General features: G+C 38.0%; 6 protein-coding genes and 3 long non-coding RNA genes across 26 annotated transcripts in view; 5 read left to right on the plus strand and 4 right to left on the minus strand.

The window, feature by feature from the left end:
- Positions 1-12,019: 12,019 nt before the first annotated feature.
- LOC105043799 (BIIDXI-like protein At5g11420) lies at positions 12,020-16,955 on the plus strand. The gene is made up of 4 exons (XM_010921515.4): positions 12,020-12,258; positions 15,055-15,225; positions 15,357-15,701; positions 16,113-16,955. Exons 1-4 carry the CDS (start codon positions 12,183-12,185, stop codon positions 16,709-16,711), a joined length of 1,191 nt encoding a protein of 396 aa, XP_010919817.1. The 5' UTR covers positions 12,020-12,182; the 3' UTR covers positions 16,712-16,955.
- A 7,864-nt stretch (positions 16,956-24,819) lies between these two features.
- On the minus strand, positions 24,820-35,105 carry LOC105043808 (uncharacterized). 3 transcript variants are annotated; one of them, XR_012139126.1, is made up of 5 exons: positions 33,716-35,086; positions 30,884-30,969; positions 28,456-28,579; positions 25,328-28,271; positions 24,850-25,195 (listed from the first exon to the last, which is right to left on the minus strand). It is a non-coding gene; the product is annotated as an uncharacterized lncRNA (long non-coding RNA). The 3 variants fall into 3 exon arrangements; XR_012139124.1 differs by having other exon boundaries at positions 24,820-25,195; positions 28,456-30,969; positions 33,716-35,105; XR_012139125.1 differs by lacking the exon at positions 33,716-35,086 and having other exon boundaries at positions 24,851-25,195; positions 30,884-31,021.
- LOC105043816 (potassium channel KAT3) lies at positions 27,163-31,194 on the plus strand. 2 transcript variants are annotated; one of them, XM_073252734.1, is made up of 11 exons: positions 27,163-27,335; positions 27,439-27,654; positions 27,762-27,953; positions 28,054-28,111; positions 28,195-28,512; positions 28,974-29,213; positions 29,327-29,425; positions 29,533-29,565; positions 29,653-29,838; positions 29,944-30,694; positions 30,946-31,194. In XM_073252734.1, exons 1-11 carry the CDS (start codon positions 27,163-27,165, stop codon positions 31,056-31,058), a joined length of 2,379 nt encoding a protein of 792 aa, XP_073108835.1. In that variant the 3' UTR covers positions 31,059-31,194. The 2 variants fall into 2 exon arrangements, with proteins under 2 accessions (XP_073108835.1, XP_029120858.1); XM_029265025.2 differs by having other exon boundaries at positions 27,798-27,953.
- A 19,183-nt stretch (positions 35,106-54,288) lies between the features above and the next one.
- Positions 54,289-56,000, plus strand: LOC105043827 (gibberellin 2-beta-dioxygenase 3). The gene is made up of 3 exons (XM_010921546.4): positions 54,289-54,778; positions 54,883-55,228; positions 55,570-56,000. Exons 1-3 carry the CDS (start codon positions 54,378-54,380, stop codon positions 55,807-55,809), a joined length of 987 nt encoding a protein of 328 aa, XP_010919848.1. The 5' UTR covers positions 54,289-54,377; the 3' UTR covers positions 55,810-56,000.
- A 9,790-nt stretch (positions 56,001-65,790) lies between these two features.
- On the plus strand, positions 65,791-78,147 carry LOC105043842 (uncharacterized). 15 transcript variants are annotated; one of them, XR_012139130.1, is made up of 10 exons: positions 65,791-66,622; positions 69,067-69,096; positions 69,719-69,847; positions 70,011-70,097; positions 70,203-70,285; positions 70,434-70,593; positions 71,042-71,130; positions 71,850-72,017; positions 73,459-75,050; positions 77,470-78,145. It is a non-coding gene; the product is annotated as an uncharacterized lncRNA (long non-coding RNA). The 15 variants fall into 15 exon arrangements; XR_003801096.2 differs by lacking the exon at positions 70,434-70,593 and adding an exon at positions 67,355-67,462 and having other exon boundaries at positions 69,067-69,129; positions 77,470-78,144; XR_002165826.3 differs by lacking the exon at positions 70,434-70,593 and adding an exon at positions 67,355-67,462 and having other exon boundaries at positions 77,470-78,142.
- Positions 78,148-81,324: 3,177 nt separating this feature from the next.
- LOC105043857 (uncharacterized) lies at positions 81,325-86,966 on the minus strand. The gene is made up of 5 exons (XM_010921588.4): positions 86,715-86,966; positions 86,263-86,403; positions 83,003-83,242; positions 81,830-81,889; positions 81,325-81,735 (listed from the first exon to the last, which is right to left on the minus strand). The coding sequence occupies exons 1-5, from the start codon at positions 86,832-86,834 to the stop codon at positions 81,631-81,633; spliced, it is 666 nt and encodes a 221-aa protein (XP_010919890.1). The 5' UTR covers positions 86,835-86,966; the 3' UTR covers positions 81,325-81,630.
- A 3,392-nt stretch (positions 86,967-90,358) lies between these two features.
- LOC105043864 (uncharacterized) lies at positions 90,359-91,370 on the plus strand. The gene is made up of 2 exons (XR_831787.4): positions 90,359-90,912; positions 91,083-91,370. It is a non-coding gene; the product is annotated as an uncharacterized lncRNA (long non-coding RNA).
- Positions 91,371-95,627: 4,257 nt separating this feature from the next.
- LOC105043872 (interactor of constitutive active ROPs 4) lies at positions 95,628-98,753 on the minus strand. The gene is made up of 4 exons (XM_010921604.4): positions 98,654-98,753; positions 97,296-97,354; positions 97,059-97,209; positions 95,628-96,976 (listed from the first exon to the last, which is right to left on the minus strand). Exons 2-4 carry the CDS (start codon positions 97,307-97,309, stop codon positions 95,885-95,887), a joined length of 1,257 nt encoding a protein of 418 aa, XP_010919906.1. The 5' UTR covers positions 97,310-97,354; positions 98,654-98,753; the 3' UTR covers positions 95,628-95,884.
- Positions 98,754-125,209: 26,456 nt separating this feature from the next.
- The window catches only part of LOC105043890 (E3 ubiquitin-protein ligase GW2), a 19,141-nt gene continuing 171 nt past the window's right edge, over positions 125,210-144,179 (minus strand). Inside the window, exons 1-9 of the mRNA XM_010921619.2 lie at positions 144,155-144,179; positions 143,666-143,977; positions 143,438-143,489; positions 143,281-143,326; positions 143,112-143,193; positions 142,733-142,889; positions 142,522-142,624; positions 128,689-128,755; positions 125,210-126,023 (exon numbers count right to left, since the gene is read on the minus strand). The exon at positions 144,155-144,179 is cut by the window's right edge and continues 171 nt beyond it. Coding sequence (XP_010919921.1) covers positions 125,490-126,023; positions 128,689-128,755; positions 142,522-142,624; positions 142,733-142,889; positions 143,112-143,193; positions 143,281-143,326; positions 143,438-143,489; positions 143,666-143,857 — 1,233 coding nt within the window. The 5' untranslated portion in view covers positions 143,858-143,977; positions 144,155-144,179 and the 3' untranslated portion in view covers positions 125,210-125,489. The remainder of the gene's footprint in view (positions 126,024-128,688; positions 128,756-142,521; positions 142,625-142,732; positions 142,890-143,111; positions 143,194-143,280; positions 143,327-143,437; positions 143,490-143,665; positions 143,978-144,154) is intronic.

Below are 144,179 nucleotides of genomic sequence, written 5' to 3' on the forward strand. Positions count from 1 at the left end.
GACAACCGTAATTCATTATGATTTGCATCAATTGCTTGTGACCAATAAAAGTAATGTGCAACGCAGAAACACACGGAGCTAGTTTGTGCCACAAGCCCCCAACCCAAGAACTTAAGTTGGGAAGAGGAGGGCTGGCCTGAGTTAATAAACCCATGTGGTACTATATTTTTTAATCAACATTGTTGCGGGCAATCTCTCCATCGTCCGATCATCGGGGTCGCACACCTACAAAAAAAATCCTCACTGACCGGAGATGCCTCCCGCGGGGACCCTCCGACGATCAAGTCAGAAAAGAGACTAGGCAACAGTGAAAAATCAGGAGCTCAACGGGGGAGGGAGAGAGCTAGCTAGAGAGCTCAAGAGCTTAAAGGCGCTTACCAAAACTGTTGTCTTATCCCATTTTATAGTAGAATGCAGTATGGTCCCACCATTAATGGTGCAGACAACTGGAGAGTTGTCAAATCGTCGGAGACCGTCAAATCGCTGTAGGTTGTCAAGTCATTAAGATTAATCCATGTTCTTGACAGGACAATGCCCCAGGATAGCCGTACCGTATGTCCCTGTCGGGACAACAGCCCATAGCGACCGACAACATTCGGACGGATTGACCGACTATATGTCGGCATTCGGCTGTCGAGACATCGGGTGGTGACTCGGAGACACCGTCGGCTGATCTGGTGCCTTGTGGAAGTCGGACGTTGGCTGCCACCCCCGACAGTGAGTCGGTGATGTGGGTTCGACCGTTCGGTCAGTTGGAAGCAGTATTGGTCTGTTTGGCTGGCATACTTTCAGCCGGATATTGTCGGCAGCCATTGTCGAAGTCGTTGTTGGAGTCATCCGTCGGTCCGGTGGGTAGAGTCGGATGTCGGTCGGATCGGTTCGAGGGTAAGTCGGTGCACAGGGGTCAGTCGGTATATCCCAACAGTTGCCTTCCCACTCCTGAGTCGGATGTCGTGTCGGCCCGTGTTCCCATATGGGCGACGGCTTCGGACGAAAGGAGTGATTTTCCATCATGTCATGCTCTGACTCTGACGACCGTACCAACGAACGATCTAGTGTCAGACGTCTCATTGGGAACGCAAACCACCGTCTCATTGAGAACGCAAACTATCGTTGGTTAATTAATTCCGAGATGTGGTTTTTCCACCACGTGTCAGGGGGCTATTGGGTCGGAACTGCTCACGCGGATGGAGGTGACGTGGCTCGATCTGGGGCAGCTGTGTCGAACCGTCGGACCGAGGAACGGCCCAGGTACTGCCATATGTCGACATCCAAGAAATCTTCGTTCGGTGTGTTTTCATCTCGACCGTCGAAGGGCCTTATATATATGCGGCCACTTACATCCAAAACTTCACTTTTTGCTGTCCTGTTTCTGATGCTAAGGCCCTGTCGAGTTGTCTCCCAGTTTCAAGTAGTCGTTTTCGTCCTCCTTCGAAAGCTCTTCTCGAAGTTTTTTCATTCTTGTCTCCTTGCATCCCTTCTCCTTTGGCATTTTCTTTTTTGTTCTCCTTTTTGGGGCTAGCATTATGGCTAAAACCTCTCCTCGAGGGAGTCAGTCGGGGAACCCGACCGACGATTCTCAGTCGACCCTGGAGGTGGAGGCTTTTTCACTTTCGAAGCCGAACGTCGAACGGCTCAGGGAGCAGTACGGTATCCCGAAGCAGTTCGAATTCTTCGCCCCTGGGGCTGAGGGTCGGGATAACAACCCACTTTCGGGCTAGGTGGCCTTTTATGTCGAGGATCTTCGGGCAGGTCTTCGCTTTCCGATTCCGAAGTTCGTCCGGAATGTCCTGGATTATTACGGACTTTGCCCGGCGCAACTGGCGCTGAACTCAGTCCGGTTAATAATCAGTTTTGCTTTGTAGTGTCGGCTTTTGTCGACCTTTCCCCGCATCTCTCTCTTTCGGGCATTCTTCGTCCTCCGACCCCACCCGAAAGCTCGAGGGTGGTGGTTCTTCAATCTCCGGAAGGGTCTTTCGTTCATTATCGATCTTCCATCGTCGATCCATGGGTGGAAGAATCAATTTTTCTTTGCTTCTTCTTCGCTACCTTGGGGGTTCCCTTCTCGCTGGGGCGACTCTCGGACTCGGCCGAACGAAACAGTCGAGTGGAGGCTGGAGACCGAGAGGACTTTCACCAACTGAAGGATGTGTCGGTGCCGAAGTAGAGAGAGCTCGTCACCGAGCAAGCTCTGTACAACGCCGGCCTGAGTTCGGTTCTTCGCTTAGGTACTGTTCGGTCTGTCGGTAATCTTTTGGCTTTTTCATCCGTCTTCGGACTTGTGCTAATCCTTTGTTGAAATTACAGGCATGCCATCGAGAGTAAGACTGATAGATGCCGATATTCGGCAGCATGCAGCGAGGAAGAGACCGACGCTTGGGGTCGGACCTTCACGGCCCCCCAAGAGGCCTCAGACATCATCCCCGACCGACATTACGACAGCGGTGGTGTAGCCCGACCCCGGTGGTGCCACCCAAGGCACCGTCCGAGGAAGGGACAACAGAGGGGGCAGCCGAAGGAGCGTTGATGCCCCCGCCTATGAAAGAGGTTCGGGCCGAAGCACGTGAGCCCGACCGACCTGCGGCGGCTCCGGTCGCACCCTCGGGAGGGACTCAGTCGAGTTCGAGCTTTCCATCCCTCTCTGATCTTCGAGCCTGGGCGACTGATCGGGGGAAGGCTTTGATGGTGCCGACGGACGACACTTGGTCGACGGATCGCGTCGCATCGTCCGACGTTCGGATTTCTGAAGGAGCGTCGGCCCTGGCCAACCACAATTTGGCTAGGAGGTTGTGTCAGACAACCATTCTCCCGACCGATCGGGAGCTCTTGAAGAGTCGACCGGTGTCCGAGATGCTTTCCTCCTTTTATCCGACCATGATCTGGGTGAGTTCTTCTTCTTTTTCTTTCTTCTTCATTATTGTTTTCATCATTTTATTTTCTGACGATCAGCCTTCCATTTGCAGCTCATCTACAACATGTCCGAGCTGGAGGCCGGGTACCGAAGGTTCGGCGACATCTGGACGACCTGAAAGAATAGGGCCAAAACCGCTGAAGCCGAGAAAGCGATGCTGGTGGACCAGCTGAAGCTGTCGGTCGACCGCGAGGCTAGGCTCGAGGAGGAGATTTCCTGACTCACCAACGGCCTGGCTGCCTCAGAGGCCGAACTTCAGTCGGCTCGCGAGCAGGTTCAGCGCAAGACCCGTTCCGTCCATCGACTGCGGTGTGAGCGGGACGGCTGCGTCAGAGAGCTCGAGGCCGAGTGGAAACAACTTCGGGTTAGCCTGGAGAATCTGACTAAGGCCGAGAAAAACTTGTCCTCCGCCCAAGCCGACGCCGACATAGCGAAGGCAGAGGTGGAGTCGGCCAAAGAGGCGCTGAGCCGGGTGGTGGAGGACTTCCGTGGCTCAGACGAGTATCGAGAGGAGCTCCTCGAGAGCGGCTTCGCCTCCTACCGGGTGAGGTATGAGGATGCCCAAGATACGATCCAGAGTCTGCACCCGGAGCTCGACCTGAGCAGCGTCATCGCTCCGGGGTCGGAGGACCAAGCCACAGAGGGGGATGCCAACCCAATGCCGGAGGATCCGATGGCTGCGGAGGAGGCTGACCCTGGACCGGTGGGACGAGCTGTCGAAGGTGAGGTGGCTCCAACCTCTGGTCCCACTCTGACCCGAGCGGGCACATTGGTTGCTCCTGAGCTATCCCTGGTGCAGGAAGTCGACTCCGACGAATAGTCGAAGTGTCCGCTCCGTTATCTTTGTATTCTTTTATTTTTGTTTCGTCTTTGATATTTGTAATCGGGCTTCGGTCCAATTTTGTAAGTCACTTCAACTAAATGAAATCAAAGACTTTTCGAAATTTTCCCCACATGCGGTTCAAAGTGTATGTCTCGTCGAGCCATCCTCGAGAGTATAGGTCGTAGCTTCGACATACCTCGTTAGGACGTTCGGTAGGATCTAGCGTAGCCGATCAAAATAGTCAGTAGCATGCACCGTGCTAAGGACAGTGCAAGCCCCGATCGCAGACCGACGTCCTGACTGTCGTACAGGTTACATAGGATCCGATAGTCGAGAGTCGCCCCGATTGTAGGTCGAGCGTGCACGTCGGGTCGGGTGTCGGCCAATCTCCGAACGTGGCATGTCGACACGATCATTCCGTAGAATCCGATAGTCGAGTGGTGTCCTACGTACTTGGATAGGATAACAATGACAAGTCGAATATCCGTTGTCCGGCCCTTGGTCAGGTGTATACGTTGCGATGTATGATAAACGGTTGCAAGCCGAATATCCTTCAACCGGTCGTGACCAAGTCGGTATGTCACAAGTGCGACGTACCTTGTTGACACGATCATTCTGTAGAATCTGATAGTCGAGTCGTGTCCGACATATTCGGATAGGATAACGATGACAAATCGAATATTCATTGTCTGACCCTTGATCGGACATATACGTCGTGATGTATGATAAACGATGGCAAGCCGAAAATTCTTCGATCGGTCGTGACCAAGTCGGTATGTCGCGAGTGCGACCGCGATCGTCTTAGCATTTTGCTCTTCTTAGTCGAAGCTAAGTCGGCAAGTTAGCCAGTCGCGTTAATCGAGAGTCGACTGTGGAAGGAGTGCAGCTTCAACTTAGAGAGGTTTCATCACCAGCGCTGGCCTTCCGTTAGTGTAAACAGAACGATCCTCGTGGGAGTCCGATGTGTCGTCGGCGATCGAGCCATGGATTCGACGATCGAGCCATAGATTCGACGATCGAGCCGTAGATTCAACGATCGACGATCGAACCGTCGGTTCGACGATCGGGCCGTCGGTTCGACGATCGAGCTGTCGGTTCGACGATCGAGCCATCGATTCGGTGATCGAGCCGTCGATTCAACGATCGAGCCGTAGGTTCGACGATCGACGATCGAGCCGTAGGTTCGACGATCGAGGCATCGATTCGGCAATCGAGGTGTCGGTTCGACGATCGAGCCATCGATTTGACGATCGAACCGTCGGTTCGATGATCAAGATGTAGATTCGGCGATCGAGCCGTAGGTTCGGCGATCGAGACGTTGGGCCCAAGTCAGGACATCGAGGCTCGTACTTCTGGTGAGGGCCGACCCTCGACGGAGAGCCGAATTTTGTAGACTCTGGAGTTTTGAAATTGAGTTGTATTCCGAGCGGGCATACAGAATTCACTGATGGTACAATTTTAGATTGTCGGCATTCCAAATCCGGAGAATGGCCGTCCCTTCCAGGGTCTCAAGTCGGTAGGCACCCGACCTACAGGTGTCCGCTATCTTGTAGGATCCCTCTCAATTCGGGGAATAGCCATCCCTCGGTCCAGTCGTTTAGAGATCATATTGATGACTCCTGCAGTAGGTTGATTGTTCGTCGCCTCTTCAGTCGGTTGGGGTCGTCGGTCGGGAAGGGGCCGAGTCGGTAGGTCCTTTCGGTACTTTTTGAGATACCCTCATCGTATGAGGGTCTCTATTTCATTCTTGAGTTGGATGCATTGTTCGATATTGTGATCGTGGCCCCGATGGAATTGGCAGTATTTTCTTCGATCGAGGCCTTTTGCCTTCAGAGGTGGAGGCCATCGCAGATATTCCGCTCCTTCGATCTCCATCAGGATCTACGCACGAGGAGCAGAGAGTGGAGTGTAGGAGTCATACCTGCGATGCGTCGGTCTCGGACTCCACCATCGGGGCGATCTCGGACTCCGTCATCGGGGCGAGACCCGTTTATCAGTGAGGGGTCTGCTGGATTCAACAGGAGTCTGATTTTTCTTTCGCTTCTCCTTCTAGCCCGCTCCCTTGGTCAGACGTCGGTCAGAAGCTCCTTCGTCCGTGCGCATTATTTGTACGCGTGCTCCAGCAATTCGATGTACGTTCGGAGGAGGGTCTTGTCCAAGAATATGTGAATCGGGACCTCCTTAGCCCCCTTTTCATGGCCGAGATAGTCATGTCTTCGTTAAGGTCTCGGACCTCAAGTGTGGCCACGTTGAATCAGGCCACAAAGTATCGGAGTGTCTCATTTTCTCTCTGCTTGAGGGAGAAAAGACTGTCTGTGGTTCGCGATGATTTCTGGCTGGTGCTGAAATAGACCACGAAAGAATGCTCGAGCTGCCCGAAGGAGTGGATACATCCTGAGCGGAGGCCGGAGTACCAGGCCCTGACAGCTTTACGAAGCACGACGGGGAAGCCGATGCAGAGGAGGGCATCGGTTGCCCCTTGAATTGTCATGAGAGCCTTATAGCTCTCCAGATGGTCAAATGGGTCGGTGGAGCCGTCGTAAGGCTCCACATGAGGCATCTTGAACCGACTAGGGATCGGTTCGTCAAGGATAAATCGGGAGAAAAGTTGGGTAGTCCAGAAGTCGACATCGTTCGAAGATTTCTGACCATCCACCTGGAGCTGGGCAAGCCGACGGTCAATTTCTTCGAACTTACGTTCGTAGTCGTCTAACCGTCGGTGTTGAGAAACTCTAGGAGTCGAACCTCTCGACGAATTTGAGAATGAGGCGGACGGTGTCCGCGGCCGCTTCTCCTTTCTCGCTCGCTCCAGCTATAAAGGAGAGGAACATCGAGACTGGTGGGTGTCGCGTCGTGGCCGCCTCCCCCTTCTAGGTGGGAGTGCTGAGACGACTGCTCTTGAGGAGGAGACGGGAGTTGATGCGGGCGTCGGTGGCTGCTTCTGGACGGCATAGGATGGGCTGCCGATTGTTCCGCCAGCGGTTGCGGCAACTGGATCGGTTGTTGTTGGAGATTTTTGACCGCGTCCATCAGAACGGTCATTTGCCGCACGATCGCCGCGATCTGTGCCTCTGTGGTCACCACAAGATACGGAGAATTGAGTTCCACCATGGAGGGTAAAGGAGGGGCCTCTTCCCGACGAGAAGAGTGCCTCGCCGATCCGATAGCTCTCGATCGCTGAGCCCTGATTTTCGTCATCTCGAGAGATTTTTCAAGCTCTAGGGAGCTCGCTGTCTTACCTCCGTCGAATACAACACCCCCTACCTGGCGCACCAAATCTGTTGCGGCCAATCCCCCCATCGCCCGATCGTCGGGGTCATGCACCTACAAGAAAAGTCCTCACTGACCGGAGATGCCTCCGGCGGAAACCCTCCGACGGTCAAGTCAGAGAGGAGACTAGGCAACAGTGAAAAATCAGGGGCTCAGTGGGGGAGGGAGAGAGCTAGCTAGAGAGCTCAAGAGCTTAAAGGCGCTTACCAAAACTGTTGCCTTATCCCGTTTTATAGTAGAATACGGTATGGTCCCGCCATTAATAGTGCAGACAACTGGGGAGTTGTCAAATCATCGGGGACCGTCAAATCGCCGTGGATTGTCAAGTCATTGGGATTAATCCATGTCCTTGGCAGGACAATGCCCCAGGACGGCCATACCACATGTCCCTGACGGGACAACAGCCCACAGCGGTCGTACAACATTCGGACAAGTTGGCTGACTATATGTCGGTATTCGGCTGCCGGAACGTCGGGTGGTGACTCGGAGACACCGTCGGCTGATCTGGTACTTTGTGGAAGTCGGACATCGGCTGCCACCCCCGACAGTGAGTCGGTGATGTGGGTTCGGCCGTTCGGTCGGTTGGAAGCAGTATTGGTCTGTTTGACCGGCATACTTTCAGCTGGATATTGTTGGCAGCCATTGTCGGAGTCATTGTTGGAGTCATTATTGGAGTCGTTCATCGGTCTGGTGGGTAGAGTCGGACGTCAGTCGGACCGATCCGAGGATAAATCGACGCACAGGGGCAGTCAGTATATCCCAACAAACATAAAACTATACCAATCTCCTCCATCCAACCTCATGACTCCCTTATCATAGTTGGCTCCTACTTGAAAGAAGGAGGCCCATCTATGGCAGGATCATGCTCAACAGTACTAGATCCTACTCGATCTTGATAGCTTTTACGAGGGATTCATATGACTAATAAAAATAGTGATGCACAGTGGACTTAATTTTGATGCCATTTGTCATGAACTCGCAGCCTAAAAGCTTAAGTTTATCAGAGGAGGACCAATCTAAACTAGTAAACTCCAACGACACCTCGTTTATCAGTCAATGCAGCACTATAACACTTGGGAGAAAAAGGAATGGAAATACTAAATGCTCATTTCTAAATTATTCATCATAGTTGAGTCGTCATATATTACTCCTCGTAAGGTTTGTTAATTAATGAGTTTATTAGATAAAGAGATTTCTTTATTAATTTCTAATAGTTTGTATGATAAACTGAACCAATTTAGCCCTAGTTGGAATCGACGTAGCCGAGCAATCTACCTACCTCGCACAGCTACGTTATCCCAATCCATTGAAAATAGAAAGGAAAAAACACCTAAGATAATAATGCAGAAGTGTTTTAACACGGGGTCATGTAATGCCTGTGTATTTCCTTCCATGTTACGCAAGAATTTCTTATGTGTATTGGAGAAAAAAAAACATTTGACAAGTTCGTTGTATAAGCATTTCTATTCAAGTCGAAGATACAGCAAATGCATCCGTGGAATTAATAGACTATACCTATCAATTTATGTCTTGATAAAGAACGATGAAATGAAATTTTTTTTTAAAAAAAAAAAATCTAACATAGCACTTTTAGTTAGAGATGTAATTGCTGTCACCAATCAATTTCTTCTACATCTTTGATCATAATCATCCATCACATACTTACCCATATGCATCATTCCCTTGTATTGTTAGTCAAAGCAACATAGTTTTGGATGAAAAAAATCATAAACATTCATCATATAATATTTTCATTCAAATTAACCCTGTTCATCGTAATATAATGGTTCGGTCACCCCTTCATTTAAATTGGTCAATTGGAATATTGTGCACAAAGTAAGTTCTTCATGATCGCACATGCCAATTGCTCAATTTTCTTATAGGAGTGTTTGGTATGGAGTGATCCATTCAAAATCAAGGATGATGAGAATGGAGATGATGAGATACCGTATTTGATTGCATCATGATGATCTTATGTGGCGATAATTTTAAATTATCCCCACTCTCCAAATCAGCATTGATAGAAAACTCATTCTTGAGGACGGATATCCAATATCACTCTATTAGAGTGATCTTATATTAAAATATATTAACCAAAATATCTTCATGATTGAGAGACTTCCAAGAAAAGAATCATTTTTTTTTGCCGCGATATTTTTTTCATGCGTGCGGGATGGGTAGTTGAGGCGTCTTCTTCATGGAAGAGAAGAAATGCACGCGAATACTCGAGGTGTCATCTCCACCACGAAAGAAACGAAAATCGTTCCTTCTCTTTTTTCTCTCGTCGTCATGCTAATTAGAAAGATGAAAAATCTATTTGATTTTGTTCTAAAATTTTTTTTATTCCAATCTTTAATTCCAACTCCCAAATAAGTTGTCAGGGATATTTTTGGTATTATATCGTCGGTGATCTTGAATTTTTGTAGCATATGAAATAAGTAGTTTGTATATACCCGGAGATCTTTAATTACTGCATTATGGCAAACCAAATATCGTGATCTTAGATCATTAGAGATTAGATCATCCCAAAATTTGGATCATCAGTGATCCTAAATCACCAAAGGCCCTTTATATATGGAAGTGCCATGGACCTTATTACACTATATATGGAGGCAGAGATTAAAGAAGAGAACGAAAGAGATGAGACTGGGGCAAGCAAGCGAGAGCGAGGCAAACGGAGTAAGCCCGGGAGAGGGGAAGTGGGAACCGTAGGATCAACGTCCGTTGCCATTTGGAATGGAGCACCTATAGTCGTCTAGGTAGGAAACGATCATACGTCCATACCATAACGTTTTCAGTCTGCCTGGGATTCCATTTTGCAAGCGAGCATGAGGTGGATTTTGAAAGGAAAACATAGATGAAAGGATCTTCTGCTTCGAAGCTGAGATGTCAAAGAGGGAACAAAGAAATGCCGGACGGCTGACACTGTCGGCGCCTGTCCCTGAAATTTAGGGAAAATGAAAATGTATTAAAAAAAAAAAAAATCACCATTCTGGTCCCATCATGCTGGGCATGCTAGTTGAGTTTAGCACAGCAACATGATGAGCAATAACAGTTTTTTTTTTTTCTCTTTCAGACCGATGATGTCTCATCCATCCAACCTTACATGCGCCTTCGTGGCGCAAAACACATACAGTGGAGAATCCGAGCTTGGGTTTATCTATCATCCCCCTCCCATTGTTCTCCTTCAACTTATTTTTTTTCGTCAAAAAACTATCATGATACAAAAAACGGGAAGCAACATGACAGACTGCAGTCATCCACTTTTCACATGTCATCCATTTAGAGCATGGATCTCTTGCACCATATACACGGCACTGCAGAGTGTGATGCATCTGAGGATGACGTCTATCAAAAGATGGACGGTCATGCATAAGTACATATGGTGTTCATCCTGCTGGAGACGCCATCTATGGATGCTTCACATACCATGCTACTGTATGTGTATCGAAGGGGATCCCTGCTCACCGATCTAACCTTACGCATATACTTCATAGTGCAAAATATGCACCGCAAAAATCTCATGATTATCCATTCTTCCCTCCGAACGGACTTCCCTCTTCTTCTCCTTTATCTTTGTTTAAAGTACCACCACTTTTTTTCTACCAAAAAAGAAAAAAAGAGTACCACCACGTTTAATGTGTTATCATTTCAAGATTTAGCTGATAAATACTGTTTTTGCTGAGCAGCTGATAAATACTTAAAAAACAACGCTAGCAATATTCAAATTCATAACCTCCTCATACACGGTGCATAAACGCAATCAATCAACTATAACCTAGTCAATGAATTATATATCATATTTTTTTGGAGGCATGCTTTATTCTATAAATTTAGTGACATGATCGGCGATCATTGATTTGTGAGCTTTTTTACCTACCCGATCCACTCCCTCCTCTCACATGGCCAGGACATGCGCACTCTTGATCGATCCAGTCCCATGCAAGCGGCCCTGCTCTTGGTGCTACAGTTAAGGCACCATGGAATCACTTTATTTCACCAACCAAGTTCACCCAATTTGCTGCATTTCTTCACACCAAATCTTTATATATATCTAGATTGCCTCGTATCCAGATTTGGAGTGGATCTGTTTGGACGGGAGAGGGAAGTGCCCTCCTTCCTTCTAAACAAAACGTTCATATTTATCAAAGGAAAAGAAAGATAATAACAAAAAAAAAAAAAAAAAAGGGAAAAGAAAGAAAATCTTCATGGATGTGGTATGATCAATGTGGGTCCACGAGCACTTACTGTGTTTGGTGCTTTCCGCACCCACATCATTACTTGTGGAACCCATGGCTAGCCGAAAGAAGGGGTTACCTAAGGTGCATCAATATTCTATTGGATGGTAGGTTATCTTAATGATAATAGGATATTATGACCAAACAGAATGGTCCCACTACTCTCCATGAAGTTATAACTGTCATTATAATGGCTAACATAGTATTGTTTTAAACTGAGTTTGAAATCAATGTATGCTTTCATTTTTAATTTTGAAAAATTATATTTATTAAAAATGCGATATTATATAATAATAAAAAGTAGAGGAATGTGATAGCATCCAAATCCAAACAAGACCATCAAAATTACTATAGAAAGAAACATGGCTTGTGTAAGAACATAATCAAGTAGTAGAGTTTGCCAGCTTTTTAAAACACATATTTAACTGTAATCTTAGTAAATGAACAAGGAACAATTATCTAAATGCCCAGTAAAAAGAATTCCAGGACTATTGTACCAAAAAAAAAAAAAAAAAAAAAAGAATTCCAGGACTGGACCCTCTCAGAAAAAAATCTGAGAGAAGAAAAGTTAAAGTAAGGGGAAAAGAAAAGGCCGGGTCTCAGCTTATGTTTCCTTGTCTGAATGGTCTGGTGACTCTGGTCCCTGTTGAAGCATACAGTACGTGAAACTTGGAAGAATACCTGTGCCGCAAAGCTTTTCCTTTTAAATATTTTCCCTTCACGCTTATCGATGCCATTTACGAAGCAAACTAAGAAGTGTGCACTTAAGTAACCTTATTGCCCAACATAAAGACAAAAGAAAGGGTATCGCCCATAAAACGAGGGAGAGCAGCAGAGAGACAGCCAAAAGCCAGTGAGTGGGCGTCCAACCGAGTGATAGAAAAGAAGAAGAGTAAGGGGGAAGGAAATCGGCCGCAAACCACGCCTTTTGCCCGGAGAGATGGAAGGGTCCTGGGTTTCTCTTTGGGTGCTGCTGCTCTTTCTCACTCAATGGGCTTCATCCATAGTAGAAGATGGTGAGTTCTTTTCTCTCCCTTCCATTTCCCTCCCTCTCTTGAACTCTAAAATGCATTTGGTCTCTCTTTTTATCCACTCCATTAACTCATGAGTAGAAGTAGAATGTGGAGTCGTTTTGCACGGAGTAGGATTCAGTGAAAGTGCTATAGGCTTGATTTAGGGCTTCCCTTATTTTGTTTTTCTCAATTGTGGTTGATTGAAATGATTCCTCCAACCTTGACTCACATTTTGGGGAAGAGGGGGAGACGTCTATGAGTCATCCTCGCACATTTCTTTTAAGCGGGACTGTTTTGAGTTCTTGCCATCTTTTAAAGAGGAAGAAAGATAGTAAATCCTTGCAATGAAAGCTTGAAAGGGACTGAAGCCATGAGGCTAAGCTAAAATTACTCAACAACCCTCTGTTTCTTTCTATTGGAATTTATCAGGAGTAAGGTAAACCATGCTTTCCACCACCTTCAAAAAAAAAAAAAAAAAGTTCAGTTTGGCTACTGTTAGACATTCAATGAGCCAGTTGTAAGGGAACACATTTTTAGTCTTTTGCTCTCTTTGGGATTAGTTTACATTTGTATTGAATATTTTAAGATTTTTAGAGCGTTACTCTTGGCATGGATGAACTTCACTGAGGTCATACATTCACACACTGGAAGTTGCCAATGGGTAGGTCCCAAGAAGTAAAATGAGTTCTCGTCTCTCATGCTGACTGCACGAGTCACGAAGAGATTGGTCACATGATACTTTTTTTTTTTTTGGTAAAACACATGATGCTTGGTTGTATGCACAGCCATATAGCTGTGAAGCCAGTATGAAGGTGTACGTTTTATATTTGGAGCAAGTTAATCTTTGTGATAGGCTCCATGACAATTTCTTAAGTTATCGGTCAATGGATAATCTGGAGATTTCCAATGAATGAGAGGGATTTCTTTAGTTTATGTCGCATTTATTTATAAAATGATCCCGGACTGAGATTTGCTGCAACATTTTTGCGTCATGAATTCCATGAAGATGTGATTTCCCAGTAAAAGGGTTGGCTTTCTATCCCCTTCATCACCATTCCTTCATCCGAATGGGCATTTTTTTTGACCAATGTATTAAAGTTGTGAAAGTTCATTCTTCCCCTGACTTTAAGGTTCCGTTTTCCAGAGCCGTTCCTTTTGACATCCTTTGTTTGTCCATCTTATAGACTTTGTATATAAAATTACATTTTTTTGGTAGATTTGTCTCTCCTATTTATGTGTTCCTATTTCTTTTCTGTGTCCGTGCTTGATGGCTAGCATGTAGAAATGACTCTTTAGGTGTATTTGGTTGCAAGTAATAGCTCAAACGTGCAAACCTCTGCTTCCTTGAAATGACTTTGGCGAACATATCATGCTTTGATGCTGTTGTTGCTAAAATGTCTTAGATTCGTTGCATCTCGAAGTTGTTCATCTGGTAGCATGCAAGCAACTTAGAGGATCTAAATCACACCTTCTTGCTCTAGCTTTGAATTCATGAATTAAAATCTTTCCCCTTCCGTGCCGTAGCAGAGGCCAGCTGTAAGCTGCCAGCCAAAATCTTTAGGTTTCAATGCTTTGCTCGTGGGTGACGGCACTTATTACGTTCATGTGCGTCACTTATTTGCGTGGTGTCAAATATTATTAGTGCATGCTACCATCTTTGTCGCAGGGTATGTATTCTACCCAAATTTTATCTTCTCCGACAAAGGCTTGTGAGAGAGAGAAAGAGACGTAGCACCTCGTCTAGCAATATTGAATGCTGGTATATTGGTAAGAGTTGGTGCAGATTTGAGGTCATGGAATGGGTAAATTAAGTGGAAACCAGAACGGGTTGTAGATTGAGTCAAGGAAGAGTACTCTAGACTGCAACAAATCTTACCAAGATATCAGCAGCATCGCTTTTACGGATGACTATTGACTCCTCTGCTTTGACGCGTGGACCCCTCAGGTCTGACGGTGGAGTGGGTGCGAGGTCGGGCCTGCACAAATTGCTTTTTTATCTTGCCGTGTGCCCTCCACCAGATGTAAAGAAGGGCAAAATGTTAGTGGACCTGAGCTTGGGTCTAATCATGTCGAGCTTCTGTTAGAGGCTTGAACAATCAAACCCAAGTCACCCAACGGTGGACATGCTTGGAATTTGATCGACTACTCTTCTATATAGTCTTGGTTCCAATCCAACTTAAGTCTAGGCTGAAATCTATCAACTTGTATTAAGTTATGACCAACATGCAACCTGGCTGCGACCTGTCAAATCTGTGACATACATGATATTTCATTAAAAGTGGTGCAGCATGATTTTAATTGTCAAATGCCCATCGGTAGTGTTTTTGTTTCTCCTGCCGATAGAACAGATTGGAACCATATATATTGAGAATAAGTCAGAGATACGGATATGGCATGAGAGCCACAGTCAAAATTGCACCCAACCCGAACACAGAAAACACCTGGATACTTAGTATACATAAAGAAGCCTGAGAACATGTATAACAGTAGGTAGAGAAGGAACATTTTCAGAGAGATGATGAACACAAATGTAGCACTAGGACACCTCAGGATAATAGTCGGCCTCTAAATTCAAGATGCTGAATCGAAGGAACCTGACATAAAGCAAGCTGTGTGATAGACAATAAGAACATGTGGGCAAGGATGCCCAGTGAAAGTACCCAGTAAATGAACCCTGAATGCTCCGTACTCCAAAGCCAACACGGATCCATACGCCCACGCCAACAGTGATGAATGGTACCCAGGAGCAAAAATGTCCATCCATAGTTGTACTAATTGTACGGGATTGATGCACTGCAGGCTTGCTTAACAATGGAGATTTCGAGACGCCACCCATCGGCGGTTTCCCGAATCCTAGCCTGGCTGCCGGCGAGGGCACCACCCCTGTCCCCAGCTGGACCATCAACGGCACCGTCGAGCTCATAAAGTCCGGCCAGCTGCAGGGAGGCATGATCCTCATCGTCCCCGAAGGTAATCCACAATTCATTAGAAACCATCATCAACAGCGACGTCCACATATACAATTAATCCAACAGCTAGCTAGCCAGTGATAAAGTGTCATATTGAGTTAAAACTGAGACGGTGGTTGGACGGGACTACAGGGAAGCATGCGGTGAGGCTGGGGAACGAGGCAGAGGTGTCTCAGAATGTGGAGCTGGAGAAGGGGTCGATGTATTCGGTGACGTTCAGCGCGGCGAGGACGTGCGCGCAGCTCGAGGAGCTGAACATGTCGGCGACGGGGGCGGCGGCGTCGACGGTGGACCTGCAAACGCTGTACAGCGTCGAAGGATGGGATGCCTACGCGTGGGCGTTCCAGGCGCAGCTGGAGGACGGTGCGGAGACAAAGCTGGCCTTCAAGAATCCCGGGATGGACGAAGACCCCAGCTGTGGGCCCATCATCGACAACATTGCCATCAAGAAGCTCTTCACCCCTGATAGACTTGAAGGTAAAGTCACGGGCGTTCCCACTCTCTCTCATATTTTCTTCTATTGGTAGAGGCGGGTGAGAGAGAGAGAGTCATGGAAACAGCGCCGAGTTCAGCATTTGGTCCCCACGCGGTTTTATATAAAAAGTAAAAAACGAAATGGGTCCGAGTCAAACGGATCAGTAGGTCCGTAGGAATCAGCCAGTCGACCTCGGGATGGTTTAAAGTCGAGCATTCCTGTCCTGCTAGCAAGTCACCTTGGAATTGGGTTAGACTCGTAAAGGTTTGTTAACTTAACTCTTGCAATCAACATTGTGAAGTATGGTTAAGGGCGATATTTGGGTTAGACGTGACCGAGTGCCATGCCGCTTTTGTTATGCAAGTGAGGCTTGAAATCTAATGTCTATGACCTGCTTTTATGCTTCCACTCAGACAATGCTGTGATCAATGGTGACTTCGAAGAAGGCCCATGGATGTTCCGCAATGCCACCCTCGGCGTCCTCCTCCCCACGAACCTCGATGAGGAGATCACCTCCCTCCCTGGCTGGATCGTCGAGTCCAACCGGGCTGTCCGCTACATCGATTCCGACCACTTCAATGTCCCACAGGGTAAGCGTGCCATCGAGCTCCTCTCGGGCAAGGAAGGCATCATCTCCCAGATGGTAGAGACCACCCCTCAGAAACAATACAACCTCACCTTCACATTTGGACACGCTGGGGACACATGTCAAGCCCCCCTAGCTGTGATGGCCTTTGCAGGGGATCAGGCACAGAACTTCCACTACTCCCCAACAGGCAATGCCAACCATCAGCTTGCCAACCTCAGTTTCACAGCCCGTGCCGAGAGGACCCGCATCGCATTCTATAGCGTCTACTACAACACGAGGAGTGACGACCATAGCTCGCTGTGCGGGCCGGTGGTGGACGACGTGAGGGTGTGGGGAGTGTCTGGTTCAGCGCGGGCGAATGGGCCCGGTTTCGTTGGGCTGCTTCTCGGAATGGTGCTGCTGGTAGGTCTCGCTCTGGCTTAGAGGGTTGGTGGAATGGTTCTGCTTTAGCTTTCTAAGTGGTGATAAATGATCTCCTCCTAGTTTAAGTTTGAGGTAGTATCTATATGTCGTGAGGTGCATCACTTCAAAACCAAGTTAATCTTTTGATGTGGGTAGCAGAGGAAGTCTTGCTATCAATGAATATATTTTGGCTGTCTTGTCTTTCTTATATGTAATACGCGTATATGATAGCTTGGTTAAGCCAGGGGTAGTCCCTTGTTATTTATAACTGTCTCGTAAATCTGTTTGTTTTTAATCCTTTTCCCCAGTAACTTTGTTTTTGGTTTATGCTTTGTGGATTCTAAAATAATGAGATTTATCCAGTTAATCATGAAAGGGGATGGAGGTAGTTTATGATAAGGATCAGTCAATGCGATGCCTACCATTTTCACATCTGATCCTTAGTGATCGGTATTGTCTACGTACCCAAGTTGGATACATCCATCATTGGAGCATGACTACTTACTAGGGTTCTTCAGAATATGTCTTCATGATTTAAAACACCTTGCAATGATACATTCGACTGATCGGCATAATCCGAGCTCCTATTTGCACACACTAAATGCTCCATTAACAATCTAATTAGCTTTCAAGCCTAATTAGTAAGCACTGCTAGTCCAACAAACATGCCTAACTTCACAAGCTACAAAAATTGTCAATTAAGCTGTATGATCAGCATAGTATTTTAGCAGGCATATAAAATCTAAGAAGATCCAGTACGTGGTAGGTTGCCTAATTTCAAAGTTATAAAAGTTGTTCAAGGGTTTTACCATTACTGCATCTACAACCCACCAAACTTAGCTTAAGGCCTACTTGCTGGCCCAATAACCTTTTTATTCCAATTGCCACCAAGACTTCTGAAAGACCAAAGTGATACCCTTCCTCAAAGGCCATATGGACTCTGTACCTTGTACCTAATGCAGCGTATGCATGGTGCAGGAAGATGGGGCATACATGGATAATATTACATCAAAATGATACAGATTATCTCAAAAGGGGAAAAGAATTGTGCCATGCATGGTTAGAGAGAACTAAATGGATGGATGTCTAATTGATCAAAAAAAAAAAAAAAAAAAAAAAGAACGGACATGCATATGGATATATATATACAACTTAGACAGCATTCTTCAATTGTGATAGCAGCAATGATAATGGTGGAGACAATGGTAATAATAATAGTGATAGAACCAAAGATGGGAGTGATGGTGATAAAGGTAGACATGATGACTAGATATGGTGGTAATGGAGAATGATGGAGGCAAAGTTACAGTGGTAATAGTGGAGATGGTAAAAATGATGCTAGACAAGCTCTTAACCTACACCCTCTCCTTTTTTTTGTTTTCAATATCATATCTTATTTGATCAATGCTATATTTTAATTTGCTCATATTTCTAGTTTCTTTCTGCTAGCTATTTTGATTCTCATCTTAAACATTGTTATTTCACCATTTTTTTGAGATTAAGAAAGACTAACTGCTACTTTTCTACCTTATAGCCAATTTCAATCCCAGAGATTGACTCTAATCCTCATTGAATTTCCATCCCATTGCCCAGATGATACCATCCAAGCAAGTGCTCTATGGCATATTCTAACATTTAAATACCATTTTGTCATGAAAAACTTAATTGATTATCAGATATTAAAATACGGTCAAAATCATACTTCTTAGTTTGGTAAATTTTCTTGATCGACGCTTCGGTGATTTCGGTCATTGTACCTTGGCCAAGATATTGGTATTATCTTCATCCTTCTAGCAATTCCTCGACCTTCCACTTCCGTCATGGCGACTGATATCTCGATTCAAAATAGCATCGGTCGCATACGATAGTGGCTTCAACACAAATGAAAAGATCCCAATCAACCTTTTTCACAAATGGCTCTCGATCAAGACCACCACAATGGCCTCCCAACCCCAGCTCTTTCCTTCTTTGAAGACACCTCCCATGTCCTCTACCACCTGACATACCTAAAATAGGACTGCACGAAGAATGGTGCAGTCAGAGTAGGCCTACACTCGCTCTAAACGCTAGCTTTGAAAATCCGATCACCTTACCGCACCCCCCCCCCCAAACACTCAGTAAGACTTGGAAATAAAACGTCCAGAAAGGAATGAATGCCGATGGAAGGTCAGAATGGAAAGGAGGATCAGACTTTGATTGATTTGATTCCACAAACGATTGCAGGCTTCAATGGACTCTCCATATCCCTATGTAGTGGAATAGCTGATCTACAACCTCACAGCATTATGACAATTTTAAGAGGATGGGCTCTAGACTCTAAGATAATGTTAGTGGTTCCAACCTTCCTTTTTTTTTTTTTTACCCCATCATGACAAGTGGTCCGAGTTGGCTAGACTTTAAAATTCATTGTGACAGCATGAAGCATGTTTTGATGAATGGGAGACCATGTGTTAGTATGACACATTTTTGCAATGTATATATTTTCTTTCTACCAAACCGAGAATGGACCAAATTTATACCAATAGATGACATGCAGTGCGACGGAATAATGACGTACGAAACTAGGACATCCTAGCTAGGTGGATGAATTGCTTTAGAAAGTCCAGCTCGGTCACAAAAATTTCTGCGCACATATTCTCAAAAGCTTGGAGAGCAGCCTAATTCTGAGGATATTATCCGCATTACCCATGTAATGTGAGCTTGAATCCTCTCTCCATCAGTGGATGGATGGATGGTGATGAGTGATTGAACGGGCCACTCTAACCTAATTCTACTGATTGCTTCATGATTTTTTTTTTTTTTTTTTGTTTGTTTTGAGAAGATTGATTGTTTCGAGAGTTACATTATAGATTATGCTGCATATTATAGAATTAGCCATATGAAGTAGTGTCATATGGAGGCTGGACTAGCCATGAGTAATACCTTCTGCCGTTAGAGGATCTGAGAATGACCGTAGCTTTACCGAGTTAATTTTTGTATTTCAAATTCATAACTTTTAAATCAAAATGAAGCAATTTTACTGTTGTGCCAGGACCCACCGTCTCCAATGTCGGTTACACTACAGCGGGGAAATCAATTTCAAAAGGTTCCCTGGCTGCCCCCATAAGGGTAGAAACAAAGGATGTTCTTTTCCCTTTGCAAAGAAGGGAGACGGGACCAATTTGAAAAAGGGGGTCAACTCCACCACCCCTGTCGGAACTTAATCGAGTTGGATGAGGATTCCCTTCAGATATCGACGCATCATCCTCTTGTCTTGTCCTATAAAAGGCACCATTGCTAGGGAGAGACCCTACCAAGTCGAGTGAGAAGCACCCCCATTTTTCCGTTGGCATTTTCTTAGTGGAGATCTCGCAGGGTTTTGCTGCTGGGAGAGTGAATTGGACGAAGTCCATCAGATCTAAACACAAATACTAAACAAATCAGAATCTTTTGAAACTTACTATATATCTTGTTGATACATTTAGGAGATGATAGAAAGTTAGAAACAATATAACCAAATCGTCTTGACAAGAAGAAGGGCCGTAGATAGACGTTAGCACGTTAGCTAACCATCCTCTCCTCAGCTACTTCAGGAATGAAACATCGCATGCTTAACAGTCATTTAGTCATCTTGTTACCAATGATATTCGCCAACTTTGATACGATGAATCCTTCCAAAATTCAAAACCTTTCTATTCTAAACACAATGGACTCAATTATCTTCCCGTTGGACAAGTTGTCCTCAGATAACAATTAAGATAGAACAAGAATCAATTTTAGTGGGGCATATGTGTGCCTTTTCGATTTCCCAAATGACATTGTACACATCTAAAATTAATTTAAGCAGCGCCTTATTCCAGAACCTTGTACCATACAGGCCTATCAACGGGACCTAGGATAAAACTTCAATAGATTGTATAACATACATTTCTATCTCCATCTTTGCAATATTATCACACTTGTAAGCCTAAGTTTTTCATTGATAAACATAATCCCCTATTGATCTATGATGTTGTTGACTCCAGTGATGTCAATCTTCATACAATTCTTAGTCTATATGAAGCTAATGTAGGAAAATCAGATTATATCTTTGAAAATTAATTTATGGTTCAACTAACCTTTTTTAAAATAATTTTAGTCTAATAAACATGAACAATTTTTTCTAAAAGCAAAAAAAGAAAAAAAATGGACAATGATAGAAAATATTCCACTAATAAATCAATGAGTTTTTACATGCATACCCTCCTAAATACTGAATTTTATTTTATAATTAATATTTACATATATATCCTCATAAAATATTTATTTTACATGTTTATCCTTTTCTTGTCCCATCAGGGGTTTAAAATTAAAATGATTAAAATACCTTTAATGGGTAGTTGTGTAAAAAAATATTCGTAAAGATATGTGTAAATAACAACTCCACAAAGATATTTGTATAATTTTGCATATTTAGAAGAATATATATATATATATATATATATATATATATATATATATATATATATATATATATATATATATATATATATATATAAAATTCTAAATCAATTTGGATTATGAAATGTCCTAACATAACCATCCGTTTAATCATGCACCAGTATAGTATTTACCTTTATGGTTCCTTCATATTGTAAAGCTTTATGTTAATCTAAATCTGATCCAGAGTTTTTAAGTTCACAAAACACCACCTCTTTGAACCAAAAATCTCGGGGTAAACGTTTGAAAAATTACTTTTTCACGATACAAAAAGAGTAGATTCTGGGCTAGACCCTAACATTTTATCATTACTCTTTTCAATATTGCATTGACTATATAGGACGGATTATTACAATTAAGTGGTTGTTGCACTTTGGCATGGTGGATCTAAGGGGAATTATTTCAGCTCTCTCCACTGCTTTTGGGTTCCTCTTTACCCTTCAGGCCGTATCTTAGAAAGTTAGTACATGGTCTGTAGCTACCATTACCATATAATCGGTTCCAGCAAGATGAGAGAGAGAGATGCAATAAAGTAAAGTGCGTGCGTGCGGATGCGCGTGCGCGTGTGCATGTTCGTATGTGCCAGAATAATCCACTTGCCACGTGACGAGAGAGGAGTGATAAAACTAACAGGATTGTTGCAGGAGGTTGGTTGGGTAGGAGCCAAGACAGCAGTGTCGGAAAGATGAACTTTTTCGATGCACAAAACATAACGGACCCCAAAGTATTTTTTTTGTTTCAAAATAAACTTAAATTGTATTTGATGTATTATCGCGTAATGATAATCTGAATTATCTGATAATTTAAATTATTTATAATTTGAATAGATTATCAATAATATTGATTACTGTATTGAATACACGTAAATAATATTACAGTAAAATTATTAAAAATTTTGATTAACATGTTTGGTATAACAATCAGGTTACTGATAATGTAACATTAAAATTTTAAAATATTTTTAAATTAAATTTATTAAAAATTACAACTCATGCATAAAATTTTCAATTTTTCAGAATAAAAGAATAAAAATATATTATATATTATTATATATATATATTATATTATATTATATATATATAATATATTATATTATTATATTTATTTTTTTATTTTTGTCTTCCTTCTTCTTCTGTACGTCACAACCCCCCAACCCCCGACTGCTTTGCCCTCGACCCTCCGACAATCACGACTCCGGCACTGCCCTCGGCCCCCTGACCGTCCGCACCACCCCCTACATTGTCCCCTAGCCCCCCGACGAATTTGCATCCCGCACCCTCTGCAGTCGTCCTTATCGCTGTCTTCACCCACCCGCACCACCGCCCTCATCGGCACCGTCGATCCCCCGCACCCCACCCCTCGTAGCCCCTCGCGCTATCCCTTGGCCACCCGCACCGCCTGCCAATCACTCGCACTGCCCCCACAACCCTTCTTTCCATGCAGAGACCGTCGGATCTCAATAGACTGACGGTTTCTTTTGATTGCCAGCAGTTGCCATCAAGGAGATGACGACGGCCCGTCGATCGGCTGGATTCCGACTACCGCCGGTCGGATGTGTAAAGAAGGGCGCCAGTTTTGGCCTTCTCTCTTTTCACTGTCCATCGTAAGGAAGAAGACCGTCGGATTTCTTGAGAATATTTTTATCCAAAAAATATATTACAAGATTACCAACATAGTACTAATCTGGATAGCCATCCCTCTCTTTGATAATTTAGATTACTAATCCAAAAAAAATACCAAACATGATCATATGATGGGGCTCCTTTAAATTGCCAGCAATCTAGATAGATTGCCAGCTACCAAATGCAACCTTAGGCTTGTGAGAGTTCAATTAATTCAGAATGAGTTACATGAAAGATCAGCTTGCACCACCAACTCCACAGATGTTGGTCAAATATTATACAGAGTGAAGGTTAAATCTACTACAAAAAAACAGAGGTCAAAAAAAAAAAAAAAAGAAAATCTGAAATTGCACATATACACTATTAGCTTCTTGGAGAAACAGGAATTCACCTCAATTTTATGTATGACATTCTTGTGTTTCAGCTAGACTCTATGGTGTTCTCGTTGCTGCTGGGGGTTTAACCTGGTTTGTTCATGTGAGGACCGAAAAACATGCACTTGTTACCTCAGAAAAAAGTGATAGTTCATAATGATCATAAGCCTACCCTACCCACCCATATAAGATTATACATATGATTTTATTTTTTGAGATAAAAAATTCACTCTATTATAGTCATTAACTCTGATCACACTTGTTGGAAAATGAAGAGTGCTGATAATAGGATTTGTTATACTTGTCCGAACCTAATTCAATTTAAAAGCTTAAGCCATTAATTTTGAGTCCTCAAAAGGGCATATACATATAGAATTATTGCATACGTTATTAAAGGGGGAAAAAAACCAGAAAGACAAGTAAAGAGGCAACGTGTGCTACATGGGAAGGATTGTTTTTTTTTTTGGCCTTTCCTAATGATATTGGGACTAAAAAGGTTTTCAGCTACAAATAGAAAATTACAGTGGCAAGGACTTTCCCATTTAAATAGCAAATATGATGGATCAATTGTTGCAAGTTAAAGGAAACAATTTTCTTCTAAAAAATTATACTCAGATAAACGAGAGGATAAAACTGATATTTTATCTTGAATATTTCAATTGCTCCAATGATTAGTGCTAGAACCTTGTGGGGCAATCTGTGGTCCCTAGAGCATCAGGACATTAACCGAATCACTGTAGTTTTGTGTCAAGGCCAATCACCTCTTCAAACAAATTAAGATCCCGACATCCATGGAGACTTTCACAATGTGGGATGTTGCCCATGGATTTTTCAGTTGAGCAGCTAATTCATGAGCATGGATTCCCTACAATGAACAGGTTGCACCATAAAATACGATACCACACTCGATGACTATTATCAGAAGATAGATGGCTAGCAGTACTGATAAACATTGTTGTTACACACAGCGTGTCGCTGGTGAAAGCCATCCATCTTTTGATGGCGGCTATTGAATACGACACAGAATTAATCTACCCACCATAGAGGATCCTGAGTCGCTAATTCATCCAATCACCTATCGTTATAAATCTACGTCCTAACATTAATGGAGACGTTGACAGTAGGAAGGTTTCATGTGGATTTTTCAACAGAAGGGACCACCAGAACTATCACGCTGGAAAAGCGGGGAGCTCCCTACCCCAGAGTGCCACTTCATTCACACTTCACAGGACCACCGTGCTCTCGGCCTCAGCACTCACCAGTCACGAGTGTCCTTTGAGTTGCGGGAAACCAAACAAAAAAGAAATTTTTTCAAAGGAAAAGATCATCAAAGCCATCCTGTTGCCATCGGATATCCAGAGACCGATGGGTAATAGCTCCCCAAGAGCTTCTCTAAAACTCTAGATCCAATCCCCAAATATCTAGATCCCAAAATCTGGATATGTATCATCTAAGACTCGGATCCTGCTTACCCGTTTTTTTTTTTTTTTTGGGTGGGGGGGCGCGGGCCGCGGGGGCCGAGGGTAAAATATCCTGCTTCCTATTCAAAAAGAGAAATTTTACCAGCAAGGCAAGCATCAGTTTATTTGTACTAATTTAACATTTATTATCTCAATAAATCAGTTGAGACACTCAAATACCCTCCCCCTTATTTGTCACTAAAAAGAAAACCGTTTTCACAATATCCCATGACTGATGTCATATATAACTTGGATAAACTAGTTGTTTGACTAAACATACTCTATCTTTCTGGATAGTGTTATCTGAAAAAAGAAACAAAACTTCAGAGAGTGCAAATATTTCAAATTTAAAACGTAAAGAATATTATCCATGGGGGAAAATGAAAAAATCTTTACTATGATAGTGGGAACACACCCAAAGTGGGGTTAATCTTCATGCCAATCTTCTCCCTTTTTTTTTTTTTTAAACTCCACCCATAGGCATTTGGTCTTGAGTGGATTCCAAGGCATCCACGGCTTGTTTTCTCAATTTTATACTCGCCCCTATTTTTGTCAAAATTCCAAATTGACCAAAGAAAAGAATGAATATTTCTGCAAAAGAAATAAGAAAATAATGAAATATAAGTGTCTGGTAATAAACAGGAAATATGCACATTCAATAAAGCTTCAAAAAATCTCGACCAGTCTTTCTCTTTTGAACAAATCACATGGATTGAAACATACCCGATATTAGAAAATTAACACAAGATGACACGAAGAAAGCGCTCAATCATTTTCCAACCAGCTATTGCAGCTTATGGATTAGCTTCCCAACGAGCGGTGATGCTAACGCCCGAGAACAACTGCAAATAGTGCCAGCTTTTGCATTATTGCCATGTGAGCCTCATACATGTGAGACTCATATGATTAAAGTTGTGAAGCCTTCTAAACCAGGTGTTCAGCCTTCCCCACGCCAACCCAATTCCTGGACCAGGGGAATCCACTTGGTACCTACGCCCGTGACAGCTGATAAGCCCATGAAGTCGAACAACAAGTGTCCCAATTGCAAAACTTAGTCAAGACCCTCAGAATAACCATCTCTCAATTAACCCCTGCCCCACAAGGCAAGGCTGCTTTGGTTTTTTCCAATCACAGTAGGAGAATACAGCAAGGGAGATTAGTCACAGGGAACAAGATTAAAGCTCAATGAAACCAACGACTAACAAAAATGTCCTGCCACTTCTTGTGTGGAATCCGGAAAACGAGCTCCAAATTATGTTGTATTTAGTCAGCTTTTGCTGCTAATTATCACATCCATTGCATGACCCAGCAAGCCAACAACATTTTTTGAAAACACCCAATCATGCATCCATGGCGCCCACCGCTACCAGGACTGGCGCTGCAAATCTTCCACAGTATCTGAACTCTCATATATTGGATGAAGCCACCTTCCAGCACCAGCTCAAGTGAGGGTCCAGATGGGTGGCTCCATCGCAACCATCCACCGACAAAGAACCTGGCTTTACATAAACAAGATGGTGTCTGTGGACTTAAAAGTGTGAATTGCTCCAACTAAGATTGTCTTCCAGATCACTTTTATGATCCATTTTCTGCCCCCAGCTAGGCTCACATCCATTCACATGGATGGATAAGGATACCAGGGTGAGGGCTTTGTGATGCTCTTAAACAGCAAACCATGTAATAGTTTACATGAAAGGCTCTTTTTACGCATCAGTTTGGCAAGCTTATACTCATTCAACGCACATCCATTGGAGAAATATCAAATACCTCTCTTGGAAGGCAGAGAATGATACGGTGTAATGATCTCAGCCATTTAATCAAGATCAGACAGCTAGCCAATAGCCATCAGAAATATGTCGGCTGCATTCATTCAGCCAGGAGTAACATCGCTGCTAAAACACATCTTAGTGCTCGCATTTACATATCTGCTGCTGGCACTTTAAGGATGTGGCTCAAAGATCCGATGCTGCCGTTCATTTTAGGATGCTCTCACTCCTCAAGGCTAAAAATTCCCAGTGGCGCATGCCAATTTGCATGTAATTCAGATAGCTAAACCTGACAACGGGGTCTCCTGGTTTACATTTGGCATTTTGAAGGCAACACTTGATCAATTCAGATTACATGCCCTTCTTGATTCAGAGGCATGTTGATAAAATCCATCCCACCAGCCACATGCGCTAATGGAACTCCCACCCCACCTTCCTGGTAATGTTGGTCCAAAATCACCACCAGTTGCTCCCAAAGAATTGAATGTCTGCCACTTCCAATACCTCCACATATCGATCAGAAGCAGTCTGAATTCATTCTTGTTCCTTCTGATAGAGCCAGAAGCAAAGGCCAGCCTTTAATTTATTTTGGTGACAGAGACTTTTCTTTTGTTCAACTCATTATCTGCACTTTGCTGCCTCCATTTTGATCACGTTCAGCTCATAAGATGGATACTCATCTCCACCACATCCAGTGTATGTTAGACAATTCCACCACCTTCAGTATATATTAGACAACTCCACAACCCCTTAACCATACATATCAGTCTTCAGAAGCATCATACTATAACCATGCCCCTCTCTTGTGTAAAGTCCTACTTACAGCGCTTCTGTCATGATGGATTCCCAATGGAAAATGGTGTCTACAGCTTCTCCAGTGATCTGTTGCCATCTCTTGGAGCGACAATAAACCAGTCTATGAAGCTGAGGAAATATACCGTTTCTCCTTATAATCCTCATTACAGGTATATAAAAGTTAGTCACCCTATGACTCCTAAATCTCTTCACATATGAAGCATGGAAGAACCAGCCAGTTTATTTCATTTTCTCCCTTCATCTTCTCTTCAGAGTCTGGGAAATATTCCTGATTCTCCTGGTTGTCTACTCGGCCTGGATCTGCCCGTTTGAATTTGCATTTCTGAGATACTTGCCAGGCACACTCTTTCTTGTGGACAACATAGTAAACATTTTTTTTGCAATTGATATTGTCCTCACCTTCTTTGTTGCTTTCCTTGAACGCAAAACTTATCTTCTGGTTGATGATCACAAGAGAATTGCACTCAGGTTAGTACTCGAACTACATCTATTCTATTGCTGCTTCAATATTAATAATAGATTCCCTACTGGTCTCTCTAAATTCCATGTGAATTCTGCATGGTGCAAAACTCTAGAAGCTACACAAGCTTCACACAATCTGAACTCCACAGGTATCTATCAACATGGTTCATCTTTGATGTATGCTCAACAGTTCCATTTCAACCAATCAGCCTCCTCTTTAATAAACATGGCAGTGGCCTTGCTTTTAAGCTACTCAATATGCTCCGACTCTGGCGCCTTCGTCGGGTCAGTTCACTGTTTGCAAGGTCCGAATCTTGTCCTTTACCTTGCTATATGGGTATTTTCAAACAATAGATGTTTTCTTTGAAAGAAAAATAATTACATGCCAATTTTCTTATCCTCAAGACTTGAGAAGGACATCCGGTTCAACTACTTCTGGATACGGTGCACAAAGCTTGTCTCTGTAAGATTTCATCATTTTCTTCATTACCTTTGTTTTTTTAAAGAAACACCATTTCATCACATAATAATGGTCTTTTGATGTAGGTCACACTTTTTGCAGTTCACTGTGCTGGATGCTTTAACTACATGATTGCTGATAGATACCCTGATCCAAAGAGAACCTGGATAGGTGCAGAGATGCCAGACTTCAGGGAAGAAAGCCTGTGGATTAGATACGTAACAGCAATGTACTGGTCTATTACAACATTAACAACAACTGGTTATGGTGACTTACATGCTGAGAACACGAGAGAAATGTTATTTGATATTTTCTACATGCTGTTCAATTTGGGACTGACAGCTTACCTCATTGGAAACATGACGAACCTTGTTGTTCACTGGACCAGCCGCACCAGAAACTTTGTATGTTCTATTTCACTCCCATTTTGCAAGAGCTGTCATATTCTACTTCTTTTACATATCCTTTCATCTGATTAAGAGTAGGAATGAGCAACAAATGGTGATGACATCTCAATGCACAAGAAATAGTTCTTAGATTTACTAAATAACATCAAGTCAGTGGATGCATAACATTAAGACGTGATGTGCAAATATCACTTTAATATGGAACCTTTGTCTCCTCCCTCGGATGATTGAAAAAAAAAAAAAGAATTATTTTATTTGTGACTCCTTCCTCACAAGCACTATTCTTACTAGTCTTCTCATATGATAATGAATTAATGCTGCATATCTAACTGCTTTCCAATGTGTAGAGCTATGAAATTAAACAGTACTTTTTTTGCAAAGAGCCAAAATATTTGCATTATTATGATGTATATAATAGAGCATTCAGCTCTATTTCTGAATCTTCCTTGATGCTGCAGAGGGATACAATCCAGGCTGCTTCTGAATTTGCAGCAAGAAATCAGTTGCCCAAGCATATAGAGGAACAAATGTTATCTCACATATGCCTAAGGTTCAAGACAGAGGGGTTGAAACAACAGGAAACCCTGGATAGTCTCCCAAAAGCTATTCGTTCAAGCATAGCCCACTACCTGTTCTTTCCCATTGTTCAAAAGGTCTACCTTTTCCATGGAGTTTCCTTCGATTTCATATCTCAACTGGTGAGTCATTAAACTCGGAAGATTGAATATATCCAACCCTTAGCAATTCCAATAATATATGACACGATCCCAACATTGCATGTACACTAAAATTGTTGTCCCCCAATAAATAGGTTACAGAAATGCAAGCTGAGTATTTTCCACCCAAGGAAGATGTAATACTGCAGAATGAAGCTTCATCAGATCTCTATATACTGGTATCAGGAGCAGTGGTTAGTACAAATCTGATTCTTCTACCACATCACAACTGATTCTCACATAGAATTTTGCAATTTTTATTAGCGACAAATAGGATGGCTGATAATTGAATTTGCTGCAGGATATGAGATCATATATGGATGGAACTGAACAAGTAAGTTATTTAGCTTCATACATCGATGAACATGCATATGCACTACAACATACTCAGCATATGGCTTACAGCATTTGTATTTCTCAGGTTCATGGAAGGGCAACTGCAGGAGAAATATTTGGAGAGATAGGAGTTCTATGTCACAGGCCACAACCATTCACCTTTCAAACCACTGAACTCTCACAAATTCTGAGGCTCAACAAGGCTGCATTTATGAATATTATTCAAGAAAAAAAGGAAGATGGAACTATTATCATGAATAATCTTTCCCAGGTATACATAGGATTTAATTGACCTGTTTGTACCATGTAGAGATCTCGAATGATGCTATCATTTTTGGCAGACATTAAGCTGATGCTTCTGCCCTCAATTTTACAGAAGCTAAGACTACACAAAAGCTTATACACTGGAGTGCAGCACGGGGATCCAGGATTGGCCCTCAACGAGTGGCAGGACAGTGGGCCTGTGAGAGGAAATGAGCATCCCTCTACACGGTACCAAGATGATTATCAAGGTAGCAAACTACCAATGCTTGAACTGATGGACACAGGATCTATACTGTGCAAGGCAGCAGAAAACAATGATCTGGGCACAATTCATGAACTTCTAAGGCTTGGGGCTAATCCAAATTCAACAGATGCAAATGGACGAACAGCCCTCCATGCAGCTGTTCAGAAGGGCCATTGTGAAATTATTAAAATCTTGCTTGAACAAGGAGCTGTTATGGATAATCCTGATGCCGGTAGGTGGACACCAAAGACTCTGGGTGAGAAACATGGAGAGAAAGGTACCATGGAACCATTATCAAGTAATGAAAAAAGCAGAACAAGACTTGAAAATGACCATGAGATAGAATTTGTTGAAATGAGAGCATCTACAAATGAAAATAACACTAGCTACCCTGAAACTAGGGGATGGAGTCCCTGCTTTCAACACTCGCAGGTTGCTGACATGATGACAATTTGTTGGGAAAAGAGTGGCAACTGTTTAGTTGACAAAAATACCATGAAAGCAACCAACAAAAGAATCACTATTTACATGCATTCTCAAAACACAAAAACAGCAACAGAACAAGTTGGAAAGCTCATAAATTTACCTGGCTCTATGGAGGAGCTCCTCAGAATTGGTGGTAAGTATTGCTTATTTTTCACTTTAACAAAAGAATTTGATGAAAATTGAAAAAATTGCAAATACTGCTGGATAAGTTTCGTTAGTTTCCATTTTGATGCCTATATCGATTTACACAAATTAAATAGTACAAAATAAACCTAATCTAAAATATCAAACCTTGAACTAGGATTGATTAGAGTACACCAACCCGAATTGTTCTGTGTTGTCTTATTCTCCATTGGTTGTATCCATATCTTGCTATATATGCAGGTGAGAAGTTTGTGGGCTACCATCCTACAAAAGTAGTCAACCATGAGAATGCAGAAATAGATGACATTAGCACAGTTCGGGATGGGGACCATTTATTTCTTCTTGAGATCTGAGAATAACTGGAGACTGCAAATAGTGATGTGACCTAACTATTGTTCAAAGGCTGTGGCATAGCCACATGCATAAGAATGTAAGCTTTGATCAATGTATGACGAGTAAAGAAAAAATATGCCACAGTTTTTAACGGAATTATGTCACCACAAATAGAAACTAAATTGTAAACTTGGGTGGTTCGATACCCCTCTACCTGGTTCACATTAATCAATTGCACCTGTTAAAATATAAACTTATGAAATGAAATGAAAGATGTTTAATTAAAGATAAGACAACAGAAAACAATTAAACAGTGGTCAGTGGAAGTTTAAATTCTGATGATGGAATATAAGATACTTTCAAACTACAGTACTCCAAAAAATCAACAGATTTATAAACAATTGATTTCTCAGAGTCCATATCTGTCAATAGGAATTCATGTAGAAAGAACCCCTTTAAGTCCCATAGGGAGATAATGCTAGAAATCTTATAACATAAACTTGGCATCATATAAATGACATTACTTTTGCCATTGCTATTAATTGAAGTTTTCTCAAACATTAAAAGGAACCTTGGTATATTGGGAGTGCTAGAAGTACTCCAACGACCAATTAACCAGGAATGAGTGAGCTTCTGTACAGAAAACCAATTTATCCAGCAGATAAAATAATAAATGTTTATCCCATGAAGAAAGTTTCCCCTAGTTTCCTTCTTAAGGTGGCATTGTAGTGATATTGTTCAAAGAACTATAAAAGTCCACCTTTGCTTATTCTTCTTCTTTTTGTTTTGAGAACTAAGATGGGTGGAAACCTAGAGTAAGAGTGGGACGAAACACATCTCACGCATCAATACAAGAGAGTTTACCAACTCAAGCCAGTTGGCAGCTCACATAAAACTAGACGATTTCTAAAGCTTACTCTTCAATCTTCTCTAGATACAAGTGACAATTAGAATATCAGAGTGCAAAAGAATGTGCTTAATCATTATTTCCTTTTTCTTTCCTAAAAAAAAAATCATTAACTATTTTCATGACCAAAACGTCACTTACCACCAGCAAACCCTTATTTGGAAGCAACATCATTCAATATGAAGAACTAAATCAACTATCTTGGATTGCAAAATCTTTAACAAATTACAGCAAGATTTGCAGCATGAAATAAATTTATTCTCACTTACAACAGTAACAATTGTGTGATCTTACAAATAAATCATTGCAATGAAGAAGTAAGCTTTTCCACATGCAAGACGAGTGTCAGTATCCATCAGAGAGCATGTCTCTGCCAGATCTTCAGCAAGGTTTGTATTCTTGAAGTCTTCAACATAGCAAGTCATCTTTTATCACTATAATACTTTTATTTCAACCAAAAATGTTAAAAAAAATACTGAAGAACATGAAACCATATCATGACATAGAATTTCGAGAATTATAAAATTATGATCATAGAAAAGGCAACCAATAAGTTCACTCATTTAATATTTTTGAAATTACATCATTTACCTAGCAAACTTTAAAAAGTCCAAATACTATATGCTGAAAGTAGCGAATTGAGCAGAACCCTAGTGGTGCACCCTTCTTCACCTTTGGAAGGAGGTTCTAGATTCAAGTCTCGATGGTGCTTCCCCAATTTCTTGGACCTGCAAAAATTACCTTGGAAGCCTTTACCCTTCCCCTACACTCAGAAAATAGATGCTGAAAGCATTGGACCTATATGTGATACACCCACAAAAAATTGGAAGCCCTAAAATTCAAGAAGAGAGGGTGAGTCTTGATATGATGGTAAGGTTGCTCCACCATGAGCTGGGTGTCATGGGTTTCAAACACAAAAACCTTGCCATATGCCAGAGTAAAGCTGCGTACATATGACCCTTCCTAGACTCCACAATGGTAGAAGCCCCATGCATTAGGCTGCTTCTTCTTCAAAAAAAATTTAAGAACACAACTCAGCAAGAAATTTAATTGAAGGAAATCATGATGTGATCACTTGGATCTTACAACTGTCGCTTTTAAAGTTTTACAAAGTTAGCTTGGATGTCAATCATCCATGTATAATGGTACAAAAAGGAGCATTCAGATCTAGTGTCAAATTTGCTGCAATATACAAGAGTGTCCCTATAAAACTAATGGGACAGACTTTCTTGGATCAAACTCAAGTTCCTTCTCAATAACAGCTATCATCTCCTTCTTGCTGACCCATTATGCTACAAATGGGACATCGATGTCCCAATCATTCCCAGAGTTGGATAGAGAAGATTATCTTTCGTTGGATGCACCAATTTGCTTATCCAATGTTGGACCTATTAAGCTGATCAATGATGTCATGATGAACCTTCTAGATCGTGCCTAGAGAATCTATGAAAAAAAATAGCCCAACAATTATGATTAGAAATTCACTTAATTCACCGAATACATACATAAAACATCAGAACAGGGTAAAACAATAGTTCCTTGTTGTAAAAGAACGACCGGCCTACTTATCTTAAACTCAGGACTCCGAAAACCTAAGATTCAAATCCAATTGCTACACCAATAATTAGACGACGCATTCCATATAATTCAGTAAACTCTCAGACACGTTACCATCAAATCACAATGGAAAGATGTAACTCCTCGATTCTTGATGAATTCAATGCGATCAGATTATAAAGGGATTGAAACAAGGAGAGAGAGATTATATACTTGGAATTTGGATGAGACGGTCGCTGCGAGGGATTAGGGCTTGTAAAAAATACTTCGCCTCTTTGCTTCGTTCTTGCGTCTTGGTTTCCTCCTCGCCTTCGCCCGCCGAACACGTTGGAGTGGAGAGGACGCGGCGAAACCGGATGGAGCTTTACGGCGTGTGGGCGGTCGGGAGGAGGAAAGGTTGTCAATTTCTGCCGAGTTTATTTATAGGAGGAAACGTGCTTGCAGATCACGCACAGGCCACCGGGCCGGACTTTGCGTGGACCGCTGCGACCAGATAAGAACTACTGCTTTTAGGTCCGGCCGAAGTCAGCAAATGAGTTTTTCTTTTTTGAAAATATTATTTGCAAAGCTACGAACGCATTGGATTTAATCAATGCAGGCAATCTCCTAAGACTGTCGACCGCTTGTTTTCTCCTTCTGCCATTTATTCTCTTCAATTTGGAAGATCGTCTGCTTAGCTTTGCATGGAATGGCTTGATAGGATTTTTTTTTTCGAAGAGGGAACGTACTCTAATTCATATGCTGTTTGTTGCTTTTGCTTGGGTGTGCTGGAAGTAGAGAAACGGCAGACTATTCCTCAATTAGAGATGCTCAATCGCCTCAGTCGTACTGGAAGGATTGCACATGTTCAATGATTGATCATACCTCTCCTCTGATTTTGGTGAAGGATGGCCAAGAGTTAGGAAGATAGCGTCTAGCCTCTCTGATGCTTGGTGTTTTGCCCATCTGGTTTCTTGCTTGTAATAAAAGCTGGGTGGTCAGTAGCCTCCCTATTTACTCCAGCAGAGAATAAGGTAGCTGTCTCCACCAAGCAACCACATACTCACCTACAAAAATCTAAGGTGGAAAACAGGGAAGAAAAGAATCAAACCAATCAAATTTTGGGATCAAGGGATTTGAATCAGATCTTCTCGTCAACACCAAGGACTCGGGTAGTTGCAAGGGGTTTAGGATTGTCGGAGCAAAGCTGTGTCCGCCGCGTGCGTTTGCGCGTGCATGGATGCATTTGTGTGGGAAGTATTTGAACATCACCCTTCAACTCTCAAAAAAACAATGAACATTTCAGAAGTGACTGAGATTTACTAGAGAGAGAGAGAGTAGTGATTGAGCAAATGGGAAGTATTTGATGGGCAAACTCCCAAAAAACCATGAAAATTTCTTGACATCGCTATTAGAGAAGTGATTGAGATTTACCGGAAAGAGAGAGATATAGAAGTGATCGAGCAAATAAGGAGTATTTGATGGGCAACGAAATTTCCTCTCTCTAATCTACGCATGAAGAGATTCCATGCCGAGCAAGAAAATCTATTTGAGGAGCTATATGGATGACAGAAAGATTCTATAAAACCATTGTAGCAGCGACACCATGTTCATGTTCAAGAAAACCAATACACCGTTCCGACTATCAATGTGGCCATTTCTCTGTAATCCTTGTGCCAACACTGTGATTGGCCCACTCCATGATAAAGTCATGGGTGGGACTTAGGATTCCTACAAAGTGAACTGATTTTCTACTCTAGACCTGCCTTGGATATGATGAAGCCCATCTACTTTCGAAACCGACCTGCCATATGTTGTTCAAGTTTGTATAACGTGATAAGATTCCCGAACACCCTTCTACTTCAAATGGGCTCCAAATGGATACTTTGCTGCAGATCTAGACTGCATCCAGATTCTCTATATTCAGCCTTCTTGTTGAGAAATTACATCCTATATCTGGTGCAACCAACTCAGCAGTACACTGAGTCAATAATTAATATAACAGCATGCGTAAGGAAAAAAAAAAACAAAAAGAAAAGATAGAGAGGAGGAGCACTCCACTCTATCCTCTCTAAAGCAAACGAAGCCCCTTGCCGATCTCCTTGGACGTGGGCATCCTTTCCCAAATCAGACCTGCCCAACCCCTCCTTCCCTCCAAACCCCCCCACCGGTACCCCCTCCTGAAAGTTGCTACGGTCTTCGTATGGCAGGGAGCCATCGCAGAACAGTCCACCCATGCCACCCATGTCAAGCTTCCTGGAAAGTAAGTGATTGACATTTCACAAATTTGGTGAGGGTCGCAGGGTGGGTGAGCCGATCCCTTCTCCTCTCCCACTTTTTAGAGGCATTGCAGAAAACTAGCCGCTCATGCTCTCATGCAAGGTTTACAAGAGAGTAATGGATTAGCAGTGCGAGCTATCATCTCCGTCGGATCTGGATATGTTGAGGATGGTCGTGAATATAATAGACTTGATTCATATAGCCTCAATTGCAAAATATGCCAAAATGATTGTAATTTTTTATGTATCTAAAATTTGAATTTGAATTTCAAATACTATCTTTGATAGCTGGTTTAATCCATGCAATTACAAGATATGTGAACATGATTATAATTTTTAATATATTTTAAATTTGAATTTAGATTTCAAACATAATTTGATTGATGTAATCATGAGATATACTAATATAATTATTATTTTTGCTATAATTTGAATTTAAATTTTATAATCTAAACCTAAATCAATTGGATTAAACTTTTTATTTATATTTTTATATAATTATGAGTATATTATGTACAATACAATGGTGGTATATTGTGATTATTGTTATTATCCAAAAATCTTCTCTTCATTCATATTTTTCAAATTTTTTTAAAATATTTTTTTTCATAATAATCATGTTAGCATATTTTATAATTACATAAATCAAATTTATCGTTAATGATGGATATTTGAAATTCAAATTAAAATTTAAAATATATCAAAAATAATAATCATATTAGTATATCTGGATCAAATTTGTTCTAAATGACTTGTTCTTTAAAATTAAAATTTAAATTTAAAATAAATTTAAAATAATAATCATATTAATCTGCCTTGTGATCGGGGTTGATATGAATTTAGTCCCTCACTAAAAAGTTATAGGGGAGAAGGATGAAGCTTTTTTTTTTTTTTTTCTTTTTCTTTTATGTGTGGCAGCATTTTATTCACCGGTTGTACTGCTGAGCACAACCACACAAATCTGCTTCTGGTGGTGAAAAATTATTACCTAGGTAACAATTTCTCCGGCTCCCAGGTCAATTGTCGTGCATGCACGCAAGTCAAGCCAGTAGACACCATTGACAAACCGTGGTGAGGCTGGCGAGATACCTACCTTTCTGCCACCTAATTACCAGGCCATTATCATATCCTACCGGTTTAGGCCATTTGGTCCGAACAAAAATTTTTATAGAAGATATTTGATTCACGATCAAAATTAAAATTAAAATAATTTAAAATTAGAATTGAAATGATCAAATTTTTTGAGATAGTTGACTCAGGATCGAAATCGAAATCAAAATCGAAATTAGAATGAATATTTAAATCCATAAAAGATAGTAAGGATTGAGTTCTATGTAAATTGAGCCATTCCAATTTCACTCCGAAATCAAATTGAAATAAAAACTCCTCCCAACCAAACGATTGAAATGTAAGTTATCCATTTTCATTTCGATTGCAGATCCTCACTCTCTCCAACCAAGCACTCTCATAGAGTCTACCCTCTGTATCTGACCAAGTTTTTTTTTTTCTTCTCCTTTTGTAAGAATCAAGTTCTCCTCTCTAACCGTCGACCGTTATACATCCAACAAGACTGGCCCCATCGCTCTTGTTGAGTACATCGTGAACTTACAGACTTCAGAAAAATAAAAATAAACTAATTAAATATCTAAAATAATATAAATAATACATTTTTTTTTCTTTTTTATTTCATTATTCCTCTTGCCGGTTATAACACCTCTTTTGATAACATCTCTTTTGTTGGATCCGGATCCTAAGTCCTGGATGCCGGTACCTCGCAGTGCACTCACGAGAACCAACAGAGACACCCGCTCTCGTCACTGAAGGGGCCCGAGGCGTGCAGGGGATCGGGTCCGCGGAGGCAGCTCTGAGCCATGGCCCCCATCATTCTTTGGGTTAAAGGGCGCCAGTGAAACAATTCAACAATAATGCGAGTTGTTATGGTGGTGAATACCAAACAAGAAAAGGATAGACGGAAGAGAAGAGTACTTTCGACTTTGTTTTAGAGAAGTCCTTCTAGCTCTTGCCTTTCAAAGCGTAGAGCATGACAATCTTGAGAATGGGGAGAGGGAAGTGGGTGATAACATTGTAGATCCAGATGAATGCAGCTTATCCCCAACCAATGGCCTGAATTCTCCTACCAAAGCCCATGCCATACCCACCTAATAAGAAGGCATTCATGTTGTCAGTGAGGAAAAAATTAGAACAATCAGATTGTTTTCAGCCAATTGCTTATACAATCCTGAGACTCTGTGCAGATTTGCACGAGATTTTGCTAGCAGTTTACAATGTAAATAATGTCAATAGTAGAATTCGTGGAAGAAATCTGAAGTTTCGTTAGATAACATAGTTATGTGCCAGTGTGCGTGTGAGAAGACCGAGAGAGAGTTGCTGGGAAGAGACCAAGCTCATCAGCTGGGCAGTCAAGGCAGTGAACGGCCAGAGTACTCCAGGGTGCTTAACGGATGGTGACTAATGGTCATGTGGTGAGAATCATGTCATGATTCTCACTTCGTGAATTGGTCGGATTTGGTATATCAATGCAAAAATATTATCACTAACTCTTTAAGATTCATGGATAGAAAAAGAGGAAAAAAATCATATGTAATCTATCTACGAAGATTAATGAAATAAAATTAATATTTTATCAAAAATTTTACAAATACTAATTAGGTCTATTGGAATGAATTATTATTTTTTATGATACTTATTTTTCTGTCTTACATATTTATGTGAACATGTGGCAATATTGTTGCACCAATCAACCTACCAATATATAAGGAAATAAAAATTATATTAAACTAAATAAAATTTATTCGAGCTATACGAATATCATTGGCACTCATCATGACAACGTGATATCACGACAATCCAAAAGGACACAATGGTCATGACAATTAAGTAAAAAACTTTTAACTAAACTCCGACAATCATATGTGTCACACTAAGCCAAAAAAAAGCTGCCAACTCAGCAGTATTGTAGCCCTTAACCTTGATTAGATTTTCACTTAATAAGAAAAAAATCAATGAAGAGATTGCTGCATCCCGAAATCGTCTTCTCCTCTCGATACCTGTAAGGCTCTCTTCCTCTCCATTGGATTGTTATTTTTTTTAATACTAATTTTTTTTAGATCTGAAAAATCTAATATTAGAAAGATTTTTTCTAATCTAATCATGATTTTTTTAAATTTTTTTTAAAATTTTAATATATACTTTTTTAAATTTTTCTTAGTCTAACTAATTAGATTTGAAAATCATCCTTTTATACTAATTTTTCTCACGAAGATTAGATTTTGTTTTTGGTGTTACCATGATTAGAACTAATTTTTCTTATAAAGATTAGATTTGAAAATCAGCATTCTCACTCTTTGATCAAATAGATCGTATGGATTTGATCAATGCTATATTGTGTCAAAATCGACATTCATAATCATTTTAAGTCATAATAGTTAGAATTTTTTTTTATTTCAATTTTTAAATTTGATTTCAGATCTCAAAAATTTTTTATTTCTTTTTTTTTTTTAGTTTCATCATGATTAGTTCTGAAAAAAATATTCTTTCATACTAATTTTTCTCATAAAATTTTTTTTTTTTCATCCTCATCGTGATTAGATCTGATTTTTCAATCAAACAACAAAAATTATTCTTTCTGCAACACACAAGTTTTTACATCTTAGTTTTGACATGGATACATGTTAGAACTATTATTTCGGTGAAAGTTCAAATATGAAAGTGGGCGACATGAGTTATTGCATCTTTGAAATCTGGTGACTTTAAAAATTATTGTTGTTCGTTCGGACTAGAGTGAACTTGCATTTTCTTTTCTCATATGTGCTCCTGCCATGTCTTCCGGATTTGCTTTTCCCTCTTAAAAGTAGTTTCCATGAAATTTCTTAGGCGAAATCTTGATCATATTTTTTGTTTAAACTACAGCGTACAGAACATTTTTTGTCTCAAGTTCAGATATATTATTTCTAAGATCGATATTATTTGCTTTTTTGTTGTTTTTTTCCCCTCTAGAACTTCAGTATCAGAGGAACGGTCCACCTAGAGTACCTAAGAAATTTCCCCGCCATTGCCTTCTCCTATCCGCCAAGCAATCGTACCCTCCTTCGAACGTCCCATTGATTGCACGCCACGCGTACACATTTAACGGCTACTTCACTCGATGGGCCACCCACTCGCGCAATTGCCGGAATTCGAACGTCTTGGAACTTGAAGGTTTACCCTTTCCAACGGCTATTTTTCTCCATCCTGTCTCTCGTCCTTTCTTCACACTTTCCAACTTTCACCTATAAATACCTCCAAGCTCCCCACACCGCTCACCAACCCAATTCCCAACTCAGGGGCTTCAAAGAGAGAAACCCCTAGTTTCCTTTTAAGTTCCAAATTCTCCTCTTCTTCCAAAAAAATTTGCAGAGATGGAGGCTTTAACGAAGCTTTCCCTCAAAGTTCCTCTACTTATTCTGCTCCTTGTCTTGTCTGTGGTTAGTGCTCAAGATCTCGACATTGCTCCGTCTCCGGCACCAGCAATGGAGAATGGATCGGTTGTGGCAATCCCGGGATTATTTGCTCTTGTGCTTGCTTCTCTGGTTTCTCTCGTTGCTCTCTTTGCTCATTGAGGACAACTGACGATGTGTGTTGCGAGATAAATATATACTATGAGGGCGTATGCGCGGACTGTTTCTTATTGTCGAGCATTTATCCTTTTGGGGCTATATATAAATTATGCGTTGTATTTTTTGCTGCACCTTTCTCTCTCTATTCTGTTTATAAATTGATTTTTTGGTTGGTGATTACATGTTATTTATTTGTTATTTTGGTCTACATACATGGTATTTGGTGTGTGAGTCAACATATATGTCATTTTTTTTTAAAAATAAGTCATTCGTTTCTCTTCTAGCATTTATCATGGTATCGAGAAGGAAAATACCGCCAATGTACCAAAAAACTGGATTTAGCTTTTCCTCGCACTCAGATCATTTCGTACCAGTTATACTTAATCTGCTTGTGCCACATGGCAAGGGAACTTCTCGTGTCACGAAAATAGGTGCGCCCTGGATTTTACTCGATGCGTCATGGTGGATTTTCTGCTGTTCAAGAATTTGATACCGGCAATCCAAGTGCCGACAATAGTCCAAATGTAATATAATTTTAAGATTTAGGATTTTGGCCTCAGACATAGGGGCTCATAGATACTTTTTTTTCTTTCGCAGTATCTTCACGGTTCCGACAATTTGTGTTCTGGGACGAGGAGAAGTAATTTGTACAAGTAGTTGACACTAAACTTTGTTAGAGTGCATGAGTTGGCAAACCTTGTTTTGGGACTGATTCAAATGCAATTTCATAAAATTAATTGAACTTTGGTATTTTTATGAAATTTATTTTTAGCTCATTAATTTTTTAAGAAATATGTGCAGTTCTTTGTTGAGTTTTACCGCTCTTGCTCCTCCAACTCCCTCCCGCACTTTCCCCTTGGAAGGGTGAAGTGCCAAAATAATTTTTTTTTTCTGGAATTATAAAGTCCCCCTCATTTTTGCTGTATTTCTTTCTGGTTTGACATTATTTGTTAAAGGGGGAAGTAAATTCTAATTTAATGTCTTATGAGTCAGAAGTCAGTTTAGCTCTGTTGCGGTTTAATATCTTTCAGGGAGTTTTTTGCTTCAATACGTTTGCTTAATTTTCAATTTGAAGAGGGGTAAAATAAATTGATCGAACAGAACAGTAGTTTTCCAATTGAATTTTGTGAAACATAGGGACTTGTAGTTAATTTGTCCAATGCCATGGTTGAAGCAGTTTCAGCACAACTGCCTGGACTAGTGCAACGGTGCGTGTTGATACAAATTAATTTGAAGTCTTTATCGTCAAATTTATACTTAGGTTCCTACGTTTTTTTTTTTTTTTTCTTAGCATGTTCAGTCCTTTCTCCTCTTCTACGGCTCTCACCCAGACTCTATTCTCACCCCCAGTTGTAGATGTAGGGAAATGTGACAGCATGTTTTTTTTCTTTATTGGGTAGAGGTGACAGCATGTTTTTTTTTGGTAGAGGTGACAGCATGTTTACTGTTAAGTTACAGGATACATGTATGTTACCATTAGATTACAAGGGATGATATATAACATGATGAATTCACCTTTAAATAATAGAAAGTTTAGGGGATTCAAAATTCTATAAAAATTATGGATTTGGCAAATACAACTATCTTAATGAGGCTGGACTAAGTTTATCTTTATAGATATGTAGAGAACCATTGGAGTGGGTTGGCTCTGAAGTTTTTGTCTCTTTATGGAATTCAGTCTAGTTTATTATAACAGTAGAGTAATTTTTTGTACACCGTGTGCGGTATAGCAAAATTGACGCAGAGCATACCGTCCAATCACATGAAACCATAAATAATGGGATAGACATTAAATATCACTCAATTTTTTTTTCATCAAATTTTTTATGCTAAAAATATTATTCCTTCCATAGAACAAAGAATAAACAGTATTATTACTTTCTGATGCCTTATGTGATTTTCTGTGAATATATATGATATTTTAAACAATATATATGACTTTCTGTATCTTTATGACATTATGAATAATTTATATATGATCTTTTATAAATATATATGATATCCTGAATAATATATATGACTTCTTATGAATATATATGATATCCTGAATAATATATATAACTTTCTAATATCTTATATCATTTTTTGTAAATATATATGACATCCTAAATAATATATAACTTTGTGTGAATATATATAATATCCTGAATAATATATAAGAGTAGAGTAATTTTTTGTGCACTATGTGCGATATAGCAAAATTGACGTGAGGCATACCGTCCAATCACATGAAACCACGTAGTGCAATAAATAATGGGATAGACATTAAATGCCACTCAACTTTTTTTTTTGTCAAATTTTTCATGCTAAAAATATCATTCCTTCCATAGAACAAAGAATAAACAGTATTATTACTTTATGATGCCTTATGTGACTTTCTATGAACATATATGACATCTTGAACAATATATATTTATTAACAATATATATGACTTTTTGTAAATATATATCATATCCTAAATAATATATATGACTTTTTGTAAATATATATGACATCCTAAATAATATATAACTTTGTGTGAATATATATAACATCCTGAATAATATATATAACTTCTTAATACTTTATATGACTTTCTGTCAATATATATAACATCTGTTTCCTCTATGCTATATGAACCAATCAGTGGCCGCGGTGTGCTCCACATTAGTTTTGCTGCACCGCATATAGTACATAAAGAATTATTCTTATTATAATAGTTCTTTAGGATTTTTGGCCTAGTCATCTAAACAGAAGCTTATAGAATTTAAAATCGACCTTGTAGCTTGTGTTGTTTTATTTTAATATAATCAAAAAAATGCGATGCAGCATGCTGAATGCTCAAGTTGTGGTCTCTCTGGTCTCTTTTTAGAGCTCAACATTCTTACTTGAGCGAAGTTAGCTTTAGTGGTTCCGGCTATTTCTCAGACTCATTAGCTATTACAAACCATTTGGGAACTTTAGGATATTTCTCAATTGCTAGCATTACTGTATTAGTTTCATCAAACCATTTTTTGATGAAATTATATTCCACTAGGAGAATTTGCCAAGGCATTATATGCAGTTCACCACAATGTTTCTTTCAACTTGTGGCATGACAAGAAGTACAAGATGGAAATGTCTTGTTCCTTGGGGCTATCAGATAGGAGTTCGATGCACCTACACACTTGAATGAGGTAAAAAAAGAAAGAAAGAAAGAAGAAATTAGCTTCCATTTGGATTGGATTCAACAGTATCTAAGATTTACTTGGTTGATTTTTAAGTTTTAAGAAACAAATTGGATCAAATGTGATCCAAAATCCAAACAGATGATTTTTATAAATTAATTATTTAATTAATATGATAAACATTATTTATGATCGTAACAATTAAATAACGTGTGAACATTATCAACCTCCATTCCATCAACGTTACATAAATTATCATTGACAATCACATATAAATAATCATCATCAATATTATGATTTGATGATTAAATTCGAGAAAGTTTTTCAGATTTATTTTTAATCTGATCATACTCCGGTGATGAGCTGGTAAAATAATCCTAAAATTATTATCTTTGGATGGTCAAAAGCCCAAAAGCCCAAGTGCATGGAATGGAATGGGCTTACCCTGTTTGTTGTCCAATTGAACAAATATATGAATCGAGTCGAGCCCATGGATTTGCTGTCATCATATCAATATAATATTCTATGTAGACTGTCGGCAGAGCAACTTTATTTCTCAGATATCATATGTGTCATTATTTTTCTTCAGAGAAGAAATCATTGCGTGTCGTAATTTTATCATATTGCCGTTACACCATCCCTTTTCACGGAATCTGAGTAATTATCTAACCACCCACATTCTAAGCCGCGGTCCGATCCCATCCGATGTTAAGCTCGATGCGGATATCCCACGGAGATACTATTTCCCTTTTTTTTTTTTTTTCAGCAAATAAAGTTCCCAATTAGTTAGCAAAAAAAAAAAAAAAATGAAAAAGTAGTTTCCAATTAGTTTGGTAAATATTCTTCACCCTTTAGAGGTATGCATTCAGTTAAAACCAAGAAACAAAGAGAGGAAAAAAAAAATTGCAACAAAAATTGCAACATGGGTTTGTTCCAACAGTCACTCCTCTCTGTATGGCAATTGGAGATCACAAAAATTCCATCTCAAACCGTTCATCCCAAGTATACGCGTTTAGATTAATTGTAATCCAGGTGTCCTTCCTCTTCACATGTAGATTAAGTTGTGTACTTGTGTTCTCCATAAGACAACGGGCCACAGGGAATAAGGCATAATAAAACCACTTTGTCCAACCTGTTGGGCTATCTATACCTTGTTGTGGCCATTTTAAGTTGGACATCCAAGAAATTATAAAGGCAAAATATAAAGAGGAAAAATAAAAAGGAAAGGAAAATGGGGTCATCTTTGGAGGAGGGTGGCTTAATTAATTGATTGCAGATATGCGCACAAGGATTTCCTCCGCATTCACCGTCAAACATCACATATTTTCTTGCTATCAACAAATAATGTTCAAATTAAAGCAAATGAAAATCAAAAGAAAAAAATACTGGATAAAACTTCTATAAATTGACCGGTCATGAATTTATGATTGGATCGTCATTGTTTGCCACGTAAAGATAAATGGCCGTTCATGCATAAGAAAAGAAGAATGAATAAATCTTCGGGGTATTTGAATAATCATGTAATCATTTCTTTTTTTATGGATGTCTCAATATATGCATATAGTAGATGATGACGGTTCAACTATAATTTCTCTTATCGTCTGTTCGATTATAAAAATTTTATTTGAAAAAATTTATGAAACTCACAAACTCAGGCCAAATGCAACAAGCACGCGTGAACATACTATAATCATTGCAAGCACCATGTAGAATCTCTTCATATCAGGATACATTCTGCCTTTTATCTATAGACCGGTTGAACTTAATCCTCTAAGGATCTCCGTACATTCAAGGTTTGTGGTGATAAGATGTAGCTTTTAGACCAGAAGACCTGCTTCTTTTTAGACCAGAAGAGTCACTGTTTGTCATAGCTATCTTCTCCAAAGTTCCTTCGGCATTCATCTCTATCCTTAGAAAAGCTTGAGCTTTGAAGCATTAATCTTTTTCCGAGTTATGACAAGACATTGTTCCACCACAAGTGGTAGAATGACATATATTTGCGTCATTGCCAGCATTGGAAACCACAAGCTTATCAACTGTAGGTTCTGCAGCTTCCTGTCCACAGAAGTCCAGATTTTATTTGAGGTTCTTCCTTATCCTTAGCAGATACACGGGAGTAAAAGAGATGTCAATTCTTACCATATTGCATCAATTCGGTAGCAGGAAGAATATGTTGTAAATAAATTAATAATGTGAAAGCATGTAGATCTGAACAAAATGGTAGTGCAAAATATGTTACATGGTGGAAAATTTATGTAAGCATGATGCCAACAAGACTAACTGTTGCATTTTGCAAAATGATCATAGTCCTAACATGAACCTAGATCTTATTTTTTTTGTCTGTCATTTCTAGAATTATCAGAAAAGTTGCTCACGTCAAATATGAGGGAAACACCTTCTAAGTTTTGAACAAGAAACCTCCTCCCAATAGAAGTGGTGCAGCCACTGGACTGTTACACAAGTTGCATTAATTGAGATGGAGTTCTTGACATTTAGCTTTGTAGTGCCTCATTGCTCAAATGGTCATAAAAGGAATACTGATATACACAAACAGTGGAAATGGCAGTGCCGGTGCCGCAAATATATCGCCGCTGCCACATCTTCCATTGCACCGCTGCATGCTTGGTAGATCGGTTGCCGTCAAAAAAATAGACTTGGATTAATTGTATGATACATCTATGGGAATTATAGAGGTGTGCCTTCAATCCACGGCACTGGCAGTCAATGTGGAGCCGCATTTTAAACAGAAATGTGAAGCCAGCGTCGATGTAATGATGTGTGATTCATGTAGCCTTGACCTTACGGACCTTGCCATCAGAGATAGGCCCACTAAGGCCCATCAGCAGGTGGTTGTTGATAAGACGGGCATCTTATGGAGCCCGGATGCTGGTCAACTCTGTGACAATTATGAGAGTATTATTGGCAATTATTTCAGGGACAAGCAACAGATACATTGGGCCCTAGAGCCTATGTGTGGTCATGGCTGCCCATAATGCTCTAATACTGTGTAAATTGACAAATTTGACCTTCACCCTCTTGCCAGAAACGACCTTATGTGGGTTAAAAGGTTGGATTATTTGAGTGGCAGGATTGTCATCTGGGAGACAAATGACCCTGCTTTGGAAAGGAAGCAGATGACCACTTACGTGCTATCACCTTCAAAAGGACACTTGGAAATGCTGGAATGGAGGATAAAATCTTGCGGACTATTTATCGTCCGAGGCTAACATGGAGGCTAGATGTATACTGATTAAATGATCAAAAGGATGATGGGATGGGACCTGCATTGCTGGAATCCGTAGCTCGATATTTATTGGTGAGGATCTAGAATGAACAGTTAGACTGTAGCCACTTATTGGTGTCCTAATAGGAAGAGCATGATGAATTTTGGTTATTTTGTTACCGGGGCTTCCTCTTACCGGTGTGTTAAGCTTTCACTGCTTCAAATATTAGGTGTCTTTAAAATCACTGCTTTTAGCAAGTTGATTTGCTACTTTAATGACTACAACATTTTATTGTTGCTGGCCATATGTATCATGTACAAAATGCTATATTGTTGATTGGATGGCCTATTTAGGATTAAGGCTTAGGTGAGTTGAGATTTTGATCTAATGGCCAAGTATGTTAATTAAGATTAACACATTGTGACGGTAGTATATCAATAAGTGGTGGTTTGATGGCTCGGAAATCCCTTATAAACATTGAACAGAATGACTAAGACAATAAGAAACCTCGTTGATATATGTTTAACATTTATGATTTTAGACTACAATATTCTTTTATACCATGTCAAGAATCCAAACATGGAAGTGTCCCTCGAACAAGATCACATGATTTGCATGCCAAATTCATGATGTCAACTTTCCATGATTACAGCACTGGTCTGAAATCTTCTCTGCAAAATCGGGTACAGCAAGTCTGTAAACTTACCGTCAAAAGCCTGTAAAACCTGCAGTCGGTTTTAGCTTTAGCGTTGGATGGGTTCAAACTTTCTCGGCTTGATCGACTCTGTAAATATTCTCTAATTATCAATATAAGGATGGTACATCCTCCCATTTCATCAAAAAACTTTCCATGATTACCATGTCTAGTCATTTACCTGTCAATAATGCTTTTGTGAAAAAAAAATTGATTATCCACTAGCATGTCTTCTCAATTCATTGGACAGATTCCTGCTTGATAAAATATATAGTTGGTTGAACACTTCTTATCCTTAAGATTATAATGTCCGGACAACCAAGGTGAAACAAGTATCTAATTTTATCTCGTGATTTGACATATATCAAATGTGCTAGTAATCTCATAAGACTCTTTTTTTGTTGACAGCTAAGTGTGTGGATTGGTTGGGTATCGTTATTAGAGTATGCTTAGAAAGAGTAATAAGATTCGCACAGCTGAAATAGTATTTATAAAATAAAAAATTTACCATCTCATCGGAAAGTTGGTGACAATGAACCTAGTAGGGCTGGTTGAGGTATCTAGCATTCTGCATATTGCGATTTTCAAACGATTCCACGTTGTAAAACGTGTCAGACATGACTGGGATAAGAATTCTTCGTGACCCCTAGTACAGATAATAATTATGTGAAAAATAGAATGGGCCACATATATAATAGTACATTCTAATTTTTTACTTAATGCCCGTCAAAAAAAAATTAATTAAGCTTTCTTCCATCCTAGAGAAATTTCGTCCAATAAGAAAGTAAAAAAATAAAAACAAATAAAATTTTATTATTAATATTTTCATTCTTAAGTTTCATGCTTTTCGTATTTAATGGTTTCTTTTCACTTGCTCCTATTCTATTTTTGTCACTATTATTACTATACAAATTCTAGATCTCAAATTCAATTTAGAATAAATATCACCTCTGTGAATACACCAAGTATGAATACATCCTTTTCTTCCAAGTTGAGTGCATTTTTTCAATATAAAGAAGTAAGAGAATAAAGTAAAAGTTCATCTATTAGTCAATATAGATAATATAATTTTTTAAATTACAATTAGAGCATGATTATCCAACCTTTTCGTACATGCATTACATCCAATCTAGCACTAACCTACTCAGAAAATTGACCATCACCATTAAAAAACTTTAGCTAGTCATTATCAATTTGTGTACAAAATAAAGATTCTTAAGTTAATGAAATCAAACCATCCATCTCTTGTTCACGTGGACCACCAACATAAAGCTCCAAGTAGTTTTCTTAAATTAGATCGGAGGGCCTAGCCCAAGCTTCAAAGTCATCTAGCAAAAGACCTAAGCAAGCTATACAATAAAAATAATCCTTAAGACAATAATTTTGAAATTAATTGTTAAATTAAACTAAAAGGCTAAGAATCTAGTTGAAATAAATAGTGGCTTCTTGCCTAGCTATCGAGGGGGCCTCGCCTTCGAATGCCTCGTTGAGAATAATTTAGCCTTGGAATGGGTAGTTTCAAGAATTGGCCCATAATCTTTATAACTGCAACTAGCACATCAGTCATACCAAAGGATATAATAATGTACTCTTCTTCTCACTTTAATAGCTCTTCACATGTGCTGTAGCTCTCTCTCTCTACAGGACAATAGTTTGAGAGTCTACTATGGTCTGAATGGATAATGTTTTGTGTTGGTCCAAAATATGTTGGAAAAATTCCTAGTGCAAGGTTATTTTACATTGGCTCAAAATAGAGTCCTAGGCATCTATGGTCTCAGTTCAGTTTTCATAATGTTTGACCATGCTTATACATCCTTTGGCACCTTCAATTATGAAATTTATTGTAAAAGATTTGGGATCAAAAAAAAAATCATGAGATTAAGTATTCCTAACCCGTACCATTGAAAGAATGGACTGACAAAATGGATCTTAACTTCCATACAAATAATCCAGATTCGAATCACGTTGGGTATCAGATCTTTGATTAAATAAAAAATATAATCATGTCGGGATGTCCTCCTCTCAATTTTATTTTCTAAATAAAAAAATATTTCTAGCCTGCGTTACTCTCTCTCTCCGATTATTATACATAATCTTCTTCCCATCAATTATTTTAACATCTTTCGTTGATGTTTTACTACATCTTCTTTCAGGGAGGAGGCAAAAGAAAGAAGAGGCCTGCACTCAAGTGCGAGAAAAATGAAAGCAAACATATATCTACAATTTTATAATATCCATTTGTCACTCCCACCGGTATAATAGTGGTGTCCTTTCTTCATCAAGGAAACGGAGAGGAGAGGAAACAAAAAGAAAAGCTATTCTCACACGCATTGAAAGCGGCTCGCAAATTCCGTCGCTGGCCCGTCTCCATCGCACCAACAATGACAATAGTACACAAAAGCCGGCAGTTTCTTGTTCTGTGTGCCGACAGCGAACGCCAGGAATGGAAGCTAGCCACGTCGCGCCATTTCTCTTGTACTGCGATCCACGTGGCAACGTAGCCCACTGGCTACGTGTTCGTGGCCGCTTCTCTCTCTTCCCTCCAATCAGTGGCATCTGAGGGTATTGCATCGTCGGAATTAATGAGCGGGTTGGTGGGCTTGGAGATTGGGGAGTGGGGAAGACGACAGTGCTGGGTGTTTGGATGATGGGTGTAGCGGTACTTCGATTGACTACTCGCTGGATTTCCGCAAGGCCCACAGTTCTTCTACCGGATTTGGTCGCACGTGTGGGACCTCTCCTCTGAAAAAAAAAAAATGATAACAAAAATTCTATGATGAGCAAGTTCTATTTTTTTAATACGATTTGGCCTTTTTTAAATTCTCTCTTCTGACTCACTGTCCCTCCCTCTATTTAACTAATGCTTAACCATGCATTATCTTCAAAGGATAACATCACATGCATTCGTTCTAAAATAAAACCTAGATGCGTGCCATGTCATATACAATGTGCTGTTAGCCTGCCTTATGCTTTTGGTGACTTGTAGGTGCCCTTTTCGAACAAACAAGATAACACTATGTTATATAGAGTTGCTGGATGAACGCTAGTGAAATATATATAATGATACATTCATACACGTTTTGGTATGTATGGATCAATTCTGTTGGTTCCCTAAAGCAAACCAGCGTGGGACCTGCGTAGAATTGAAAGTATACTTGTGGGTAGATGCAGCATCTATCACATTATTATATAATCCCTTTGAGATGCTTCAATTTATATCGATCCATTCATTTGGCCTGACTGTATGGTTTGACAAGAGAATACTTGCTTTAGATACAAAGACAATGACAATGGTGGTGGGAACATCGAGAAAAAGTAATGAATCACAAAATAGATGAAAATATTATAAATAGAGTATGTATGCCCATATAATTTGATGTCCAGGTTTTTTTTTTTCTTTTTTTTGGTAAAGATGTCTAAGTATTTGATAGAGTGTTCTTATTCTAATAAAGTTTGCCATCAAAGTTTAAAAAAAAAAAAAGAAGGCTTCTCTCATTTTTGTTAGAAAAATATGTTTAATACTATTTAATTTTTTTCATCTTTTTCTTTTTATATATTTTCCTTTCACCTCTTTTTTTTAATCTCTTATGTGCATTAGCATGTTAATTAATCAATCCTTGCTTATCTAGCCTAAAGATGCTTTAAGTTATAAAAAAAATTCTTTGGTATTCTAGGTCCACAAGAGCATAAATTATAATTCTTAGCACATAAGATCATCATAATTTTTAGTTTGATGATAATATTTTAACCACGAGTTTCTCTTTTCTTATGATTTAAAATTATCATCAAAGCATAAACATTATTTTAGTAGCCTAATACTTATGTACATATTTATTTTCTTAATATTAATGACATTGTTACAAAGTCTATTATCCTTATCAACTATAAAGAAATTGTTGATGAGCTTAAATGCATGTATCATTTATTGTCTATTATAATTTAAAAATATATAAAAAGATAATGATATTTATGATGAGCCAATTTTTTTTATTTGATTAAGATTGATGAGTTAATTTTTAGTTGGAAAGTAGAACCCACACTATTAAATTAGACGTACGATTCGAAATTTAGGTAAGCCTTTTCTTGATTGAGGAAACCGCATTGATTTGTGATAAATGCACCGTCATACTCACATTAAATGTTGACGAGACCTCATGGGCGCTCAAATATGGCACCTTATCATATAGAGGCCACGATGCCACCATGATGGTTAGCATGACTTGATGATGTATCATCCCTTCGCTGACCAGCCAAGTAAAATAGACCTCATCTTTAATTGCACCAGTGGTTAATTATTGGTGGTCATTTTTACAAAAGAGTAAAACCACCCACTCATATAAAATTATCCAGCCATATGGAGCTACCCTCCCCCCCCCCCCCCCCCTCTCTCTCTCTCTCTCTCTCTCTCTCTCTCTATATATATATATATATATATATATATATATATATATATATATATATATATATATATATATATATGTGTGTGTGTGTTATACAGTAACCTCTCATGTAGTATAATTCATATGGTTTGAATTGTAATTTTTGTGCCGAAAAATGATCCTTTCGCAATATTGAGCATTGGATTACATCCTGCATAAATTTTAAAATATTTAAAATTTATTTATTTATTTATTTAATTGTATGATTTTTGAAGTAATATTTGCACAAAAAAAAAAAAATCTTTTTTTTCGCATTGGAGATATGCACCCCCTGTTCTATTCATATTGGGCATGGATCATCTAAGTTGTAACCTTCTATGCTTCACATTCAACACTTTTTGAATTTTGCGTTCATCACAAGCCTAGGAGACGAGACCACGTGCATTCTCTATTGCACGTGCCAAAAAAAGGAAGCTTCCCCCCGGATAGGATCAGGCACGACCTACCCAGCATGTGGAGCCCGGAAAGGATCCCGGGTCAAACAGGAATAACTCGTCTCCCTTCTTTATTGACCCATGCCTTCTACAATAACACTTTTGATGCTGACTTCTGATGACCGTAAAAAGGCATTTCAAATATATATATAAGAAATTTGGAAACACGAGGAGTTTTGAAGGAATAAATCTAGTCCTGCCTCCTACCTTCTTTTTATATTAGTGATTCTTTTATTACCCAATAATATAATATATTAAAGATCATGTCATTTCTGGTCAGCCCCATTTTAAGTTTATATGATTGTGCCACACAACAAAATCAGTTCAGGGCCAATTATTAGCTGCCAAGTAAGCAAGGACTGGCGTCAAAAAAATGGTTCTGCTTAGGTGGTGGTGATGTATTGGAGATTTAGGTGTTTGGGTGTATGCTGGTACACCTGAACACCCTGGTGGTACAGGGGTCCACTGAAGACCATGGTAGATGTTGCGTCTTATAGTCTCCGTAAAAGAAAGCACAGGCAGCGCAATAACGCACCGGAATTCCAAGTGGTAGACCAGGGCATGAATTATGAAGGCCACCTCACATGTTATTATAATAACCACAATTCCATTAGAGCTAAATGAGTATACCATTGTTCTGGGCTTAAATAGCCAAGGTTATTCTTGCCATCCGCTTTAACGTGACAATGACCTGTTCTTACGCTCTAGAAGGTGAAAGGAATCTTGTACTAGATCCACCACCCATGGTAGGAAATTGCGTGAAGCTACGATGTACTAATGTGCTCAGATGGTCATCCATATAGGAGGAAAATAAACTAATGGCAGGAAATATTAGAAAAGTTACATCAGTTATTCTTATTCCCTTGTTTATAGTCATTGCTTGTAGTTAGGAGAAACATCGAATTACTTCCTTCTATAGAGATTCAATCTCTCCTTTCTTTCCTTCTGCGGTATCTTACAAATTGCTAGAAACTTTGGCTTCAAAGGTGAAACCTGACTAGCCCAAAGATTCAATTTGGGTGCAGCAAAATTCAGTTCTTATTATATTTAGTTAAAAGATCCAATTAGACACCAACATGAGCACTTGTACTAGAAATAGCAAGACTTCACCAAATTATCATGTGCTAATCTATTTTTTATTTTAGGCGGCGAGCTTTATCATATCAGAAGAAAGCCATCCCTAAGTTATGTAGCTTGTAGTCAAAGATGTATTTGGTTTATAATTAGAATTGGAATTAGAATGAAAATTGGAATAGCCATATATCTCTTAGCGTATTTGATTCGTAAGCGAAATCAAAACGAAATTTAAATATGAAAAAAAAGTAGAGATTAGATTTGGAGATATTAGAACATCTTCATTTTTTTATGAAATCGATCAAACTCTTTCTAGCCAATCATGTCCTCAATGAAAAACTATATGCGCCCTTATTTCTATTTGAAGAGAGGGTAAAATAAAAATTTCATATTCTAAACCACCGCACTCCTCAAATGAATCGGATCTCACTTTAGTTTTGAGATAAAACTTCTATAATCAGATCGATCATGAAAAAAATTATGATTGTACATGCTTCGAAAATATCTATTAAGAAATAAATTACCGCACGTATGTAAGCATGCGTTTATGCACTCACGTTCAAATATTAAGAAAAGAAGAATGGATAAATCTTAGAGATATTTGAACAGTTTAGATAAATATCATATAATTTTTTTTTTATAAATATTTTAATATATACACGTGATAGATGATAATTTTTTTTTATGATCGTTCGATTATAAAAATTTTATCTCTGATTTTAAACTTGGATGATAATTGGGAAGTGAATTAACACTCGCAGAGGAAATTAAATACAGAAACGATCAATAGTTAATTCGCCCACTGGATTGCCGTAGGCTACTTCTATCCCTGTCCCATGCAACCTCTGCCTTTAGCCTTTCAATTAATATATATATAGCCCACGAAGCCCCCTTGTCATGCATCTCCTTGGAAGCCCTCCTCTCCTCCCCCTTTGATCAACTAATTCCATTCCCAAAAGTCCTCTGTTCTGCTTTCTTTTCCCTAAGCCATGGTGGTTGTAGCCAACCCACTAGACCAAATATCCCTTGTCAGGCCTCCAAAGCCTGGCGCTTACTTCTCCGGCGTCCCCGTCATCAACCTTGGGGAGCCGGGCTCGGCAGCAGCCATCGTCAAGGCCTGCCAAGACTTTGGCTTCTTCAAAGTCATCAACCATGGGATTCCCATTGATCTCATGGTAGACTTGGAGAAGGAGGCTGTCAAATTCTTCTCCCTCCCTCAGGTGGAGAAGGAGAGGTCTGGTCCTCCCAACCCATTTGGTTATGGGAACAAGAGGATCGGGCCTAATGGCGATGTCGGCTGGGTGGAGTACCTCCTTTTTGGCGTCACCTCCAAGCCCTTCTCTTACACATCAATGGCCTTTCTTCGAGAACCATCGGCAAGCTCGTTCCGGTGAGAACGATGAGATGATTCAGTATTTTGTCCTTGCAGCTCTGTTCTTCTTTGCTCGCTTTATCTCTGATCATTGTTTTGTATTGCTCTTCTGTTGGTTGCAGCTCTGCTTTGAATGAATACATATCAGCAGTGAGGAAGCTGGCTTCTGAGGTACTGGAGTTGATGGCTGAAGAGCTGAAGATTGAACCAAGGAATGCATTCAGTAAGCTTGTGATAGATGAAAAGAGTGATGAAATATTTAGGCTTAATCATTACCCTCCTTGCCCTCTCCTTCAAGGGCTCAGCTGCAGCTTGACTGGGTTTGGGGAGCACACCGATCCACAGATCATCTCAATCTTGAGATCCAACGACACCCAAGGGCTTCAGATTGCCCTGAGGGATGGGAGCTGGGTCTCAGTCCCTCCAGACCAGGAGTCCTTCTTCATCAATGTCGGCGATTCCCTGCAGGTAAGTTTCCCATTCCAATCTTCCGCTTATCTTTGCATGCCTGGCTTAAACAAACAAGACGCTTGAAAGAGAACTAACATATCATGTTAGGAAAAAAAAAAAAATAAAAGAGACAAAGAAAACATGTTGTCTCTGTTTGAAAGCTACTCTGTTTCAAAGCTTCTGGTGTCTTTGGCAACTGGAATCAACTAAAGGAGAAAACATCTTATTTTTTAAATTTTACAATTCATAAGGTGGTTTAGAACAGTGATTCGTTATAATTTTAGTTCCTTACAGTCCTCCTACTTGAGGTTTTGTACATGTATGTCTGATGGTTTTTTGGGCGGTGGTGGTGTTCACAGGTTATGACAAATGGGAGGTTCAAGAGTGTGAAGCACAGAGTTCTGGCCAACGGTATGAAATCCAGGGTATCTATGATATACTTTGGAGGGCCACCCCAAACAGAGAAGATAGCACCCTTGACGCAGCTGATGGGGGAGGGGGAGCAGAGCCTCTACAGGGAGTTCACATGGGGCGAGTACAAGAAGGCTGCCTATAAATCAAGGCTGGCTGACAACAGGCTTGGCCAGTTTGAGAAGTAGTGGTGGGTGGGTTACGGAGAGGTCATTGGTGACATCTTTTGATGCTTTGCTGGCTTTCCTCTTTTGGGCTGTTAGCATGGTCAAGAACAGGCTGGCAGGGTCACCCAAGCAAGTGTTAACCAAAGATAGAAAACGGAAAAGGTTTTTCGTTTCTTGCTCCTTTTGTTTGAATGACCCCTTCTTTTCGTTTCCTCGTGCTCTCCCCTCATCCTTTCATACGAAGTCTTGTATGTGAAGCGCCTTTTCCCTTTCCAATAGATATGGTTTGTTAAGAAAAGAAGTTCAAGCTCCATGGTAGCTTCCAAAAGCACTGCTGTTTCTCGGCCTTTTGCATTTGTTTGCTTGAGCTTGATGGACATTGGAGCTATAGTTTGGTACGGTGGGGACCGTTGTCACAAGTTTAGTTGGTAGCAAAGGTTCAGCTTCCGAAATCGAGCAGAGATCTCGGCAAAAGCTTTTTTTTTTTTTCTGAGAAAAAAAGTTCAAATAAGATTGTTTTTGGTGGTAAATAATTAGATGATAAATGCATCCATAGGAATCAGAAGATAAAATACTAAAGAACTGAATCTCGATTTAGTTGAGAAAAACTATAAAATATATTCTATACAATTTGCCACATAAGAAGCCATTCAATTAATAACAATATTAGCCTTTCTGCAAACAGATGCAAGTTGAAAAGATAGCAATTTATGCATCATTTTTCTATACTTTTGCGGAAGTTGGAGAAGATTTTCATCAATACGAGGTCGGATCAAAGAGCCATCTGATAATTGTCACGTGCAAGTACAAGTAATACTGAGTTGCTGATACATTTCACAAGTATGGAAGCCGTACATCGCAAGGAGAACTAGAAATATTACCATCATGCACATGGAATCGCCCACACCCGGGAACAAGTGGGCCATAAGAAGAGCAATCAGATTAATAGGGTCGTTGCGGGTCAAAGTTGGAAGTTAAAACGATGCGGACGAAACTACGAATGTTCATAAACGCACTATCACAGGACTTCCTCCAGATCGTTGGCATTAACCTCTGAGGAGCTGTTTTCGGTACAGTGAATCAATCCTATGTCCGAGGGCCCTTGGCCCATGCCTTTGTACATTGCCAGCCTTCAAGACAAGTTCTTTGTATAAGGTCCGACTCCGAACTTTTTTAACCTTCTTTTACGTCCGGGACTGACTCCCTTCTGCAGCAGCTCTTATAAGGTTTCTCCTTCGCAACTTGGATTCAACTTTTCTCATTTTCAGAATATTTAACCATATCATCATTTATAAAAAAATTTCAGCCATTCAAACAGGGAAGAGAAGAGATGTAAATGTTCGACCTAATTAGTTCCATCATCCATCCTAGAGTGATGGACAGATTGACAGGTGATGGAACCGGACCTCTCCAGTACTGAAAGAGGATCAAAACCCGTGAACTAGAATTTTTTTTTTTCTGTGAATTGCAGCTGGTTGTCAGTCTATCTATCAAATTACCCACGGAAATATCTTTATAATGAGAATTTAGACAAGAAGGATGTATAGATTAGATTAATGAAGCAAGCATAGAAACGGCTAGATTCAGTTCATGCGACATGGCAACATGATGTCACCACCTATTGGCTTCTTTCTTTTTCTCCACTAGGCCTTACTTCTAGCCACTCAGCGGTTGGATGCTTTGAATGCTCAGCCCTAACTATTCCAAATAGAAACCACATATTCTGATAGGAGAAATCTTGGATCATGCATTGCCATGTGTCTCGTAGTGTGACATAGAAATGAGATTATCGGAAAAAATATTCGTTGGAATGGTGATACCATGTCATATTTGCAACAAACTAATGAGAAATCGGAAATCAATGAAATATGGGAGGATAGTGTGGGTATCATTCATGGAAATCAATAAAATATACTAGAATCGGTGAAATATAAAGTTTCTTATTGATTTGCGACATATATGACATGGTATCACTGTTACAATGAATATTTTTTTAGATTTATGCTCATGTAAAATTGAGGTATTCCTATAATCAATCGTAACACAGAAATAGACAAATGAAACTATTCCTTTGCAGAGCCAAGCCAACTGATACTTCTATCACTATGATCACACATATGTACATGCACATATAAACAAACAAATGCACAAGTTGTCAAGCTTAGTAGCTGATAATAATTTTGCAGCTCTCTAGAAGTGACAGCGTAGATCTACCCCGAGTGTAATGAGCAAACATGCACAGGATCCATGCAGCCCTCATGACGTGAAATCTTTCTTGTGAGGTTACATCCGTTTGCGCATCCAACTGTTTGTTGTGCGGCTATTACAGCTAATTAACGCCCCACCAGACAGGGACGCAGCAATAAGGTTGCTACAAAGAAATATCCACCGGACCAGCTAAGAGATGCGAGGTCTCCTCTCCAATTGCCAACATCATGAGACTGGACATCACCCACGTTAAGAGTCCATGTCCATCACTCCATGGTCAACTCAAGCTTCTACCCAAGAGATCATTTTTCCCTCCTTATAGGGTGGCCACAACTCTATTGGTAACTTTCTATTCCTTGGCTCCAGGGCTTTGTGACCACTCCGTGGAAAGTTGAAAAGAGAGGTCCTGGGCGTCGGAACGGACTCGCCACCAGCTGCAATAACGTAAGCCACAACTGTTCACAGGGTGGAGTTCCGGACACGCCTATCATATGGACCATGAGGAGACCCAACCCTGTGACTGTGGTGAATCTAGCTAGGCGCGGTCTCTGTCCTAGAGAAGCCTTTTGGGTCCTCTTTTGGGGACATTTGGTCTATTGGGACTTGACCCGTCCCTTGAGCCTAGCCTCCTCATGAAGTGGTCGGTGCATGCCTAATTAATGCCTATGCTGGATTGCCAATGGTTCGTGGATGAACAGCTTGCGTATTGGGAGAGTGGTCCCCACTTACTTCTAATGCCCAATGTGGGCCCATGGGGAAGGATAGGGTTCGTGTTGCACCGCCAATGGCTCGAGGATGAATAGCATGCACATTTGGATCTCAATTAAAGACTCAAAATTCTCTCTTACATTTGTCTGTACAGATCTCGCAGCACCAGTTATGTGATCCAATAATATATATTGCGAAAAAAGAAAAATTATTATTTATATAAAAGATACAGTCTGGTATCCCATGCATGTGAGCTAGGTGTAGAGCCAGGATTAGGGCCATACCTCTTGTACGAAAAAAGAATTTACCTTTTTTCATTCGAATCCATCGTGGGTTCACCTATCAGCTTACTTCAAACTCCATCCATTTGTATAGATCTTAAAGTAATTAGTGAGGGATCCAATGATGAATTTGTATGGAGTCGTTGCATGCTGACGATGACCCCACATGCAGTTGCCTGTTTGACACATCTGCATGGAGTCATCTGTATCCAGAGTAAGGATCACATGTGCTCTCGAGATTGATTAGGTCATCTATTGGTAGGATGGTTGTTCGACTATGAATTCATGCTAGCAGGATACATGGCAGCATGAGCTTGTTGGGGTTTGCCACCATGAATCACGCATCCAAAGACATGCGTTGGTTATACGTTTTACTTAAAAAAATGAAAGAAAAAATAAAAATAAAAATAAAAAAACAAAGAGGACGTGCGTTGGTTGCATAGATGACATGTATTGTTCTGCTTTAAGGACCTCATGAGCTTCCCATGCACGATTACGTAATTGAAGGCCTCACATGACATGTAATGCATATTTAGAAGTGCGGTCCCTAGCTACTTGTCTGGTTCTTGTTCTTGGTTGACCATCTGGGTTAGACACGTCTAAATTGACCTAACTCGACTCAATCGGTTTGCCAGAGGCTGAGTTTGCACCCAAAGCTAAGTATTTATGGAGCACATTCGGTTTTTCTATGGTTAGATGCATATTGCTTTGTTTAGTAATATGAGGGAGATTGTGGTGCGCCTAATGCTACTTATTCACTTATGATTTTATACAATGTTGATGTGGCTCGGTTGGTGTTACCACATCAATGAACGTGCTGATCATGATGCAAGTTAATATATTAGTGATGAATCACTTTTTGTTCTCTCATAAAGTTTTTCCACCATCAAAACTAGCTTTATCACACACACACTTTCTCTCTCTCTCTCTCTCAGTCAAAAGAAGAGTAATGTGCATTAGCAACATTAACCACCAAATTTATTGAGCTTAAGAACAAATATACTAGAGTTGCAATAAATACAAGAGTTTGAAAAAATGTACACAGGAAACCCATAAAAAGAAGAATCTAAAAGAAGTATGTGGTGCCCTTGCAAAGGGCTTAGACAAAAGACTCAAGCAGAGTATTCAGAACTTTCAGCAGCCAAAAATTTGCAGATTGGAATCATTAAGACTCCTTTTTTCGTTTTTTAAACTAGGACACGGGAGAAAAACTAGTTGAGTTGCATGAGGATGGGATTCAGAATCTATATTTTTAGTATTGACCTCCTATGGCTTTACTAACTACATGCACTAGTTGGCACCCTCAATTATATTTGACTTAATTGGGTGTCACTTAATTCTATAATCGATATCCTCAAAAAAAATCCATACTTGGGGCCCATTGTTAGCTATTTCAACTAATATCGTTCTAGACATCTCAACTTGCGCCCCCCTTTTTTTGTGTGGCAAGGAAAGTAGTGCGCCTTTCAAAAAGAAAGTTGCGTTGCCCTGTATAGCAAGCTCCTCATCATTAGAGCCACAGTACATCGAATCTAGAACAATTGGAAGTACAAGCTTAGGTGTGAAAATTAGTTGCCATCAGCGTCTAAAAGGAGGCCTCTTCCTTGTGGCACTTCGCCGTTGAATTAAAAGCAGAGTTCAGTCAAAGCAGTCCTTTTTGAAGCGCTAGTGAATGGAGCAGTGGACACTAAGTGAGGTCCTCGTTGAGATAGGGATTAAAGGAAGACATCCAAAACCCCCAGTTTTCTTTTGACTTGAGAGGAAAAAATAATTCCCCATTTGTGACAGTATTCCCTCATAAACCATGAGGAGAACCTTCAGAGGTGTCATTCTCACCTTTAAAAGGGCAGAAAGATACCATGCTTCTTTGACTTTGAAAGCAACAAGTAGACAGAATCAAGCAATGGTTGAGAGACAACACAACCTATCCTTCTCTCACTCTTTCCATCCTTCCATGCGTGCGGGTTTAGGAAACTAGTCGCTGTATGTAGTACTGTAGCCCCACAGTTGCGGTTATAAAGGTTCTTGAATTCAATGAAGGCAGCAAGGGGTCTTGAGTTGTATTTGTAGTGCCCATTGCTTTCGGAATATGCTTGGATTTCAACTTCCAAGTCTTTCTCCACTGGGCACTTTGCAAAAGCAATACGTGCTTAGCTTCTAATCTAATGACACCGTAGAAGTGGCGGCTTTGATGCGGAGTTCAAACGTCTGCTGACGCTATGATCATTACCATATGGATCAGCATTCAGCACAGTAGGGTTTTGCTGCCACCAAAGTCTAACATGGCTGCACGTGGAGAGTATTGGGCTGCAGTCATGGACCCCGTAAAGCAGTTTATGTTTTGGGCCTATTTAAAATTGGGCTCAGCATTCCTGGTCCGTTGGGTTTTAATGTGACTGATTTAGGGATGTAACTATTTAACGGATATGCTAGTTAGTCTACTAGTTCAGTCTCTTGGTGGTTATCCTGAAAAGCTGAACTTAAATCCATATTTGTTTATTAAAACTTTAGCCATCCAAGAAGGGGTCAACGATTCTTTGATAACAAACCAAAAGACCTCAAAAGTTTAAGCTTTTAAAGAGGTCAATAATATATATTAGACATCAAAAATTTATGACTTACAAACAATGAGAAATAGTCGATATGCCGAACTTAGACAAATGATTACAAAATTTTGCCAACTTGAACCTGAATTGGATAATTATAGATTCATTGGAATTATATCGAGTGTCCAAAAGCCCATATCTAAACAAGGCCAATTTGCCCGATGATAAAAGAAGAATTTAATGACCATAGTCTTGTGCTAGCTTAAGAACCTAAGAAGAAGCAAATGCCAAACTCAAGCCCACTGAAACCAGAGATCAAAGTCAAGCTTGGCATGCTAATTTGCTACTTGCTGTACCAACTTCTTACTACAAGAAAGTATTTTTATTATTCTAGTATCATTTTACTTTTTGTTATATTTTATTTATTGAGGTCAATCCAAAGTAAATAGCGTCGGATGGGATTTTGCTCCACCATGGCAAATGAAGGTTGGTTCTAGCCTTGTGTTCGCATTAAGCATGTCCCTGCGGCCCTCCCCATTGCCCGGTAGTGTTGGAACGCCTGCGTTATTGCCTATGTTGGCCCTTCTTAACACAAAGGAAGAAGAAGAAAGAAGGAGCACTGATCCATGCAGCAAAAATGTCTGTCTAGAGTGATTTCTCTATCGGTTATTTCATCATCAATTTGTAGGCATGCTGTAATAACCCAGTTTAAAAAAATAATAATAATAATAATCGAGGAGGAGGAAGACTCCTAGTCGGAGTCTTCTTCCTTCCCATCTCCGACAAAATCGGATCGATAGAGTCCGATTAGGGGTAGAAAATCACCTCTATAAAATCCTCTTTCTCTCTTCTAAAGCTAGCCATGACGAGCACCAGATTTCTTCTTTTATTTTTCTCGAATTTTTCCGTCGAAGCCGCGAATGTCCTCATCGTGTTCATCTCAAATACTCACCGGAGACCTCACCGGAGTCGTAGGTAAGCCCTTTTCCTCTTTCCCCTCTTCCTTCCCCTTCTTTCCGTGGCTCGCACACCCTTGCCGGCCGTCGGGATCGTCGGAAAAACCCATGAAAAAGGTAAGACTCTGTTTTTCCCTGTTTCAGCCAAGGGTGGCCGCGGGAAGAAAAGAAGAAAGGAAGAAGAAGAAGAAAAGAAAAAGAAAAGAAGAAGAAGAAAAGAAAAAGAAAAAAAAAAGAAAAAAAGAGAAAGAGAAAGAGAAAAATAAAAATAAAATAAAATAAAATAAAAAGAAGAAGAAGGAGAGAATTTTCCTCTCTCTCCTTTCTCTCTTCTTTCTCTCTCTTTTCTCTCTCCTCTCCCTCCTTTCTCTCTCCTCTCTCTATCTTCTCTCTCTATATTTTCTCTCTCTAGATTCTCTCTCTAGATCTTTCTCTCTTTTTGTGGATTTTATCTCTCTAGAATCTTTCTACTCTCTCTCTCTGATTGCATCATGAATCCTAGAATAAACTTAAAGATGAAAATAAGATGATTTGAGATTGCTCCGAAATTCGTGCGGTAGATCTGATCCCAGTCCGATTCTATTCAAAATTGTAACACTTGATTCATATTGAGTCACCCTGATAGGACCTCTGATAATCTCGATCATGAGTGCCTCATCGGAAGGATACGAAGATTTCTCTCTCCACTTTCTCTCTCTACTTTCTCTCTCTAAAATTTTCTCTCTCTTCATGGATTTTCTCTCTCTAGAAGTCTTATGGATCAGTGGAGGATCCAGATACTTAGGTAAATCCTAATTTAATTAATTCTAAGAGAGGTCCTCGATTTGTGTATTAGAATCAATTATCGGTAATTTCTCTATATATGATTTTTATATTTGATCAGGGTTACGAAGAGATGATCATCTGCAAATGATATCGAGTGGAATATTTTGTTAAAGAAATTCATAAATCAAAGAAGAACATTGATTTCTGTGTTTGGATCAGTCACCGGTAAAAGTAAGAATCCCTGTACATGATCACTAATATATATATGCTATTTTACTATTGGTCTTGCATCGTTGGTTTTTGCATCGTCGGATTTGAGATCGATGAATTTATTATACCTGAGACACTGTTATTTGATTTTGAGCATGAGTATGTTATGTCAATATATATGTATCAGAGATTGATGGCATGATTATATGGATATGACATATCTGAATTGATCATAATGCAAGTCAGAATTGATTTGATGAAATCAACGCATAATGATTAAATGAAAAGAAAGAGATATATGGTTTGGACTAGTCTTGTTATGTGGAACAGCCGGTCAGGAGCTTATGTCTGGGACAGCCCGCCAGGAGCTTATGCCTGGGACAGCCCCCACTGGCTTACAGGTGGATTAGCCGGTCAGGAGCTCATGTCTGGGACAGCCCGTCAGGAGCTTATGCCTGGGACAGCCTCTCACGGGCTTTCGTACGTGGGACAGCCGGCCAGGAGCTCATCCTGGGACAGTCTTGAAAGACTTTTTAAATGGATTCGATCCGGATGATAACTGAGGTATAGAATTGGATAGTCCAGAACCAGAAAGAAAAGGTTAAAAATCATGTGATTATGAAAGAAGAAATGAAAGATAAGACATGAAATAATTGTTGAACAAAAGTGTTTTACCTGTTAACATATGATGATGCATCTATTTTAACAAGACAGAAAATTTATGAATATTTACATTATTCTGGACATTGAACATGAGATTTTATATCTTACTGTTTACCCTTATTTTCAGACTATATTACTATATCAGTGTGATATGGGAATTCTTACTGGGCTGTAAAGCTCACACCCCTTCATCTTTCTTTTTCTTCTCAGAGTTACAGGATGACTTAGATTGGCTATGGCTTGGATTTACGGGTGAGCAGAAGGATAAATAGAGTGTCATGGTATCTGATCAGAGAATTGAAGAAATTTAAATTGTAATTATGCAAGATTTTATGAATTATATTTGAAATTAATTGTTATGGATGTTAAGGTTGTAATATTTATTTTGACCTTGCATATTCTTTAGGGCTTGCTCTAAGGAGTGTGCGGCCATCACGTATCCGATCCGGATGTTGGGTTCGGGGCGTGACACATGCTGCCATCAATATAACGCTCGCTCTCTCTCTCTCTCTCTCTCAACCAGAAAGCAGCAATAGTGTTGAACTGGCTGCAGTGCTTTCATGCATAACCACCAATACCCGCTCGTCTGGTTGATGCCTATGATTAAATGGATAAAATTCTAATTTGAGGATTCTAGAATTTGGAACGCATGATATAATTTCATCAAGATAGATGGCCTTGGAATGTCACAAATACTCTTCAAGAGTTTATTTTTAATATCAAAATAAATTTTCATCTTTGCCATGTTGTCTGTGGAGCGAATTCAGTGGTTACTGTAGATCACATGAGTGACATGCGACTCAAGGTTCCAGTAGGAGTCCCCTCGACCGGTACCGGCTAGCTGGTTGAACCTTTGCCATGCTTGCAGGCAAGGAGCAATATTTCGATGCAGAATCCACCACAGAGTTTGTATAATCTTCGGAACCGGGTCCGTTAACCATAAAATCAATTAGATAGATGCCATCAATTTTGCAGCGGTAGCAAAAGCAGATAAGGCAACAGCTAGATATGTCATTAGAGATCACAATGATTTTCCATGTTGTTGGAAGGACTTTATCTTGTACTTCAATATCTTATGCTGAACTTATGGCGTATGGATGGTGTTAAGTGTACTATTGTTAACTGTCAACCATCACAGAATTGGGTAGAAGGGGACTCTATTGTTATCTTGGATTTCAGCATATGCTAAACTACTATATGACGTTAATCCTCTGTTGCTAGAATATGGTAATAGAAATGGCTTCCTTTGTTGGAGAGAGAAATTGGGACGACAACTAAAGCAGATCTTATAAAAATAAATAAATAAAAATAAAGCATGGACTGGTGACTTTATATAATGGATGATACAACTCCATCCTTCAGATTTTGCCTCTATTTTGTTTTCACACTAGTGTAGTGCAATGCAGTATAGACACTAGTCGGGTTAAAACTTCTTTATTGTGTCAAAAATAATAATAATAATAATAAAAAGTCAAAAAGCAAAAGAGAGAGTTCACGCAAGCAGCACCATCCCTAACTCAACAAGCAGACATCATAGTTATGCTACGCGGCTTGGGTTTGCGGTGATCGGCATGCCACGTCATTACAATGTCGGACAGAGATGATCCGGGGAAAGTATTTTGTCCCGCGTAGCTTTTCCCTGAAAGGACCTTGGGGATTACACGCTTACCCTCCTCTGGGCATGTTCTCTGGAAAATCCTTTGGGGACCAACAACCTACCAAGAAAAACTCACGTTCCATATGGCACATTTACACGAGAATCCGTGGGATCCCGTTGAATTGAGCCACGTCCAAATGCTCTTCTTCGGCCCCGTAGCCCAGAAATCAGAAAATTCTCCGCGCTGTCCGTCGAAGTCCCTACCCCACCGCCGCCTCCGCCGTATCTTTATAAACGGGTGGGTCCATTCTCCAGCGGTTGCTGGTTCTCTCTCCCCATTCGATCGGGAGAAACGGGAAGCCGAGAGAGAGCGAGCGAGATCCTTTTAGTCCTCTCTTTCGACGACGACCGTGATGGGAGACGATCCTTTTCCCACCCGCTGGAAGCCAAATCCCGCAATCCCCTTCTCTTTCCCTTTCCAATCTTCTGATCCGATCGGTAATTCTTTTGATTTATTCTCCGTCAATCTTTCTTGCTTCCTGGGGTTCCTATTTTCTTGTTTCCTTGATTTTTCTTTCATTTCGGGGTTCTTGTTTCTTGATTTTTTTTTTCTTTTCTTTTTTGGTTTCTTGTGCTTGATCGTGGGATTTCAAGCTATATTATGATGCGAGGTTTGGAAGGAAGAAGGAACCCAAAGAAGAGCTACGGATTCAAGATCGAATATCAATGGGATTTATGCAAATGGATTGATCGGTGCCAATGCGATTGTAAAGAACTCGTCCAACCTGGCCGTATACGAGCGGCAGGTTGATTTCTTGGTGCCGGGACGGCGACTTCTTTTGTATGTCTAGGTGCTTTATTTGATGCCTGAGGATACCGACGTTTAGTTCTCAATTTCAGGTAAGCAAGATGGCGCCACACCTGGAGAATGCCGGTCGTTGATTTTCGTGTTTGTTTTGCGTCGATGTAGACACATGCTAATTGTACGACTTTCTTTTAGTGCCGGTGAAGTTATGTCTAATATCCGATTGATCTTGATTAGGTTTATCGTCACTTTCACAAAAGGACCGGGTTTCTATTATTTTAATTCTTCTACTTCTATAACAATAGTTCATTATGGTGCAGAATTTGACTGATGGCAACTTGATATAAAAAGCACTTCTTACCTTTTAGTATCATGGAAAAGTTGGGGGGTTGACCCTCCGTTGACAAGTAATCATAAAAAGCATGTCACTGATGAAATAGACGAATTTAGTACTCACGGATGTTAGGCTGTCCTCCTGTTTATATTTCAAATAACAAGTGAAGCTCACATCCCAATTTGGGTGTGTGTTATAGCAATTTATGTAAGATCTAGAGAACTTCTCTAATCAAATAGGAGATTACAGCTTTTTGATCATTCTATCACATGCATCACACATCACTAAATTTAGAAGGTCATTCTGCTTCCTCCTCTTGAATCTGCAGAAATGCATACACTGGCAGAGATGCTATGCCCGAAATTTTGGATGACAAGAAATTTTCAAGAATGAAAAGTTTCTTAAAATAAATAAAATATTTTTTGAAACAAACCTCTTGGCCACTCATATGCAAAATCCTTACAAAAGATAGTTTTTATAACATTTCCATCAGAGATATCGTTTGTGGGAGTCCAGATGTGAAGTGGGAAAGCATTAAAGGATTAGACACTACAAAATGACCTCTTAAAGAGGTGGTTGTCATGCCCATCAAATATCCCAAGTAGGTGAACTAATTTACTAGAAAAATTAATCTTATGTTTCCTCTGTTCTGTCAACAAAAAACAAGCAGTAAAATAGTAGCAATGCTACATGGTATGCTCTTAAATATTTTTCTAGTACATGTAATTGGTAGGCTAAGTTGAAATGATATTATATTGATAGCTGTCTAATTTTGTATGTCCATTTCCTACTTTTTGTGTGCTTGCTAATCTCTTTCTTTCAGAGGACATTGTATTGAAGTTCCAACATTTAGAGATCAAATTTCAGTTTTATCAATCAGGCTGGTTCATTTTGGTGATTCAGATTTGAAATATAGTAAATTCAATAAACCAAGGAGTGAAATTTTTAAGTAGCATTATTGATTTAGAATAAGCTTGTAAAGCTTAACATGAAAAAATATGATAGCCTTTAGAGATGCACTCATGAAGGAGGAAACTAAGTTTGACAATTTATTTCTTGGAGAACATATAGGTAAGCAATACAAATATAAAAGGAACTTTATGGGGGAACATCAAAATTGTCCATAAAGAATGATAAAACTGTATGCAAAAGCTGAGGAGACAAAATATCAGGTCTGTAGCTAATGAAATTTTTACGATAGGTCAGACAGCTTGGGAAAAGACGAAGAGATTAGAAAAGTTGGAGATGTCAATTTCAGAATGTATAGAAAGTGGATTACACTTAAGAATGATGTAAAGAAAAACCTTAGTTAGGTGATAGTCTTGTATGACAAAATTTAATTAGGATTAGGGAAGCAGAGACAGCTTTCAGCATGATGCAAGAGGTTGAAAGCATTTGAGCCAAATGAAGTATGAATAGTTATCAGTAATCATACTAGAAACTGGGTATATTCAATCAACTAACTTAGTGATCCATTGAAAATTAGATAGATACCAGATGAATGAAGAAGTATAAATACCAATCTAGATAAAGGTGGTACTTAAACGTGTGCCAACTATCATGAAATGAAATTTGTCATCCACACTAGGAAGGCTTTTTGTTAGGAGGGCAGATGGAAAGGATTAAGAAACATGGCATCAAATTGAAGAAATATTGGTGTTATGGTAAAGATAAGGAATTGATACTTGGAGAAAGTATATGATAAAGTTCTTTGATATGTAATTTGGTGACCACTATTTAAATTCTTATGGATGTGTGTGGAGTGAGTACTGGAGTTGGAGAAGTGGTTGTGGAAAGGTTAGACCCGCAAGCCTATATCTTTTCATGTCATATATGCACTTAAGAATGATGTCCAAGAATTATGGCATGTTTTTTTTATTCTTAAATTATTTGATTGGGTCAAGGTTTGGGTAACAAATTCTTAATTAGTATGACCAGGTATAAGGAATGTTATTTTTGTTGAATAATGAAAATAAACTCCAAATTAAAGTTGATGTCAAAGAGATACACAATGTGATCATTTTATTATATTGCAAACTGGAACTACTATAAAAAAGAACACATAGACTAACAAATATATTTCTAGTAGACTCGTAGCAAGAAACATTTTATGGAGAAAAATCTCTAGATTGTTATGTAATTGATTAAAAATTTTGAAGCTTAGATTTGCCAAAAAGTGTTCCTCATTTGGTATCTTATCTCCAGGTACCTCACTGGTCTTCTTTCCTTGGAAAGGTATTTTGCTTTTCGGCCCTCAAGAACGGGAGGGTTTGTATTTATTGGATATACTTTCCTTCTTTTCATTGTTAATACAAATCCAGACAATTATGTATAAACTTATTGGTTTGTAGTATTTGTTCATATGCAATTGGTAATTTATGTGATTTTCTCCCAGTGATGGGTGGTCATTTTGTCTGACCTGTCTTTTCAAAGTAGATGAGTTGTCGACCACTCTTAATGTTGCCCTCAATCAATCTATCCTTATTTTGATATTTTGTTCTTCTTATGTGAAATGGATGGCCCTGGGCTGGAAAAAATTAGATCAGGAGAAATTAGATAACAACTGCCAGGTCATGTTACTGGCTGATTGGCTTATTATTGGATTGGTCAATGGCAGTTAATGTGCATTCATAATCGAATATGAAAGACAAAAGGTAGAAAAATAATGCCCTTTCAGCTGGCTTGTTAGGTCCCAATAATCCAAAGGATATAAGCTTCTTCAAGCCGAATCGGGAAGCTTTGTTTTTAGAGAATAGATAGATATTGTAAAAGATTTTTCTCTTATTTTTAGGCTTTGCCTTGTGAGATCTATTGTTTTCAATGTTTTGTTACCTGTGCGTTATTCTAATTCTTCCAGATCTTGCTCTGCCTAGTGGGGACCCGCACTGAGGGGTTTTGCTTTCACATGGAAAAAGAAGAAGATTTTTTTTTGCTGGGGTTTCCTTTGAGTCACTGCACTGACCACTTTTAAAGACTCCTTTTTGTGGTATGACAATCTCTTCTTCAGATATCATTTAAATTGTTCATGGTAGTTAACATGCAATTACTTCTATTAGTTCATTGTGCTGACATTTTATGTAACATCATGAATGGAAACTCCATTATGTAAATTTCATGACTTCTCTAAATGTTATTGCATCTTTTTATAGGCTCACCAGGATTGCTCATCTGATGAGCAAACAACTACCTCATCCTAATCAATCACCTGTGTTATTCAGATATCGTCCATGGTACAGGTAGTAGCAAACTTTGAATTACTCCCATGTTTGGTTCTGCAGACATCCTGTGCATTGTTTTTCATGTAGAATACATACTGTGTAAAATTAACCACCACTTAATAGGTCTTACAGAATTTTTACATAGATGCCAGAAAGGCTGCTAATTTGATAGGCAACCAACTATCTGATCTGGTTACTACCATGAGGTAATTTGATCTGTGTTACAATGATTCTCTCCCCTTTAAATATCATTTTTGAATTTAAATTGAAGGAACAGATAATTGGTGTTCATGCAACAAATATTTGCTCCATCTTCTGCTGCTCTGACATAAAAACTGTTGAATGTCTGTCCAGATCTATGCATGAATGCCATTGATTTTATTGTGTTATGGTATCGACTGATGCCACAACCTGTATGGAATAGAATCAGTTTTCCATGTTTAAGTTGTATTTGGAGGTGCAGCATTTTTTTTCCTTTGAAAAAGAGTAGGAAACGATCTCCATCTGCATAGCTGTGAGTTTCTTTCTTCTAGTACATGGGATGCTTTGTTATCCCTTTTTTTAATTTAAAAAAATGGGCACAATATTTTATTTCTATTATTTTCTTCATTTGTCAATAAATCAGATCCCACTTCTAACTTCTCTATTTCTTGTTAGTTTCAACAATTCAATTTATGCTTCTCTTTAGGTTGATTTCCTTTTCTGGACCATCAAAAGACAAACACTATTGCTTAAAGTATCTTCCTGTGAACCAATCCTTTAATTTTATAAATAATTCTTGTTTCTGATGTTCTGCCATTCTATCATGATATTAACAGTTCTAAGTTCAACACTTGTATAGTTATATGTTCCTCTTGTGCCCTGTTGTCTATATTACTTTCCATGCTGAAGAAATTTAAAGATTACATTCTCTGACCTATCAAATGTCCTTGTTTATTTGTGTCTCAATCTTTTCATTCCAGACAATGCTTGCAAAAGCTGTGGCTACTGAATGGAAGAATACATTTTTCAATATTTCAGCATCATTAATTAATTGTCAGCAAATGGCATGGTATGTTTAAAATTGGACTATTATTTAATAATCTTTTTTTTTTTAACTTTTGCTCTTATTTTGTTGCATTTTCCGAGCTTTGATTTCTGTCATATGTATATTTTTTTTATTGGCATGTAATCAAAAATTGTTATGATCAGTCATCCCATTTCCAGTTTCTTTTGTGGACAATTATGATTTAGTTTTAGTTGTACTATGGCTGAATTTTATGTATCATATATAGTAATTAGTAATTTGTTTTTGTTTTTTGTATGGAGGGCTTAAAATGATGCTTTTTCTTTAAAAATAGAAATCTTCAATTTGTCTTCAGGAATAGTAATTACATTATATGCACTATAATTTATTCCTTGGACATAAGGATCTTATGTTTCACATTAGCAATAATTGTCAAACTTGATTAATGAAATGTGCTTCTTTTGCCTGGGAAGCCTTGAGTTCCCATGGCTAGAGATTGTTGTACAAATAATGGTAGATACAGAAGAAATGTCGGTGCTTCATTGTATAGCTCTTTTGTCTAGCCTTACAGTAAAACTGGCATTCCATTTAGCTGAATGTTATGATATATTCCATCAAAGATCCGCCTTCTTTGTTCTCCATCTTAAATAACAATATAAACCAGATGCATATGCTGATGGAAGTTGGTATGAATTTTTTCCTTTATTTAGGGTCAAATGCCAAATTAATGATGTGCAAGTTTGCAAACCTTTGTGTTTTTGTAGGAATGCAAGTGATTCAGAAAACCTAGTGAAAGTCTTATTTGAGCTTTCCAGGCACCACGCACATCAACTATATCTCTTGATGATATTGATGCAATCATTAGTCAACATGGTGAAGCACGTAGTGAGCATGAAGCAAGTCGACTTTTGAAAACTGAACTACCTATACTGGTAATCTTGGATAGCATCTCAAGCTGTTTTACTTTTGTGGGGATATGTATCTCTAAACATGCCTTTATTTACAGTTTGCAATTAAAAGAAACCTTGTTGCGAGTCAATGTATAGTTATTTACCTCCACTGGCTGAGCTCAATGTCATTAAATTTTAGGAATACAGAATGATCTTTGGATACAATGATTGGTACTAAAAGAACCTTGAATTTTGTAGGGATTCAGCAGTACATAACCCTTCATTTTTCAGCTTTGTCAAGAAAAATTCAGTCATTTGCAGGTCCCGTTTGTTTATTGCATATCGGATATATTTCTATATGTTGTTTTTGAGGCATTTTAGTGGAATTTTGTCCATTGGCTTCTAGTAAAAAGCAATGTTGATGCTCTATTGTGGTGTTGTGTTGGAAGAAGACAAGGATTTTGGTATATGTCCAGCATCAGAAAATTCTGGAAGAGATATCCATCTGTATAAGCAGAGCTAATTGTGTCATCATCTTCTGCCTGTAATGTAAATGACTTAAATATATACAAGATATCTCCCTTCAGAAACTCGTTGAATTTCAAAATTTTAAGATAGCATCCAACTTTCATGCAATTTCTGATTTTGCAATGCATCTGAAATTTAGTCTTATGCTGCAATAAGAAGGCAAAGGAAATGAACAAAAGAAAGGTGAAAATAAGAGAACAAGACAGAAATTAATAAACCAAGGAAGAAAGGGTTCCTGAAATGTTTGGCAGAGAGGCAAACAGAAGGAATGTGGGAATCTTCCAAAAAAGTGCACAGCACATGTAAAAAGTGCTAGGTCGTGCCACCCATTTTGTAATTAAGAGATAAATCTACAACTCATGGATGTTCCAGCTTACTCAAAACTCTCGTGAAGACATAAAAGATAAAACCATTAAGAGAGATAAGGGAACAGAAGTAGAGACTTGATTTTGGTGTCGTGTGGAATGTGTTCCTTTTTTAATGATATTGTGGTGATAATGCACATTATGATGGTTACAATTCCTTATTGTTTCCTGACATCCTTATTTTCTCTTCCTGTTTTCCTTATTATACCTTGGTCAGTAGGATGAAATCATGATTTATGACAAGGAAACATGGAAAACCTTCATGGTGTTCAATGTGTGAATGAGCTGGTTCGTGCCATTAGAAATTAGCTGAAGACCTAAAAGTACCTAAGTTTAATAATATTAAGGAGGGATTTATCAAACAGAAAGAACCACATTTGTTGATCATTCATTTAACCATACAAATCTAAACAGCTGACAAGAAGGTAGGATCCTAATGGTTGCACATTATTTTTTCCTCAAATTCAGTTAGTGGTATCTGTCATGTTTGAAAGATCATGATCTTATAACATGTGGCTCAGTTTTGATTTCCACTGTTAGAGAACTTAACATCATCCATCCTTTTTTAAAATTGTTTTTCTTTATTGCAGATGGATGGCCCGATGAAGACAGATGAGCTTGTATTTGTTTTAGCAGAAAAAAATCTGCCTTGGGAACTAGATGTGGCTATTGCTCCACTGTCTTGAGAAGCAGCTATGCTTTGAATTCACTATTTACATGATAGGAGCAAGAAACAAGAAAATACTATAATATACTGGATTCACTGTTCTTCTGAAATATGACGAGGGTGCCCCTTGGTTTCTCTACTTTATTACTCAACCGTGGATATTTGAAATGACTGGCTACAGCAAGATGTTACGTTTCTTTTTTAGGAAAAAGGCATCAAAGCATTAGCATTTATTCCCTAACCACACTAACATAATTCCATTAAAAATTTGGATGCTTGTGTTCTCATTGTTATATAATACAGCATAAACCTCATCATATATGCATGCCCTTGCAGGCCTGTTAGATTTGCCAGGTATAGGATTTGGGAACTAGTTTTCCTGTGGAAATGTATTTTTCTGAAGACATGCTTTGCAGAAAACCAAGGATGCTGAAAAGAACTCTGCTTAAATGCTAATACATAGGATGCTGAAAAACTTTATTATGTATGCAGGAAAAGTAAGCCTTTCCTTCCAGGAGAAAAAGAACCAGAAAGCAAGAGTGTGAAAGCATCTTCTTCTGTAAATCATCAAAGTTACCATCAAACCAAACAACTGGAGAGCTGCATTTTCTGTTCCCAAGAAAAAGATGCCCCTTCCCTTTTTCCCCACATTTCCTTACAAGCAAATGGACCTAAAGCAAGATAAAGATTTATTTATTCTTATATAATAGCTGGCTTGATGATTAATCTGTGTCCATTAATAAACTCACCATGTTATGCATGAATTTCCATTGCTAGCATCACTATTCAAGCACACGCACTGTGGGATTAGTTCTAGCTATGGAGACCCTCTAGTCAGGAAGAAACATCGGCCTACAGATAATGAATAAGACTTTAAGACATATTTTCTTTGTAAAAATAAATTTTGGAAAAGATGGATGCCCAAATGAAAAAATTCCTTGGATGATGGAAAAATTTTAAATCAAATTTCTAATGGTTGGATGAAAAATATATGAACCATCATCTGTTTTCTGATACTAATAGCTTGAAGAGTTAATGTTATGCTTATGATTCAAGGACACTTCTGCTTCTTTATGATTCTTCATTTCCCTAAGGTTAATAGAGAAATGAGCAAATAAGAAAAACATATCAGGTATTTTCTAGCTATTAGCTGATTTGCTTAATCTTATTGTGAGAATTTTTTTTTGGTCATCTGAATGCTGTTTTTTTGCTTGGAGAATATGAAATGACTATTTTACTTGGTATAAGGTTCCAGTTATTATTATAATCTAAGGTTCTTCTTAACCTCATTCAATCAGATTCTTTTACAGAACTGGAAGCAAGGTGAGCAATGTTCTTTTAAGGAGCTCTTGCCATCAGCCCGTGGAGAATCAGAGCTTATGTATGATATTCTGGTGGAAAGGCAGAAGGCTATTCAGGCTCAGATATGCGTCTAGCATGCAAAGAGGCAGCTATGGAGCTGCTGAGATGATTGATGACAGTTCTAGAAGACAGACAAGCAAGTGCATGGAGATGGTAAGTATAGTTCTTGATGATTCTATACATAGCTCATAGAAGTTCTCATAATGTTTCTCGATAGGCAAATGAAACTTGAATAAGATAAGTGGATTGGAATAATGTAGAGGCTAAGATGACCAAAAATTAATTATGCTACTGGGAATCATGAATACCTGATATTATTTTCAATCTTTCTTGTCCTTGGAAACTTCCATCAGACCATAACTAGCCATTCTTATATACACAATGAGGAAGTTAAGACACTGAACTCAAATTAAGATGACTTTCTGGCTCCATTTCGGTGAGTAGGTTAGGTAAGTTAACTGAATGATTAGTTAGAGATCATTTGTTTTAACTCAGTGCAAAACATGAAAAGCATGCAGAGAAAATAAAGAAGTAAATAAGGTTAGAGAAAGAGCGAAGAAGAAAGGAAACATGCTATGCACCATAATATACTCCAAAGCCCAAATAGAATGGTCTATAGCCATTGGCATGGCATAACTTGCACATATCACCAACAGCTCAAAATCCTAATAGATGCTTAATCTGGACAACATATCTACCTAAAGGTCTTTATCTCCATCATGCATAGTTTGCATGTAAAGAATATAATGAAACATCAGAAAAGATTTATTTCTATAAATATCTTGACTAACTTTCAATTCCTGAAGTCATTTAACCCTAGCCAAGAGATTAGGCCAGTCTTCCGAACCATGTAGAGATTCTTCCAGCAAATATGAGATCTTTGTAATTAAACATGTGACAACAGAGATATGTCTTCATTTTAGTTGCACATGATTCAATATAGTTGAACCATACAGAATCATTCGATGCTATACTCCTCTTGAAGAGAACATATGCTTGGAAGAAAGGGTAACCATTTCTCCTCTTCATGAGAGACAATCACGGAGAGGACTCTCCTGGATAGAACCTGAGATGCTTAAACATTTTTTAACTAATCACTTGTTTCAATGTTGTATATATGAGTTTTCTCCATGACACTCGTAGGCTCAAAATGTTGTTTCAAGCATTAAGACCTTCATCCTTAACCAACCAGCCACGGTCTTCTTACATGGGTGCAACTGTCACAGGGACATTGCACCTTTCATGTCCAGATAGAGAAAAAGACAAGGCATTAATATTTCATAATAGCTTGCTCACAGTTGTTCAACCATGTAAAACCGATAAAGACATGATGCAGAGCAGGCTCCACCTTTTAGTTAAATCCATTCCATCACGTCAGATTCTTGATTTTTCCAGTATCAATTACTATGTTGCACATATTTACCCCTAATGTGAAGATGCTGACACATCTCATATCAAAATCTGCTTTTAGGCTTTTGCTTTTGTTCCGGCACTTACCATTTTATTGGGCTAGATTTTGTACCTTTTTTCTTTGTGTGTGTGTGTGTGTGTGTGGAACATCATTGCCAAAAAAAACTTAATTTTGTGATGCAATCTCTTGCATCTTATTAGTAACTTCCTGACTTCCACATGCTATTTCAAGATCCCTTAATTCATAATTGTAGTGCCATTTTGGCACTGTTACAGAATGAAACATGAAGAGCATGATGTAAGCGTAGGGAAAATATAACTAAAGAATAATTAGCAAATCTACCATAGTGAACTTAATTTAAAAATCTCAAAGTTTTTACCTAGATCTCTAACCTTGGCTGTAGATAGTTTGTTAGGTTGGACCATTCATCTGTGAAATGACTGCTATTATAATTTAAAAACATTCTTACATGCAGTACAAAAGTATGGAATGGTTTTGTCTGATGTTAAACTGGAATTATTACCAATTGCTATGCCCAGAGAGTACAAGTATGACCATGGGCTTGCATCTTAGTCCTAAAGAGGTTCTCCCAATAAGTTTAATATTTTTATAATGTTATTTGATGTGGTTGAAATGTGCCTTACTGATGTTTTCCAGCGTATTTCATATCTCATTTAACTCCAGTTCGTAAACCAGGCTTTTCTTCTTGGGACTTGGAAACTACTTAGACGTCATTATTTCATGAAAGATTAAATCTAGGTATTGTGCCAAAAAACCCAATTAGTTTTCTAGCACCAAATAGGGTAGCCTACTTTCTTGCAAACAAAGATCAGGTGCTTGAAACTGAGATGGTGTGGATCGAGATCTTTCATGGTTTTTAGTTAATTAACTCCATGCAGATATTGTTACTCAAATTAACATTATTCCTTCTCATCTGTTAAAAAGGTCTCTTGGCATCTGGATTCTGTGATCAACTAGCTACTATACATTAAGTATATATTCTCCGCTTCAGTGCGTGCACACATTTGATAACATGACCATTCTTAATTATCTCTTTATATGACCTAAAATTGATGAAACCTGCAACACAATTCTGTTTTTTGGATTTGTAATTTCACCTCGAACCATAGCTGACCTGATTATGACCTGCATGGCTGCCAGAACTTGGTCCAGCGAACTTGAAGATATAGAGCTGGCTTTTGAGGAATATGAGACCATCAGCTCATCTCCATGCTCATCGTTATGAAAAACTCAATCACGATTATGGCAGCAAAATTCTTGATTAAAGGTCAGCTTGTGTATGCTGCTGTACTTTGATAGCATTATTTTATTCTTTTTCATGGATCATATATCATCATCGTCAGGATTCTTGATATGGCTTCATTCAGAAAACCATTATTGATTTGGAGCACTTCACCACATCATGGAATTTAAAACAATTAGAGGATCCTGGTCTCTGGCAATTAGTTAGTATTTTATGCTGCAAATTGCCCACGAAGGTTACATTGGTTGCTGGACACAACAGCCACCCTTAGCAATCTAAGGGGTAATATATTTTTAACTTGTTAAATGTAATATATTTTTAACTTGTTGCGGGACGCAACAACCACTCTCAGCAATCTTTTCCAAATAAGTACTATGTTAGAGGCATCTTGCACGGCTGGATAATCCTTTCAAACAATAAGCACTATTAGCTACCATAAGGACAATGCAGCTAACTTATACTAGCAGACTTCATGATTGTTATTGCTTTTTCCCCAAGTAAAACGATATTGATTTACATTTTAACCAAACAAATTGATCAACAATTATCCAATCATTTATGATTTAAACAGCTTTTATGATTTGTGTTCAATTTGCTTATAACAATGCTGTACAATGTTTTAAATGGTCTTTGTTTTTGATGTTTGTTGTTGTTACCTCTTCCATGCTTCTTTTCACTGGACTAGATATGCATGTTTTGGAACACTTTGTCATCCTTTTATATATATATATATATGTGTGTGTGTGTGTGTGTGTGTGTGTTTGTGTGTGTGTGTGTTGCGGTTGGAATCCGTTTTGGGCCGGAGATACTGAAGTGAGGCGACATCCATAAGGTCGACGATAATCGGACTTGCAAGAAAAGCCCCCATTGGAGGTGGCTCCGATGGAGATCCTCCGACGTTCAAATCAGATTTTTCACAATAGATGGGAAAAAACGAACGTTTATAAAAAGAAGAGCGAGACGTACTTGGGGATTTCCATTTATCTCTTTATAGGTGAGATTGGAGCCTTGAAAGAAGGGGAGGTCGAAAAGGATCTCTTTACCCCTCATCATGTTTTTGAGCACCATACCTAATCCTTTGATTTTCTCGATTGGTGAATGATGTCACCTCATAATAGCCAGTGTGGGCCGTCTTTATTAATTGCATGGATTGGCAACTAGGGCCTAAAGAATGGTGTTGCTTTGTTTGTGGCCACCCTTATCATTAGATGGAGTGACGTGATTGGATCATAGAGGGGCTTCCTGCGGTCATCATGATCGGCTGCTATTTTTAATGGCCTGACGTGATAGCTGTTTTGGAGACTTTGGATCGAGATTATTGAGTGCTTCGGTCGAACCAAGAGTTAGAGAGAGTAGGCTTCGGGTTGGTCACACATTGGGATGCGACGAGTTTAGTAAATGTTGGAGTCGAGGGCGGCAGTCGAAGTTAGCTCGTTCAGGGCTTACCTAAATCTCCAGATCAGATGCTGAAGTGACTCAGTCGCAAGCAGGGTAATATGGCCTGATGGGACCGTGTGGGAGCCGATCTCTCCAAAATAATGAGTTATAATAATGAGTGACTCCGAGATCGATTAGGAGTAAGGATCAGTCAAAGATCTCTAGAGAAAACATCAGAGCTGGAGCTTCCCTTGACTTGATGCCTAATGTCTGGATGTCACATCTAGATCGGTAGCTAAGGATTCGACGAAGATAAGCGTCAGCCATCCGAGCTAAGGTCATCCATCAAACTTTCAGTTGATAGACGAAATCAGGGGGCCAAAAGAAAGTCTGTTTGTCCAAAAATTGAGGTCTGCAACCGAGGTGGGGTCGGACATGCACGGACATCCGTGGGTCAAAGCCGGACATGCGTGTGCATCCTCCCACTTTTTTTTTTCTCCTGCCACTTTTTTTCAGTCCCCCATCTTTTCTTTTCTTACTTTTGTTTTATTGTGATGCCCATGAGAAGATGGAAAGAGATGGAGAGAGGCAATTCTGTTAGATTCAGATGATCCATAGCAATCCTTGTAACATATGCACAGTGGATGATGCACAATCGAAAATTAATGAAATACATAGGACAGTATGGCTAATCGAGATCTTTTAGCACTGACAATGGGTTAGTTAAATTATTAACATGCTGGATCTTCGATTTTTTTTTATCTTCGGCTCGGATAAAATTTCTCCCAACAATATATATATATTCCATACTCTTACATAACCAAATTCTTTTGAATCGGTTTTGTAAATTATTTGCATTTCGTTTTCCAAATTCTAAATCTTTAGCTCTGGGTAAGTTGTTTGGCTCTAGCCAATTCAATGCCATATGTTGTACACGAATCTTCTGCCTCTGGACTGTTTTAGGTGATTTCGGTTCTAGCCAATTCAATGCCGCATGTTGGACTGTTTTAGGTGATTACGAAGAGGGGTGGAGGAAGAGAGCAGTTCATTAATTTTCTCAGTTGCAGCTGCTTTGCACCACACCAAACCAAATACAAAAATTGACGGCTTCACTTGGAACAAAAATCATATGAAATGGGCAATATGAAATGGGCACTAGAGAGAAATATCGGGAGGGCTTCATAGTTAGCCACGTCTTCTTAATATATCTTAAAGAATAAATTTAAAAATTAAAATTTTTTTATTAATGAAGTTATCAATTTCATGATTAAAAAAAATACGGCATTTTTTTTTTTCATTTTTAATATATATTTTTTAACAATATATATTATAAAATACATACATAATAAGATCATAAAAAAAATTAATACACATCTATGAATAAATTGATATATGATTTTTAAAATATAAAATTAATCATATTTAATAAATTAATTATTTAATAATTTAATACATATCTTTAAATAAATTAATATATAATTTTTAGAACATCATATAAATCAGTACATATTATATAGTCTGGTAATATATAATCGTCGATCTTTTAATACATACTATAAATTTCTAACACACATTCAATAATAATTCAATATATATCGTTAAATAAAAAATATATTTTGAAGATTATGTATTGATTTATCTGAAGGTGCATATTAAATTACTATCGGATGTGTACCTATAAAACTTGCGGTATGTATAAAAAAATCGATGAATATATATTATCATATCATATAATGTGTATTAATAAATATAATATTTTAAAAATTATATATTAATTTATTTAAAAATATATATTAAATTACTGAATAATTAATTTGTTAGATACATATCATCTAATTGTATATTATATATTGATAAATTTTATATTTTAAAAATTATATAATAATTTATCTAAAAATATATATTTACTTGACGATTGCTTTGTTTGAAATGTATCATTTAATCCTCTCATATATATCTAAAAAATATATATTATGAACACCAAAAAAAATATTATATTTTTTAATTTTTGATTATGAGATTAATGACTTCATTAATAAGAAAAATTTTTAATTTTTAAATTTTTTTTTTCAAATTAATATTAGAAAAAATATGATAAACTAAAAAGCTTACCTCATATTTCCTTTTTCTCTGGCGTCCACCGAGTAAATCGTCTCGCTTACAACATGGCCGGAACTTGAACTCGGCAATCAGCAAAGTTCAACCGTTGGACTTGCACATCCCTTTTTCCCCTTTTTTTTCTATTCAGCACGTGCCCATACATGTTATGAATGAATGATTAGCAGCACTTGAACGTCTGGTGCACAAGGTTGATTTATGAATGAATGATTAGCAGCACTTGAACGTCTGGTGCACAAGGTTGATTCAAAAGGAAGTTACGAACGAATAAAACCAAGCGTATTTAATGGTGGTTCAGGAACCAGGGCAGACAAAGCTGGGCCAAACTAAAAGGTACCATGCAGCCAACCAGTTGGTACATTCCTTTAAATCTCTAATCTCGACATCTCTTGAATGGCTTAATACTCTCGCAACCGGCCCTGAAAACCTCACTAACATACCCGCACACCAGAGACAAGCGGCAAATTCAATATAAAAAACAAGCATGCCTGAGAAACGCGCTCCCAAACACTTAATAATCCACAAGTTTAAGAAAGACGATTAGTAACAGTATTTGCACCCGATCAAGGGTATCCTCTCAACGGGTCGGCTGTTTTCCCAGATCTTGCATCAGACCAAGCTTTGGCAATTGTTCGTTTCATGTCGTCATCACCTTCCTCGTACATGTTCTGCACGGAATTGGTGTTTTTAGTCAGCTCAGGCAACTAACTAGAATGAAAAAAAGGAAAAGAAATATTTGATACTATCAGAAAAAAAGTTCACCTTCATCAAATCCATAATTCCCGCCATTGGGTCCTTATCTTTGTCCAGACCTGGCTTTAGCTGCAAATCAAAAAACAATGTATCAGCTATCAAATTGTATCCAAGCCTCCATGCGCTCTAGAAGTGTAGTGAATGGTGTTGAAGAAAGTCCAATCTATCAAATTCTTCACCAACAGACGATAGGATTTTGTTACAAGGTGCTGAGTAGAATAATCAGATACCTTGATTGGTTCATGCTAACCTCATCAAATTAAGGAAGCTTGTTCGAGAAAAAAGAATAGAAAGAATGATAATAGGAAAAATAAACCAAAAGATCTATCTACTGACCTCATATTGGTATCATACATGTAACCACCTTAGAAAGAGCATGTGGCAGATGCTCATCATGATTTTCCACGAAGTCAGAAAAAGGTTAAGGACATGACAGCAAAACACTTATTTAGCAAAATTCAGGCTAAAGGCATCCATAGGGCATCAAAACCACTAAATCTCTGGGGAGAGGTTGAATATCAAGAACCTTATATGAAATATGTTGGCCATGAAAAAAAATCAGACTATCGACTATTCTAAACCAAAACTCCTCACTTTATTTGTGAAATTCTGCAATGTACTGTTGCCACTCCCATTCTTAATAAATATATCTTAAAAACAATGGAACTGCACATCCCAGCTTTCGAGTGTATTACAGAATCATATAAATGATACGAATTTTAAATTGGACTGGAAGGCCACAACCATCCACAGTAGCTCTCACGTGTCATATGCATCACAATAAAAAGGCATCTCGGTGCACGAGGCTCCTGCCTGGGTCTGGGAAGGTGTTATATATATAGTCTTACCCCACATGTGGAGAGACTGTTTGCACATGTCAAACCCATGACATCCAGATCATGATAGAGCAACCTTACTATTCTGCTAAACCAACCTCATATGCATCCCAATAGGTTCTTATTTTTCTTAAATAAAAGAAACGTTAAAAGAGAGATCAACCAAATGACTTCCAACACCTCATGGACGATAGAGTGTAGTAAGTGATGGATGATCCATGGTTGGACATTTCATCTGGGTTAATATCTGTAAACCAGTAAGCTCTTCATGCTATTGCTTATTTGTCAACAAAACCTGGCCAGTTTATTAAAAATAGATGAGGGGGAACAAAAAGCTGTAGATTACCTTGTCATCTTTGAAGTGCAGGTCTAACCAGTTTCCTTTCGAAGCTTTGAACAGGGTAACAATAACCTTCGTTGGCTTGACCACCATTTTACATTTCTCAGGAACTATTTCTTTGTTTAATTTTGGTATAGAGAATCGGTAATTTTTCCCTTGGACGTCATGAAACATGATGTCCACCAACATAGGCTTAAAAACAGTCTCCATCCTCTCTTCTTGTACACCTTCAAGAAATACATAGAGCTAAAACACAGAAGGTAAGTTTGCAGAATTGTATTGGTTTTAGCAAGAAAAAAATATCCCAAAAAAAAAAAAAGCTGCAGTGATCAAGCATCCGAGAGTTCAAAAGGGAAAAGAGGAGAGCAAAAAGACTAAGCATCAAATTGGTCAGTCAGTTTTGCACAGTTAAAAAGGGATAATCTATATATTGCTTAATTAAAAATCATGTCCAATCTCATCTCTTGAAAGGAAAAGATGGGGAGAAACCAGATAATAAATAATAAAAAGTGCTTGCTTGGGTGCACAAACCATGCATGCATCCATCGAAGGACATTTATATGTTATGCATAAACTGCACCTGTACCTGTAATACTACCATGACTACTGCAGCCACATGACTGCAGACAAGATGCAACAACTTCTTTCAAGAGAATAGGGCACAACACCAAATTAACCTCCATATATCAGTTGTTCTACATAGAATAACTTTAAAAGTTGGAACATCAACCAGAAAACCTCATGGGTTATTAAGAAAATGGAAAATAACATGCCAAATCCCCTTCAAAATTTATTTCAAAAAAAAAAAACCATAATGACAATCAAAACCAATCTAACCTAGATTATTTTCAATTTCAGCTTTCTGGATCCTACATTTACTTCTTAGCAAGGATGGCATTCCTGGTTATTTCATTTCCTTTTCAGATTCTTCATCATAAATGTCATCCATGTAATTTAAGTTTTCTTTATTCAGTAGAACCCCCATCTTCTTAATCAAGCGATATTTGAGTGTTTTACCACACAAATCAATACCTTTCTAGATTTCATCCACAGTCAACTTATCTACCAAACACTCGCTTATGTTCTTGGAGCATTTGCCAACAGTTTGATAAACAAAGCATTGCTTCCTTATTTTTATTTAGAAATAAACTGATTGTGACAGAAACATAAATGTTAAAATGGATATGTGGTAAAGCTATAAAGGATGGATTAAAGAATGATTATATTAGAGATGCAGGAGTTGCATAAATTAAAGAAAGCGATGAAATCGATTAAGATGGCATAGACACGTATAATGAAGTTTTGAAACTCTTTTTAAGGAAAGGTACTTTAGTTCGTGTTGAAGATCGTAAGAAGAGAAGAGAAAGACCTAAATTAACAATGGATGGAGATTGTGAGGAAGGATATGGCGAAACTTGAAATAACATAAAAGATGGCCCAAGATAGAAATACTTGATGAATGCGAATAAAGGCTAGATGATTGTGGGGGTGATTGTTATTTAGAAATTTCAATCAGTCATATGGCATTTGTGACACCAGACATACCTCCTACTTAATCCACCGTTCTCTAAATCTATGTGAAATCTTTATTTATATTTATTAATATACGAAGATCCAAAATCATGAAAGATTACAAGTAGATACACTTGGAGACAAAACTCTAGGGACTTCCATGTCAGAAGATCATCAAATCCTTCTGAATACTTCCATGTCATAAAATTCATGAAATCCCAATCTTGCCTCGCCCTTTATCAATACCTTTTCTTGCTACTATCCACACAAATCCAACCCCCCCCCAACCCAAAACTCTCTCCCCACAAAAAGAAAAAGGGGCTGCAGATGATCAAACCATGTGAAAACTGAAAACAGCTTTTAACCTTTTACTAATGAATCATACTTAGTTCTACCCCATGAGCTTTCCCTGATGTACTTGTACCTAGCTTTACCCTCTATGAAGTTTCAATTCAGCAATTCAAATAATGAATTAAAACAACAGAATACATTGATAACATGCCAGCTTTATAAACAAACACAGACCAAGTTCAAAGAGAAATTTAGGTTATAAGAGTCGATTAATGTTCTAATATTTCTGTTGATCAAATTAAGGATAATGTTGTCCCACACACCAAAAAAAAAAAAGGGGAAGCATTTGCCCACACATAAAACTGCGCCCAATGATCTTTTTACCTGACCAATTGACATCCGCAACCATTAATGAAGAACCTGCAAATGTTTTTTCAACAATGTGTTTTTCTGTCATTTTGTTTGATTTCATCTCAATGGTTAATGATATAACAAATTACAATTGTCATTCCAAAAATCTTAGGTTTTCTGTTCTTCCTATGCATTGACACATAATAAAGCACCTATCCTTATCTAGACATCCTCACGTTTTTCTTATACATACCTAAACTTTCACCTTTACAACTCTATGTACTTTATAAGAAAAGTCTTGATGACCCAACTCCTAAATTTTTCTTTTTAAGGTATGCAATCACATGTAACTGAGAGAATATTTAGTATATAAACCATCCAAGAGGATACTCTAGGTTTGCTCTCAAACTTCATGTCCAGCTAAATAGACAACTCCCTGTTGGGAAAGGAAAGAGTGAGAAACCAATGGCTCTTCTTCTTTTTTTTCAAAAAAACAAAAAAAGAAAAAAGAAGAAGAAGAAGAAAGAAATAGAATCTGGAATCGCATTCTTTTTTTTGCTATGCAGTATGTCTCCTTTCCGCATGACTTATGGAAACTTAATTCTGCCATCCTAACTTTTGCATGCATCACACGTGTTAAAAGGTTACATATTGCAACTCATAAACTTTACCTAAGAACTCATTCCAGTCTATTTCCTATGTCGATCCATATTCATCTCAACCTTCTCATATCTGTAATGTTCATATGATGTTCCTGAAGCCTCCATTTAGTTCAGTATTACAGCCCACATGACTTAGCTAAATTTACTTTTGCTGGTAATCGTTTCAGTTAAGTCTTGATTCCCAAGCACAAAAAGACTATTTATTAAAAAAAAAAAAATCAAAAGCACCCTGTAATTCTCTCTCATCTCACTTTAATTCTAGTGGAAATGCTATCAAAAAAACTCTACCTCTCCTCTTCTCTCCCTACATCCAATCTACCGATTTCACCATTTCACATTAGAAGCAAGCATATGGCGATTATGATCAATCTCAAATCTCAATCCAAATGCCTGATTACATAGAACGCATACATGTTTCTTTTTTTCTTTCTTTCGTAAAAAAAGATGTACCTTGATCTTGTCATTGTCTTGATCCCAGCTAAACGATCCAAGCGTGACATAATTCAAAGCGCTGGCTGCAGCGGGAGCCTTTTCGGCAGATACCGAAGGCTGCGCTGCTGATGCAGCAACTGCTGCAGTAACCTGCGACAACTGCCAATACAACAAACAGTCAGTAGATAATAATTCATAGCAAGGAAAACTCAGCCCCACGCTTCAAAACAGCAAGAATTAGTCAATCTAGGCAACTTCAGAAAACATCGATCCAACAAACGTCAATGAATCGATCTAACTTGTCCAAGAAAAATAAAATTCAAATCGGTGGCGTTCAAAGAAGTGAATTCTTTCGTTGAAAACCCGCTAAAACTAGGATATAAAGCGAGGAAGGAGAGAGGGGATCGAAAACGTAGCAACTAGTATCAAACCCTAGGCAGCAGAGAGAAACGGAAGGTGAAGAGAAATACCTTGGCGTCGAGGTTACGGATCTCGGAAGAGAGGAGGGAGAGGACGCGGGGCCTCTTGGCGATGGACTCGAGATAGCGAAGCTCCTCCAGGTCCAGCCTCAGCTGCTGCTCTTCCGCCATCGCTCTTATCCTTCTTCTTCTTCTCCTCCTCCTCTCGCGTCACGACGTCACTTCTCTTGGTCGGTGGAAGAATGGAAGGCTACTAGGGTTTATTCAGGGCTTCGTTTGTTTGGAGAAAGAGAGGGAAGGTTCTAGACTAGAGGTCCAGATGCAGCACTTATCAAATAGGGCCGAATCTAATCTTGGTTTGTTTGATTGTTGATGATGATCGGATGCTGGGCGGGTTCTTGGTTATACATTGTGATTCCCAAATTTATTGGCTTTCATGGCCATGATCATCTAAATCAAATTCATGTGCAGCGGGGAGCAGGATCAGTGTATTCGCATCTACGTTCATTTTTATTTCTTATCTATATTCAAATTCATACGCAGCGAGAAACATCATATTAATTTTAACTTAATTTTATTTATATTTCTATATTTTAAAAAATATCAAATTAATTTTTTAATTATTGATATATTTTAATATGATCTATTTATTTATTTTATCAATAAATTATATTAAATTTATTTTTTAATACATAAAAATACTCCTTATTTATGAGTAGACTTAAAGGAGGAAAAAAATGAGAAGGAAATTTAGATAAAGATGAAGAGGAGGACGAAGAATGATCGGAGATAATGAATGAATTAGAGGAGGAGAAGGAGGACAAAAAAGAGAAGAGAATGAGAAGGAAAAAGAGGGAAAAAAATAGATTATCAACGGAAAGGGGTGGAGGTAGAAGGGGCTACCATAAAAGAATGACTTATAAATGATTTGGAGGAAAAGAATATGATGAGGAGATGAAATGGATAAGGAGAAAAGAAAAAATAAAGTGGAGGGAGCCACTATGAAGGAGGAGAAATGAGCGAGGAGGAAGAAGAGGAAGAAGGATTTTTTTGCCGGGATGTAGAGGGAGCTATCTAAAGAGATATGGCTCATGAGTTAGTTTGAAGGAAAAAAAAATGAGAATAAAAAGAATCAGGAGGAAGAGGAGGAGGTGAGGAGGGGTCGCCAGCAAGGAATAGGATTAAAACTGCAAATGGGTCGGGTTGACCCATGACCCGACCCAATCCGACCACTTAGATCCGATCCGATCTGTTTTAAAAGATCTGCAGGGTCGGGTCGGATTCTAAAATTAGATCTGTTCAATATTTCAGGTCGGATATGAATTTATTAAATTAAGATCCGATCTGAATTCAGTATTGAATCCAATATGTAAACTATAGAGCAAATAGAGTGGCATTAGAATTCCAAATGCTATCGTAGTATTATTATTTTTTATATAGTTTTACTTAATTTGATCATAAAATTTTGAGAAATTATTTATAAATTAATAACCAAGGTAAAGTAAATTTTTTTTTTGTTATAAACTTCGCATATGTTGGTTTATCAGACGAACCGAGCCTGAGTAGAATTTGGGCCCAAACCGGATCCAAATTTTTTAAATTGAGACCGAATTATACGTAGACCCGATTCGACCCAAATGATCCAATGGAATAGACTTTTTGATCATAGATCCGATCCAATCTAATCGATTTTCAATTGGATTGGGTCTGGGTACAACATTAGGATCCAATCAAGAAATTAGATCGGATCGGTGTCACTCATGATCCGATCCGACCTGATCCATTTGCGCCCCTGAATAGGAGTGAGGAGGAGAAAGAGGAGGAGAAGATGATGGAGAGAAAGAAGATGGGCAAGGTAAGAAAGGATAAAAGTGGAGAAGAGGAGAAGGTTTATAGATGGCTTGGAGAAGAAGGATGAGGAAGAGAAATGGATGGGAAGGAAGGGAAGGAGAAAGGAGAAGGGAATGGGTGGAGAAAGAGGAGGAGGAAAAAGAGGAGGAGAATGGGTTGAGAAAGGAGGAGAGAGAAAGAGGAAGAAGGAGAGAAAAAATGGATGAGAAGGAAGGAGAGGAGGAGAAAGAAGAGGAGGAAGAAAAATGGAGAAAGAGGAGCGTCGGCCATGGAGGAGGAGATTAATCGAAGAGGAGGGAGTAGAGGGAAGAGAAGAGAGAGAAAATATATATTTTTATTATTTTAAAAAAATTTATTAACGAAGATAGATGACTGGACCACATCAAAACATATCGATAATTAAAATGATCAATTTAATACTTTTTAAAGTACAGAAGATATAAGTGGAATTGAGCTAAAGTTGAGGAAGTATTTTTATAATTTTTTCTTTTATGACTACCAAATCAAAAATATTATATCATATTAATATGATAGATTTTTTATTTAAAAAATATATGAATGTTATATAAGATTCAATAGAATTAAAAATTTAATCAGATATTTAAATATGGAATGGATAATTATATGTTTGTATTTTTTTTGGTCCAGTATCTATTTGTATCTTTCTTTGGTGGATATAAATACAATGTGAACATAAAGATTAATAATAGATTTAGGTATGAATATGAAATGCTGTTATCCAATCTATTTTAGGCTAGCAACTAGATCTTTTTTTAAAGAAGAGAGATAATGAGAAGGGAAAGAGGACCCATGCGTATCTATTATCCATATACTTGAAATATGCTTCCATATTGGAATCCAGAATCTCTAGTTGCTAGATCAAAAAGCTTATGATCATTAGAATAAAGCCCAATTTACCACTGCATCCTACTGTGAAAGAATCATATCTAAATGAATATGGCCCTATTAACTGTACAATCAATTCAAATTTTGATTTACCGAGACATGCTATTCACGTGCGTGGAGACTCTAAAGTCCACGCCGAAGCCCCAGGAATGTAGTTCAACAATTAGTTTCTTTTAGATACTAGAAGAGGCGATCTAATTAGAACGAATATAGCTTGAGATTCACTGAAAAGCCATCTTGTTTGAGTAGGTACAACATACGAACAAAAGTTGCTCCGTTAACTCAAAAAATATCTCAATTGGTACGAGTTGAAGTCCACTCCCAAATTTTTGCTAGTGGTCAGCATCCACTCCAACGTCGATTTGAGTACAATTGATGCGAACACCAGTGTAGCCCCTGTTTCACCGAATAGTCTTTTAGCCTTTGTTCATCAAACTTCATATATCTGATTAAGAAATATCATGGTATTTAATCTGATTGTCATTTGCAAATATAACTTTGGGAGCAATTCTGTGAGTGCAACAGCAATGATTCTGAAAAAAGAAAATGTGTGCGTGTGTGTATGTGAGAGAGAGAGAGATGGGTCACGCTTGGCTGAGCCTAGGACCCATGTTACACCTTGAACAAGATTTTAGTCTACGATTTGGATCCAAATCCAACTCATCATTTAGTGGTTCCTTGTTATGTCAGTCTTTGTGTTACTTCTTTCTCAGTGCAAGGGTTCCCACTTGAATCTATTCATTCATAATTAGGTTGGCACCTAGCTGGCAATATCGATACCTCACCTTGTTTGGACCCATGCCTGCTCATGGTCTTAATTTTTAGTATGAGCTGGGTTCAAGTCAAGTGGACCGCAGTGTCAAATCTGGCCTTACTCAACCTGCTTGCTCCCCAATTGCGAGGACTGAGCTCGCGAACTCGACTCCACTTAGGCCGTGGCCTGGAACCGGATTGAAACCGTTCCATGGGCCCCTAGACTACAATATAAAAGCTGCCAAGCGGCCACAAACCCAGGGGCCGCCGTTGTCGCGCACTTCCTCGCTTCCTCCTGTTTCGACCCCCTGGTTTAAATGCTATATCCTCTCCAGGGTTCCAAGACTCAACCCTTAAGCCGCACCCTCTTCTTACCACCCAGTGGGCGTAGATGGTAGACTTTGGACGGCCATTTTGTCCAGACTCCACACACAATATTTTGCCATCAAATCTGAGCCCGTTCACTTGGGGAACCTACGGTGACCTCAGCGTCCATTCTATGGGCCATTCAAGACCACAACTAATGGCCATGGGACGATAGCTACCTCTAAAGAGTTGATAAAAAGAAGAAGAATAGATAAGAAAACAGAAGAAACGGAGAGTTGGAGGAGACAGATGGATCAGTTAACGGCGATAGGGACGGAGCGATGGTTGGGGAAGCTGGGGAGGCATGTTTATGCGTTTCTTTGCTTAGGGGTCGTACTCATCGCTGCAACCTTCGTCCATTACGCTTTTCCTGGTATTGATAACAGAAAAATTGTTGGTTCTCGATTAATAATGATGGCTTTGCCTTCTCTTTTCCTCTTCTTTCTTCCATCTATATTCACTCAACTTTTTCCTTGTAAAAATGGTTGGAAGGAAAGAGGTAGATACTGATTTTTTTCTGTGTGGATGATGATTGTGATGCAGAGCAGCCGACGGGTGACGCGAGGGAGAGGTCCAGGAGAAGGCTGGTAGCCGTGCAGGCCGCTGATTTCTGATCCTTTTCTTTCTTTCCATTTTGTCAAGTGTTGTAACAATCTTCTATCTATAAGCAAATACTGGTAGAGAGAGAGAGCTGCTAGATCCCGATCTCCTAGTTCTTACTTCTATCGAGCTGTAACGATACCTAACTTAACAAATCTAGTCCCCTTGAGAAACTATAAGAGGTTCCGCCCCAAGTATTTGTTAAGAAGTGTGCTTCCGTAGTTTTGCTCATGTTATGTGGATGTGTATTGGGTTGATCCTCCACGGTGGTGGTGGGCAGTAAGCAGAGCCTCTATAACAGCCTGATAACCTGCTTCTTCCAGCTGAAGTTAACTCGAAAGCACCAAGCTTTAGATCTTCTGCATCTAAGTTATTTTGGTTAATTACATGAGCATCAAAAACAAGTTCTCATATGGCAGAAGTATGGGTCCATGGGCAGAGAGAGAAGTGATAAAGTGCACCCTAATTTTCCTAATTTTCTATTTTGGTTTGCGGTTGATCCGGTAAGCGTGGGAATGAATCACTAATGTGATAGAGAACTCTAAAATCTGATCAAGCTAGTGAAAATTCATATGTTCTGCAACAACAATATAAATGTGCGACAGAGAAGCAGCGGTAAGACTAATAGCACACGTTGGGCGGACCGTGCCGTACAAACGAAGACTACCGGCTCTAAATGCAATAATCTCTGGACTAACACGTCCCAAGTCCTACACTGTTAAGTTGAGCCAAGGGCAACTTCAATCCATGGACTACCCAAGATATTCTAAGCGCTTGGTGCTTAAAGCTTCTTGTCTTCTATTTCTGAGAAGTAGAACTTAACTAAGCGAACAGCTATTATTATATCATCTAGTTGGGAAATTTTCTCTATTTTAAATTTTTCCTCAATGCACTGCAACCTATTTTTGTACACGTATTCGACCTAGGTAAGAGTGGACTATTGGTTACGAATTTCTGACCGACTTGGGCCCCATTCTCTGCGCCTACTCAATCCAAAAGCAATGATAACTGGGCTGGCTTCATTTCTGAGACCAGAAGGCTTTGGTCTCGCCCAGTGTCCAGCCTATAGACCCTGGTAGAACTAGAAACTAGAAAGTAGCAAAGACCGAGGCCTCGTACCATGATAAAAATCATTAACCGTTCCCTCGTTGCATGGCTATTATGCCGTCGTAATGGCGTTTTTCCACAATGGCAATTATAAGAGATTCTCCCAATTCATCCCAATTACAACCAAAATAATAATTCTGTAAAACTCAAATCGTACAATCACTTTAAAGTAATACTGTATTCTCATAAATCGTACAATCACTTTAAAGTAATACTGTATTCTCATAAAAAAGAAAACTAAAAATGAAAGAGCTATTTTATTATTTTACTTCTCATTTTTATTAATCTAACAGCTCAAAAGAGCCGTTTTGGTAATTATCTATCTTTTCTTGGCGCAAGAGGTTAAATTACCTTGCTAAAGGTCCGTCACCAAAGGAATCGTAATTGAGTTTGCCAAAAAAACAAAAAGGACATCGTAATTGTTGAATTTTGGGCATCTCTCTCTCTCTTTCCCTCCATTAACCTAAAGCCCATTGGCTGCTGTTTAAATTGAGGTGGCTTTTTGCTGGAGCTAAAATCAGATTGGATATATGTTGAATACCATCATATCAATATTTATATTTATTTTATCTGATAAATATAAATATAAATATTATTGAGATATAAAAAATTATATTTATATTTATTTTAAAAAGATATAGATATAATTTAGATATAAAAAATATAGATATAATTAGAGATGGCAAAAATCGATCCGATCTGTCAACCCAACCCACATTCGATCACCTTAAATAAGTTTGGATTTGGCTTAAACGGATTCGGATCACAAATGGATTGACTTGTTTAACTTATTTAATAATCAAATCGGATTCAGATTTCAGATAGCTGATCCGTTTAATCTATTTAACCTATTTAATAAATGGATTGGATTGGATCAGATTAGGTTGAGTCAGCTTGTAACAAACCCATTTAACACGTGACATTGGAGAGCTTTAAGAGTTTAGGAATTTCGGCCGGTTTAGCTGTTCGTCATCCCATCCTCCTCTCGACACTTTAAGATTTTCTATCCCATCCCATTCCATCTCAACGACCATGCTCGTGGATGGGCCATTCATTCTGATGACATCGCCACTAGATGGTGTCGGGTTCCGCGACTGCACTGTGGACCTGTCAGACTCCGACCCCAAGGTGAGGCATCGAGCGTGGGGCTTCGAGTCAGTGCAAGTCTCCATCTCCCTCACCCGTTCCCTCCGCCGTCGAAGCCTTCGACGTCGCTGGAAGCAGTCGAGAGCACGAGGGTGGAGGCCGGAGAGATGGTCGAACGGAGATGCGGTGATGACAAAAGCAGAGATGGTCGGCCACAGAGACAGAACATATTTTTTTAATTTTTTTTTAATTATACAACCCTCATGTTCTAAGGATCCCGACAATGCTGGACGGGCCGTTCGTTCTGGTGATGTCACCGTTGGATGGTGCCGGGTTCCGCGGTCACGCTATGGACCTGCCAGACTTCGGCCCCAGGGTGAGGCACCGGGCATGGGACTTCAAGCCGAAGCAAATCTCCATCTCCCTCTCCCATTCCCTTTGCTGTCAAAGCCTCCAACGTCGTTAGAGGCGGCTGAGAGCACGAGGGTGGAGGCCGGAGAGACGGTCGGATGGAGATGCGGTGAGGACGAAGGTGGAGACAGTCGGCCACAAAGACGGAACAATTTTTTTTTTTTTTTTATAAGCGGGACATTAAACGGGTTGAGTTTTATTTTTTTAAGGAGTTATAAATGGGTTATAAACAGGTCTGATCGGATAATCATTTATTAAACGGGTTGGATTTGGATTTTAAAATTTAACCTATTTAAATAAATAGGTCGGATTCGGATTCAGAGTTTTTTGGCTCGACCCATATCTGACCAGATCCATTTATATCCGATCCGACCCGATTGTCACCCCTAGATATAATTATATATATTACTTAGATAATTAAACTTTATGACTACAGAATCAAAGATATTACCAAATAGATGATAATCTAGTTAATAACATGTTTATATAGTTGCATATTTCTTTTAAAAATTAATAAATACTATATAAAATTATATAGGACTACATATATATTCGGATATTTGGATACGAATCAGATAGTTATCCATCTATATCCATATCTATTTTTTTTAATAAATATGAATATAGATATGGATATTAGTCAGATCTTTAAATTTCTATCTATATCTAAATTTATTTAGATATGAAAATATATTCAGATGAATAATATCTATATCACTTTCACTTCTACTTTTTGTCAATAGCTGATCACAGGCTAATAATTAAGTTACACAACAAGGGTGGCCTTCCCAGGTTTGTTGGACGACAGGCCATTATCTCTTGACTTATGCCAATGATATCCCATGGCACTATAGTTCGATCACTACCTCTTTGTATCTTTACGCCTTGGTTGGGAGTCTAGAAAGAAAAAAATATATATATTAGTAAAGAGAGGATAAAAAAAAATATTTTTTTCTCTTAAATGTGAGTTTAAAGAAAGAAAAGAAAATAATTTCTTTCCTTCTTGATTAGAAGCAAAGAAGAAAGAAAAAAAAAAAACTACAACCTTCTTTTACTATTATATCTTTAAAAGGAACCCAACAAACTCAAGAAAAGAATCAAGAAAAAATCTTATTTTTAAATTTTTTTCATCTTTCTTTTCATTTTTGTTGATTTTTCTCATCTATGGAAGTTTCAATTGGATAGGAGACTTAGGTGGAATACCTAAAATAAGTCTTAAGATTGAAATATAATATTAATTTTATTTTTTATCATTAAAAGGTAAGATGAGGATTGTAAAAAATTTACTAACTTTCAATTTTTTTTCTCTCCAATTTCGCTCAATTACGAAGAAAAAAAGATTTTAGATTTTAAAAGATTTATATTTTCCTCATTTTTTTTATTTTTTTATAAAAAAATTCTCAATTAAAAAAAAATAATAATTCTCTTCCATTATTTTTTTTTCTTTCCCATTCTTCTCATCCAACCAAGGAGTTGCAAACTCAGGAGACCGACAAAACGTAAATAAGTAACACGTCACAAAAACTCGGAAGCTAATTAATTACAACATCCCAAGAGGAGCAAGGAAGCGCATTACAACATTCAAGGAGGGATAGTTGGGTTCTACAGGAGCAATATTGCACGAGTAAAAGAGCTAAGCCGGAAATCCCCAACCAAGTCCAAACCTGCAACCATTTGAGAACAAATCACATATCAGTGGAGACAGGATTCCAGCAAGCCAGACCATGCAAAAGCTCTGGCACCAGCCAGCCCCTCATACCCAGCCTTTCTCCAGACACCCAGCGGCAGCAGCACCAGCCCTCAGTGATGGCAAACCTGTGCCAAGGTCCCACCCACGCAATCTCTCCCTCCCTCTCCCATCTCCCCGCACTGCAGAACCAGATATCCTAAATTATGTGGCAATTCCATTAGCTAAATTAGTTTAGATCAGCAGCACATCAAAGCTAATTCCACCTCACAAAGCTCCCGAAGCCAACTCCAGGATACCAAAACAACTTGGCTGGTTGGTTGCGCCCTTACCAACAGTACAGAAGCAATACAACACATTACAGTAGCAAAACAAAATAATAAGCAAAGAGAAAAAGAAGAGGATTTCTCCAAAGGGTTGAGGAGACCTCCGCAACTCTGCTTCTACTGCGCCTCTACTTCTGCTGCCCCTTCTTCTTCCAGAGATCTCCGAACATTCGAATTCCGGCCCCCCTCCTCTTCCCTCCACCAATACCCTCATCATCCATCTCCCCGCCCATCAGAGGCGATCCCCATCCTCCGAAACCTCCGCCGCCGGTACCAAGGTGTTTGTTCATGGAACCGCACCTTTCCGCCACCTTTCTATCCCCCATCATCTCCACTCCCGGCCCCTCCCCGGCCGCCATCACTGCAGCTGCTGCCTCAGCCGCCTTGCGCCACTGCTCCGTCTGCACCCTCAGCCGCTTCATCTCCGCCTCCAGCGCCACCCTCGCCCCCTCCACCGCCTCCAGCTTCTCCTGCAGCCTCTCCGCCTTTGTTCGGCTCTCCCTCAGCTCCTCCTCCACGGAGCCCAGCTTCACACCCAGCTCCTCTTCTTTAGCTCTCGCAGCGGCCATCATATTCTCCGACGCCTCCGCTGCTTTGTTCTTAAAGCTCTCATTCTCTGCTGACAAGTTCTCCAGTTCTTTCTCCTTCTCCAATAGCTTGGCCTTGAGTTCCAATACCTCTGCACTCTCGGCGATCTCGATAGGCCTGTTATCCTCTCCCACTTCCTTTTTCTCTGTTGCAGTCATCTCAATCTCACCATCTTTCTCCACCATTGCCTTTGTCTCTTCCTCTTCCTTCTCCTCCACTACTTTCTCATTATAAATATTCCCAGCCTCGTTCTCTTTGTCGATCGGCTCAGTTGGGACCGGAGCTGGCGAGACTACTTCAAAAACATCAGTAGCAGGGGAGTTGACGCTTTCCTCCTCGGATTTGGACTCCAGCAATTCCTTCTCCACCGTCTGCTCACTCTTCTCTTGAGAATCCAGGGGTTGAGTGGTAGTCTCGGTCTCTTCTTTTAAGGGAAGAGGAGGCTTCTCTTCTTCTGAGTCTTGGGGGGAGGTGGCAGCGGCCGGGATTCGTTTCTTGGCTTCCTCAAGTGCTTCCTGGGCTTCCTTTTTGGCGGCCTCGGTGGAGGCCAGCTGCTCCCTTAGCTTCTTGAGCTCCTCCTGGGCTCGGGTGAGCTTCGTCTCTAAATCCGCCACCCTGGTGCCCCTCTTCTTCTGCATATCACGAACAAGCAAGCTTAGACAAGTCACAGAGAGCAGGGAACAAACATTGACGAAAGGCAGCCACGAGGCATACCTCATGGAGGGGGCTGCGAGGCGAGCGCCGGTCCTCCAGCTTCGGACTTCGGTCCACCATGTGGCGGTGAACGCCATTGGCCTCAGAGCAGGCAGTTGTCTTCAGATGAAGCGGCGCCCGTGGCGATTGCCGCTGCGGCATCTCTGACCCTCTGCACCAAACAAATCATAATTCAAATCCATTATATGATTCTAAGATTATTCTCGCATGTTCTGCAACAATTAACCCAATCTTTACCTCGACCTCGGCATTGCTTCTAGAGCTCCAAGCTTGAAAGAACCCCCCTTCCTTCACAACTGATGAAACGAAGAAGGAACAAATAGGTAGTATTAGACGCTACACCACACTAGACACGGACACACATTTCAAAGAAGAATTCAAAATTCAAACTCCAGAGCAGAGGTCAATAGCAACTCGCAAATAAAGATGGATAGCTTTTAGTCCTTGGTGATCAATGATAATTATAATGGCCACACCGACCGAAGGGTCCAGTGAACGTTGCGGAGGGGGCATATTTAACTCCTGGGTTGGAGTTGGAAGCCCACCACCCACATGGCTCCTTGTTTGTATTAAAAGCTGGATACTTGGTTCAGTACTTCTGGCCATGTGTGGACTGGACAATGGAAATTTCTACTTCTTTACTCACATGGGTAACGTTTCAAAACAAAAAAAAAATAAAAGGTTGTTCTGGGAAATTGGCAAGGTAACTCCATACAAGTAACAAACTCTGAGGTAAATCAGGGTGTAGTCATTATATGGCATGTACTCGCAAGGTGGAGACAACTTTGATTACCACACCATTATTTTGTTTCTATTTCTGGCCAAAGTTTTTAATGTGAAATAATTGCCAGGGTTTTGTACTAAAGTTCGAAAATAGCCTTGAGGTATTTAATATTGGAAGGGCTTTTTAGTCAATTAGCGAATGGGAATTTCCACCGCAATTAAAAAGCGGAACATGCGTTGCTACCTTATATTATATTAAAGCCTAACAAGGAACAGTGATTAGTGAAGGGACCTATAAAATATTCCTCCTTTGTGCATCTAATTCTAGGCAACAGTAGCAAAATGCCAAAGGGTAGATCTGTGGCTTTCACTAATATTACAGACTTTATTTCTGTCTTTTGTTCTGTTAACACAGTGCACAGACAATACCGAAGACTTAAGGGATGGCTACATTAATTCACAAGGCTAAGGGGGACATCAAATATTCCTAACCATATCCTCATATGTAACCACGGATGAAATAATGGTGGGCGAAGGACTGAAGATATGTCACCTTATTGGTGTGAAGTCACTGTCCCCTGATGGACAGAACATTGTAGTGGATGGAAATAAACAAAAGTTACTGGGTGGAAATATGCCCCCTTATGGATATATTGTGTCCCATATATGTTCACATTGGCAGAATACTGCTCCATCAGCATGTTACCAACTTACCATAGAAAAACTCCATCATCAATGACAAAGTTTATAAAAAAAATGATAGCAAGATGAGATCTAACTTGGAAATGAAAATTGGAGATAACAAAAGCAAAAAAAAAAAAAAAATCTCCAAGAAGATAAAAAGGAGGGGACATAGAAACTAGAAATCTAACCTCAAGATAGATTTCACAAACCATAAACCTCAAGTTCTTTAGCCTCTTCTGTCCACCAGGAGATCTTCAACCTAAATGTGGTACTTGGGGTGGGGGGAGGGAGGGGGAGAGAGAGAGAGAAAGAAGAAAAAGGGGAGAGGAAAAGCTTAGGGAGAAGATAAAGGATAGGTATTTATACGAGCGCAGCGGGCCAAAGATTTCAAAAGCAAAAGAAATCCTGGGGTAACGCGGTCTGCTGGAAGGTGGAGAGAAAGAGAGGGGGACCGTGCTCGCATGTGGGTGACTCACGTTTGGTATGTTGTTCTGAACATAGAAGCCAAAGTCATGATAATCATAGCCGTTAAACAATCCTGATCGAATTGATTGATGGCTATGATCATGGCGAGCAGTATCCTTACTAGCTGGAACCAACACTAAATCACGGCTCGTGTTTTCTCGCGTGCAGTTTTTTTTTTTGAATTAAAGTGGGTTAGAATGTGACTTTGGAATCCGAGCGGAGAGGACAAATGTAAGGATCCATGGGGTCGCCCCTTTTCAATATTTTTCTTTGTTTTCGTGGGAAGGCCAACCAGTTTTATTGGCATCCTCCCCACCACCAGCCTCTCTGTTCTTTCTCGTAGCCTTTCTGCAAAGCGTGAATACGGAAGAAAAAAAATAGCCATATCTTGGTCGACCATGCGCTCTGCGAAAAAGTGGTTATGAAAGATTGGATGGCCCCGATGGGTTGTGCCCTGACAAAGGTTGGGGGCAGAAAACCGTAGTTTTCTTTGCCTTTCTGTCACTTCTATTTTGTTAGCATCTAACGCCGGTATGAGGACGGTTGGTGGACAATGATTCAATATTGGACGTTGCACTGCGGACTGATCCTTCTTTAGCTCACTCTGAAGGTTTTTTATTTTTTTTAAAAGAAAAAAAAATGCGAGTCCATCAGTGGGGACCCTCTTCTTAATAAATCCAAGGGGATGTATTGGAAAGATTCTGAATCACAGGCCACCTGTGTATTATGGAACGACTCACAGTTGAAAGGTATGTGTCTATTATGATATGCATGAATGGTAGGCTTATAGAAGGCCCATGATTTAAAACCAAGACCTATTTGGCTTGCACCTCTCTTCCAGAAGCTTGCTCTTGCTAGACGTTTCAAAATCAAACTTTGAATATTAGTTTAGAAAAAAATTGTGTGAGTTATATTTATTGAGAATGTCTGGTCAGGACACCATCTCTACAGAATCTTTTCAATACTACGCATCGCAGCAAAAAGAAAGAAGAAATAAAATAGAAACACAATCAAATACGTGAATCAACGAAAAAGGCTCACCTCTATGGGACATGCAAACTTTACTATGAGAAAAGAAAAAATTACAAGAGGAGATCATACTCTCAACCCTCGTACATTCAATCTCTCTCACACAAGAAGCTTTCTTTCGTAAAAGTTCTATCTAGAAAGACCTCTTGAATCCTTGAACTAACCGCTGTTCACTGCCTGACAGTCTGCCTGAAGCACTCCTGCTTCTGCTCTCTGTCGGCATCCTCTCGGTCTACTGCTGCTGCCCAGCCTACGTCTCAAGACCTCTACCGAACCGCACCATGCCGTGCCCTCTATTCACTGCCACAGGCTTCTTAAAGACCTGAATCCGATCCCTGATCGAATATGCACTCCGATTATCACCCGAACACGCCTCTAAACCGTCAGATCTCGATCGACTCATCCTTGAGCCATTTGATCGTGCCTCATCGCATACTGCACGCTCCCTGATCATGCTGATCAACCATCCAGCTGTCAGATCAAACCGAGAACACCCTGAGAGTCGTCGGATCACGCAACAGGCCATTCGGTCCACGAGAAACATCATGGACCACAAGAAACTATTGTGAAACCACCTTTTGATCCATATGGACAGCGAGAAACCCAGGAAAAATGCCAGTCTGATCCCTGTGGGTCCCCATGGACCACGATCCATCGTGGACCGCGATGACAGTCGCATGCTCGGCCCATGCACTGGCGCTCCTGCGCTAGGTCTGGGCTTGTCATTGCATGCACCCACACTGTCATCCATGCTGGGCTTGGGCATGGCCTAACGCACTGCTGGCCCACTTGTCGGGCCTGGCCCGTACTGCCATCGGCCTCCACCGGCTCGTCGTTGCTCCGATCTCCATGTAGACTTCCTTCGAGCGTAACTTCTTCATCGAAACTCCGTTTAGGCTGATCTTGAGTTCGTTGGATTATGTTCGTCGTTGCAGATCTCACTGTGGGCTCAATGTAGATTGAATCTTGGGACATCAAATTTTAATAATCTTCATCTCGATTCGATATTCGACCTCCTCCTAACTCCGAGAGTTTCTAAATCTCCTCATCCTTATGTCTTGGGGCAAACATCTGCTGATCATGGATGGACAAATATGAAAGTCGAGCCAGACCGCTCGATTCCATTTTTATCGTATGCTATGCTCCTCCTAATCTGCGACTTGCTCGAGGTATCCTCCTGTGGCAATAGGAATCTCATCCTGTGATATCGCTTCTCATTCTCTCGAGTCTCGTGTCTCCTGTCCGATCCACCTTCATCTGGAGCTCCACCTCACTCTGGACTTCTCCTGACTCCTAAAACTCCATCTCGCACTGGACTCTTTGCCAGATAATAATGTCCTTTCATCCTCTTCTTTTCCTCTAGAATAATCTTATCGTCGTGCATGATTTTCAGGATTCCTCCATCAGCTACCGTCCTGTAGCCTCTTGAATCCAGTCCGCTCAGTGAGATAAGATTCCATCTGAAATCAGATATATATCGGACCTTCTTCAATCTCCTCACTATACCATCATGTATCTTCCAGCTGACCATCCTGATGCCTCTGATCGCATAGCTCGATCCATCCAGCAGATAAATAGTACCCTTATTGCTCTTCAAAGAGTCAAACTACTTCTCTCTACAACATATATGATAGGTACATACAGAATCTAAAATTCACTGCTGCGAAGAAATAGATACATCGTCAGATTTTTTCAGGATATCATCCTCTGACTCGTTACTGACCGTCGTTGCAGTAGCCCTCATCCAATCCTTAAGTTGAGAGCAATTTTTGGCTAGATGCCCCAACTCGTCACATCAGTAATATCTGGTCTTACTTAAGTCCCTTATCCTGGATTTGGACCACCATCGTCGTAATCTCCTGTAGCTCTGTCTGCCACCTCCTGCTTCTTCAGAAACCGTCAAAATTGAACTGCCATCTGAGCTCGAAGCTGGGTTCTCCCTCCTTAGAACTTTATTTTGGAGAATCATCGTGGTGACCTCATCCATCTTGATGGTGCTCTTCCCCACTAGAAGAGCACTCATCAAGAACTCATATGAAGGAGAAAGCTACGCTAGCAAGACCAGCACCCCAGTCTTCTCCTCAATTCTCTCACCAATACTGAGGAGGTTGATGAGAATCTTCTGGAGGTGGCTGAGATGCTCCTGCATGCTGTCCCTCGATCATCCGTAGCTGGTAGAACTTCCTCCAAAAGAAGAGAGTGTTGGTGAGAGATTTCACTATATACAATTTTTCAAACTTCGACCACAGCACCATTGGAGAAGACTCACCAAGCACATAGATCACCACTCCATCCGTTAGGTACAAATGGATCGTACTCATCGTCTGTATCTGGAGCCGCCTCTAATACTGCATCTCCATGGTAGTCAGCTTTTTCTTACATAAGAGAGCATCGATCAACCCTTGTTGGATGAGCACGTCCTTCACTCTTGCCTGCCACAAGGAGAAATTACTCTTTCCATCAAACTTGTTGATCTCTACCTTGATTGAGCATGTCTTCTCCATCTTCAATCTTGATCATCACCGTCACAACCTGCATCCTGGTATGCCTTGTTTTGATACCACTTGTTGGAAATGTCTGGTCAGGACACCACTTCCACAAGACCTTTTTGATACCATGCATCGCAGTAGGAAGAAAGAAGAAATAAAATAAAAATACAATCAAATACGTGGATCAGCCAAAAAGGCTCCCCTCCATAGGGTATGCAATCTTTACTATGAGAAAAGAAAAAATTTCAAAAGGAGATCACACCCTCAATGCTCGTACACCCAATCTCTCACACACAAAAGCTTTCTCTCTCTAAGAAGACCTCCTAAAACTCTGAACTGATCGCTATCCACTACCTGATAGTCTGTCTGAAGCACTTCTGCTTCTACTCTCTATCGGTGTCCTCTCGATCTACTGCTGCTGCTCAGCCGACATCTCAAGACCTCTGTCGAACCGCATCGCACCGTGCCCTCTGTTCGCTGCCACAGGCTTTTTAAAGATCTGAATTTGAGCTCTGATTGGATATGCACTCCGATTATCATCCGAACATGCCTCTGAACCATTAGATCTCGATCGGCTCGTCCCTGGGCCATTTGATCTCACCTCATCATATGCTACATGCCCTCTGATCACGTCGATTAACTATTCAGCCATCAGATCAAAGCTGCAATGCTCTGGGAGCTATCAGATTGCACAACAGGCCACCCGATCCATGAGAAACACCCTGGACCGTAAGAAACCACTTTGAAACCACCTTCAGATCCATGTGGACCGCGAGAAACCTAGGAGAAATGCCCATCCGATCCACGCAAGTCCCCATGGATCGCGGTCCACCATGGACTGCGATGACAGCCGTGTGCTGGGCCCGCATACTGTCGCTCCTACACTGGGCCTAGGTCGGCCATCGTGCGCGCCCGTACTGTTGCCCACGCTGGGCCTAGGAGTGGCCCAGCACGCTGCTGGCCCGATTGTCGGGCTTGGCCCACACTGCCGCTGGCCTCCACCGGCCCGTCGCTGCTCCGATCTCTATGTAGACTTCCTTCGTGCATAATTTCTTCATCCAGACTTTGTTTGAACTGATCCTAGGCTTATTGGACTCTGTTCGTCATCGCAGACCTCGCTGTGGGTTCAGTATGAATCGAATCTCGAAGCATTAAATCCTAACTGCATTCAACCCCAAACTTGAGAGGACTGCAACATCTCAAGGTAAAATTATTGTCTGGACCACATCTAGGTAGACCAGCCACATCCCATGGTGGATAACCCGCCATATTAACTCTTGTATTTCACAAATTCTCGATTGTGCATTATCCACCATGCATGTGCTCTGAAATTTATACTGATCTATCTGGGCATGGTCCACGCAATAATTTCTCCAGGATACGCATGTATCAGGAAGATATTCCCGATTCAGACTAAAAGGTCCATAGGATCATATTTTCCTTTAATTAAAAAAAAATATGTTCTAAATATAGAATTATTTTTATCAATAACATACGGTTTTGCAAAGCTTTTAGGAGGCTAAAAGCATTTTTTGGTCTCCTAAAAACATTTTCAAATAGTATAATAGTGTTTAACAAAAGATTCATTCAGGAGAAGTTTTATTGTGGAGTTTCTTCTTAAAAATACTTTCAAAAAAATATCAAAAAACTGTTTTAACTTTATTGAAATTTTTGTGATAACCAAAATACCTAAGAAAAAAAAAATGTACACTCAATATGATATGATATGATATCATATCATGTATATTATGATAAGATAGATATATCATATCATATCATATCTTATTATATTATATTATATCATAGTTTTCTAGTTATCCAGTTTTTTGATTATTGGATTGGGAAAATGCTTCCTCCCAATAGTTTTGTGCAGTTAACCCCATCCTTTGGTAAGAAGAAAATAGGAATCAGAGATATACGCTTATAGCTCTAAGAATATAATTATTTTTTTCCTTCAAAATCTTATGGAGATCTTTTTTTCAAAAAAAATTAGGAGGGGATAATTCCTAACTTTTATTTTCGTTTCCACTGCATCCCATCAAGATGACTCCAATCGGAATCAAATGCTTAACACCATGCTAAAGGAGGAAGTGGTCATACTCATACCATCCCAACGAAAAATTTGTAGTTTTTGCATATCTTTAGTGGTACACAAAACTCTATTACATTCTATTAATTTCACATTCGCATGCGCACACTCATGTCACCAAAAGAAACACGTGTGTCCGCTGCTACCAACTTTCTATAATTGAAACAGTGCTTAGTGTGACAATTTCCATTGTACTTGTTCCTTTTGGAAAAAATTGTGCTTGTTCGACTTCAAACAGAGAACCATCAACATCTGTATGTGAATCCGCAACCATCACCAATAACTGTTTAATGCATAGTACCAAGCAAATTGAAGCAATCAAAGCCTCAAAGAAATAAAAACTACCGTGTCATTTTTAACTTTGTAACCGGTTCTAGATGGCTATTGAAGAAGAATATCTGTTGAGTGTTTCATTTTCTATAAAAATTTTCTCGAGAGAAAGGGAGACAGACCTACTCATGTTATAATTGCATATATCCAGACTTTTAATAATGCACTACCGCAAAATTGAACTAATAATATTTGGTTTTTAAGTAGAGGGGCAAAACTAGTAGGTCAAGCCCTGGTTTATAATTTTTTATCAAATGTTAATACACAAGTAGCTGTGTCACCAAATATGGGTGTGTTTTTATTGTTGCAAGAAACTAAGGAATATATTTGCTGATTATATAAAAATTGTGTACAAACAAATTTCGGCTAAAACCTTCTTCATTTGTATTGCAATAATGATCTAGTTTTCTAATTTATTTTCATATAAAGTGGTGATACTATCATTAGAGTTCAAATCTTTATCATTTGAATAGAAGAAAATATTAAAAAATTAAACTAATAAAAAAATTATAGAAATACTCCTTCAACTTTGAACATATTCTAGAGACATTCTTGTAAGTTTAAAACATTTCAAACTGATTGTTCGAGTTTCTAAATCATTCCAAAATAATCCTAATATTCATTTCTGTTAAGTGTAATAGTATAAGACCATCACATAATAGCATAAAATGATTATAGGATAAAAACACCCTTGATATGTATTGAATGCAGTTGAGACTGAAAATGTTTTTGTACGAAATATATTTCAAAGCATCCTTAATATATGGCCCATTGTTAAGGATTATTGGCTTACAAATCTTATATTACTCTGAGCTCCTTCATTCATCCATTTGCACAAATTTCAAAACAATCTTAGTACATCGTCTATAATTAAGGAGCATCAATTGCATAAATCACAAAGCATATCAAATTTCTTCATTCACCCATCTGTATACATCTGAAAGAACATTTTGTACGTGACCTATAGTTAAAGATCACGTACTACATAAATCTCAAAGCATTACAAACTTCCTCATTCATTTATCTATGTATATCTCAAAGCATCGTTAATATATGGCCCATATTTAAGGATCACTCATCATGCGGATCTCAGAGCATTCTGAACATCTTCATTTATCTTCATGTATATATCTCAAAGCACTCGTAGTATATGATTCATAGTTAAGGATCACTCACTGTGCACATCTGCTCCAAACCCTTTCATTCATCGATATCAAATTTCAAAACATATATAGTCAATGACTCATAATTAAAGATCATACACTACATATATCTTAAAGCACTCCAAATCCTTTCATTCATTTGTTTACACAGATCTCAAAGAACTCTTACCATACCACCATAGTTAAGAATAATCCATCATGCAATTCTCAAAATATTTCGAATATTCCATTCATTCTTCTGTATAGATCTTAAAGCACCTTTAATATATATGTAGCTTATATTTAAAGATCATCCACCGCATAGATCTCTAAGAACTCCATTCTCCTTCATTCATCCACCTACATAAATCTTAAAGCATTATTAAATATATGACTCATAGTCAAGAATCATCTATCACACGGTTCTCAATTCATACAAATCTCAAAATATCCTTAATATATGGTTCATAATTAAGGATCACCCATAGTATAAATCTCAAAGCACTATAAACTCTTTCGTTCATCTATACTATCAAAAGACATTCATAGATGTCTAGAAAGGGTGATCATATTTTGATTATTTTGTACCATCATAGCAACAGTTGATGGGATATCCCAATGATTATTTTGGGACGGTTTGAAAATTTTGAAAGATTCATTTGAAACTTTTTGAGATTGAGGAGGTATTTTTGGGACACACCCAAGATTGTAGGGTATCATAATAATTTTTTCAAAAAAAAAACACCATATATATCCATCGGAGCTGCCAATTTAACTAGAGGAGCAAGACCCATGTGGGAAAAAAGAGGGATCATAACTGCATCTCTTTGCTCTTTCACGAGCGATCCGATATCCTTCTCTTTCTGTCATTGATTTTGAGCGGTCCGTTAAAGCTAGGGTGCTGGTGAGTTCCATTTTGAGACCGTGTTTCAAAATGGCTAAATCTCTGGGACTCTTGCAGGACGGTGATCCTTTTTTTTTTTTTTTTCCCTCCTAAAGTTAAATTTTATGGCGAGATTCTGCCAAAGGACATTAATCAATAATAGATTGACATTTTCGATAACCACTGCGGTACCAGCGAAAGAAGAGCACATAACTTATTTAATTATTTATTTTTGTTATTCCCGGATATCCCATCATTGTTAGATGTCCTGCTTCTCGTTTTCTTTTATTGTTGGATGTCCTGCTGAGGCCTAACCAGCAACGGTTGGGTGCAGTTCCCTGTGCCAGCGGGAAAAGGTCACTTCCAACATGTCCTCAGCACATCATTCAACATATGCTACCGGTCGGTTGCATCAATATTGAGGGGCCATGTGTAACTAATGTACAATCCCAATCTACCAAAAAAGAAAAAAAAAGTTAATGAAAAAAATATTATTTAAATTTTTTTGATCACCTATGAAACATTTGATGTGTACCTAAACACATGCTTACACAGTACACAGGCATTCACAGCTAACACTGCATTAGATGACAAAATCATTCAAGTTCTAGACACCTATGTCTCGGATGACAGAGATCTAGCAACATATTCTAAAAATTCGTCATGGCCATGGGCTATGGCAGGAGATAAAACAAAATGAAGACTTTATAATTGATCATATATACGCTCGTTATCTCAACTTCCCAATAACTAATGGAATATCATTTTGTCAAAAGATGGCGCTGTAATGGAAAGTTGAGAAGAAGCAAAGTTTATTGAAATTGGTCTTGCAGTTGCCTTGCCCATCTTTATCATCAAACCACCAGGATTGACCCAAACCATTAATATTTTAAGAGACTGCTGCAATTGCACAGTTCCAAGCATGTTTTTCTGTGGAGTGCAATTTTGATTCCAACGGTACAAATTTAATGGAGAATGATGATGAATACCCGCGAAAGTTTAGTTTGGAATTAGTATTTATTGCAAGGGTCTGTAAATTATAATAGACTCATAAATGACCCACGCGTGTAAGTTTAGAGAACCGAACCTTGGAAATGTTTTAGAGCACTGCATTCCTTCCTGCATAGGAAAGAGCGCTGAGAAATGGGAAAATCTCTACCTCTGAGCGCATAAATCAAGCATTGATACGCTGCATACATCGAGTTCTGTATGCAGCCAGTCATGCGTTGCCATGTCAATGCATAGCCCATGCATCCAGGTAGGTGTCAGCAACATCGCAAAGAAATATCACCGACGAGAGACATGGGAGCTTCCCAGATCAATTAACCCCAATGGTATCCCTTCTTCGGAAGGGCCATGTGCCCTGCAGTGCTCCTCAAAGGCAAGGACACCGGTTCTGTCGTGGTTCATCACTAAGCATCCATTCGAATGGGAAAAAAAAAAAGAAGCATGGGGCCACGCAAGGCATGTGAAGCTGATGACTTCCCTTCCGGCGAGGACAAACTATTTCCATGTGACCTCCACTGGTTCTGGACCTACCAATCGCTCTCTCCCCAACAACCTATATACCATCCCCAAGTATTAATAACTACCGCAAGCTCCACAGCTCGCCAACTAATTGACAAGCGACCGCCATCAGCATCATGGGGTCAATAGAACGCCTGAGAGATCTCTCCTATTGAAGTTGTTGGGTAGAGTACTTTAAAAAAGCTACGAGATCTTTTGCTTTTCCTATTGGTGTCGATAGACAAAATAGCCGAATTCGGCTGCTAGCTTATCATAGTTTCCGAGGCGACTACGGGGAGGCTGTTTGTGGCCGACTCTATTGCAATCTTTTCTCTTTTCTGATTAAACTGAAAACAATCTTCTCACTCTTCCGATTGAAATATTGGATTTTGTCGTTTTGATCCGAGTCCAGGGAAGATGAATCCAGATACCTAACCGAGTATTCAGTCAAACAACAGGGGTTGCGATGTTGCTGTTGTCCCAGATACTGGACCCCCTGCAGAGATTTGCTTGTTCAATTTTGAATTTGATATTTTTGGTATTAGTTTTGATGAACTATTATAACAAAAAATAATATTTTATCACATCTCACATATTTAAATATTTTTTCGTTGTAGAAATTTGAATCAATAAAATATGCTTTACTAGAAATAGAAAAGAAAATAGGAAAAAAAAACCTTCTAAGAAAAGAGGAAAATAAATGTAAAGTGGTTTGACTATCATTTCCATGCAAAGTCCTTAAGCAATTTTAATTAAGAAAATATCCTTTTATGCTAGTTTTTTTATATTTAACAAAATCTCCTTTGGGTGAGTTATTGAAATTGATTTATTTATAGGATAAATTATAAGAATATCTTTTCAATTTTAGTCTAATTTTATTTATATCATCTCAATTTTAAAAATAGTCAAACTAGTTCCTAAAATTTTTGAGATATTTCAAAATAACTATGTCATTCACTTATCAATAAATGGTATGAGTTTTCTCTCTCAATGGACGAAAATATTCTTTTCTCATAAAGAGAGGATCGCCAACAAGAAAGAAATAGAGGTGGAGGGAGCCACCATAAATAGAGAGGACGGCTCATGGAGGTCGGTGTATGGGGAGGACAGTGACGATGGCATCATGGGTGGGATTGGAGGACTAGAAAGAGAAGAGAGTGAGGAGGAAAGAGAGGAGGGGGAAGGAGCTGTTGACAAAGAATAGGTCGAGATGGAGAGAATCATCGTGAAGGGGGAGGCCTTATGGGCAATCTTGGAGAAAATGGACGACAAAAAGAAAAAAAGATGAGGAGAAAAAAGAGAGAGAAGGATGAATTGATGGTAAAAAAAGATAAAGGTGGAGAAAGCCATCATGAAGGGATAGGGCTCATGAGCAGACTTGGAGAAGAATGAGGATCACTACAAGCAAAGAGCGTTTTTGCGATGGAATTATTTACGATGCAAATATTTTCATCACCATTAATTGTATTTATGATGAAAAATATAATTGATCGTAAATAATAAAATATTTATGATGAAAAAAAATTTTCATTGTAAATAGTTGCCTATCAGTGACAGAAAAATTATTCCATCATAAATATGCACTATTTGCAATAAATTTTTTCATCATAAATAACATATCATTTATTTTAATTTTAAATTTTTAAATATTCATGATAAAAATATTTTCATTGTAAATAATTTAAGTATTCACGATGAAAAATATTTTTTCATCGATAATAAGATTAGTCCCAACGAAAATATTTTCATCATCAATATTTGAAAAAAATAAAAAAATTAAAAATTATAGATTATTTACAATAAAAATATTTCATCATAAATAATCAAGCATTTACGATGAAAAAAAAATTCATCATAAATACTTGATTATTTACGATGAAAATATTTTCATCATAAATATTTAAAAAAATTAAAAAATTATTTATTATAAAAATTTTCTATCGTAAATAAGTAATTTTTATGATAAAAAAATTATATCATAAATACTTGATTATTTAAGATAAAAATATTTTCATCACTAATAGTTAAAAAAATTAAAAATTTAAAAAAAATCAAAAGTTGCTCATTATTTGTAATGAAAATTTTTTATCGTAAATAAATAGTTTTTATGATGAAAGTAAAATTTTCATCATAAATACTCGATTATTTACAATGAAAATATTTTTATTATCAATATTTAAAAAAATTAATTATTTAAAAAAATCAAAAATTACTTATTATTTGTGATGAAATTTTTTTATCATAAATAAATAGTTTTTATGATGAAAATAAAATTTTCATCGTAAATACTCAATTATTTATGATAAAAATATTTTCATCGTCAATATTTTAAAAAAATTAATAATTTAAAAAAATCAAAAGTTGCTTATTATTTGTGATGAAAGTTTTTCATTATAAATAATCAAGTATTTACGATAAAATTTTTATTTTCATTGTAAATATTTTTATTTATGATGAAAATATTTTTATCATGAATATATAAAATATCAAAAATTTTAAAAAATTATAAAATTTAAGTTTTTGATTTTGTGTAAAGCAACTGAATCTATTTTTTATAGCAGTTGTATACATCTTTTGTCCTTTTACATGGTAAAGAAGCAAATGTGAGTTATGATTTAGATTGAACTGTTTGTATGAAAAAATTATATAAAAATGAATGATATTCGTGGATTAGAATAAATAGATCTTTTTGAATGAAATAAACTATATATTTATTTATGATGTAAAATTTATTTGCTCATCGCTGTCACTATTACCAGTGATATCAATGATCTTTCTGATGGAGTGTCTGCTTTAAGCTGCATGAAAGGAGCCTCCTTTCAAATAAAAATTATATAATTAAGCAGCGCATTCTAGCATGCATGCAATATATGAGCTTTGATGCTCACACAATTTTTGACAAATTTCTCAAGCTCGATCCTCACATGCAAGCAATATATGAGCTTCTGGACCTCTAACTTTCTGTCCCTATCCTATCCTCCAAATCTTAATCTTGATGGATTTCTCTCACGATCTCAGAATCATCATGATATTCTCGTACTTCGTCTTTCAGAATGAGGACTTTCAGAAAAAAACGAGCTCTTTGGAGATCGAAGACCTCAAAGTTATCGATCTCCCATAGTGCCTATTCCAATGCGAAAGTCGAAGAGCTATTCTTATAACAATTATTAGTGATGTAAATTGAACTTTTTATCATAATTATATTTTTTATGTATGTAATCTTTTTTGAAAAAAAATTTTTTGAAGAAAAAATCATAAATTAGCTATTTATATAAAATTTTTTTGATTAATAAAAAATTAATTTTTTTGATGAAATTTTTTAGACCAAAAATTTTTTAGATTAAAAAAATTAATTTTATTTTTTATCATGAATATTTTTTTAATATCATTTTTTATTAAATTTTTTGGATAAAAATTTTTTTTGATGAAAAAATCCAAAATTAATTTTTTTATAAAATTATTATTAGAAATATATTTAATTATTAGCGACTTAAAATGAATATTCACCACAAATAGTCTTTAAATTTTTTTATAATTTTTTTTTAAAAAATATATTTGTGACATAAATTTATTTTTCATCGGCAACTATTTTTTAAAAATATTATTTTAATCAATTTTTGTGAACAAAAAATTTGTTAATAAAAAAATTTATTAACGATGAAAAGATATTTTCATCAAAAAATTATTTTAAAAATATTTTTTTAATTTTTTTGAGAAAAAATTATTCGAAGAAAAAAAATAATTTTTTTAGGCGATATTTATGTTGAAAAATGTATGTGATTTTATGCATGTATTTTAAATTTTTTTTGAATAACTTACAGTGAAAAATAAATAAATTAATCAAATTAATCTAACATGCATATGATCTAATCATCAAATCAACCTACTCTGGGATCTATGACATAATATGTTGCATATAAAATCTGAAATAATCCAAAGATAAAATCTACATGTATGGATGTGAGTAGTAGATCACATTTATTTCTAATTTGAGTTCAAAACTCGATACTTGAGTGTGGATCAATGATCACTGCTGCTGAGAAATATGGTAGAGAGGATCCTTGCTAGTTGCTCGCAGCCGCACATGCATCTGACCTCTACAGAAAATCCACTCGAAGTCCTAATCTGATCGATCTTCTTGAGAGTGCTAGCTCGCATAAAGACCTTCTTCTTGGCTGATCTGGATCCTTTTTTCAAATCTATGAAACCTTTTCAAAGGTTGAAGATGGACTTCTAGAGGAAATGAAGAGGTGAAAAAAAGATGGAGAGGAAAATAATTTTTTTTTAATTTTTTCTCTCTTCCCAAACCCTGAGGACCAAAATTCTGGAAACCTGATTTTTGCGCACACTCTAAGAGAAGAGGACTCTCCTCTTCTTTCATGCCATGAAACCATGCCCAAGACCCCTCTCAATGTGAAAGCCTCTCTCTTAGGTCTCTTATATGCATAAAAATGAAATAAAACTCTTTTTATTTTAACATATAAGGAGGTGGGGTAAAGAGTCCTAGAGATCATAGACTCTTGATGTGTTGTCACCTCTACTCAAAAATTTATGCCAAAACATATCAAAAAAAATATGGGACGCCCCTTCCCATATTTTTTTATGGTAAACCAATTCTCCAACTGATTTTTCAAGAAAAATATCTTCAAAATGTCGCACATATAAGGAGAAAAAAAATAAGTTGGCGGCAAGGTCTTAAAGATAATGTCTAATATTATCTATATGGCATCCTATTTCAAATCAGATTTGAACATACCATTTAAAATCTAATCCTATCCAAATTTAGATGTGAGATAGAGAAGGGAAAGAACTCTTTGGCATGAAAAAATCTCACACAAATACTATTTGTGTGTGAGGATATATGGCATCAAAGTAGGAGGTGCATGGGAGAAGAGTTCTATTCCAATAAGAACTCTTAATTTCTTTATTTGAATCCAAATCAAATCATATCTGGTTTATCTCAAATAAAATATATAAAATTTAATCTAATTAGGTTCATAAATTTTTAATCAAATCTCAATAAAATTAAGAATTGATTGAATTAAATTTCTGATCAATTCAGAAATAATTCTTCCTTAGTGATTAGATCATCTCATAACCTAATTAGGTCAAACCTAACTGAATCTAATTTAAATAGATTTTATTTAATCCTCTTTGCTCAATCAAATTGAGCTAATCAGTAAATTAATTATTAATTAATCTTCTATTAATTCACTAATACTTGATAAATTAATTTATTATAACTTTTACATAAAGTTAACCATCAATCGAATTAACGATTAAGCCCTTGAACGATTCTCAATTGTTGATCAGCCACATGATCAGTCAGAAATTTTTTTTGAGTATGACCACATAGGTTCGAACCTAAACCGATAGTACAGAAATAACTTTCTGAATCAATCGATATAACCATCTAGCAATGATGGCCTGACATTTGGATAGGTCGAATGAAGGTGAAGCAACATTCAAGAACCTATTGGTGTATAATTACCGTATAATTCATCTCTTTGATCCTAATACTCGAGGACGATCTATGATTTAACTGTCAATCCTAAATAAGATATCCACATTGTATTTCAATCTTTTAAATCCATCTCATGGATTATGCAAGCTCAGATTTTACTAAATTGAAATACATTGATACATTAACTCCTACTAATTTGGAAGGATTAATCACATCTTGACTCATGCACCAATTTGACAAGTACTTGACTGCATCTAAAAATCTTTTGTTACTGAATTATAAGCTCAGATAGTCTGGCATCAAAGTACAGTGAGTTGCTTGCAAGTCACCGTGGTGATCTCAGGTCGGAGGGACACTTATACCCATACCTTTCATGAGCTATCCTTGCAGTAGAGTGCTCCGTAGTTGGTCACGTTCAATGATGGTGTACTTCTACATCTCATCTACATGCCATACTAGTATCTTCACACCATTTGGTTATGAAGACAACCAACGCATATGGTACACAACGACTTATACTTGATATCGCTATCGTCCTAGTAATAGTGTATCATTTGATCGCATACTAATTTAAGAACTATGTGATAAATCTCTTTTTATCGATTAAAGTAGTCCTAAAGACTTCATCACAATATAGGAATTCGTTAGAAGATGCAACATTGTGATGAAAAAGATCAAATAATTTTTATTATTTATCAATTCATATATATTATAATTAGTACAATCGTCAAATGATTGACTTTAGGATATATTTCTCAATAATTTATTAGCAACAAAAACTACATTTCTGTCGCTAATAATCTTATTAACGATAAATTTTTTTTCACTGTCAATAATTTATTTTTGGATGAAATTTTTTAGAGAAAAAATTTTTTAGTGAAATTTTTTTTAACATAAATTATTGATGATGAAAATAATTTTTTCTCACTAATAATAGTATTAGCGATGAAAATTTTTGTTGCTAATAGTTCTACATTAATTGGACATCAACTCGACATCTCTTCATACGAAACCCTCTTCCTTCTCCTCTTCCTCTCCCCTCTCCCCTCTTCGAGCTCTCTCCTCTCTCCTCTCCTCTCTCCGACCGAGATCTCTCTCTCCCCTCTCCCTCTCCGAGCTCTCCACCCTCTCTTTCTGTCGGCAAGCGCATCTCCACCATCACCGCTGTCGTTGCCATCCACACCATTGCCGTGGGCTTCTCTGATGCCACCGTTGCCGTCTACCAGAGGTAAGGGTTCTTCCCACCCTTTTTTTTTGGTTGATCGGGCCACCGGGGGGTGGAGGGGGTTGCGAGGGTGGGGGTGGGCAGTCGAGGGCGACACGGGGGCCGGGGGTTCGAGGGGCGGAGGGGGTTGTTATGGTGGGCGATCAGGGGCGACACAGGGGCAAGGAGGGGGTCGGGGGCCGGTCGGGGGCGACACGGGGGTGGGGAGAGGGTCGTGGGCAGCGAGGGGTGACACGGGGATGGGGAGGGGATTGGCCGGTGGAGGGGGTTAGAGGGTGGGGGTGGGCGGTCTGGGGCGACACGGGGGTGGGGATGGGGTCGGGGGGTGGCCAGAGGCGACACGGGGGCCAGGAGGGGGCCGTGGACGGTCGGGGATGACATGAGGCCGGAGAGGGGGTCGGCTGGCAGAGGGGGTTGGAGGGGTGGGGGTGGGTGGCCGGGGGCAACACAGGGGCGGGGATGGGGTTGGGGGGTGGCTGGGGCTGACACGAGGGCGAGGAAGGGTTCTTGGGTGGTCGGGGGCGACATGGGGCTGGGGATGGGGTCGACCGATGGAGGGGGTTGCAGGGGTGAGGGTGGGCGGTCGGGGGTGGGGCTGGGGTCAGAGGGCGACACGGGTGCAGGGAGGGGGCCATGGGCGGCCGAGGGTGACACGAGGTCGGGGAGGGGGTCGGTCGGGGGCGACACGAGGGCGGGAATGGGGTCGGGGGGTGGCCAAGGGCGACACGAGGGTGGGGAGGGGGCTATGGGCGGTCGGGGGTGACACGGAGCTAGGGAGGGGTGGGTGACGGCTGGGAGAGAGGAAGAGAAAAGAGAAATGAGGGAGGAAAAAGAAAAAAATAAAAAAAAATAAATAAAATAAAATATTAATTAAATATTTGATTATTTGATTAATAAAAATAAAATCTAGATCACGATCCGAATTGGATCGAAGTCGGGATCCGGGTCAAGATCCTGATTCGGGTTGGGATCCAGGTCGGAATCTGATCAAGATCCAAGTTGAGATCCGGATTGTGGGGGGTTGGAGAGGCGGCGGCACCGTGGGGGGTGGGTCGTGAGGGTTGGGTGACGGCGGTGGCACCGCAAGAGCGGGGGTTGCAAGGGTCAAGTCCGAACGGCGCAGGGTGGGTGATGGTGGCAGTATCGCGGGAGCAGAGGTCACGGGGATCGAGTTCAGGCTGTGCGGGGTGGGGGATGATGCCGGCACCGTGGGAGTGGGGGCCGTGGGTGGCCGAGTCCAAAGGTCATTTAGAAAAAAAATATTAAAAAAATTATTTTTAGATAAAAATATTTTCAAAAAAAAATAAAAAAAATATTTATTATTTTTAGATAAAAAATATTTTAAAAAAAATAAAAAATCATTAGACTCTGGGGATTGGATTTCGTGTTATTATTTTACGTTAATATTATTTTACATGCTCAACTACTTATAATTTATTTTATATTTATTGCATAAATTTTTTAATATTACTGTTGAAATTTATAATTTTTTTATTGTTTCACTAGTACAATGCACATTGTTTTTGCTTATTATAATTTAATTATTTTGTATGCTATTTTATATACTTTTACTTATTATAATTAAATATAAAAGATATTTTTATTTTAGAAAAAATTTTACTAAAATTTTTGATAAAAAATTTTAATACAGAATTACTCTTTTTTGTTAAATTAAAAATTCATCTTTGAATGTATGTTCTGAGATGGTAGTTAAATTGCATTGAGCCGTAGATTTTCATTCGAGAGTCGATCTTGATCAAAATCGACTCTTGGATATCCCGTATTCGAGCTTTTTAAAAAAATAATAATTTTATTATTATTAATAGTTGATATTTTATTTTATTATATGGTACTCAGTAGTTTTCTGTCTACTGTTCTTTGGGTATATGGTGGATAGGGTGCGTAAGCACCATATTCACATCGTATACTTGGAGAACCATGGGGGATGCTGTCAAAATTTTCTCAATAATGAAATAAATATCGACTAATAACTTACTTTTTTAAAAGGAATAGGACCACACGTATTAGTAATGATTTGAAATAGATAGGATCATACATTTTTGCTTCATTAAATTAGTGGAAAGAGATTTTCTTTGTTACTGTTTAGTCTTTGTTATTTAATGTGTGCTGTTTTGTATAAAATGATCCATGTCTGGATCTGGATCGAAATTTGGTCCGGAATTCAAGTTGGGATTCGATCCAAAATTCGGATCGAGATCCGGTTCGGATGAATACCACTAAATTTTTTTTTGTTTATAATGATTTTCGTATTTGTTATTAGATAGATATCAACAAAAGTTGGATGAATGCTAGAAATATTTTTTTTGCCTGAATATCGAAAAGGTGTTCTAGATTTTATTGAGTTTACATGGCATAAGGCTGACAATGCTAGTCAGATAAAGTATCCATGTAAGAGATGTGTCAATATGGTATATCATCACATAATACTTGTTAAGGAACATCTACTACATTATGGTATGGATAAGAAATATACTTGCTAGATATGGTATGAGGGGGTGATCTGAATGAAGTTGTGCGCAACGATGACGATACTAAAGATGATAGTGATGCTGCTGAACCTGTCGAACATAGTGGTATAAGAAAACTATTAGATGATTTGCATCAAGGTGTTTGTTCAAATGTACGTATGAGACTAGTACATCTGAAGGCAATTCTGATCATGAATACAATATCCGACTTGAGGTAGAAGAGACTTCTGAATAGTTTGCAAAGCTTGTAATGGATGTATGAGAGCTACTCTATTCAAATTATACAAAATTCTCCAAGTTAGAGTTTTTAATAAAATTACTTCATATTAAAATTATGAACTAATGGAGTCAAAAGTTATTTGATCAAAATTTGATATTGATTAAAGCAGCTCTTCTCGATAAAGAGAAACTTTCAAAATCATATTCTGAAGCAAAAATATACATACAAAAATTAGGACTTAGCTATATTTTTATACATGCCTACAAAAATGACTGTATATTATTTTATAAGGATAACGAACAGGCAACTGAATGTCCAAAATACAGTGAGCCTAGGTACAAAACTGATAATAGGAAAGAAAAGAAGATACCTCAAAAAATTTTGAGATATTTTTCATTGATTCCAAGACTTCAAAGGTTGTGTATGTCTACAAAGATAGCTGAAGAAATGAGATGGCATCATGAGCAGCGGATTTCGAAGAAAAACATACTTAGCCATTCGACCAACTCCGTAGTATGGAAAGACTTTGATGCAAAGCATCCGTACTTTACGAGTGACCCGCGCAATACCGGCTTGGTCTAGCGACAAAAGGATTTTATCCCTTTGGCAATTTGAGTACTTCTTACAATATGTAGCCTGTGATGCTAGTTGTATATAATATGTCACCTTGGAAGTACATGAAAGAACTATTTATTTTTATGTCACTATTGATTCTGGATCCGAAAACATCAGATAATGAAATTGATGTATATCTACAACCGTTAATCGATGATCTAAAAGAGCTATAGAAAAATAGAGTACAGATATATGATTCTGTGAGTCGAAAAAATTTTAAGTTGTATGTTTTGATTTTATGGACCATAAATAATTTTTTGTTATATAAAAATTTATCTAGATGGAGCACCAAAAGATATCTGACATTTTCAATATGAAACAAGGATGCATCCTCCTTATATTTAAAGCATGGATGGAAAATATGCTTCATGGATCATCGATGGTTTCTACCTGGTAATCATTCTTGGAGGACCCATTACAACCAATACTTTGATGGTAAGTCCGACTAACGTATGCCACCTAAAGAGTTAAGTGGAGCAGAAATTTTAAAACAACTTGAAGTCATTAGAAACGTTCAATTTGAAAAAAATATCAGATACTCGTAAGTGGAAGCGTACTGAAGCTGAGCTGAATTGGATGAAGCGAAGTATTTTTTCGAACTACCGTATTAGAAGCAGCTTCTACTTCATCATAATCTAGATGTAATGCACATTAAGAAAAATATTTGTGATAATATCATCGGTATAGTATTGAACATCTCAGAAAAAAATAAAAGATAGTACAAAAACTTATCTTGATTTACAGAAAATGAGAATCTGATCATAGTTGCATTTGGTTCATCGAGGTGATAGATTTTTTATGCCACCTGTATGTTATTCACTGTTCGATGAGAAAAAAAAGAGTTTCTATGAATGGTTCAAAATCGTAAAGTTTTCTGATGCATATGCTTCAAACGTATTGCGATATGTTGGCAACAACGATGGCAATATCTTTGGTATGAAAAGTCATGACTCCCATATGATGATGCAATGCTTGCTTTCCGTGATCATCTGTGGCTATTTGGGTGGTGATGTTCAAACTGTATTAATTGAGTTGGGAGTGTTCTTTCGAGAACTATGTTGTCAAAAATTGAAGATTAACTTACTTGAGAAATTTGAGAATGATATCATGTCCATTCTTTGTAAATTAAAAAAAAAAAAATTCACCATCATTTTTTAATGTTATGGTGCACCTAGCTATTCATCTTCCAAAAAAAATTATTTTGATCGGACCGATACATTATCGGTAGATATATTCTATTGAAAGATAAAAATTGTACACACTTTATCATATCAGTTATAAAATATAAATATATTTTTAAAATTTAAATTTATTTTTATTTATAAATTTTTGTGTATCTTAAAAAAATATGTGCGCAATAAAGCACAACCTGAAGGGTTTATAGCGAAAGCATACGTAGCTACGGAGTGTGTCAGATTTGCTTGATGTGTCTTGACGATATCGAAACAAGATTCAATCGTACAGATCATAATACAGACCGTGAATGGGGTGACAATAAACCGACACTGTCTATATTTAAATAAATGGTTCGACCTATTAGTGGAAGGATATATAAATTAATGGACATGAATGAGCTATCCAAGGCATACTTCTATGTTCTAAATAATTGTGAAGCAATTAAAGATTTTGTTAAGTAAGTACCATCTTAGCATATTGTTTAATATTTTAAGTAATTTTTTGATATCGATGTAAAATTAAAAATCATGACTTGTTGCAGTGAGCACAAGAGTATACTATGCGAAAAGAATAATATGGATATTGATGATCGATATAGAAGAGAATTTACAAAATGATTTGATGACCTTATAAGTTGCACTAGTAATATATTATTTTTAATAATTATAGAAATAATTATTTGAACCAATATAATTTTTTATGTTATGTTGTAGATGAAATATAAGTATTTCAATAAAAAAGAAGATATGACCAATGAGTTGTATGATTTAGTATGTGGCTCCGATCGAAGGGTTAACCACTACGCATCTTGTGTCATTGGAGGAATGAAATTTCACACAAGGAAACTTGAGATGCAATGATGGATCCAGAATATTGAGATTGCCACGATAGGATATGAAGAAGAAGAGATTGAATATTATGGTGTACTGATAGATATCATAGAACTGAAGTATGAGTCCAGTAATTCTGTATTCTTGTTTCAGTATGAATGATGGAATATTAGCAATAAAAAGATCGGTATTCATATCGATCCACACTTTATCAGTGTAAACTTTGCACGAACATAGTTTCAAAATGAGTCATATATATTAGCAACTCAAGCGAAACAAGTAATATATTTGAAGGATCTAAAGTATTGAGATAATTGGCGTGTCATACAAAAAATAACATCTAGAAATATATATGACATACCAACCTGATTAAAGATGAATAAAAATTCAAATTTACATGAAGAAAAAGCTTTTCAAGAGGAAGAACAAATATTAGCCAAGCTTCTTGTTGATGAAGAACTTGTAACAGCTCCTTTGAATAGGGCTAATCTGCCGTCCAACAAAGTTGAAGCTGATTTTATATTTAATTTTGATGAGTCAGAAGATGACGATCAGTTCATAAATGAAGATGAGATAGAAGACGATATATATGTCGATTATTGTGATTCGGAGGAGAGCCTACATATTGAGGAAGATACGAATATTGATAAGTAGATCTATATTTTTCTTCAATCTTCTCTTGCAATAATGGTATGCGATATAATTCTGTTCATTAGAATGTAATTTATTTTTTATTATTATTATTTCATATTATATTCATTCATATGTCAAGAATTGTAGATATGACACCAGAAGACAGACGACGACGTTCGCATTTGTAGTCTACCCCGGAGATTGAGGCGCCTTCACCGATTTTCACTACCGCACCAACTCCATCGCCACAGGATCCTACACTGGCATATCTGAGTGAGGCGGATTCGAGTGAGGTAGGTCCGAGTGGTATTATTATATTTTTTATATAATAAAATTTAATTTTTTTATTTAGATAGCCATCATACTAATGATTTATTTATTATTATTTTAGGTCAGTCTCCATCAATGATGAGGTGAGGACGAGGTCCATCGAAGAACCCCGCTCTAGAGCGTTGGAAACGCGAGCACCTGGAATAGCATCTCCGTATTGAAATACCATCCAACTACACCAAGCCTATTAGGGGATGGTATGAGCCGTGGCAGATCGAGCTAGACATCATATGCCGCAGCTATGCCCCCGTGATGCTTTTCGATTGGCGTCACGTTGTACAGACTCAGAGAAAGATTTTCTACATCCAATTATAGATAAAATAAATTATACTGTGAATATTTAATTAGTACGGTATTCTTCTAATATTTGTTATTGGCAAGGTGTATTTGATATTATTGATTTTGAGGATCGCGTGCGGCAAGCTGTGAATGCCCATTTATGTTTGCATTTCAAAGAGTATCGCCACCGCATCTATCAGCATTGGTACCATGTGATGCAGAATCATGGGGTGGAGGCAGCACAGCAGCGGCCCTATGACAGCATCACTATGGATGATTGGGCTCTCATATACCAACATTACAAGGATCCGGCATATCAGATTACACATCCAAATTTTTTTTTTTAGAATTTAATGATTGAATCATTTATTCTTAAATTCAGTTTGTTACCTACTAATTTGACTGCTAACTGTACAGAGATAATGTGCCCAGAATGCTGCGAATCGGATAAAACGGACCGTATCGCATTATGGAGGTTCGAGGTTGTTCGCTCGTCGTATGGAGCAGATGGTAAGTAATTTTTAATTAGTATATTTAAATCTCTAACTATTTAAAAAAAATTTAATTAATTATTTTTAAATTGTAGAGAGATGCAAAGAGTGGCGAGCTTTCTGGTAGGATTGATATCTACCAACGGATCTACCAGCGACGGTCAAGGGAGTGGACAATGGGAAACCAGGAGCTTTTTGTAAATTTTTTTAATTATTTTTTTCATTCGCAGTTTAATTTTCAGTATGAAATTAAAATGGTTATAACTTTAATTTTTAGGACCGTATGATAGGCATCAGATCCCAGCTTATCCCTGAGGGCTCGACCGCACTCACAGATGACGAAATCTATGATCAGGTGCTTGGTACGAGATCCTGTTATGTTAGGAGTCCAAGGTATAGGATCAGTGCTCTCTCATCCTCACACTCATCCAGGGCTGGCATCCATGCTGCCTGTGATGCTTGGCTAGCAGAGGTGCAGAGGCAGGCTGAGCAGCGCATCGATGAATTGACTGCACACATTGATGAGTACCAGTGGCTTCAGGTCCAGATAATGGAACGGATAGTACAGATGGAACAGATGATGCAGCTAATGAGGCAGCAGCAGGTCGGTCTGAGCTCTTCCGAGCGCTCCTCTTTCCTAACCGGTTCTTCTTCTGCAAATACCGACATTTGACGGCCTCTTTATGTAGTTTTTTATTTTTATTTTAGACATCTTGTAATTTTAATTTAATATAATAAATGATGAAATTTATTTATGAGTTTATTGTGTGAATTTTTTATTTTTATTTTTTTATTTTTAATTAATAAAAATAATTTAAATATAATTTAAATATATATATATATATATATAAATTATATTTTTAAAAATATATATAAATTTTTAGCGACAGAATTATTTTTAATGAAATATTAGTCGTCAAAAAATATATTAGCGATGAAAAATTGATCGTAATAAATTTAAAATATTAAAATTTTATATTAAATTAATAGCAAAGAAAATATTTTATCATAAATAATTGATAATTTATTAGCAACAAAAATTTACATCAGAAATTAACATATTTACGATGAAAAATTTATATCGCTAATATTTTTTTAAATTTAATTTTCATAAAAATTTTTAATTAAATTTATAGCGACGAATGTAATTCGTCATTATTAATTATTTTTTATTAGCATGTAATATTTCATCATAAATTATTATTTTTACGACTAAAATTCTTCATCGTAAATAGTTTTCGAAAAAAATTTAACAATAAAAAATTTTGGTCAGTAATATATATTATTGGCGACAAAAATATTTTTTTGTTGTAAAAAATTATCAACGATGCCATTATTTACGATGAAATATTAGCGATGATAATTTCGTTGCTAATAATTATTACCGACGAAAATCCATTATCAGCGATAAATTTTTTACATCGCTAATATCCTGTTCTATTGTAGTGGATGAAGATGAGAAGTGGATGAGGAGGATGGAGGGGTCCCTAACAAAGAATAGTTGAAGGTGGAGAGAGCCACCATAAAAGGAAAAAGCTCACGAAAAAGAGGGGGAAGAGTGCTCATCGATAAAGAATGGATAGAGTTGGAAGAAGCCATTGTGGAGGAGAAAAAGAGAGTGAAGAGAAGTAATGGGGCAAGAAAGAAAGACAAAAAGGAACATTGACGATGGAGGATGAAAGGATCAATCAGAGAGAAGAAAAAAAAGAAGGAGATGGAGATAAAAATATTTTTATCATTTTATAAGATAATGATATCATATGATGATAACGTGGCATCATTTTGTTAATGAAGAATATTTTAATATTTTAAAATTTTAACGAGATAATTTGATGCTTTTTAAAATTGATAAGATATAAATTAAATTAAATTAAAATTAAAAAAATATTTCTATAATTTATCACTGTTTGTATGAACTAAACTAGTATCCAATACCGTGACCTTGCCTCTCTCTATCTCTATTTTTGTTTTTCCATCTCTTTCAAGAATGGATGGACTATTCCTCATTCTGTATTCCTTGAATCTCCCAAGCAAACTGAACCACTACTCATGAAATCGAGAATTTATATATACAAAGACCGATGCAATGATGGATATTCTTTATTCATTTTTTTATTTTTTTTATCTTCCCTTCTTTTAATCTCTTTTGAAAAATAGATGGACTTTTCCTCATTCTTTATTCCTTGATTCTCGCAAACTGAACCACTGCTTATAAAATCGAGAATTTATATATACAAAGATCAATACAATGATGGATATCCTCTGGAGTGATCCCGCCATGCTCACAAGTTGCACTGACTCCACCAAAAAGTTGTTCAGAAATCGGACATGATAATAATAAATTTTAGAAAAAAAAATCAAAGTTGTTCTTTAATAATGTGTATAGATACTAAAATGAAAGAAGCAAAAACTGCACAATTGCAGCTACAATACCGCGACCAACAGGTAAATTGGAAAAAAAAACAAAAATGAAAGGATTAAATGGTTTTCCAATTCTTGTTCACCTGAGAATAATCTGGAGGGCAATTCATCCAACGGAAAAATAGGTACAGTTCAGGAATTTGCTGACAATTTGGATAAAATTGTTGCTACCCCTATACCATTCAGCTCCATACAGGAAACTAGCGATGTTACAAATTTTAACTTTCAATTCTTGGCATTTGCTGCTCCACATTATTTTACATCATGTCGCATGCTGCGAATCATTTCATACGCGGTTGTCATGTATGCCCTGAAACTATCATGAGTTGTTGAGGCAGGAGAAGACATGTATCATGAGTTTAAACATCATCAAGCATAATAGCGCACTGCATCCAACCATATAGCCAAATTACATTAACCTACCATCAAACACATAAAACTCATAATGAAGATTCCAAATACAACCTTACCAAGGAAAAAAAAAATTACAAATACAAACCTAACCATGCAGATTTACAAATCACAAAACAATGCCCTCAGCTGAGATTAGACTAACTTGTGTGATCGAGGAGGAAGAGAGAGAGAGAGAGATCAAACCTGCCTATATTCGAACTTAACAAACAGACATTTTTGAGAAATTAACATTAAAGGATGCAATAAATTATTCCGCATTGCATTAGCCGGTAAACTCAAATTTTCCTGTCTATCCAACATCGGTCCAATTCTCCACATTTATCCCCTCCCTACCTGAACCTTTTTTACATACATATGTGAAAGCCACGTATAATGAAAATCACAGTACCTGGGTTAAGAAAATTCAACTATCTAGAAGGGGAAAGAAAGAAAAGCAAAAAAAAACAATGAGCTTACTCAAGGAATAGTGTGAAAAGAAGGCAAATTCGTAAGGCCAAGCAAACACTACATCCAGCTCAGTCCTTGTGGGTGTGTCCTTGCTCGAGCCTCTGCTAGTGAAACAGCCATAGCCAGCATCATTTGCTCCTCAAAACTCTCGGGAGGGAGGTGGCCTGCAGCCATAGTAGCACCTTCGGAAAGTGCAGCTCCTGCATCCACTGCAACAGCAGAGTTGGCGAAGCTGGTCCCTGCCTCTGCCAAATCTGACCTGTGGTCCATTGCCCAATCACCATCCTCCCTTGCTATCGTCCTCCTACAGTTTGATGACACATCAGGCCACTTCTCAGAGTGATAGTTCTCCACAATCCTGTCATCTCCCACATGTAAGCTGCTCAGCTGCCTTGATGTGCTGAAAACTGGGGCACTGCTTCCGGCCAAAAAAGTAGAATCCCTGTTCATGTGCTGACACTCGGCCATTGCAGCAACTGCACATGCAAGGCCACCAGTGGGTGATGCTTCTGTTCGAACTACTGGATGGGAATCATGGCAATCTCCTGATAATCTGTGGCCAGAAGCTAGATTTCTTGGGCCTCCTCTCTCCTGTTTGAGCAGAAGTATTCTGTTAGATAAAGACTCATTGGGAAGTAATAGAGATAAATTTTCCCCCTTAAAAGTGTTGGTTGTATCAAATTCAGTATCTGTTAAAGAATACCACTGGTGGTCCAATTTTTACTAGTCAAGATGCAACTAGTTGCTTTCTCTACGGCTTTGCACTGAACTAAGCTACATGATCAACACTCGCAAATAACAAGTTCAACAGTCAACACATGCTGCACATTATTGGAAAAAACCAAAAAAACAGAAACAACTGCAATAGAAAGACAAGAAAATTGCTATTTTAAGGCATTAGGCAGTGACTCCGGATGATTTCCAATCTGCAAAGAGAGCAAAGGCAATTCAGCGATGCTTCACAGTGAGAGATAATTGCTGAAGGTGTTGACATGTCAGTGACAGACTCTAGTTTAACATCAGCTACAGTAGTTAATTGGAACTTGATCACTGCAATTTTTGCCACATTGATTTTTGTCCTGACAACAAAATCTGGACAACAAAAAGATTAAAACTTTTGATCAATAAAAGACTTAGTCCTCCAGACTCCAATATTGACTCAAAACTCCCATCGCTGCCGTGTATCAATTGCTTAGAGCTGGGATCATATATACATGGTCAATTATTTATAAACAGAATTGATGTCATATTGTCATTTCATGAAACCAAGATACAGCATAATTCTGAGCGAAACTATAACAAAAAGGATAAAACACTAGCATCTTCGCAACCATTGCAAATAGTAAGCACCTAATCTTAAAATGTTTTGCACTATAATCACTGCAGGAATGAGCATATCATCTAAACTTATTACACTTTAACATATTCCAAATATGTGTCATCTAGTAAGTTTCTAAGACTAATGACCAACATGAGGCACACAAGGCATGCTTCTATGCAACTTAAAGCTGTCGTTTTAATTTTGATTGCAGAATAATGAAAGAAGACATTCTATCAACGAGGAAGATCCTGAAAGAAAAACTAATGTTTTATATACTTAACATCGTATGAGAATCAAAATTAAACCTCATGAGAAATGGTTATGATTGCCATGGTGATACAACTTAATACCTGCTTCTGTTTCCTACTTAAAAGAAATGCTCTCTTTTCTAAGAGAAATAAGCAAGAAAATATCTCATCAACTGAATGCGAAAGCATCAAAACATCTAACATGATGATGCGGAAATGCTAGTCTTCATAGCTCATTACCATTGGTGCTGTATTGTGACAGCAGTACTAGTTACCTAGCCAATAATCCATTCTCTTGAGCACAAGAACCAGATTGAGGTCAACTTCATTTAACTTGCTATGTGCAATTTCTATACTCACTCAAATATACACAGTATGCTGAGCAAATTACTAACTGTTGTACCGAGTACAAGAGCACTATTAGATAGCTACATCAGAATCAGTATAGTTGGTTGGCCATTTACAATTTTCAAACTCTCGCTTCAGTAAAATACTATAGTCTGAAGATTGAGAATTTTCATGCCATAGAACAAAAATTTAGGATCCATCATCACCTAGGACATATGGTTTGTATATAGTTGTAATATTGTACTAGTCAGATTCCATGAATAGTCTGGGAATGTAGGGATATTGCAGAACCATGTGTTATATGAGTACCATGTTAAGAGGGGAAAATGGCATATTGCAAAACTTGCAACCGAGTTACACATGCAATAGTCATTATGTAATTGTGATAATGGATGTAGCATCAACTCAACCAGCTCCCTCCAGTAAAAAGGAAAGTCTCCTATTTTAAGATCCCACTGTCACATGTTTCTTGGTGTTAAAGGTGACTTAAAAAAATTGTTTATAGAAGACCTAGCAAAATACCAGCATAAATATCAAGAGATCATATACCATGAGCTTTTTGAAAAACTATATTTAAGTTAAATCTGAGAGAGGGTATGTTAGCTGTGTTGGCTAAAACAAACCAACTAGGCCTCAAAGGAGTATGACAAATAATTCTCAGAAGAGATGTCCATGGCTTCTGGAAAATATTGAAGAAGAATATCATCACTTGAAGAGATTTTGTACAGGGATCTTAAGATAAGCCAACAAATATGCAGAGAGACATGCCAGAGAAAGTGCTCCCAAGGTATACAAGAGTGGTCAGTCACAAATTTAGTTTGTACTTCAGTATCAATATTTGTTGAAACTTTAAGGTGAAAAAATAATAGACAAGAGAGAGAAAAACCAGAAGTAGAAAACTAGATGTTTTTATGGGTGAATAATGAAAAAGAAATGACCCCAGGCAAAATACGGTAGAAACTAGAAGGAAAGAAAAAACAAGAAAGAAACTATGCGAGATGATGCTACTCCAACAGCCAACAAAAGAAAAAGCAAGTAAGAAACAAAATCAAGAAACCGTTTTCTTTAGGATGAAAAATGCGCTAAAGCATACATCATGCCACTTTTTGTTTGCTTTTAAGAATACAAACACATGTCAATAGAAAAAATATCATTGAAAAACACAAAAAATTATTCTACTTAAATGGTGCTCCCATGAAATGTATTTGATTCAGCAATGGCTTTTAAAAACATGCTCCTCAACATCTAGAGTATTCTAGAATCGATAAGCTGCTTCAGGAAATAGATAATATATTAAGTGACCTCCAATAAATTTTGAAAAAAGTTAATAAAGCATTACCTGAATAGAAAGCCATATGGCTTCCATGACCATTATGTCTTCAAGATCCATGTCAAAGTTATCTTCCCTGAAATTCACAGGCAGCAGTTCTATTAACATCATAAATAGATACATGATCGAATTGTACTAACCATAGATGTCATGCCTAATAATTAAGGCGTATGGTTATAGTTGCCTAGGAAAATAATAAAACAGGAAAAGAATGAATTGCTACTTTAAGCAATAAGTGGCGTAAGAACACAAATTGATTAAGGCACCTAGCATGTTGAGACAGCAAAACACAGCTAACCAACCAAAAATTACATACACAGCAAAGAAAAGCACCGATAGCTATTTCCATGAAAGCAAACAAGCCTAAAATACAATATCAGAAATCCAAAAGAGGCAAAATGGTGCAAAAATGACAGAGACAACACCCTAAAGATTCCAAACAGCCATTAACTGTGAGATATGCCCTTCTATCCTTGAAATAAGCAGCTCTTACATTCAAGACTGTTGGAGCAGAAGCCAAATTCTCTCTAAATGTATTATAGGAACTGAGAAATAAAGCTTAAAGGACAATGAGAAGAGGAGGAGAAAAAAGGAGGAAAAAGAGAGAAGAATTCAGAGATGGCAAGATCATGGACAAATATGCTAAGCTAAGCTCTTGGGGCTTTTAGTCGGTAGGCAAGACCAAACTGATTACTCTCATATAGACACAAGCTATGACCTCAAAGTAACATAATGACCAATATACCTTAGAATTTGATCTCAAGCTAAAGCCATATTCCGAAGCAGCCAACTTAAGTTGGTCTTTTCTCCAACAAAAGGTGACTTTCCAAATGACCTTGTGGTCATAGGATTATATCAGCAAGACTCCTATTCTTAACCTCCTCATGGAAGTTGTTTCTATGTAATTTGTTCTCTCAAGATAAGCACACCTTTTGCCACAAATGATGCATCACAACACAGCACCATAAAGCATCTCATGACAGATTCATCTTAATATAAGGTGACTCCAACTCATATATTCTGTGCATGCTAGGACTTGGAATTCTACTTTTATGATTAACCTTGCAACAAGAATTTAACTCTCGCTCGCAAGTTATTTTATCTTCAGCATGCGTACACTACTAATAGTTGAACATTAATCAAAAAATAGTTACAAACTACATCTAAAGAACCTTCAAATATGAAATGTCTACTCTGTTTGTACACTCCCTTAGCCTTGAGCATACACATTATGGTACACAAATGAGGATTTCGGAGTAGACACGTTCTAGGTTGATTGAATATACAAAATTGTAGGACCTAAAATTTATTTCAGATAAGCAAAAATTCTGGGAATATATTCAGATTGCTGAGAAAAAGAAGAGAAAACAAATATTCCTGAGGAGGCCTTATTATCTACGGTCAATCCTCAAGGCAAAACATATGAAGAAGAGGAAAAGAAAGAAAGTCCATAGTTTTTGTCCTATTAATCATCAAAACTACTGTTGCACCATCAATCTCCTTCTATAGCTAAAGATACGATCAAACTAACAAAATATTTTCCTCAATTTACTAGGATGCCTCTACAAATTTTACTAAGAAAGAAAGAAGAAAAAGAAAAAGATAATCTCAAACCTTCTAAAATTAGAAAAATGTCATGTTTATGAAACTTAACAAAGAAAGACATCAACATCACCAAAAAGCAAAATCCCAGTAAAAAAAACACTTTCCAAACTCAACTTTGACCAGAAGTTGAACTTGCAGATAACATTTCTCCTCAAAATATACATAACCTACTACAAAATACAGCCCTGATATCACGAGAAAATAAAAGACACCTAATCTTCTTCTGATATTACAAGAAAATGCTCCTTAAGACTCAATTAAAACAGCAAATTTAGAAAAACTTCAACTCAAAAAATTATCAGTATCAAATCTGAACCTTGCCTACATCCAAACTACATCAGTTTTCTTGGTGTACTTTTAACTAGCTAAGGTCATGAATAGTAGTAAAATGTCAAATACAAAAATGTCTCATTAATTTTTAACTTGTTTGTTGGTCTTTCAATGCTCCCCAAGTCATCTCCAACATTAAAGTCAACAAGGATGTAGATGCCTTATGCAATCCAATCTCTATAGGAGACCAGTTAAAAACATTTTTTACATAAGTTTACTCCGCGAATATGTCTCACTACCTTAACCCTATATACATCAGTTTTACAAAAATCTACAATGTGAAAATGATAATGGAAAACATCTTCAACCTTTTGACACCTTCAACTTACTTCAGTACTCATTCATTGGTACTAGAAGGACAATGTTCTTGGTGGACTTGTAAAAGATAGCAACTAATTTGATTTTTAAGTCCATCACATTTTACTGTCTTTTAAATTTATCAAACCAGGCTGTTAAGATACCTAGCTTATATGTATTATTCTAGTTATTAACTTATTATATACCATTCTTTATGGATATATTACTTGGGCTATGCCCTACTAGAGGGCAGTCCTCCATCCAAGCCTAGCACTTCTTGTTACATCATATCAGAGCCATGGTAAGATCCATCAACGCCATAGACATCGATTAAGTCATTTATGGTTGGTCTAGCCACCTCCTTGAGCTCTTGCGCTCCACCAATGTTAGACAAGTCTCAACCATCCCTAGCAAACATCACAAAACAGCTCTTGGCCCCCATTAGTGACAGACATTAGGGAACTCTTCTCAACCTGGGCGAGCTCGCATCTGTCAATTCTGGATCAAACCAGCAATCAACCATTATTGAACTCACAGCTCCTTCCTTCAACTAAATACCCTCAGTTCCACCCTTCATTATCTAAGGCCAAGCTTTCAACTTCAAATCTGTGCTTAGCTTTGCAACCTGAGATCAGTTTGACTTCATTCAAGGCATCTCTTTATTGACGTGTTGCCAGATCCCTCAAGCTTCTTTGTCTCAATAGCAAGAATACCTGCCCATAACACCCACCAAGTGTCTGACAAATTGTCGCAAATCAAACTTCAGTATCCGGGTGCCGCCAGGTTTGCTGCTTGATTGCTGCCTTGCCTTACAAGTCAACAAAACTCCGCATAAGTGCAAAGGCTCCATGATCAAATGCTGCGCATGAACTTGGCCATATGTGACACTGCATCCCACCAATGGTCTACATGTTTGGGTGCAGGGCAAGTATTTTCTGATTTGTTGCACAGGCACTGGTTGTACTGTGATTGCATAAACTAGCTTTGTGGTGCCCACTTTAGCTACTCACCAACAACGTGTTGCATTCTATGTGAGAATTGTGTTTGCATAAATTTTCTTTGTGTGCCCACTTTTAGCCACTCAACAACCAATTGTTGCATCCCATCTGAGTTCCCTATAGGATGCTTCTACAGTATCTTGTTTATATTGGCCTCATTGCATCATAACATCTCATGGAATCATCACGTTGCTCTATATGTTCAACCTACTAATTCAACTTACTACCCGAATGCCAGTGTTTTTCCATTGAAACAAGACGATATTGGTACGATGGTATGTATAAAATTGACATATAAAAGAACAGAAAATATTACGGATTGGTTGGATCAACCAACCCCTATGGATCAGCATGGATGGTTTCAGCATCCCAACACCCGTATCGACACCAGTTTTGGGTCCAAACAATTTGGTGTCAACGGTACCAGACCACCCTGCAGGTTTTCTCCTTGATTACTAGTGATGACACTTCAACTATCCTGCATTTGAAGCACCAACTTCAAAGCCATTTTGAGATAAAGGATCTGGGCCCTATTCATTATTTCTTGTGTCCAGACATTTCTTACCATCCCAAGGGGTACTTATTATCACCACAAAAGCACCCCTCTAACTTGATCAGTTCTGCTTATATGGCCAACCCTCCCATAATTGGCACACCAATGAAGCTTCATCGGAAGTTTTATCCTACAGATAATGACCCACTTCATAATCTCACTTGTCATTGTCAGCTCGCTGGACTTGACTATACGTCAACCCAACATTGCATATGCTGTTCATGTCATCAATCAATTTCTTAATGCCCCTAGTTCTGTTCATTATGCTACTATCCTACTTATTTTTTGCCACCTCCATGCAGCCCTTTGTTCTCCTCCACTTTGGCTCTACTTGCATCTTTCTAGCAGTGCACAAGCCATGTCATGCCCACTGATATTTTATATATATATATATATATATATATATATATATATATATAATAAAGAGATGTAAAAAGTAAAAATCTTTTTCAAATGAAAATATAAAGGATTTCGTAAGTGTCATGATGACTCAATGCCAGTACTAGTGCACCAAGGTACATGCTTGCAGATATAAGCACTAGGGATGGCAAAATCGATCCGACCCAATGGATATGCACCCTATCCAAATCCGGTCAAATCCAAAAAATAGGGTTTGACCGGGTTTGGGTTTGAGTTTGGGTTCGGATTTGGGTAAAACCTGAAAACTATAGCACGGGTATGGATAGGATATGGGTAGTGCTGTTTTCTATCCGAATCCGACCCGAACCTATGGGTATGGATAATACCTGAACCCATACCCAAATATATATATATATATATATATATATATATGATCTATCTCTATATATAAATATTCAATTTATAGTTAATGTGATAATTATATTAGTTTCATCAATTATTGAATTGTACTTGTATATTTTTTTCTTCATTCTCATTATCTTTTAGTATCTCAAGCTTCTTTTTCACTAAATATTTTTTATTGTAAAATAAGATAATTAATTTTTTATATCTTAAAAATATTATAATTTTGAATTCTTTATCTTTTTGAACAAGTTCTAATAGAGATAGTCTTGTTTTATTTAAAAATAATGCTCTTCCATCTCTATAAAGTGAGGAATATAAACTTGTTCAAAATATCAATAATAATAATAATAAATGCTTTTTCTTTTTTCTTCACTATGGTTTTATCTTCAAATAGACAATTTCAATTCATCCCATGATAGTAATTCATCTTTAATTCATCCCATAAAAATTAAGTTTAAAATGAAAAAAATACATCAAGTGTATATCAACCAAGCCAATAAAGCAATTGAATCTAATAAATAACTATTTCTACACTATATAATCATTAACATATATTTTATAATAAAAGTAATTAGTAGCTTTGGTTCTAAAGTAAAAAATTGAAAGTAAAATATTCTCATCATATATTGCAGCTAAGTGTATAATAAGTAACTAATATAGGACTTATAAGTGTATATGTGTATTCAATATTTTAATTACATAAGTGTATAATAAGTGTTACATAAACTATTGTAATTTCAATATAGTGAATTTCAATATAATAAGTAACATAAGTGTATTCAATATCGTTATTATATAAGTGTTACATAAATTATAGTAATTTCAATATAGTGAATTTTAATATAATAAATGACTCATATAAGTATATAATGAGTGTATTTTATATTGTTATCATATAAGAATATAATAAGTGTTACATAAATTATAGTAATTTCAATTATAAGTATTACACAAACTATAGTATTTATTTTTATAATATAAGTGTATAATAAGTGTAACATGTTACATTAAATTATAGTAATTTCATAAAATAAGTTTAGTAAGCAAACTATTAACCAACTAATGTCTATTATCCAAATTCAATTAGAAATAAACTCAAAATTATATTATCTATTAGTATTCTAATGTCTAAATTTAATTACAATAAACTGAAAATTATTAATTATAATGTCTAAACTCTAAATTAATAATTATAATATATATTTTTTGATAAAACATATTGTAATATATTAAAATACCCTAACCAATAACCACAGCAATAACCCTAAACCTAAATCCCTAACACTATTTCTTAATTTTCTTCTGCCTTCTAAATTTGGAGATTGGAATCTTGTTCGCCACATCGTCGTGCCCATCCAGTCGTGTCGCCTCGCCGTCCAGTCGTGCCTCCGCACCATCCAGCCGTCCCTTGCTCGCCTCGCGTCAAGCCCAAAGCCTGCTTGCCGCCTCACGACTTGCTCACAGTCACCACCACTCTGCCGCCCTTGCTCGCCGCCTCGCGTGAAGCCTCGCAGCCACGCCTTCGCCGCCTCACGTCCAGCCCTGCCACCCTTGCTTGCCTCGCATCAAGCCCCATAGGCCCTGCTTGCCGCCCCTCCATCATCTCGCGTGAAGCCCCACAGTCGCGCTACCCCTGCTCATCACCTCCGTCCAACCCCACAGCCCCTGCTCACCTCGTGTCCAGCGCCGCACCCTTGCTCGCCTTACATCCAGCCCTGTAGGCCCTACTTGCCGCCACTCCGCCGCCTCTGCTTGTCACCTCATGTGAAGCTCCATAGCTGCACCGCCCTTACTCGCCACCTCGGGTCCAGTCCCGCCGCCCTTGCTCGAAAACACAGGGAAACAAAAAAGATGAAAAAAACTTGGGACGAAGGAGGTGCTCTCAGTTTTTATTTTACTTTGTCTTTATTGTGATTGCCACACATCACATATAATAATTTGAAAGAGAAATAAAAAATTATTAAAGTTGTCAACCTTCTGTTCCATTTATAAATACTCCATAGATATTACCAATCCTACTATTCATTTGTTGTCCTGAATTAATATTAAAAAATTATATTATGATCTTTTAATATCTGCATATCTTTGAAGCTGCGTAGGTATATAAAATGCTATAAATTTATGGAATAGTTGCTTATTTGTGTTTTGTGCATAATTTTTCTCATGGCAGTTTATTAATGATGTCGGAAGAAATATTTAGCTCTCATGATCCCAAAAATGAAGGTTCTTCTTAAGGATTAGAGGAAGGATCTAATCCTTCAATACTATAAAGAACTTCCACTTTTAGTACAACTCCTATATCTACACTGAATGTCATGGGTGCTTCATCTGAACTGATTTCTATGACAGATGCACGTGACTCAACTGTAGAGCAAGGAAAGCAAAGAAGTGTGATTTGGAATCACTTTACAAAGAAAAAGATCAATGGAATGGATAAAATAGAATGCAATTATTGTCACAAGTTACTTGGGGGGTCTTCGAAGCATGAAACAAATTATTTACATCAACACATAAAATCTTGTCCGAAAAGAAGCATAAAGGACATAAGACAAATGCTGTTAAGTACGGATGTTAAAGGGGACATAGTTAAACATGCTTTTGATCAAGCGAATGCAAAGAGAGACTTGGCTTCTTGATCATAGTACATGAATATCCTCTTTCGATGGTGGATCATGATCTGTTTAAAAAATTTCTCAATACACTTCAACCACTTTTCAAGTGTCCATCTTGCAACACTATAAAAAATGATATTTTTAAGATCTATGACTTTGAAAAAAATAAGGTGATGAAGATCTTAGAGAATAATGGTAGTAGAGTTGCCATAACAACGAACATGTGGATAGCTTCAAACCAAAAAAAAGGATTTATGGCCATCATAGCACATTTTATTGATGACTCGTGGACTTTACAAAGCCAACTTTTGAGGTACCAAACTCTTTAATACTTTCTTAGTGATGTTTTATAATATTTTATACTTATATGATTATTTTTTGATTATGAATTATTAAATTTTTAATAGGTTTATCTATGTGCCTTGTCCGCATACTAGTGATGTTCTTGCTAAAGTATTGGTTGATTGTTTATTGGATTGGAATGTGGATACAAAGTTATTAACTATTACTTTGGATAACTGTTCAACGAATGATGCTTTGATTGGTACTGTGAAAGATAAATTACAAGCTGATTACTTGTTGCAATCTGGTTCCATGTTACACATGCATTGTTGTGCCCATATTTTGAATTTGATTATCAAAAATGGTTTGGATGTGATAAAAAATAGTCTTGAGAATATAAGAGATAGTGTAGCATATTGAACTGCAACTCCTAAAATAGTTAAAAAGTTTAAAGAAACTATTAGACAATTATGGATTTTTTTAGTAAGAAATTATGTTTGGATTGTCCAACAAGGTGAAATTTTACTTATTTGATGCTTCAAACTGCTGTTCAATATAAGGATGTTTTTGCTTGATTGAGACAACGTGAATCTCAATATAAATATTCACCTAGTGAGAGTGATTGGGAGTTTGCTCGAAAAGTTTGTGAAAAATTGGAGATTTTTTACTGTTACTGAGTTATTTTCAGAGACAAACTAACCTACTGCCAACTTGTATTTTAGAAAAATTTGTCAAATTAAGCTGGTTTTAGGAGAATGATTGTTTGAGGATGAAGTAATACATGAAACGACAATGAAGATGTTGGACAAATATGATAAATATTGGGGTGTTGTGCATGAGATAATGGATGTTGATTCAATTTTAGACCCAAGATATAAAATGAGTTTGGTTGAGTTTTATTTTGAACAAGTCTTTGGGAAGGAAGAAGCTCCCAAGTATGTTGATAAAATTCGGGCATTGTTGAATAATTTGCTGAAGAGCTACAAGTCAGATAACATTTCAAATACAAAAAATGTTAAAGATAGTGAGGAACAAACAATCATCAAGTCAAAGCTTGATTATGATGATAGTGCTTTACTTTCTTTTATTCAGAGTAAAAAAAAAAGCTAAAGTAATAGTTATGACTGAATTGGACCATTATTTAGAGAATGATGTGTTGCCTTGGTCTGATAATTTTGATATTTTGACGTGATGAAAGCAAAATGGACTAAAGTATCCCACATTACAAACTATTGCTAGAGATGCACTTGCTATTCCTGTGTCCATGGTTATTTCTGAATCTACTTTTAGTACAAGTGGCAAACTTGTGAGTCCTCATCGAAGCCGACTCCATGCAAAAATAATTAAGGCATTGATGTGTGCTCAAAATTGGTTATTGACTTCTAAAAGAAAAGGTAAATTAAATTTAACATTGTCTATTAGTTTGTGTACTTTTGACTATATTAATGTGTTTATCTTATTTTGAATCATTAATAGATGAATCTTTAGATACAAATGATTATGATGATGATGATGATGATGGTCATTTGAATTGTTCAGGTAATAATATTTTCACTTTATGACTGTTTTTCAAACTTCATTATATATATTTACTTAATTACATGTTCATTTCTTTTGATTACTTGTCACAGAGCCTACTATTTGCCTTGAATGATTTGTAGAGTTGCAGTTGTCACTTCATGAAATTATTTGAAAGTTTGGTATTCAAGTTCACTACTTTTTCAGCACTATATTAAATTTTCATAAATGAAATAATGGACTAAATGGTTGTGCTATGTTGAATGGTAGTTCTATTTCTATGTTTGATTTCTATAAATCTGGACTTATAAATTATATTTTATGTTGAATTGGTAATTCTGTTTCGATTGATAATGTGCAAAAAATTATTTTGGTTGTTGATATGTTCTATGTTGAAATGTAATTCTATTTTTATGTTTGATTTCTATAAATCTGGATTTATAAATTATGTTCTATGTTGAATTGATAATTTTGTTTTGATTAATAATATGCATAAAATTATTTTACTTGTTTATTTTTTTGGGTATGGGATGGGTATGGAGCAGATATGGGTTGGGTATGGAAAAATGGATTATCTATTGGTATCCCCGAACCCATTGGGTATGGGGATGGGTATCTTTTTTCTTATCCGATCGGGTATCGGATAGGATTTGGGTATAGGATATTAAGTTCGGATTTGGAGATGGGTAGTACAATACCCGACCCAAACCCTACTCGTTGCCATTCCTAATAAGCACACATAAAACCTTGTACTAAATCAGATTTTCAGCAATCCTTGTTGCTTTACATAATTTTCCATTATAGTTCTTTTATTTCCTCTATATGAACATGCTAGTTGATAAGTACAAATATAGCCCACATATATCCGACAACGAAATCAGTACAATTTACTAATGTCAACTTTTTACATGATGTCCTAAAAATATCTATAATTAAATTAAGCTATTCATAATGATGCACTTCTTGTTTCCTCTACCTTTAGCACGTCCTGTTGCAATAACACAACCACTTCATCCCCTGTGGTCAACACTCTTTTGAAAGTTATCACAAGCACAAGGAGTCAAGATTTTCACAAAATATGGGTGTCAACTTGTAAAAAACACATAATTGTTGCTGTTGCACTTAGGAATATGTTAGACAAAACAACGACACCGAACTGTTTGTGAGACAAGGGACCTACACCCCTACCTACTTAGCAAACCATAGCCAGCCAAAAACTTGGCAGTCTTTAATTTCTTAGTTTCTTCTTTCCATAGCAATGGTCAGAGGTTGATAACGAATCGACACAACTAACGCTATTAAATTATGAGAATTTTGGATATAATGCATAAGTATATTATTATTGATTGAAGAAATCACCTCAGCTTTGTGTTAAGGATTTTAGAAAATTAATTTGCAGCTAATCTGCAGGTCCCAAATGTTCCACATCCAAGTCAAAAATCAGGCATCCTTGCAAACCAACTTTTCTGCTCTTAATTATCTCTAATAGAGAATATTTGTAAGGAACAACTTTCATGGACCCTTATGGCAAATTTGTGCAAAACTTGGATGAGAATTGATATTTGTTTCACTGGACTTGAAAGTCAAAATTCATAGAAGCTCATTAATGTTTATTAAGTCATTGAGAAAGTGAGTTTGATAAGACCCTTCCCTACTCTATTTTTATTATTTTAAAGTTTGCCAAAAAAGAAACATATTATTGGTCAAGGAAATGGAAAACTTCAACTCCCTTTACTAACTTCCTCTATAATCTGTTCATAACTTCAAATATCCTCTCTCATATCTACAAGTCTGAGGATACGGCCTATTGTTTCATTCACCAAGCAATAAGCTTACTTCTTAATCAGCATGCCTAAAAAATAAATCTTTTCTACTTGCATCAATCCTTTTCCACCCCCAACAAGTGTTATCATACTCTGGACAATGGCCATCTTTTTTTTCCTTTGCTTTGCGATCATGATCAACTATACCATGATGATGACCACAGCTTTCTACACTCCTTATCCTTTTCTTCCATTTGATTGCTTTCTTTTTATTTTTGCATTTTTTCACTCTTCTATTTAAGGGGTATAGACAGTGGGATGTTGACAGTGGAAAATGGCTATTTACTTCACTCTGACTTTCTATAATATCATGAATAAATATTTCCCTTATGGAAAAGGACTTAGTATTAAGATCAGAGATTAAAAAGTAGCATGACAACCTAAAGGTTGAGAAAATCAGCTGTTGCTTAGCTGGTTGAGAAATATCATTTGGAGATGTGTAATTAATAAGACAAGTCAGTATTAGTCAATGTACCAACTTACTAGCTCTCATGTCAAAACTTTTCTTAACAAAATAGGTGGGCAAAGAGGGTATCAATTGAGTTCTACCACTCGACATCTCAAAATTGCTATCTCAAAATTGCTATCAATGTAACATTACTTCACAGTGGGCAAAGAGCTGGTTAGCAATTTTCTTATGGGCCTTTCTTTGTGAGTGTCAATCATTGATAGGGATGGCAATTTATGACCCAACATATCAATCAGACCCACAAATGACCTACTTTAAGTAGGTTTAGGTTTGACATAAATAAATTTGGCTCATAAATGGGTCAACACATCTAGATCCGTTTATTAAATGGATCGCATTCAAATTTAGACTTTTGACCCATTTAACTCATTTTAACATGTTTAATAATTGGCCGGGTCATGACCGGACCATTTAACCTGTTTAAAACCTGTTTAACCTATTTAAAACATGCTTGAACAATCTCTATCCTGTTTAACCCGACCTGCCTAACCATAAAGTCTTCTAGCACTATTGCTCAAATAAAGATTTACGATGGTTATCCTAGGTTAAGTTGCTTATTAACGTTGCCTTGGGCATTTTTATGGGGTTTTTAGATATTTGATGAAAGGAGAAGGGGTTAAGTGCATTTTAATCAATTTCTTGAATAGAAGTGTTTGGTCACAATTATTAAGGTCTTGGATTAAATTGCTTAGCTCTAATATGAAACATAGCAATGATCTTCAATGAACTAAGAAGTGGTGATAGATACCTCAATGGAGAAATAAAAGATTGGCCCTATTATTCGGGCATGATTTGGGAATATATGAACAAGAATATGTTGTGTTGAATCCACGTTGTCATCATTAGCATGGTGAAGAACCAGATCATAGTAGACTCGATGATTTGAAGAACTAGTCAATGAAGATATGATCGATGAAGACTTCCATGCTAAATATTTTAAATTTCTGATGAAGATTACATATAGCAAGATCTTCTGGATTAATATATAAGACTTGATGACGTTTCAGACAAGAATCTAACTTTCATGATTCTAAAGGACAAATGCTTTGAAGCATGAAATGCTATACTCGGCCGAACTGCCCGAGACACCCCATATCATATCGTATCGGTATGAACCCGGTACACCCCATACCATACTATACTGGTATGAGATCAATACAGTGTCTCATACTGTACCAATATTCAGTACACCATCTCATAATGTACCGAATCGCATACCGATACTGTAATAGGACGATACCGACATGGGGTCTGGTATTAGGATGGCGAACATTGATTTGAAGCCGACAATCCAATGGTTAGCAAGCCGCTTGCTGAAAATCCAGCGATTCACCCACTATAGAACCAAGCTTAGTTTGCAAGAGAAGTGCATAGTAAAAGATATGGCTGTTGAAAAAACATTCATGATTTCTATTAATCTTAACCGCACCTTAATTATCCAGTGAACCATTCCATCTTGCTTTGAAGGATCCATCAATATACACCTTTTGGCATTTGATCAAGAATCAAGACCAAGGATATGAACAATTGTAGTTATGATTTAATGGTTGTCTCACAAGATGTCATGGAAAATCAGCCTCCACCATCAAATCATGGCAATTGAATGGTGGAACTAGGAGACTATCAAGCAAATCTGAAAACGAGATCTGAATAATAGTAAATGACAATGTGATTGAGGTTTAAATGAGGATAGCTCAGTCTCCATGAATCTTCTGGTACTTCTTTATCTAATTTCAGGGTGTTTTTTAGAAGGCGTTCCCAAGGTTCTATAATGGAGTTATTTGTGCCGATACTGCTTAAATTATGATATGCACAAATTGCTAGCAGGTTAAGTTATTATGATTAGGGATATTTAGGGCTTTAACTATGATCTTGGCTCTGAACATTATCAAATTTAGTGACATATAGATTCTAAAAAAAAAAAAAAAATCCCTCCAACCCTCTTTCTTTTCCTGCTTTATTGTTCCTTCATCATTCCCTATCTATTGTTTCACTCAAATCTGCAAATAGATGCACATTTTTCTATCCCCTTTACTTCTTTCTTCATTTGCTATTCTTCTTATTCTTTTCTTTTCAGAAATATAAACATTATCATTTTAATCTGATATTAGCATTAAACAAATGATAGCTGAATGAATCATTCAGCATTTTTTTCCTGACAAATCACAAGGCATGGTTTGCCCTTGCTTAGATCCCACAGCCTCTACTTTCTGAAAAAAATACTCTCCAGGTCATGCTTGTACCGATATATGAGAATCATATAAAGGCACAACCTAACTCAGACCAAACTTTTGTTTCCGTTAGCTTTATCTTTGTAAAAGATTGTTGAAAGAAGAAGTTGAGTTCGAATACAATATAGAATGCAAAATTCAAAATTCTATGGCAATAAAAGTATACAATATTCAAGAATCAAAGATACAATAAACATATAGTTCCCATCACAAACTCAAAAAGATGGCTTTTAAAAACAGCAGTAATGCCCAGAAATATATTGAATAAAGAAGATTGTTGTTATGTGAATGGTAAGAAAGTGTCCAGACAAGATAATTGGAAATGAAGTGGATAATCATGCAGCAGCATCACTACAAACCTGCTTTGCCTTGTGTGTGACGGTTGTCTGCTTGCTGGCACAGTAAATGAGCCTTGAGAAGGAACGTATCCATCAGTTTGTGTTGGGTATCTCAAAGAGGGCACTGCAAGTGAAAAAAATGCTAAGTCACCATGTATAAAGATAATATATGAAAGCAAACAAAACAAGAAAAGATTACACAAACATCTATAATAGTGAGCCCTAATTGAACCTGAAAGCAAGCTATTTGATGTATCATGATATTCTACTTCTGCAGCCATTATCCTGCTTGATGAACTTGCATCTTTTCTCTTTTGAATTCTTTCCTCTTCATCCTGAAGTTCTTGCTGCTGCATCCTTATTTGTGCTTCTATAACCCTCTGTTCTTCCTGTAATTCCCAGAAACCCACATGAATGAGAGTCTCATTCCTTACCAGCATAAACAACTATAAACCGCATCTTTTTTTCGATCAATAAACAGACTCATTGATGAACCCGACATACATTAGAGTAGATCATGCAATCATAAGCAAAAAATAGGAATAGGTTTATCTACAAAACAACTCCTCCAACTCATAGAAAAACAAAATGAGAACAACCATCAAACTTACAACTTGCTCCAAGCCCTTTTCCTCTTTTGACCTAGCACCTCGATATTCCACAGCATAGTTCGAGGTTTTGCAAAAGGGACACCTGATAGTGTTAAGAAATTAATCTTCCTTTCTTTCTAACAAAAGAGAAAGTCCAGATCTAATAGAGCAAAAGAAAAGAAAAGGATACTGTGTTTGGCGAGTAGAATGAGGTGGCTTCATCTGGAGAAAACACTCTGCAACGAGAACAACAATTTGACATGGTTAAAAAAGATCTTTAAAAAAATGCACATAGGAAAGAAATAATCCGTAAAACAATTTGGTGCTTCAAAGCCAAGTGGCACTACCTGTACATATGCCTTTCATACAACATCTTGAGCGATTTAGACTCGGATAATACTAGAAAAGAAATTAAAATATAAGATCAGAATGATGTAATGAATTCAATCATGCAGCTATCACAGCGAGACAAATCAGAAACTCCATTAGATATAATATTTTTATCAAGTGTCGATTACTAATAAGAATAAAAGATCGAGGATTGGACATCAGAAACGGACGAAGAGAGATCTGACCAGAAAGCAGATAGGACACTCCTCAAGATCGAGACTGCTCTCCTCGTCCCCAGGGTAGCAAGGCGCCAGCTTGGACTCGAGAATGAGCTTCCTGAGCTTCTTGTGATCGACGTCTCGATGCTGGTAAAGACCCTGCGGCCTCGTGTACTTCTCATCCACCACCGGCCTCCTCCTCCCGATCTTATTCCCCATCACAAAAGAGAACAAGAACCCTCTTCCCACCCTCCCTCACTCCTCTAACTCCCAACCCAACATCTCCATCCCCCTACCCTAATCCCTATCTCGGATCAAACCAAAATGCTCCGCTGAGATCTGAAACCAGATAAGAAAAAGAATCATGAGACAAAAAAAAAGAGACGAAGGAAAAGGACAAGAACAAGAAACCCCAAATCTTGAAAACGGATCGCGCTCCGCCGCGATCAAAACGAGGAAAGAGGAGATATCTCGAGATCTTTTGTTCCAATGGGATCGAGAGAGGAATTGGGGTACCTCGTCTCGCCGGATATGGAGAGGA

The sequence above is a fragment of the Elaeis guineensis genome, chromosome 2 (assembly GCF_000442705.2).
Source record: "Elaeis guineensis isolate ETL-2024a chromosome 2, EG11, whole genome shotgun sequence".
In the NCBI taxonomy this organism is placed as follows: Eukaryota; Viridiplantae; Streptophyta; class Magnoliopsida; order Arecales; family Arecaceae; genus Elaeis; species Elaeis guineensis.

What these genes read in the sequence shown, in the direction of transcription:
- LOC105043799 (XM_010921515.4), top strand. Translation starts at nt 12,183, where the DNA reads ATGGAAGGGTCCTGGGTTTCTCTTTGGGTGCTGCTGCTCTTTCTCACT. An exon ending in GATCCTCATCGTCCCCGAAG is followed by an intron (nt 15,226 to 15,356) that starts GTAATCCACAAT and finishes ACGGGACTACAG; the next exon opens with GGAAGCATGCGGTGAGGCTG. An exon ending in CACCCCTGATAGACTTGAAG is followed by an intron (nt 15,702 to 16,112) that starts GTAAAGTCACGG and finishes GCTTCCACTCAG; the next exon opens with ACAATGCTGTGATCAATGGT.
- LOC105043816 (XM_073252734.1), top strand. Translation starts at nt 27,163, where the DNA reads ATGCCCCTCTCTTGTGTAAAGTCCTACTTACAGCGCTTCTGTCATGAT. An exon ending in CCTTATAATCCTCATTACAG is followed by an intron (nt 27,336 to 27,438) that starts GTATATAAAAGT and finishes TCTTCTCTTCAG; the next exon opens with AGTCTGGGAAATATTCCTGA. An exon ending in CCAGCCGCACCAGAAACTTT is followed by an intron (nt 28,513 to 28,973) that starts GTATGTTCTATT and finishes TTGATGCTGCAG; the next exon opens with AGGGATACAATCCAGGCTGC.
- LOC105043827 (XM_010921546.4), top strand. Translation starts at nt 54,378, where the DNA reads ATGGTGGTTGTAGCCAACCCACTAGACCAAATATCCCTTGTCAGGCCT. An exon ending in CCATCGGCAAGCTCGTTCCG is followed by an intron (nt 54,779 to 54,882) that starts GTGAGAACGATG and finishes TGTTGGTTGCAG; the next exon opens with CTCTGCTTTGAATGAATACA. An exon ending in ATGTCGGCGATTCCCTGCAG is followed by an intron (nt 55,229 to 55,569) that starts GTAAGTTTCCCA and finishes TGGTGTTCACAG; the next exon opens with GTTATGACAAATGGGAGGTT.
- LOC105043857 (XM_010921588.4), bottom strand. Translation starts at nt 86,834, where the DNA reads ATGGCGGAAGAGCAGCAGCTGAGGCTGGACCTGGAGGAGCTTCGCTAT. An exon ending in TCCGTAACCTCGACGCCAAG is followed by an intron (nt 86,404 to 86,714) that starts GTATTTCTCTTC and finishes TTGTATTGGCAG; the next exon opens with TTGTCGCAGGTTACTGCAGC. An exon ending in TGCACTTCAAAGATGACAAG is followed by an intron (nt 81,890 to 83,002) that starts GTAATCTACAGC and finishes TTTGATTTGCAG; the next exon opens with CTAAAGCCAGGTCTGGACAA.
- LOC105043872 (XM_010921604.4), bottom strand. An exon ending in CTCGCAGCCCCCTCCATGAG is followed by an intron (nt 96,977 to 97,058) that starts GTATGCCTCGTG and finishes CGTGATATGCAG; the next exon opens with AAGAAGAGGGGCACCAGGGT.